Raw genomic sequence first — 144,179 nt, 5'->3', positions numbered from 1 at the left:
GCTCTTGTTTTCAATAATTAAGTATTTAAGAATAAAACAGATAGATGACTTATTTTAAAAGGTCAATCAGAGGTAAAGTTTTTGGCATTACAAATTTCCCATTGATTGCTCCTGTATTATAATTCCCACTGGATTATCAGTATGAGAAGAGACTGGTGGATAAAATAAATATAATGTGTTTTTTTTGGCTGCCTTTAAACAAATAGGTTATATGAGCAGAAACAAGGTATCACAGTTTTTTTGTAAGGTGGCTTTGATGCATCTCTCCATTGTGTGTTCGTGTATATATATATATATATATATATATATATATATATATATATATATATATTATATTTGGTCCGTTATTTTGCATATATGGTAGGTTATGTTGAAACACTGCAAGGCCACGGGAGAAGATATCATATCATCAACATCATAGCATTGAGCAAGCTCGGTTTAGTGAAAGAGCAGCTGGTGTGGAAGCTCAGAAGCATATAGACTGTTGTGTTACTGTTACTGTTGTGTGAATAAAGAATGAAAGTCAAATTTTCATCAACAAACTCTGCTGATAACATAACAACACAACAAAAACATGTGTAAAAATATTAAAGTTAGTATTCATTTTAGTATATAGTTAGAATAAGTAAATCAATTTTAAGGAAAAGGCTGAAATTCACAGAAACGATAATACGACAACATTACCTGAACATGTTGCCAGATCAGTATGAGCTCTTGGTGAGTATCCTGATTGTCAGCTCTCAGTCAGTGTAGATTGTGATGGCGGCAAAATGTAAAGGTGATGTAGGTTGCTCAGGATGCCTGTGAGGCACATTTTGCTTCGGGGCTCAGCCAATCAGGAAGAATCTATACCGAAGGACAGAAGGTGCTCACACCAAGCAGCATGTTTCAAATAGTTTGTGAAGGAGCAAATATCTTGTTTCTTTTATGAGGAAGTTTCGTACAGTGGGCTGAGATCGTTACTGGTCAAAGGTGGGAAAGAAGCTGAAGTCACAGCTGCCTAATGATGCATTTGCCAATAATGACCTAACTAACCATTATTAAAAATTGCATTAGATAAGTATTATTTAAGTATATGATACTGTAGCACCTTTGTACTTGATTACAGTCCTAATTAGGTTGCCTGAAATGAAAAAAGTCTACCTCTGCAAAGTGCCGACACTCATTGCTGTGATTTGTTAAATGTCACGTATCAATCAAACAAAGGCGCTTTGCTCTTGGATGTTAATGGTGTTTTAGACCTGTTACTGTCTTTGTGTGCTTCTCACCCCTATGCTTACCCCTTTGTCAGTAGTTAAGTATGTTTGTCTAAAATAAAACTTTGGTACCTTACCTTAGCTGGTCTGTTGGATCTACACTCGCCCAGGATCTGAAGTGGAGGTTGTCGCAGTGCAGGTAAATCCTGAATTGAGTCAAAACCACAGGTAAAACGTTAATCAATAGTAGTCAATAAAAATGACAAAGGAGGCCCAGTTGTTCCCTACCCCTCCCCCTGCATCATGATCTCACCTGCTCTCTATTTTGAGGTAAAAACCCCACCTGAGTCGCCTCCTGCTGCTGAACCTGCCACAGAAGCTGTTATTCCAGTTTCCACACCGCAATTATTGAGTTTGTTTCTGTACGTCAGCCACAGTCTGGTTTGGGTCAGCCTTCAAACAGGGAAAAAAACAGGCTGCAACTAACAAAGAGGTCTGCAGAAGATCATTAGCACCAACCTGCCCGCCCCTCAGGACGTGTACACCTCCTGAGTAAGAAAACAGGCAGGGAAAACCTCTGTGGACCCATCACACCATGGACAGGTTCATTAGAACACAACTTCATTAAATGGTGATTTGAAGGCGACATCTTTTGGTGAAATGTCAATTTCTGATGAGTCATTCGGCATGTAGGATTATAAAAACAATGTTTTTGCAGCAGATATTTATGTCCAATTCAAAGTAAGAACATAAGAAAATGAAAACTTAAGAAAGTAAGAAAACATATATGTTGTTTTGTAGGGCCATACCCACCTATCTCTATTATATAAAGCAACCTGTTATATTAATTAGCTCAATCTTTATACCAGCACACTTGCACCATTTCACTATTTTCTTACTGCTTACAAGTGTATTATACACACACACACACACACACACACACACACACACACACACACACATATATATATATATATATATCCGTATGCTCTTTTGTATGTTAACAGTTGAATGGTTATAGTTGGGTTATAATTTTCCAGCTTTGTTTTCCCTGTTTTTATCTTTATATTTATTTCTGTGTAAATACATTGGGGGAAAAAAACATCCCATACATGCATACATAATTCTGAAATTATATTCAAGCTTGATGTTTCACCATTGCAACCACATTTCGCAACCATAACTTGTTACAACCATTCCACAGGGATGGAAGTAACAAGTTACATTTACTCCCTTATGGTCCTTGATTTTTCTTTTTTTGTGTTTGTAATTCATGAATTCATACAAATCCGTAATTTTACTTGTAAAAAATGTTGTGCTTCAAGTTGAAACCCTCATAGGAGTAAAAACAAAAGCCACATGAAAAAAGTCATCACAATAATGATAATGGTACTGGACCAATAAGATGGCCTAAATCAGTAACCAGAATACTGCTCTCATCTGACAGCCGTTAGTTAACAACACAAAAAATGAATAACAATAAAACAAAATTTGGATAATGTCATTGTGGGTTACAATAAATATTAGCATAACTGCACTTCTGCATTGTAATGTTTTATTTTTTATTTTTTACCTTAATGACAGTTTGAAAGAACCTCCCAACAAGCAGGATAAGTGAGCAAATCAAATACACTAACATTACAGTATCTGAACATGCTGGGTCTGACTAACCTACATATTCTCTTACCAACTCATCAAATATCGTCACTTGATCTTTCACCTCTACACATGACGTGATAGCAATCCCCCTACAGTTCTTGCTGACTTTTCAGGACACTGCGCCAACTTATAGCTATCAGATACATTATGTCTTTTCAAAATGCTCTTCCATTTTAACATGAATGTGCAGTTTCTGCTCGATGCATAACATCTTTTTCAAACAAAGCGTTGGAAAACATCTTCATATTTTTCTTTTATTTCCTTGTTAAATATGAGCATGTGGTTAGGTTTAGGCAACAAAGGCACATGCTTACCTTTAGAAAAAGAAAGCATCATGGTTTGGCTCAAAATTGATACATGAAGTGAACAGCGGGCTCCAGGGTGAAAGTTCCAGGGTTGGTGGACCACTCTACCAGCAGCCTATCATACCACTGTAAAAAGTATAAACTAATGCTGTTTATCATACCGCCATAAATGGTGCCTTTATGCGTCAGTGTCTGATGCCGAAATCAAGGACCAAGCAGCAGTATTTTACAAGTTCAGAATAAGAACAGGCTAAAAATACTCATGGTGGCTCACCCAGTGGTGATTCTCCCTAAGCGGCCTCCAGTGGAGTGTATGAGACTCAGCATGTTTGATGGCTGCAGTAGAACAGATAGACTAGGACTTTTTACCGAGAATGACCCAGCAGAGCAGTAGCAGATTGAGGGGGAATTTGCACTGCACATATCTTGCACAATGACTTTCAGACAGATGACTACAACAATGAGCTCGCTCTACAGAGGAGGAGGGGTGTGAAAACTGTGCGGTCTCTCTTTTTGCTTTTCCTGTTTGTTTATTTGTGGGCTGTAGCTGCTGTCAAGTTCATATTGTTTGTGTTCTCTGCTTCACTGATGCTTTATTCTAGGCTACTACTGATTCTGTGTCAATCATTTATGTGCCTTGATCATTCTAGTTACAACTGCCATGGTGTCCGGAGAATGTTTTATTTATTGTTGTCGATTTTTGTTTCACTGTCTGAGTTTTGGGTCCTACCACATCCCGTTACATTATTAGGATCTGTAAATGTATTGTGACAATATACAACAATGCATTTAAATTTTTTAAAAAGTGGGCTACTTTGAATACTTAAGTTGTTTTTTGTTTTTTTTAAAGCAAGTACTCGAATACTTTAACTCAAGTAATAATTTCACTTAAATTTCACTTTCATTTAATTAAGATGGATTCATTTCACTTAAAGTTGTGTACGTTGTCCACCACTGGTCATTAGATAGATAGTTATGATATTAGATTATAGCTGCTTTAAGGATGGATATTCTGACTGTCGGTAGTATACTCCCAATAAAAACAAATGAGGCTGGTAATGTTTGACAAGTCCTCATACCAAAATGACGAATGAAGACATTTTCATTGTAATCCAAAATCACACCATGTTTGGTGTTTCTTGAAGTGTAACAATACATTGGATTATTTGCAGAGAGTTTCAAATATTTACAAAATGGGTACTACTGTGAGCATAATCCAATCATGTGAAGTGAACTCTCAGCAGTGCATTCACTGAGTCATCATTTCAAGACCTTTCCTTTAGTACCACCATGTGGTTGACATGTGGCTTTGAGTGAGAAGTATTGGGTGGATTGTCAAAATATGGGTCAAACATTAATGTTCTCACAATGAATTGAAATAACTTAAGTGATCCCTCAACTGTTCAGGTAGTACCATTAGCAGGTCAAAATTGAAATTTGTCCAATAGTTTGGTTTATGACCAAAACCCCACAAAACTAATAACATTCTGCACTTTGTGTATAATACTAATTGCCCAAAGCTAACATGCTAAACTAAGATGGTGAACATGATGCACATTATGTCTGCTGAATGTTAACATCATGATTGTAAACATGTTAGCATGCCAACATTAACATTTAGCTCAAAGCACAGCTGTGCCTAGCTCACTTCACAGAGCTGCTAGCTTGGCTGAAGACTGTTTGAGAAGGTATCAGTCTCTAAAAAGACTGGTCACTGTAGTTTTTTAGCAAACACTACACAAACGGTAATAATGGTTTTAGCCATTTTTTAGCCAATGATTAACATTTTTGGTACGCTAGTGAGTATTTTTAGCATGTGAATTGAATGTGGGATTGATTTAAAGAATACTTCACCTGCAAAATAACTATTATTAAATCAATTACTCACTCACACTTCTCGTTGGTAAAAGAGTTATTTTTTAGAATTTTATCAAAAATATGTGTTTGAGAACTACTGAGTGAACAACTGGATAAATAAGACTTGGATTATCTCCCATGAGTTGTATGAGAGTTTGTAGAGAAATGTTTGGGTATATTTTTGCTGTTAAATGCAGTTGCAGATGCATTCAATAAACATTTGCCTTTTTGGATTCTTCATTCACCATGCAAGCATGCCAGAAATTCACAATTTCAACATAATACACAGTAATGGGTAAACAAAGAGTAGTTTTGTGTGTAAAGTATCTTTCAAAATCAGGAAGCAATCAGTACCTTGGAGGTAAACCAGGAAGTTAGAAACTTTTTTGGATTGTGCACCAGGTCAGCAATTCTCACTGGACAGCACAGGTGGCATCTTGGCATCTAGTATCCAGATCTAGGAATAAATCCATGCGCAAAATAAACCACAGTACCCTGTTTGAGGTTTTGAATGAACATGCCATGTGACTTATGTCTTAAATTATATCTGGATAACATCAAAGCTCATAAAGAGATATCAATATTTGTCAATTAGATTTTTTTTTTGGTCATTTCCTGGGATTGTTGATAATAACTAAAAGATAAATCCAGGCAGGGGAAGCAAAGTTTAAACACGCTTACATAATCATGTTTCAACACTTCTAGTAAAATCAGAGACAAAGGTCTGAGGAGCAGAAACTTATTAACGTATCACAGTGTTGCATTAACCAGTAGTTAGAGTTACAGGTTCTTCGCGTCCATACTGGATAACAACCTGGCCAAGGACTAACTTGTGCTCCTGTAAAATGTGTTAAATGTGCTGCTAACATATACATTTTTTCCCTTTGTCTTATTTCAGCAAAGGCTGAATGAAACACAAATAATTTGCCATATAAGTTGCTGTTGCAGGAAAGCAAACTACCTAAGCACTGCCTTCCCACTCTGTGGTTCAGTGTGACCCCGCTCATTGTGGATGTTGCACTCTCAGTGTCACTCTGACTTGTGCTTGGAGGAGCCAAGCATCCTTTTGGAGGAGATTGTTAATTGAGGTAGAAACATGGTTGGAGAAGGATTACTTGTTCCCTTCCTGCTACTAAAAATGTCATTCAAATAAAAACATCATGGAGCTCATATAATTACTTTTTCAGTGACTGGCTGAACATGATTATGTTCAGTCATAGCTCGTGCAATGATACTTAATTGAAGATATTTTTTCGGGAGTACATGATTTTTGGTAAGATATGTTTGAAAGGTATAAATAAAACAACAGAAAGAGCGGTCACTATGTTAGAAGAGTTATTCAAATGCATTGCAATTTTGGATTGCACCTGTTGGACTTTTTCCAAATAAAGACCATGCACTAGTCAATCAATGGAAGATTTTGAACCGATATGTTCGCTCTCCACCACCATCACAAACACCAAATGAGGAAATATATTTTGGAAGAATGGTGCTCATCCCATTAAGATAGTCTTGAAGATTCAACACCAAGGCACAGCAACACTGTTCTGGTGGTTCATGGTGGCCCGATACCTCATTAAGACACTGTATGTTGGCTTTTCCTTTAATCAAAGACAAATTAATGCCTTGTGCATGTTCCTCTGTTCAGCTCCCTGTATTTTAAGTCTGGATGTGTGTTTTTGTAAACTTTTTGGCATCCTTCAATTTGTCACCCATCTGTATCTGTCAAATGGAGAAAAGTTGGAATGAAGTTGCCAGTTTCAGAGATTTATAGTTTACTTAGGCTGCTACTGTCAAAACAAATCTTTAAGGCTTGATCATAGATTTAAACTCTTATTTTGCAAAATACTGTGCATTCACCAAGCCACAGTGAGAACTCTACCTTAAAAAACCCTCTGTCACCTTTCTCTTACTGAAGGTGAGAGAAATCCCAAACACTTTTCTCTAAAGGTAAGCCCATAGACATTTGTTTTCATTTTTTAACTTACAAATGTAATGAGTTTTTATCCAAAAAGTTATCCCTCTTGATAACGTAATAAATCACTATTGGTTCAGTTTCTTGACTCTACCAAAGTGACCCAGAAAACAATTAGTGTGATTGCTTTGAGATTTGCACCTCTGACAAAAGCTTTTTCAGTATTCTAAATCAAACTTCAGGCAATATCCAAGGCCCTTGTCAACCAACATCATTCAGGATTTTCAATTTGGTGCAACTGCACATAGGTGAAAAGTTTTGTTGAGAAAATGACAAAGGGGGGAAACTGTAAAAAGTTTTGTAACAGATAAAATATTGTACTCAAGTACATTTAACTTCATTTTCTTGACTTCTTTTCCAGTGTCCTCTCTGCACTGACCAGCTAACACATTGCAGGTATTTGTGGTTTAATAGTCTCCGATGTCTGCTAAATATAAACCTGTGGTTTACCCAATTTTATCACTCTCTTAAATCCAGCCTGGTTGTTTAAATAGCTGCCTGAAGACAACCATAACTAATGAATGCCCTATTCATTTTTGCTCCAGCCAACAGATGAGAGCAGGATAAAAAGCCTTGGGTAAAAGGAGAGAAGAAGTGATACAGTTAAAGCAATTGCAACCCTAGTTTTCCATGTGATCCTTATGAAATAAAAACGGACTTAGATTCCCACACTATGTCTTACATGGTGCTTTCTTCAACTTTTTGGTCATCAAGATTTTCCGAAAACAATCACTATTTTAATTCAAAAACCCTAACCTAACCCTTAACTCTTTTTACAAAAGCTAACCACACAAAACACAATATCAGCTTCCTTGAATCCCTCTGCCAATCATCTGTCTGGACTTGTTGGCACTGTTATGCTGCTAGATCACGGTTATACCCAACATGCAGTGAAGTGCTGATTGATCCTACAGTCGCATCTCAGAGACAGGAGCTTGCAGACACTTGCAAATGGGCTCCATCCCCTTGTTTCTAAGCATGCCTGCCCTGGTCCTATGTATCTATGACTTACAGCTTCTGAGATATACCCTGAGGGGCATCGTTTTCTGGGGCTACGCCAACTTCACGTGTCTGTAGCAGCTTAGTACTACTGGAAAGCCTACCCCTAAAAAAAACATATCTAACTCTAGGATGCAGGCCTCTGGTGCCAAAAGAGAAAAAGTTTGAAGAAAAATCCAGCATGGCAATAATCCCTATTCCCTAACACCCTAATTGTGATGCCTCCTACAAATACTACCTTAAAAGGTACATGTTTATCTACTATTATATAACACTAGGCAATTAAATTCTTTTAGCATCCCCTTTTTAAACATAACATAACATCACGTAATATAATATTTACTGCTATCAATTATTTAATTTAAAAAATATATATAAATTGACATTTTCACATTCACCAAGTTTTTCATATTTCAAAACCATGGGAACTCTGTGAATTTTAAAAAGGACTGAAACTCCTGCTGCTCCACCTTTGTCACTGGTCTTTTTAAACTTTCATTGATTTTATAATTTTATTTAAATGTTTTATGGTGGGCTTTTAATTAACTGAGTTCTGTGTTTCTTTACACAAAACTTTTAAAGTGTTTTTCTAACACCAGCGGCCCCAATGTGCCTGCGCTTCCCTGTTACGCTTTTGAGTGCTGCGTTTTATCCCAAACCTAACCTCTAATGCCAACCCCTAAATGACCAGCTCTTGAAATGAAGATTTGATCTGACCTGTTGCACTAAATGAGTTTCATTAATGTAGAAATATATTGAGATGGAAATATTAAGAACCCTAGATTTTGTGTTTAAATGACTCTAGTTAGATAAATCGATGCTTCTGAAATTATTATTCATGAACAAAAAACAGTTTTTAAGGCTCCCAGTTAGACTCCTGTGTATTGCTGTGCAGGAGGATTGAATACTGAGTGTTGGATTGAATTAAACCATCAGTTTCCTAACATAGTTCCTAACCCACTGCATTCATTTTACAGTAATCACTGTCTCCATTATTCACTGACCAGTTAAACACCTCATGATACAAAATATAATGTTAAATATATAACGTTGAATTGATGCGTAAGATGTAAAAGTATCCATCTAAAAACCAGCAGTGTGATTTCATGATCCTAATTGGTGGTCTCGGTTACAAGGCCAGCTCAAGTTTTGACCTATCAATATGAAACTGGGTATTGAATTACAAACAGTAGATCTCAAACTTCCTCTTCATTAATGTCATATTTGACTTTGGGATGACATAGACCTTTTCTGATATGTTTAGGTGTTAAGACTTCATCAGCTCATATAATCCCTTTTCACATTTCTTGCACTAAGTCTGAAAAAGTTCTAATTACTTACCAAAAAGTAATAATAAAAAAATCTTGGTGAGAGTATCACAGAATCTGAAAAGTCTTAGTTTGCTTTAGTTGAAGAATATATTATGGTTTTCAAATGAATAAAAATGCAAAACCAAAATGTCACCGACAAAGCTGCTCATATTGGCGTACAGTTTGGAAGAACTGTTTCAATGCTTACTGTACTTATGCCATCATAACATTTGACAGTTACTGTATTTACATAAACACTAAATAGAACTCAGAGTTTGTTTTATGCTAAATCTTTTTCATTGCTGTATGAGGCCTGAAGATCACAACCATCCAATATTGTTTTTCAGCCTTGTTCCATGCATTAGGAGATTTCATCACATTCTTGAATCTTTATGTTTTAATGTACTGTAGACAATACCCACAGAAAAATACAATTAACAGAACTCACCTGATTCAGGCTGTGGGTCACTGGAGGTAGGTGGTGTGCTGAATGTGGTGATGTTGGTGGTGATTGTGGCTTGACCTGCAGCTAGATACAAACACACAATACACCCATGCTGTTACACCATGGCATTAACCCTGTGAAACCTGGATTGACATCAGTTTACTTGTGCTGAGTTCAGAAGCCTCTCGCAAGCATTAAAACCTTTGTAACCTGAGCAATTGCTTTGACCTCTTCACAAAACATGAGGAAAAAAAGACAAGGAGCAACTTGACAAAAAATATCCCAGAAATTGTAAGAAATTAGCAGATTTAGAAAATTATTTTCAAAAAGCTGAGGAAAAATATCCAGAAAACTACTGTTACAATTGTTAGAATTAAACATTTAAAATTACGATACAGTACAATTGTTATTTTTAAATAACTTTCTTCAGTTCAGTTTTTTTTTAAACTTTCTTTTTTTGGCTAATTTTCAGTTGTTTTTTTTTAAAGAAATTCAGCAGTTTTGCTTAGGTTTTAAAGGGTTAAGTCTATTGTGTCATTCTAGTTCATATACAGCTGGCACTGTACAAATAAACTTTATTTAATTTGACTAAGACGTAAGATTAGTAACAAGGTTTAACTGTAATATTCACTGAAAGCAACAGCAACAATAGTAATATTGATAACATGGCAGTTTATCATAGACCACAAATAATTGGTTGAACTTACATGCTTCAGAGTGTGGAGTAAAATGCAGATTAGAGGGCCCTTTTCCAGCAGCTGCTGGGAGCCTCTGCAAACATTTCTGGAGTGCATCTGGGCAGTTATAGTGGTAAATTAGCTTATTAGTACACAAGCGAAAAGAACATGTGCCTGCAACAAACAATGCTGCAGTGCATAAACTATTTCCTCGTTGTGATTATGCATTACTGAAATAACAGAGGCTACGCTACAGTTAAACAGTTTCATATGCCCAACATGAGTAATGAGTTTTTGTCCATATTGGTCAGCTAATTTCAGCACAATGTGAAACATACTGGGTAGAAAGAGCATCACTAAGCAGCCGGCAGCACATTTAGATGATTTATAAACATAAACAGTTCTTAGCAGCTATCATAGCATCATTATGTATCATTATTTGCTAGCTTTGCTTTATTTCAACTTCGCTACCTAGCACAAATGACACGTCTTTACACAAAACAGTGATATTTTTATGTTATAAAGGACGGCATACCTCTATATCTTGATTTCTTTTCCTCCTCCTCATTTCTTTGTTCTCTGACGGTTAGGACTGTTATGTAAATGTAAATGTAAATGTAAACATAGGTAGCCTATAACCTGCCTGTTGACATGTCAGTAGGGCTTTCTGACCTGAGGTACGCATCAGTAAGTCATTTCACACGCAGCACTGTCAGTGCTTACGTGACATGGTGCCCCAAGCGCAGGGTCAGAGGTCAGCGCCAGGTCAAATGATAAGAAACAACCAGGACACTGAGCTTATTATTATTTGTTTATTTGTGCTCATTTGTTATTTTAAATGCAAAACATGCAGTATATGTATATGTTTATTAATTTAATCATTTATTATTTTTCTTATTATTATTGTTTTTATTTTATTTTATTTATTTATTTATCTTAAAAAAAATTTTTAGGGTGAACAGCAGCACCCTTCCAGCATATGGCACTCTAAGCGACCACCTATATGGTCTATGCCAAAGGCCTTTTTTTAATGGGTTACAACGTTAGCAATAAAGCACCATTACAGTTTTTCTGGACACATCTGTGTCCTGGTATTAGACACAGGTCATGCTGTAGACGTCAGACTTAGAAAGACAGTGATGCAGAGACATTTAAAGTGTGATTAAAACTAAAATAAGTGCAGTTCAGTAGTTAAAATAAAATACTGTGTAATCTTGGAGGAATTTCCTGGTCTTGTACAGCAGCCTTTTGCCACAACTCTGAACTGCTGGAGAGCAAATGCTCTACAAGGCACCAACAAAGGTCTTGGAATAAACAGTATTTTGTAGTTGGATATGTATAGTTGACGCCTCTCATGTTGAAGTGACAGGGTCTGTATCAGTATTGCACCATCTGAAAAAAAAACAGTTTCTCAATATTTTGGACACAACAAACAAAATTCCATTCACTTCTGATGTATCAGGATTTTAGTCTATTTAGCTGATAACGTGTTACAGTCATTATGGCTACCACTTTGTTTGAACTTTAAATCAAAGTTTCTTTTAAAAGTCCCATATTCTAAAAATGGGTTATGGCTTATATAAAGCAGGAATGTGCTATATAAATACTATAAACAAAATGTGCAATCCACAGAAACTGTACCCAGAAACTGTACCATTAAAGGAGCTGTCGGGATTTCCGTGAACACACACACTTACCTAAACACATACAAATTGTTTTTTAGGGCCGATACCGATACCAATAATTGGTACTTAATAAAACCGATAATCGATATTTTGAACCAATATGCATTTAAAATAACAATGTAAATATTTTTTTGTCAATATTAGAATTTGGAATTTAACAAACTCCAACAAAAAACTGTGTTTAAATGCCTTTAGAAAATGTTTCATCAAAACTGAAACTTTTAATATATATGGCAAGTTCCCAGCAACTTTGCTTTTATGAAGGTCAAGGAAAATTTAAATAAACAATGAATGCATTTAAATAGCGCCCTGAGGATTTACAAAGTAAAAGTTATTTCCATGCTGATACTTTCTTTGCATGTATTGCAGACTGCCTTCCCTGGTGTTGGTTGAGTGTAATACACTTCCATTAATTAATTTTATCAGCTATCATTAAGATAAAACGCTGAATCTGTAAATTAGGATTTGATGATTTACACAGTTTTTGAGCTGCAGTTGTCCTCATATATATATGAGATCATGTGAGATGCTGGGTAAAAGGAAAGTCAGATTGTAGGCAAACCATTTTCTACAGTTTGTAGTTTTGCCAGGCAAAATCTAATGGCACATGCAGTCATAATTTTGCATTATTTTAACCAAAAAACTGACTGCAACACAGGTGCTCCAATGCTATGCTGAACTTGGGAACACAGAGTCCAATCACTGACTACAGACTTGGCACCTGTATTGCAATATTTCAATGTTTATATAGTTATGGAATTACAGTATATGGAATGCTTGACAACCAACAATTCTAGCAATAATGACAGACAAAGCAACAAGCATGAGGAACTTTCTGTATTTTGTAACAGAGCAGAATCAAACACTCAGTCACAGAATAAGTAGATTTTACACTTGAAAGCCATCCATAAAAAAATAATCGCTTTCCAGATAGTCGAAATACTGTGAAGCCGAAGACTCACATTAAATTGTAACTTCATTTTCATTTTCTCTAATTCTAAAAATCACTTTAACCAATGCATCACCAGGGCCAAGAGGTCAACCTCTACCGTGTTTTTTCTCATCAGTATCTCAAGGCAAATCATCAGTCATGGATCCCCCCCTACAGACACCCTTGTCTTCCTTATATTACAATGTTACCGGCAGTGTTTCAACCTGACACCATCCTGCCTTGTATTATGCGGACGCAACACAAATTGTCCGGCTGTTTTATCACTATTACTGTGCCTCTGTTTCTGAGTCTCAGTGGTCCCATCTGTCCTGGTAAATTATAACACCTGCTGCACTCTCAAGTGATGCCGCCTATCCATGTAACATGCTGCTGCAGCGGGTGGTGTCTGACCAAACCACGGTCAATCTTGTCCAGTTCTGGCCACCCACTCTTAGTGGAATTTAGTCCTGTTCCCCCTGGATGAATATATAGGCTTCCTAGAGCAAGAACAAACAGGTATAAATGTTATTTTGTTCCATGTGCAATCAATTTAATTAACATGCACAACTGTGCAAAGCGCAATGTTTTTGTGGCACTTGAGGTGTTTAATAATTGAAAATTACTGAGCTTTTTTTTTAAATTGACATTTCTATATTTTCATGACTTTTTTAATGGTTGACTGAGCTCACTCCTTTTGTCAACACTTTTAGAAGACTGTAATTGATACTTGCTTCAACTTTTACTGTTGATCAGGATTGCTTTTCAGCAAGTTTGGTTGTGTGCCACTATGATGTCCTGTGTGCTTGACACAGTTTTGTAGCATATAATGCAGATTTGAAAGGTGGCTTTTGGCATTCACATCTGACACCAAAAACACTGCAAAAGTGGCTGTATTGATGTCTTTGGAATGAGAACGGGCTGGCCAAAGCATGTAGGAGAACTAACCTGGCCGCAGAAAAACATAAATGGCCCTATCTAGACCCAGCTTTTGGTTTGTTTGTTCTGAGGTACTGCAGGAACAACTGTTACTCAATACTCATAGGAACATGACCCCCTCTATATGTGGTATAAAGAGATCACTCTAAAGTAATCAAAACACGATTCTTAGTATCAGGGGATTGGCAGCTATTATTTGACATTTCTGCCAAAAGATTCCCCTAAATCCAACAGTGGAGCTTTAAAGAGTACCACTGCAAAAGCAGTAAAATAATTCACAATGGCAAGGAGAGCCATCTCAGAAATTATGGCAGCATTTGTTTAAAATGGAAACTGTCACCAGACACCAGAGAACTGAACAAACTTATCTCTTTCACTGTCCAAACAGACCCACCACATAGCATGCTTCTAAAATCTTCCTAATTAATCCAGTCCTATTTATTATTTATTTATTGTTACAGTGGATTTACAATATATCTGCCAAGGACATCATGTAACCTGCAGTATCCGCTCTGGCCATTATCCTAAAATTACCACATCCATTCAGTTTTTTTTTTTGTTTTTTTTTTGATGTGTTACAAACTGAGTAATTTGGCTTGAGCCTAAATGTTACAGACAATTATAACATCATGAGTTTCACCACTTTTATTGTTAGATCATTCCCTTTTTCTGCTCACTCTGGAGGGACTGCCTTAAGTTCCAGCAGGAGCAGGCACTATGAAGGCCATGAATGACTGCCAGACATAAATGTCCCTGATAAGAACGCCCACTGCAACATTTAACACCTGCATTTTGTCCTTTTTCTCTTGCCCTATTGTAGCCTCGCTTAAGCAGTGTTGAAATGGGAGTCAACCAAACTCACAATTCAGCATTTTTAATTTTTTTTTTTTTTTGGCGAGAGAGAGAGAGAGATTGTATAAGCTGTGCTTAGTGAAATTGTCTTGTTAACTTGCCTCCTAATGTTAAGACTTTCTATGGTTGAGATGAAACATGCCAGTAAAATGACAGTACTCCAATGCAGTGACATTAAAATGTTCCATTTGTATTTGCTCTGGCTTAAACCTTGCAGGCTCAATAGCGGAAAAATGAACCCACATGCAAATTACACTTTCCCTGCATAAATATTTGGCAGGAGTTCACAATAACAACTTACTGTCACTATTACTTTTTCTGATAGTATATAAAGCCTAATATTACCCTCACCCTCCTGCTGAAAGAGGGTGGAGATAAAGGCGGGAATGTGTGGGAGAGCAGAGCAAGGTTTCTAAGAGGCAAATTGCCAAGGCTGAGACATTAGATCGTCTTCTGCGAAAAACAGAGAAATCTGTGAAAGTGAAAATCCAAGGTCACAAACAGCGTGACGCTTTCCAGTCTGGGATCTTTAGCAGAGTGTAGATTAAAGTTGGTAATGCACATTTGTATATCATTTTCTGTCATTGAACATGTACTATGTACAGGCACAAACATTTTATTCCTGATTTTTTTTTTCTTTTTTATACCTTTAAAATTTGAGCAAATTGCTTTGACTTCTTTCATAACCATGAAAACCAATGAGCAACTTAAAAAGACATGGCCCAAAAATTTGCTGTATATTTGTAATAAATAAATAAAGTATCCCCCCAAAATCCTAAACAAAAAAAAAACCCAATACAAAACAAAAAAGGAAAACGTATAAAAGTATATGTGTAAATTTTTTCTGTAACATAATTTGCAATATATGGTTACAATAATTATGCATATAGTTTTCTGGACATTTTCCATAGAATTTTTAAATTTTTTTAAAAACCTGTTTTTAGGTCATTTTCTTGTCACCTTTTATCAAATTCTTACAATTTCTAAGGTGCACCTTAGAGAGAGGCAAAGTGTTCTATGACAGCAAAGTACAGTTTTTACAAACATTATTTTAAAAACATTATTTTAAATAAGTCCACCTGGGTTTCGACCTCTTTCAACTGGCTTCTTAAGGACCTCCGGTCTCCTGGCTTAATGGGCTGATTCAAGCGTCCCACCAGTTTATCTCACAGGCTGCACCACAAAAATGGTTGTCCTGGATGACATCAAGGTGAATGTGGATTAAAAGGAGCGCCCCTTGCCCTACATGTATCGTATGGTAACAGGCTGAGGCTTGGTCACACAGGTTAGAGTTTTATAACATCGATTTATTGGATGTGATTCACAAGTTTTAATGGTGTGATCTATTCTTAAGCTTTATGTTTCTTCATATTAAATAAAAACTCTTAATCAAAAATTTGGGTTTTTCCACATTATCTAACCAGCACAGAGGTATATCTGTTTTCAGTTGGTTCAGACTGAAGAGCTGTTGTTTTCATGTTGGGACCTTATTTGTTGATATTCACACATGAGGCTCAAAGTTCAGTGTACTCAGAAACAGGCGTTTTGGTAAGCTGAACAGAGATGAATCTTTCTCTGAAGGACTGTGATGTTTTTCACTTGAATAGTTAAATGCATCGCAAGAAAATAGCTTGAAAATTACAAGAATTTTTTTGTTGCTGAGATTCAGCAGCTGCCGTGGCTGTGGGATTATGGTGCTAGATTTTTGACTTTTTTGAAAAAGATTGCAGTCACTGAGGACTGTGACTATTTAAACGACTCGTGTTCTGTTGCCAGTGAAGAGATGGGGGAAATACCTGTGCAGCAGTGTTATATCTCACCAACATGTTCTGGATAACATTAGAAGATATGTTTGCATACAATAAAGTATGAACAGTTTTCTGTGAATTTAGGTGGATTTGGTGGTATCGGGTGGTGAGGATTACACTTTGCAACCAGGTGAAACTTCTCCCGCTTAAAATTATATCTGAGTTCATCATTCAGAAGGTTTAAACCAGGAGCTGAATAATGTGCAGAGGTCTCCTCCTCTCCAAAACAGACCAGGTGATTAAAATTGATCAAAATGAATAAATAAATAAAATAAAAACAGTGTAAAAAGCAGTTTCACATTACAAATCTGTGTTTCTCCAATGCTGTTTGGCATGTCAGAGTTGAGCCGCTAGCCTAGCATCTGCTAATGTTTGCTCACCTATTTTCTCTGATAACAGAGGGCCAATATGTCTGCATGTTCATGTGGATCCACTTTGGTCATGTGACATAAATTTCATCATCCACCCATGTCTGCATGGGGTGGATATCCGTGTGCAGCCCATTTTTTGTGACTGTGTGGGCACAACAAGTGCACCTACTCTGCAAGCTCCAATCTCTTGTTTGCATTTCAGTCCTGTCCAAAACATTGTGTCTAGTTGTTTTAAGTTGGATATTCAACAGATATTCACTCCAGACCCAGCAGCATTGTTCAGTTTCACTTCTGCCGAATGTCGACAATAGGAGGACCTCCCAGCCCTCCCGTTTACTACTGGGGCTGACACGGAATGCTAGTTGCACTAAAACTAGAACCACATTCACGTAACCGCAGCTGTCCACGGACACGCAACGCAGAAAGTATTCCTTTAAGATCCAGATGTTCAGAAGATTTTTTTTGGTAACCAGATTTCCTGTAGTGATCTCCTGCTCTCCAAAACAAACAGACCCAGAGATTTAAAGAGTTTCACGTAAATTAAAAAAACGCTCTGACGCTTTCATTGCAGAGGGGCTGCAAATCTAAATGCAAATCTAAAGCCAGTGTTTAATTTGTCCATTCTGGGCTACCCAAGGATTCTTAGTTTCAGGTGATTATACACTAAAAGAAAACATGCTTATTATATTATATTCTGCCATTATATCCTCCTAAATCCTACACACTGGACCTTTAAGTTTCCTTCTGACTCTTGACCTTTTGTTCCTCTTGACTCTTATTCCATATTGTACTTAAACAACACTGAAACTTTTAGAACTTTCTCTGATGAACTTTTATTTCAAACAAACATATCTTGTTTTCATTTTAATTGTCTGTTTTGGGGGCAAATAGTGGTAAAATGGTTTACACTGTCACCTCACAGCATGGGGATCTAAGATTCGAACTCGGGTTGGGGCGAGGTTCGAACCTTTGGTGAGGGGACCCCTCTGTGCGGAGTTTCCATGTTCTTACCTTGTCAGCTTAGGTTTTCTCCTGGTTCTCCAGCTTCCTCCCACATTCCAAAAACATTTAGGTCAGGTTAATTGGTGACTCTAAATTGGCCGTAGGTGTGAGTGTGAGCATGTCTCTCTGTGTCAGCCCTGCAATAGTCTGCCCACCTATCCAGGTTGTACTCTTTCGCCCAATGACAGCTGGAATAGGCTGCAGCCTAGCACTAACCCGTGACCCTTAAGAGGATAAGTGGTTATGGACAATGAATGATTGTCTATTTTTAATGCTTCACCTCATTTTAAGCCCTGTGTTATCAATTTTTTAAAGATCTGTGTGTGTTATTGTCGTTCTGCCATAGCTGTCTATCGACAGAACAAAAACAGAAAACAGTAACACAACTTCACTTCACTGTGGTTCACATTATGATTTTCAGAGCAGTCTCAGGGCTGCTTTGACACGCATGACCAACAGCATGTAAACTGTTTGACAAAAAAATGCCAAATAAGCATTTTCTCCAAATCTTGTAAGCTCTTTCATTGCAAGAACTACTCACACTGTATAGTAGTTACCACACATGAAGTCATGTGTAGCAAGTCATTTGAAGGGTTCCACCAGCAATGAGAAGCCTTGACATTTTAAGGGAGAGCTGCAGGACAAATGCCAGCATATTTTAAGAGACAAACAGCGCCAGCACTAAGGCCCTGCTCTGTTAGATACAGCTAATCAAGAACGACCACTGTATCAGAGTGACAGAAGGCTGCCTCCCACACCAAGTCATCTTCTCCCAGCTGGCAATGGGTAAGATGGTCAGATAAGGAGATATATAAAAACAACCTCTGTGAAGGCCTCCCTGGAAGAAAAGTTAAGATCAGTACTCAACCTTATGAGAGAAGCAACCCTCAACAACCACCAGATCTGATATCATGATCTGTGTCAAACTGAATAAACAGCACCAAAGACTCAGCACAAGTAGGTCAGAACCCAAGACTGTCATGGTTTTGGGTTTTACATCGTGGACTTTGATTTGAGGTTTTCTATGTGTTTCTTGTGTTCCTTGTTTCCTCTTTTGTTTTTTCACTCCTCGTGTGTCCCCTGTGGCTTTTTCCCTGTCTTTAGGTCCCCCTGTCTCTGTGTCCCCCTGTCCCTGTGTTTCCCTTATTTGTTTCACCTGTGTTTTATCTTGTCTTGCCTATCCTTCCTTATTAGTCTCCCCTGTACACCTTTTTGGCATTAAAGAGACACCTAAGCTCACTTTTTGTATGCAGTCCTTGCTGCCTTTTTGTGTTTCTGCATTTTGGGTCCTCACATCCTGCCTTATTATTATATTAGCAATTAGCAAAAAAGCTAACAAGGAAGAAGTGTGCTGCCTTGATAATGTGTGTACCTGGTAAAAATATTACCAGACAGCTGAAGAACAGCCGCTATTTCTTGCCAACGTTTCTCTCACTCATATCGGCCATGATAGGTGGAGGAGGAAATATCAAAGAGGCATGCATGCTGTTATCATGACTTGACCAACCTGGCGTCCGTATTTTCTGTCCAGCGTCGTGTTGCCATGGCGTTTTCAGATAGTCTGCCACTTCATGCAGGCGCACTGAGAAAAAAAGGCACTGACGTTAAGGAAAAAAAGTTGAGAGAAAAAGGCACTGATGTTAAGGAATCGACTCGTGGCTCTACCTCAACTGTGCAAGAGTTGTGTCTGTGAGGACCAACCAAAATTTCTGACCATCTGATGGCTATTTGGGAGCAGATGATTGGTCCTCCCTCCCTCTGTCCACTGTGGTTCAAAAACGGGCTAAAATTGTACACTATAAACTTTGCTTTACCCATAATAACCAGTCATCTTTTTCAACTATCTTTATTAGAAAAGGGCCGTCAAATTTGATAAGGGTATACGTAGCATTTGGGACCTGTATATTGATAACACTTTAGCCAACTTGAACAATTATCTAGAAAATTCAGGCTGACTGATATTTTTTTGTTTTTCATCATTTACAAATCAGGGACTGTACACAAAAAGTTTGCTGATTTTCCAATTATAATTCATCATCTTACCAGGATTCTTTGTTAAGGCTCAGCATGATAAATAAGGGTAGAGTCTCAATGATTTATGCTCAAATCATAGATAGATTTGATCTCTCTATATCTCTTGGGTTGTCAATCCAATCCTCAGAATAAATATTGGCAATGTGCATTTCTGCAAAGAAGGGATATGTAACATTGTACTTTATTATGTATCATATATGTTGGAAATGTATTTCAATATTGCTGTGAATAACGTGGTCATAGTGAGGCATGACATATTCTTGATTATGGTTAAGAAAGATCCTGTTTTGGCTTAAAATATCCACTTGTATTGGCTACGTTGCCACTGGAAATGTAGCAATGGTTTGCTAAAAAAACAGCTGGTTCTGTTGTTTGTTGGTCTGCAGCTTGGCTAAGCCTCAGCCCAGTCAACAGAGGGAAATGTTGGCACTGAATTTCTGCAAATCAAGAAATACATTACATTTGTACATTTCATCATCATTATCATATCCACGTTTCCAAAGTGATGTAGTATATGATGTACAGAAGATCAATACAGTCAGCACAGTTTCAAGATGGACACCCAAGATTAGCGTTATTCAGTATCCGACCAAATGTCTCCCCTTCTGCTCCCTGATGCTGAATAATAAAAGCATCATGACGTCAAACTGAGGTTGACCTTTGACCTTTTGGATATAAATCGTCATCAGTTCATCTTTTTTTCCCCATTAAAAATTTGTGTGAAATTTTGTCGTAACGGGTCTAAAAATTCTTCAGATATGGCCAAAAGCATGTTTTGTGACAATTAAATTCAAATAAGTTTATCCTTGACTTACAGTGGATGTTTGTGCCAAATTTGAGGAAAATCCCTGAAGGTGTATTTCAGATATTGTGTGCATAAGAATGAGACAGATGAGGAGACAACGACCTTGATCTTTGACTACCAAAATCAGTTTGTCATTTAGTGCAAATAGATGTTTTTACCAAATTTGGAAAAAAAATTCCCTCAAGCTGATGTTGAGATATCGTGTTCATGAGAATAGCTAATATAACTTTTATCCTCTAGAATAGGTCAAAATCTAAAACTTCTGAATCATAAATTTCCTGTAAAGCACCTTAAAATTATTTTGTTTCATCCTCCGAGCCCAGTAAAACTCCCACATCTCTCAAATGGCAAATTTGTGTCACAATCTTTCTGTTAGAAATTATATTATCACTAGGAAACAATTTTGATGACATCATCAGGGTTATTTGTGAATGCCTCAGTTCAAGACATTGTATAACTATTTGCATAAGTAGAGTAGCGTGGAATCTGTAGTCACCCGTCACCTTTAAAAGAAAAGAAAATACAAAACCACACACACATTAATTAGTCTAAAGTGTGTAAGCCATGTTGAAAGTGATGAGCATGCAGTCAGGTCAGTTTTTGATCATGAACATTTGATGATGACTTAGTAGTAATCCTAAAGTTTTTAAAATCCTCGTCCCATTTGTGCTGGAGAAAATATGAGAAGCTTTAAGCCACTGAATGCAGTAACATCTGTCATTTGAAACCTTTTGAAGCGTTTTTTTCTGTTTGCTGCAGAAAAGATGGGTCATTGAAAAGAAAAAGAAAAGTGATGTTCAGTTTGCAGTAGAGATTATAGCATCTGTTTATAGTCAAGACTGTGGCTAAAGCACAGACACAACACCTCTCTGGTTTCATAGTTTCAATCCCATGTGTGTACAATAAGTCTACAAGAGGACTAAGTGATGATGATGATGATGATGATGATGATGATGATGATAATGGATTGATATTATCCAAACAGATGCTTAAATTATTTGATGGAAAACTTTTAAAAGACTCCATTCATGTACATTGTAAGATTTAAGAAGGGAAAAAGAGTTTTAATCATTATTTTACAGCTCTTCATGTAGACAGAGAATATTTACTGCATTGCTCTGGGTTTCACCTTATCTGGCTTCTAAAGTATCCATTGTAAGCATCAATAATATTTAAAGCTTCAAACATCTTGAATCATGTGATCTGATTGTGATTTGAAACAACCATTTTTCCCCCTGATGCATCAAGCAGTACGCTTGGAATTCAGAGAAATGAAACAAGTTACGGCGCCCTGGCTCACCCTTGTGTATAGAGGACCATCAAGCAGCCAACATGCCTGTGTGTGGTTCTGGCCCAACTGCTCACTTGTTTTATCGCTGAGTTGGAGTGGCGTCTCAGGCTGCCAAGAGCTGCAGACTCACGAATCCTCCTACATTTCACAAGCACAAACATTTATACACAAGAAGAAACACCACAGGATGCAGGAGAATCTATGTTACGATGGTTGATTCAGAATAACTTCTGAAAGAAAGCCCTGCTGCTGTTTGTCGCTGCAGCCTACATTTTACTGCATACACTGATAATAAGCTGCTTTCTGAAGTCAGCACAAAATTCAAATCACAGAACATTATTTTAAATTCTAGTCAAGATCCAAAGAAAAAAACACATTGAATTTGGGGGAATGCAAAAAGAATACACAAGACACCAAGAATAATCATATCCGGTGTTGTGATGCAGCCATAACGTCCACAAACAGGGGCAGATTATCCGAAAATGGGGTTCTGGGCACAGATATACCCGGCCCCATCCCTACTTCACAGAAGCAAGACACACACTTTATAGCTGTTTAGCCTCTTTTTGTGTCTTTGTTTTGCATTTCTTTATAGTTGTGATGCATCTCTATGTGGTCGTGCATCTCTTCTTTCTGGTCAGTATGTTTTAATTTGATTGACATGTGCCACCCCCAATAAACAATAAAAATATGTAGCAAGGAACTTTATTTTAACACAATTTAAGACATTTACAACATAAATTGATGAAGAAAATGCACAAATTGGTGTATAAAAATGCACTACAATGCAGAAAATTAAGTGTTTGACGCTCTAAATTTTCTGTCAGAAACCCTCCCCTTTCATATGAGTCCTGCCACTTGTTGAAATAAAACAAACACTCTTGCTTAAATGCATACCTGTAGCAAATGTATTACATACTGAACAGTTTAATAATTTAATTCAATTAAGCACTCTGCTCCCTGGTTATTCCTAAAACTATTTGCTTTCAACAATGTTCTGGTGTCAAAATGTCAAAAAACATATATATATATATTTTTTTTTAAAGCAATGTTTTTATAAAGCAAGAAGGTTTATATGGTTGTCAGCGAGCAGGGGCAGGTAGGAGTGTTTTATTCACTGTGTGCTTGGTGCAAGTTGTAGCAGGTAATGTTTTTTCCTGATTGGACACATGGTGGTGCTCTTGTCTCACTGTTTCTATGGATAATGGCAAAAAACTTAATGTTAGCTTATTGTCACAATAGCATGATGCTGCAGCACCTGAATGTCAGATTAAATATAGATGTAGGCTACCTGAAGGCACTGATGATGAGTAATACATTTTTGTTCCATTTTGGAATTATGTAAAAGCAGAACTGGAGCATGAGAGTGACTAAATTAACTCAGATTATGTGAGCTCTGTGTGAAACAAATGTTCAAATAGCTGAGATTTTTGGACTGATGAGGGAACTTCATTTAGTTACCTCAACCGCCTTGACCTCATTGTTATAAACACACAAGTCATTTTTCTGTCCAAATTTCCAACTTGAGAAGCCAGATGATCTTAAAAAGCTGGAAAAGTCTCTGCCATTGACTATTGTGGCCGTGGCTGGTGAAAAGGAAAGATGTGCCACAAGTTCCAAACTTTGATGGGTGCTCTAAAAGTAATTTAGAAGTCTCTTCAAAGGTTTTTCCAGAAACTTCTTCAGCTGATGAACTCCTTCAAAAAAAAACACTAGGGATGCCACATCTGTCTATTCCAAACAGTGAAGCAGTGTGCTCATAGCCATGCTGCAGTGATTACTATAGTTTGGGTTTGGGATGTGGCAGTGTGAGACGTTATAGTAACGCATGTAAAATAGTATAAGCACAAACATGAAATATAAGAGAATACACTGACAAATATTAATAATTTCAAATGTTGTGGTATTATGTGGAAAAAAAAGTAAGACTGGCAAATATTCTGAGAGTAATAATCAGGGGTGCATCAGCTGAAGAGGTAAACCTGGCAAATGTTTGCACCCCCCCCCCCAAAAAAAATTAGATAAATCCACATAAACCTCCCATAAAGGCACACACTGAGGGTAAAAACACATTTCAGAAAACACAAATGTCAGTTTTTTTTAAATATGTGGTTATTATTATTATTTTTATTATTTAAGTTTTTTTGTTTTTTTTTTTTAAATGTCATCGTGTTTTCTGAAATTTTGTTGAGTTTTACCCTTTAAAGTGTACTGCTGCTGCACCCAAAACCACATATAGGGCCCCCTGTGACTACCATATGACAGCTGTAAACTGTTATCTAGGACAGTCGCCTGTAACTGTCACGCATACAATTTTATGTGTAACCTTCAGCGCAACTATTGGGGCCTTGATGGTCTTCTCTGCTCGGCCCCCCCGAATCCAGGATCCCCACAGCTAATAATGTGTGTCTGATGTGTTATTTCCACAAAAAGTTAAATTGCCTTGTTAAAAATTCCTAAATTACATCAACTCCCTCCTCCTAATTGAAAGCCCTGAATTATACACATGCAAATATTGTTAATTTTGAAGGTTATGAATGACACAGCGCACATAAACATTGTCAGTGTTTGTGCACTGTAGGCTTCACACATCACACTTGTGTAATTGTGGACGATGACGGGCTTCCAAATAGCTGTGCACAAAACTTTACTCACTTGGCAGAGGACTGTGACAACATGTGAAGTAACGAAAAGCAAAACGCATTTTTGATTTAAAAATATTATGGTGGTGGGGGACTGGGGGGGTTCAGGTTTAAGGGGGTTATCATTAAGTCTTGAATTCTGACATTACAGCACAAAACAGTTTCTTAAAAACTGAGTGTGTGGTGGCAACTATAACATTTGCTTTTCTTAAATTGGAATGGCTGGCTCTGTAAACAGTAAATGGCTGAATGAACATAAAACGCCTGTTAAATTAAATCTCAGCTTGTTCCTTTATTTTTTCAGTAGGCTGTGTCCTTTTGGCCCATTGATTTATATAGTCAGAGTGCGCTGGAGTCTCACTGAGAATTATAAAGATCTGACATTTTTTTTTTTTTCATCAGAATTAACTTATTTTGTGACAACTTGTTGCCATTGTATGAGGTCTTTTTCTTAAAGCTATATACTATATATATATTAGAAAACAAAAAGGTTCATATAATTTATGCTGTTTGGAATGCAAAGCTTTGAAGTTTAATGTCTCAAAACTGCTCAGAACGCAGAGAGAGCCAAGTTAGCAGTTGTAATCTCTAAATAATCATAATGACTGACCACTTTCTTAGACATGTTATCAGCATGCAAACTTTGGAGCTCTGTGGGGATTTAGACGATCATTTTTTAAAAATTTTTCTTAAGGGGAACAGCAGTGACTGGAGTTTAGACTTTGGACTGAACTGGGAAACAGGCTCCTGCCTCGAGGAAATGGCCCCAGCAAAGCCATCAGAGTGTCCATAAAAATGCGATTTCTGAAACACACACATTACATAAAGGATGCTTTTGCTTTGTGTGTAGCACAGACAACAGAAAATGTTCAGTCTGACAAATGAATCATTCAACGCCCTGATTTTGTTTCAGTGGGGGAAAGGGCTGGTGTTTGACGGCTACAAAAGTCTCCAGCTGAATTAACTTCTCATCAAACCCAAGTTGAGCGCATCTGACTCTGAGGATCTCAGTTTAGGAGGAGTTTGTGACTCTTGTAGCTCCCTAGGACATTCACCAAAACGTTTTTTTCCCCCACAACGTGAGCAGCGCAGACCTTTGCCGTGCAAAGTTCGATCTCTTGGCCGAGTGAGCACCTTCTGGGAAATGAGCCAAACAAACCGACAGTTATCTTGGAGCAAAATTTGGCCAGGTGGGGAGACGGTAAAGACGGGCAACGCTGTGAGCGCACCCAGCATGGCGCTACAAACTGAAGAAAGTCGCCTCTTTTTCAATAGAAACTCAGCAGTGAACAGCAATCTGACAGGACCCGATAATGCAGACGCAAACATTTACGGACACATGAATACGCCAGCCTGTGACATGGAAAAACACTGCTGCCAGACAGCTGCTGCTCCTCAGGAGGAATTGTTAAACGCTGACTGCCGTGTGGGCGACAGTCGCTCTTTTTCTGCCTGCGCCACAATCTCAGAGACAGCCAGGGAGCTGTGTAAAGCCGTGTCCGTGTCCCTGGGACTGGCCGTGGAGTCCAGTGACACGAGCGACCCGTGCGCCGCCAATGACCACATGCGAGCTGAGTATTTGTTCGGAGCCGTGCCTCTGAGCTGTACCGGCGTCTCGGCTGCTGCCAACGAGTACAAGTACCGAGATGACCGGAAGCAACTGGTGGAAATGTTCAAAAGTTCTGACCCTGCCGCACGCCTGCAACACCTCACCTCCACTCGGACAGCAGTGGATGAGCCAAACTTCCCACTTTGCGAGACTAACGACATAACTTCTCAAGAGATAGATCACCTGGACACAGCGCGTGCTGCCTCTTGCCCTTATGCCCTGTCTTCGCCACCAGGCAACTTGGCACACTTCGGCCACGCGGCAACAGAGCGGCCGTGCCGAGTCTATAAGCCGCCCGAGGAGGCGCGAGACTTCGGGGAGGCCATGGAGAGCAAGTTCGGTGGTTATCAGCCGGAACAATACGGAGTCAAAATCAAATCTGAGGACTGTGAAGCTGACGGGGCATTGTGGGGCAGTAATGACACCTTTAATGACAAGTACAACACTCATTGCTGGGGCTCTAGGCAGTGCACAAGCACTGCGCACGGCACAAGCGCCAACACCGCGTTCATATGTGATCCATACGAGAGGAGCGCCATGCGTCCTGAACAGTGGTACCCGGGCGGGATGCTGAGGCCGCCTTATCCCAACTCTAACTGTGTGAAGACCGAAGTCGGTGAATGGCTGGATGTCACCTACAATGACACCAGGTAAGATAGCATGATTATATAATAATAATGTCAGTAATAATATAAAGAAGCTGAAATTATTTGTATGGTGCAGAGGGGAGAGACTTTGCTTTGACTTCTGGAAGATGTGACAACATTTTACACAGATCCCAAGTTATTACTGCAGGTCTTCAATGTGACCACTGTCTGACCATAACATTATCTGTGTGTTAACTCTTTCAAACCTGGCCAAATTGGCTTAATTTCTCTCAAAACAAATGACCAAGAATAAAAAAAATCTTAAAAACAAAAAGAAAAAAGGGAAATAAAAAAACAAGGAAATTACCGAAAAATCCTTAAAATTTAAAATTGCAATAATACAATCATTTCAAATATATAATTATGCTAATTTGAAATATATTTTTTGAACATTTTTCCCTAACTTTAAACAAATAAATCAACTCGAAGTCTACTATCTTCTTGCAATTTCCAGGACATTTCTTGTCAAGTTGCTCATTGCCTTTTCCCTTTTCAAAAGAAAACAAACCAATTTGCTCAAGGTATTAGAGGTTTAAATACTTGTGAAAGGCGTTTGCATGCATCTCAAGAAAAGTGATGTCCATTCAGGTTTCAGAGGGTTAAGTCTGTCATTTTAGAAGTCACTCCAAATGTTTTTGGCCAAGTAGTGAGCAGTAACAGTAACCACAACAAAATGCCACACTTTATATAATCTATCCCTACTTCATCTCAGATACAGAAATATTTTTTTAAAACTTTTTTCCCCCCACAAAACTGTCTTGACATTTTGTTTTTTTATTGTTTATTTGTTTTTAATGACAAGGAATAGATTTATTCTACACATATTTTGTCTTCAAGTGAGAAACCAAATGTCAAACTATACAGATTAAGAAAAAATAATCATAATTCAAAATTAGAAAAATTCTACTGACAAAAGTGTACTTTATGGCATCATGCGGCTAGTTTCAATAAATGCTTTGCAAAGTTAAACTCATCAAACTGAACTTTAAAAGAGATGTAGGATGCTTCACATCCTTGACATTTAAATGCATGCGTGCACACAAGACTTTGTAGCCTCTTTCCACTCCCAACACCATTAATTGGTTTGCTGCTGACGACACTGCTGTGGTGGGCCTGATCACAGATAGCAATAACATGAAGGAGGTAGGAGGACCTGACCTGCTGGTGTCAGGACAACATCCTCCTCCTGAAAGTCACCAAGGCTGCAGAGATGATAGTAGACTTTTGGAAGTCCCTGATGGAGAGGGTGGACAAGTTCCTTGGTGTCCATGTCACGGAGTGCTTGACCTGTGTGCTGCACACTAACTTAGATTTGAGAAAGGCAGAGACTGTCACACCTCAGATGCTCCCTTCTACTCCTGCATTATGGAGAGCGTCCTGACCGGGAACGTCCCAGCCTGGTATGGAAACCAAACCAGACCGCTCTTCATTGCCCTGCTTTTCCCTGCCTAGAGGATTTTTACACCAGGTGCTGCAAGAATAAGACCAGGAGAATCGTTCAAGATCCAAACCAGCGTCTTTTTCTTCCCGTTGAGGTTGGAAGGAAGGTTCTGGATACACCAGGCTGACGCTTAGAGGCTCAGGAGGAGCCTCTACACTCAGGAGGAACTTGGATGGTACCTTATATGTTTAAATATGACAAATAAACTTGACTGATTGACTGGATTGTATTTATATATCATATAGCTGTTTGTAATTTTGGTACCCATTTAGTCTAGATGTTGCTGTAATAAGACAACAATCTCCCAGTTTGAGGAATAAGCTGAGACATCGATTGCCATCTAATGATTGCAGCTACAGTCTGTTTAAAAAAAAAAGACAAAAGAAAAAGGCAAAATAATAATAATAAGGCAAATAACCACACTCAAACTTCATTTAACTATTGCTGCGATGATCTGCCGCCTTCACCAAATTGGAATTGGTAAATTTATCCTCTGCCATGAATGAGCACCTGTTGCTTTTCATCGTGTTTCTGCTCGTCATGGGGTGTGCTCGAGGCAGCAATCTAAAGGACCCAAATGCAGTCAGGAGCAAAAGGCAAAGGCACGATAGCATTGGCATTTGGCCAGGAGCAGATGAAATGGACTGGTCTAAATACTTTAGGGGTTAATCGGAGAAGGTGAGTCAGAGTGGCGTTAAGGCCAAGTGAGACTTGGCTAGAGACGGGGACAGAGAGACAGACTGAGTAAAATAAAAACAACTGAGGCAGCTGACATGAAACTGCTGGCTTTAACCCTTTGAAACCTGAGCAAATTAGCTTGATTTCTTTTTAAAAACATGGGAAGAAGGCGATGAGCATCAAAAGAATTTAACTAATAATTGGTTTTAAAAAAAAGTTTTTTAAAAAATTGCTTAAAAGACTATTTAAATATGTAATTGTGATTACTGAAAATGTAGTTTTTCCCCAGCCATTCTTGTTTTTTCCCCCTAGACGTTTTCCCCTAGCTTTTAAAAGAATTTATATATATATATATATTTTTTTTTTTCTGTTAAACATAAGTATTAAGTTTTCCTTTATATGTTGGAAGAAATTCTCCCCATTCTTACGATAAATAAACTTTTTCAGTTGGGATAACTTGAAAATGCATTTTCACAAAGCTGTACTTCTGACTTTTAACCCTATGAAACCTGAGCAAACGAAAATTTACCCCATAATTAGCATAAATTAGTATTAATAAAAAGTTATATGAAAATTATCTGAAAAATAGCAAAAAGGCAGAAAGTAAAATACAAAAACAAGGAAATGACTTTAAAAAAAGTGCTAAAAAATTATATATGGTGTAATATATTTTTAAAAATTATATAGTATATATATGTATGTGTGTGTTTATATATCTATATATATATTAATCATTTTATATAGTTTGTAGACATTTTCCCCTTTAAAAAAACCCCTCTCTCCCTTTCTAAACATTAGTTTTCAGGGGTTTTTTCTTGTCACCTTTCCCCGGGTTTCAAAGATTTAAAAACCTGTGAAAGGCATCTGCAGCAAAAGAACGGATGTCCATCCAGGTTTCAAAGGGTTAGGAGATACATGGTTTTCACAGGACAGTGCTAGAGACAAATAATGATCTTGCATAATACGATGATGCATTACCGTATATGAAACTACCTATCGGTGTATTGTAGTTAAAATTAGCACGTTTAAACATGTACTGCAGTAAAATGCTTCATATACATTAATGCAATAGAAACATAGTGTAAAATCTAATTTAAAAAAAGTGAAACCCTTATGGGGAGTATTTTTCTGCAGAATGAGTACTTTTACTTTTCACACTTTGAGTAAATGTTGCCAGATACTTCTACACTTTTACTTAAGAATGGTGTTGAATTCAGGACTTTGACTTAGTGGAGTATTTGCCTCTTTAAGTTAAGGAAAGGATTTGAGTACCTCTTCCATCGCTGCATTTTTGTCCTTTTTGGCAGTGAGGGTATAGGGCATGGCAGTTACGTGTAAATGTAGCCACACTGGTGTGTCACCCATATGTAGTCCAGGTTAGGGTTTCCTATCTTAGACACCGATAATTTTCTGGAATTGTGGAGGTTTTAATTGGATTCTTGAGTTAATATGATTGCTTTGTTGACATTTAAACATTTCATTAGAAGTGTCACACAAACGGACAGTTATTTTTAATCAACTTACCAAGACTTTAGTAGAGAGCAGAGTGAGAAGTGGACTTCATGTGCTTTGGACTATGTGTGTGTGTGTGTGTGTGTGTGTGTGTGTGTGTGTGTGTGTGTGTGTGTGTGTGTGTGTGTGTGTGTGTGTGTGTGTGTGTGTGTGTGTGTGTGTGTGTATCCAGAGTGGAGCAGGAGCAGGGCAATTACTCAAAAAAAGTGACCACACATTGCAGCAAGAGCAATGTACAGTAGAGGAATTCAACAAAGAAATCTAGTCACTGATAGTATTAGTGCACATACAGTAAACACTCGACCACCATGTCCTCTGAGTATTGAGGAACTGCATGCCGTTATCTCACCAGTGAGTAAAAACAGATGCTTCTTAAACTGTTTAGCTCAAGCATACGAAAGTGAGTACAACATTTCCAGGCTTGCATGCTTGGTTAAACTTCAAAAAAAGTCACGGATGCATATGATTTAAGCAAATTATAAAGGGTGAAATGAGGCAGCCAAATCAGAATAAAGTGAATCTGTGCAAAAAATCTGGTATTTCAAACATTTCATATTTATCTGATCAACAATTATGAAAGTGGCTCGTGCAGCAGTATCAGATCCCCAGGCACTGTGCTCCGCTCTGCTGGTTCAAGACTGGAAGTGGAAAAAAAAGCTTTTTATTAACCATAGCACACTGATATATGTCCTTATCAATTTTATTTTCATTGTTTTTAATCTTATATTGTTGGGTAGCCTTTCTTTATTACATTTTATTTTACGTGATTTTAATAGCTTTGTTTTATTTTATTGCATTCCTAAAAATGTTTAGCCCTTCAACCACGTGAAGCACTTTGTAACTTTGTTTTGAAAAACTGCTGCATAGATAAAGTTTATTATTATTGTTAAATCATATAGAACAATATTGCGAATGCAGCACAGCATGCAAATGTACAGTAGAACATGCAGAAGTGTGAACAGTCTTATTACTCTGCTGCATTAATCAAATAGTATTGTATATGGATAAAGCTTAAATTAGATTTGTTCTGACCTTTTATAGTTTGACAACACCAGAATACTGAAGGGATTCTTTTTTGTAAATTAGAAAATTTAAAAAACATTTAGGGTCAGTGAATATATGTCTTTCTGCAAAGTACTAAATTATGTCTTAAGTGTTTTTTGTAATATAATAATTTCTGTTAAAATATATACATGCATTCCGTGTTCCCTCCAAGGGTGTGAGTAAACAGAGTATGACGATTATTAATACCAAAAATATTATAACAACTCAGCCACTACATAATATAGCTAAATCTGATCATTTAAAAAAATGACAGAATATTCAGTATTAAAGACTGCATTCAAAAACTATTTTAACCTTACAAGCTGTAAAGAAGAAGATGGAGTTTTAACCATTCTCCTAGCCCTGACAGTGGATGAGTTATATCACATTTCAAAAGTGTAACAGACCACCACCTAAATTAAGAATTCCAATATGTTACTTCGGTGGCAAAGGAAGGTTCAATCACTAGATCTATTTGTGAACATGAGCTACCCTCTCTCAAAGCCAGAAACTACAGAAGGAAGTCTCAGAGTTTTGAAGTTTTGGGAAAAAAATGTGCAAATTTGAATATTCTGGATTTTGTTTTTAAAATGGGAAATACGCAGTTTGTCATTTTAAGGATATTTAAAGGGGGGCTACGTCCTTTTAGCAAACATGAACAACTCCTTCTCCCAAATCTAGTAACTATGGTGCTAAAACCCCAATTTTTTATGTCACCAGCAAGTACTTAGTCTGGAGCTGCTCCATAGACAATGAATGGGAGCCTGATTTGACACTGTTTTTTTTGTTTGTTTTGTTTGTTTTAAATGCCCAAATGTGCTTTCCATTTTTTTGTAGTTTTCTCAATTTTGTAACAGAAAATTTACCCAGATACTCAGAACATTCCACTGGCTGCTCTCAGTGTCGCCTACAACATCTTTCAAAATTCATTGTCTATGTAGCAGCTCCAGTCTGAATACTCTGTGACATCACTAATATAAGTTTATCGTTTTCTGAGCTGGGAGAGAGTTGTCCATGTTTACTTATATTTTTTAAGTAAACATTGATAAGTAAAAAAATTACTTATATTTATGGACTGTTTTAGACATAGGAATTACATGTATGAATTTTGAAAATGCGTGTAGTTCCCCTTTAAGCTCGACTTTTGAAACTCTTGATCTTTCATCCCTGTGTGCTTGTGAATCCAGGAACATTATGTTCATAGGATGTCATAACCTTACAATCACTGCCCTTAAATACAAAACACACAAACAGTTTTCTTGTAACCTGGAATGAAACTAATAACAGGAATTGAAAATCATTTTGACATATTAAAAGCTTTAATACAGCACTTACACACATTTTCTTCACTATTTTGTTGTTTTCTTTGTTCTCTTTATTTTTTTCTGTCGAAAAAAATCTTAATTTGATGATTAGTTGATAAAACAATAACTTTTCCCATTGATTACCACTTTACAATAAATGTACTATGTATACAGTATATTGTATGTACAGTAAAGCAAAACGTCATGTAGCAGTGTGCTGTGTCCTCTGAACTGGAGTTGAGTTTAATGTTTTTTGTTGTTAATGTTTAGCCCTTTACAAAACATGAGCAATGCTGCTGCTGTTTTTTTTTTCCCTAAAATGAAAGAAATAACCCTTTACCCTTTTTATACAATGAAAAATGTCACCTGCATTCTATCAAGATTTATCAAAGAGAAATTCAGAAAGTCAGTAAACATGGTTTGCCCACCTGTCTTTTACCAATAAAACTCGCAGACTTGTGTTGCAACCCTGTGAGCTTTCTGTGGTGAGTGTCTGCTTCTGTGGTGAGTGTCTGCAGTGTACAGTTGACCCTTTACACTGGATTTGAACCAAGTGAGAAGCTGCAGCAGGAAGTTATTTAAAAAAAAAGAAAAACTATTGCAGGGGTTAGGATATGCAATCGTGGATAATGAGGAACAATTTTAGTAAGGTTTGTGGAAAAAAATATCTCTTATTACATGCAAATATAACCAGCCCAAAGTGTTTTGCATCTGTTGCATTTGGGATTATTAACAGTTGTTGATCCAATTTCTAACAATATATGGAACATTTGCCGAGTTGCTCATTGGACTGTCCCTCTATCTTTTTAAGAGAAATTGCACTAATTTGCTGAAGGCAGCACAAAAAACGGATGTCGCTTCAGGTTTCAAAGGGTTAACATTGTATAGATGGCTTCTTAATGATTAGATGTACAGTGTAATTAATTTTCATTGTGCAATATCAGTTTCTATTTATTTTTTTAAATTTTATTTTATTTTTTATTTTTTTGTCCTTTTGTGTTCCGTCACCCCACATTCAGTGCGGACACAGTGGAGGCTCTTTAGCTAAACGCATCTCATCCTTGTCTCTTTTACAGTGAACCTTGAAATCAAACTTGCACGTCACTGAGGCAACGTTATGTCTGAGCCTTTTCCAATCTCTCTGTGTTCAAGGCTGAAAGAGGACACCCATCTCGCCCCCCCTCCAGCCACCCCCACCCTTGGTGACGGTGTTGGCGCTGAAATCTTTCCCACACCATTCTCAGTCATCACACTCTCTGCCCTCCTTAAATCGCGCTCTGAGGGGCCGATTAGTGAACACTAACTGCTCCGTGGTTACAGTTTGGACATTATTTAATAACTAGAAAAAAGCGATTAGTGTATGAACATGCTCAAGGTTAAGCTTTATTTGTCCGAAAATTAAATAATAGCGCCTCAAGATATTAAAGAGACGCAGAATACAAACGAGTGACTAACTTAAACAATGGATAATAAATGATTGTGCAGTAATCCAGCTGATACGCTTAAGCTGGAGAATATCATCAATGAGTTCTATTGTAAATAAATGATATTATTAAGACATAATATCATTTATCAACTGAGGGATCAGTAACTTGTTTTTATCGCAGTGTCCTGCAGCTGTTCATGGTTTACAGAAGTTTTGTTTTATATGTCTGGCTGCAGGTTCGAGGCTGGCAGAGAGCACATGTTCCCCATGGAGTTCTTCTTTCCACCACAGAGGACGTGCCTGATCTGTTCAGACGAGGCATCTGGCTGCCATTATGGCGCACTCACCTGTGGCAGCTGCAAGGTTTTCTTCAAACGAGCTGCAGAAGGTACCGGTTAGAGTTTTTCCGCTTTGCTGCCAGTATTCAGCAGCTGAACCTGTTGCCTTTTATTTCAGTTGGAATGTATGAGATGTATGAATGTTTACAGGTCATGTGTATCCAATTGATGATGGTGCATCCTACAAGTAACTTGTGGTTTCTCTGTCTGCACAGGCAAACAGAAATACCTGTGTGCAAGCAAGAACGACTGCACTATTGATAAGCTAAGAAGAAAGAATTGCCCATCTTGTCGGCTGAAGAAGTGTTTTGAAGCTGGAATGACTCTTGGAGGTAGGATGGATTGACATGCTAAAATCTGCCTTTAAAAGAAACAGTTATTTTATTATCTCTGGCCGTGTGTGTGCGCATATGTAAGTGAGTGTGTGTGTGTGCGTGTGTAGCCATTTGTCTAAAGCTGATCTTGCAAACTACTGGACCAATCAGCCTAATATTTTTTTTGCACATTTATGATTGATTGCTCATGGTCCTCTTGTTGCAGGGGTTATTCACAATTGTTGAAAAAGTACATTTATTTTTGACTGTTTTATACATTTATTAATTGACTGCTGACTCTTCACTCCTCTTAACCGGCTGTTAGGGGCTCCAAGTTTTCTGGAAATCAGCTAAGCTAAAAACAACAAGCCTTACCAAGTTTGTTGCAGGACACATTTAGAGTATCTCTGTGGTTCAATAACTAATATCAATAGAAAAGTTTGGCCTTATTTCTAACTAAAGCATCTGCAAATTCATTCCATACCTGATATATTCGCACTAAAGTTAGACCCGTCACAAGATGTATAAATTGCCTGATTTTTGTAGACTCTGAGATTTTGTTGGTCTTTTTTTTATAATTGTGCTTCTGCCATATGTAAGTGAGAAGGTTAAGTAGTTTTAAATTGTCACTTTGTATGTTTCAATTGTGTTTATTGTAGTTCAAGTCAAGTCAAGTCAATTTCATTTATCAAGCCCATTATCACAAATCACAATTTGCTGCAGAAGGCTTCACAAGCATACGACATCCTCTGTCCTTGGACCCTCACAGCAGATAAGGAAAATCTCCCAAAAAAAAAACCATTTAATTGGGGAAAAAATGTTATATCCTACACAGAAAAAGATAAATTTAATTGACCGTTTCATTGCTATTCTGTTGCTAGGACCAATATTTTTTGGTCCCTGTTTATTTCCAGTAAGATATTGTATAAACGGACATCCCATCATTTAGATTCTTTATGTTGTCAAGTTTGATAAGATCAGTACCAGTAAAAGTCCAGTTATGAATGAAATATATGAAAAATTAATATGTGATGCAGCGCATCTGCTGAATTGTTTAGATTGGCTGTGATCAGCCCAGCAGCCAGAATGCAGCCGCCTCTACTGAGAGCACTTTTCTAGTTTTATTGCTGCGATTATTTGTAGAATTACTAAGAATTTATTATTTTCGTAGCAGTACCTTTTATCATCAGTCTCATTTCCCTTCAGAAAAGATGTGTGCAGTAGGAAAAAGCATTTCAAATATATAGATCTGTGCAGTATAGACTTTGCTAAACACTGTGCACTATATAAACTGAATGAACAAAGCATAGAGAAAGTGAAGTCCTAAAAGTGAAACTATTAATGGTTTCCCAAGACCAAGTACTTTATTCTCTCTGCACTGCACATCTTTGCTGGCTGTCTTCAATTGCAGCATCATCACAATAGGGGATGTTACTGATAATCAAGCCCCTGACTGAGCTGCCATGCAATTTAGACCTATTCCATTCACTTCTCCTTACTGTCACCCAGACCTGTTCGTCATATTAGGCTGTAAAGATTGACATGTAGTGGACTAATTTTAGTCTTGTGTTCAATTTTCACTCTCTTCCATTTTCCCATTCTGGTAACGGTGAAAATTGGAAGCACAAAGCTGACATGAGACATGTGAATTAAAGCAGCAGACATGCTGGTAATTTTGCCACCAGTCACTGACAAACCCATGGAGGGAAAATGTGATCTAATGCTGCGATTGTAAGTAAAAAGGCACACCTTTTCTAGTTGTAGCTAAAAAGAGCCTCTTTCCACTTATTTTCTTCTCATCCTGGACATGTAATTCACTCACGGCATTTCACAGGAAAATTTATTACAATCATTTATAAAAGTGGAGGCAGAAAAATTATACATTTGGTCTTATTATCCTGTGAGGTTTTTCCTTAAAAACTTTAATCCAAGTCATAAAATACTGAAAGAAAGGGAAGTTTCTCATTTGACTAATCGGACTTTGATTGATTCATTGCAAAATTGCAAATGTTTTTACAGATGTATTAGTTAAATTATAGAATTAGTATAATTAGATCATATCGCTAAGATATTTGTTTCATTTTCAGCTGGTTTGGACGGTCTGGAAAGAAAAAATGAAAACTCAGAAGCTTGTGTTTGTTGAGTTTGGCATCTGTTCAAGACTGAAAACCATAGTTATTATAAATTGCTCAAAGTTTTCATTTTTATAATTTGAATTCCATGTTATTCCTGGAATGTTAATGCCATCCACAAATAGAAGCTGAGCAAAGAGGCCAAACCCTGAGAGCTGTCTCTTTTTCAGCAACCTGAAGCAACTCACTGCACAGCTGAACTCAGGCTTCTTATGTTGAAATGCAAATATATCTCACAGATTTGATCATACTAAAAGTCTAGTTTACAACCTCTACCCCTGACTTTCATAAGTCTTCCAGAACAACTTCTGTTCCTAACCTAAAGTGTACAAAAGCACTAGCACAGAGTAAAAGTTAGTTAATGATTGACACAAGCTGCCATTCTCCTGCAACTTCTAAATATCAAAGAGGGCAGTGCAGTGATGTAAGACAGTCCTGGCATCATTGCATTGTCACTTTAAATATATTACTTATTCAAAAAATCAGTCCAGTGGATAGATTTATTTCACTTTGGTTTAAAACTCTTTTGTGATGACTAACCTTTATCAGAAAAAACGTTTGTCAGGCAACCCTGTCTCAATGAAACCACATTTGTATGTCACAAAACTGCTTTCTTCATTTGGTTGTCTTGGCAATGGAATCGCTGCCTAGATTATGTTGAAGGTCAAAACTTTTTTTGGGTAACAAAACACTACTTTCATGTACCATGTAGGCTTCACAACAAGGTGGTAGGGGCGGATATCTGATGGACAAAGTGCAAGACTTTGACACTGGAACCCTGATTTGTCAGACTGATTTGTCAGTCTTGACTCAAAACAAATCTGAAAAGTCTGACAATCTGACAAGACTGACAAGTCTCAAGTCAAGTCCAAAGTTCTACAATTTTAATTTTGGTTACGGACCAAGTCAGAACGTGCTTTTCAACAAATCTAATTTTAACAACAGAATAATATTACTAAATTTTAAAAAGATCAAAAGATGAATTTTAAAAATTGCATTTATTTGTTAAAACTGTTGAAACTGAACTGAATAGTTAATTCAAACAATTAATACATTCTGAAAGTTTCTGTCCTGTCTGTTTGTTGAAAACTTAACTCCCCCCACCCCAATTACTTCTAAAGTGATAATGTATGTTGTTTAGATTTTATTTTAAAATGATACTAACAGATTAACACTAATGTTAGTTGATTCAGAAAAAAAGGTAAATGAATTGGCATACTTTTGAATAACATACTTTAATCTTTGTGCTTTGGGGAAGATATTGAGTATTTTCAAGTCAAAAGGCTCAAGTCTAAGTAAAGTCACGAGTCATTGGTGCTGAAGTCCATGTTGAGTCTTCTTTCGATTTTGTCAAGTCCAAAGTCATCAAATTTGTTATTTTGTCCAAGTCATGGGACTCAAGTTCACCCCTCTGTTCGTATTTAACTGCAATCCATCTGTCTCAGAAGTAGCCGAAAAAGTCCATTTCCTCATAAAACGTATTCTGAGCAATCCCCAAGTGTTGTTTTGAACCAGTTTGGAGATTTGAAATTTGCAGCATCTCCTCATCTGTCCCAGTGCCTTCCCCCAGTTAGTCATTCATAAATTAACATCTACCTCTTCCAAATGCAAACCAGTGGTGACTCAGTACTGAGGTCCTCATAAATCACTGAACCCTGACTTGTACAGTTTTAGGGAAGAACTATGGATTACATTATACTGTGGATAATAATGGGGAGATGCTTTGGTATTACAGAGGTAGTAACAAGTAAATATCTTGATAATATGCACTGGAAATGTAATGGTAAAATTAATTATTTAAGTCTACAGTAATGTTATGGAATATATTGCAAATAGAGACAGGGGGCATGTCAGTAATAACAAGGTGATAATGGTTTTATTTAGAGTTATAATAGAATAATAATAGTAAATAATACTGAAATTCATCTTTGCAAACATTAAATTGAATACTGTCAAAATGATACTTCAAATACTACCATTACTATAATAAACACAAGACAGCACAGTTTAATGTTTAAATATAAAAACAGGGCAGGAAAATTCGATATCAATTGCTTGGTCCTAGTTAATGGTTATGTTTGGTGTAAGTTGAATAAAGCATGCCATAATTAAGAGATAATGGCCCTGGCTTTTCATAAATATGTCACTTGAGTTCAGTAGCAGCAGATTTTGCATTTTTCCAAGACACTACAATTTGTGATTCCAAGTAAATATTCTGACCTTTGATATTTAATTTGAACAATTAAACATTGTTATCTTTTCATTTCCAGCCTTGATTCACGTTATTTCATGTCCTAACCTTGGCATTTAAAGTACAAAATAAAGAGTAGATGGTTTAAGAATAGGAAAGTGACAGGAGACTTTGTGAAAGCTCTATCAGACCCCTCTCACTTCTCTCAGTCAGACTTTCTGACACACTGACTGCTCCCTTATACACATCCAGAAATACAACTTACATCAGTGAGCTAATGATGTAATGACATCTACAACCTGGACACCAAAGTGAGTGTAAAGTGGGATCTGCACAGGCACACATTACAAAAAGGGATTTCAAGAGGAGAAAAAAGTGCTAAACTGACCTGCGTGGTTTTTTTTTTTTTTTTGGTTTTTTTTTGTGCAATCAAGTCACAGCTGGCAGCCTGAAAAGATAGTTAGGAAAAAGATGGTGATCATAATGGGGATGAGACAGGTAATGACATAGAGGGAACTGGACCAAAAATGTGAGTATATTGAGGAGAAAATTTCCAATAAATTTTACATGTGCAGTTCGATCTGAGCATAAATGGGCTGGTAATGGATGAGTCTGCAGCTCATTCACTGGAGGTCAGTTTTAGCTGGAAACAATTTATCATACTGACAGCTCAGTGTGTTAGCCAGCCAACGCACATCGATTATTTATGCAGACAGGTGATCATCATGATCAGTTAAAGGAATAGTTCACCCCTAAAACAATAATTTTGTTTTCAGTTACTCGCCCTGTGTTACCTAGAATTTGTGAAGGAAACTTTGTTTTTTTTGCATGCCTCCACAATAAATGAAGAACCCAAAGTAAGAGAAAATTTTCAGTAAATTAAGGTAAATGGGGGCCGCGTTTAACAACAGCAAAACCATTTGAACACCAACGTATCCTCCTGAAGTGGCTAATGTGATATTCTGTGATATAAAAATGCATGTACAGTGGTCTGTATGATATTCTACAAATTACCGCACAACGATTATGTTACGTTATGTCCTTAACAAAAAATTATGTATTTAACATAACATGGCAAAGGTTAGATTTAGGAAAAGAAATATGGTGATGATATACCATAAAATGACTCAGAGTTCACTCAAAGTTCACATGGTTAGGAGCATGCGTCACCTGGTAAAAGTCCTAGGGTTAAAATGTGGTGTTTTTTTTTACCTATTCACCACCCCAGCCTACTTCCTTACAGACATACTAGGGACTGCTTCCTTGTTTACTTCTATCAGCACAATAATCACGTAATTGCAGCCTTTCAGCATAGGATATGTATAAATTACTGGCTCATGATTACATGGGATATGTACAAATTTGGGTGCATTATTTTCGTGGCAAAACGTATGCAAGGTTTATGAGAACAGCCTGATCTAAACACCTGTTTAACTTGTGCTTTTGCAGTATAATCAGTCTCGTTTATCCAGTAATATGCTCAGTATTTCCCAATCATGTGAATTTTCTCTAAAACATTACTATTTATAACACTTTTGCATATACAGTACTCATGGACAAGTAACGCACCTGGGCAATTGAACTCAGCTCGAAATCCAATCTCCAAGCTCGTTCATTGGCCCGCAGTTCTGCTGTCACTCACCAATGCCTGGCCAATACACAAGCGGGGAGGCAGGATTTCAGTGGAACACACAAGCAGGGTTCGACGTATACACGTGCCCAGACTCACTACTCGTCTATGTGTGAGACTGTTTGTGCGGAATTGTTTAAAATAGTAAGGTTTTAGGGAAATGCATGTGTTTGGGAAGTACTGAGCATATGACCATATGAGCATATGATGTTTTTCTGTTGTTAAATATGGCCCCCATTTACTCCAATTCATTTTCAACAATTTTCTCAGTTTTTGGATTCTTTGTTCACTGTGGAGGCAGGTGAGATAAAGTTTTCTTCAGGAATTTAATGTAACATGGGGTGAATAATTATTATACAAATGGTCACTTTGAGGGCGAAGTGTTCCTTTAATTGTTTCTCCAAGTGCAATCTGTGAATCTAACAAAGGCCATTCTTGAATCTGTCAGTTGGATGTCAAACTCCAGTTTATACTGGCTTCGACTCAAGCATGGGGATCTAAAGGTTAGCTTAACCCAACCTATTTACACTGTACTCTGCAAATATCAGATGCCTTCCTGTGTCACAATTGAGAATCCAGCGGAGGAATTTTTAATTAAGCATTTTTATTTGAAATGTTTGTTATTGGATCAGACATGGAAATGTGAGACTTGCCAATTATCATTTATATGTAATCTGCAATTGTCTTTGCTACTTTTTTAGAGAGACTTAAGTCCTGTCTATAACTGGCAATTCAATATTTATCCAACTGAACTCAAAGTCAGGCTGAAGTTTTAATGAGACTCTCTACACAGAAGCAGCAAGAGGCAATGGCATCACAACTAACGTTATATCATTATGTCGCCTCATTGGTTAATTCTCTGCATTTTTTTTACCTCTTAAAGCTAAACCAGACTCATTGACAAATAAATCAGACTACATTAAAGAGCGTATCCGTATTTGCACACTGTAACAAAGTTGAGTTAATAACAGAAATGTCTGGTCTTCAGTGCACTTAACACAGTCACCATTTATGTCTGTTACTCATTCTCCAGCACAAGCTGTTGTTCTGAAATAACAGACTGAGCTGAAGCGTAACTGTTCACAGCTCTATAACTTGAGGAAATACAACAGTTAGTTGCTGAGTGCAGTGAAATGTGGTTTTAAACCCGACTTTTAAAGAATCAAAATGTATTTAGCAGCTGTGTAGCAAAATATAATTAATCCATTCTAGTTGTATTGCTACTTACAGTCTACTCCACCAAATCAAAGACTATGGGTACTATTAGTTTGTCAGTGCATGTTGTCATATGGAGCTGGTGCTTCTGCAGTTAAAGCGTTTGAGGGGAAAGAAATTGCAGCTTTTGTCACTGCAGATAGGAAGCAGGTTTTTAAAGCATGCATTATTATCCCTTTGTTGATCTTAATCCCTATATGCTTTGCAGTGCATAAGAAAACATACATGCAATGCAAATGTGCATAATTTAGTGAGTGGTATAGTTCAAGGGATTTTCAACTCTCCCGTCTTGGGAGAAAACTGGTGATAATGGGGGAGAAAAATCATTTATATATCTGCATCTGCAGTGATCTCTCATACATGATGACCACAAGCCTTTCCACCAGATGAGGCTCATCTGCTCGGAGAATTTTCTTTCAAACGAAATATGATTCAATACCTTCAAAGCTATTAGTAGATCAGTCTGGTTATTGTTGGGTAAAATTGATATTTCCTTCAAAAGGTTACTTAAAACCCACAGCTGCAGTATGAGACATTTCCAAGAGATGATTTTGAAATAGAATTGCATTCAATGTCAGCTGAAGTTTTCTCTAATGTTTGGACAAATTAACTAGCCATAGTATGAACACTGTATGTTCAGGCTGTTATTTTAGTAACGCATTAAGTTGTAATGGTCAAGTTTTGCAGTTAAGCCTTTTAAGGTGGAGCGACTAATTTTTCTTGTGCTGCATTCAGACGCCTTTCAAGTTTCAAGTGTCTTTACCTTTAAACGCTGAGCAAATTGGTGCAATGTCTTTCAAAAACCTTGGGGGTGGGGGGCAACGATGCACTTGGTAAGAAATGTTGTACAAATTTTGCAAGAAATTAGTATTAGTTTGAATTTTTTTTTTAAGCTAGGGAAAATGTTTAGGTAAAAAAAGAGAAAAGCCAGGGGAAAACTATATTCATAATTATCATAATTACATATTTGAAATTATGTTACACAATTGCTCTACATTTTTAAGCACTTTTTCCATGTCTTTTCTGTTTGTTTTTTGTCATTTATTTTTTCCTTTTTTATGACTAATTTTCAGATAATTGTCTTGTACCTTTTGCTAATCTCTTGCTAATGTGTGGGTCATTTCTTCTTTCATTTCTCATTGCCCTCTTCACATGTTTTTGAAAGAAATCAAACCAATTTGCTCAGGTTTCAAAGGGTTAAAGATCTTATAGCAGCTACAATTATAGCTTTGCACAAAGCTGTCAGTTAAAACCAATCAGTATCAAACCTTAACTGATGAATTATACACCTGCCTTTTGGACAATTTTTCTCTATGTTTAGTGTCAATGGGCAAAAAAGTGTCATTTGAACGTATCAAACTTTAGTTTAATTCACTAAACACATTTGTTAGATTGGAGAGCAAAGCACCAAGGTTGCTTGTTTGCTGCTTATGTGACAAAATAGCCTAAAACAATAACAATACATAATACATTAAATGTTTCTTGATTTCTTGCTTTTGTCCATAGCCCGTAAACTAAAGAAGATCGGACAACAGAGGAACCCTGAAGATGATCATCCTCCTCAGGACCATTCAGAGGTCATCCAGAATGTCTCTCCTAAACTGGGCCTGAACTACAACTCCCAAATGGTCTTCCTCAACATCCTGGAGTCCATTGAGCCTGAGGTGGTGAATGCAGGGCACGACTATGGCCAACCAGACTCAGCTGCCACCCTGCTCACCAGCCTCAACGAGCTGGGAGAGAGACAACTGGTCAAAGTGGTCAAATGGGCGAAAGGACTGCCAGGTAGGACAGGAGTTGAGATTTCTGAAGCAGTGTTGTTCGCCAACTACTTGTTAACTGTGTCCATCTGCCGTTTGGTGCTGGGCAGCCCAGTTTTTTAATGCTAATTAACTGCCTTGATTAAAGCAGTGAGAGTTGATGAAAGAACCAAAACAACAAGCTAAAAGAAGCTTAAACAATTATAGAGCTGGGGGAACTGCAAATTCAGACGAGAAACATTGTAACTAAGAGTGACTCCTTTTTAAAATAGTAGCCATTTGATCGATGTTTAATATAAAAAGAACATATAGCAGCTTTAAAAACGGTTTGGAGTCTGGGTATTTGTCCTTTCTATGATAACAAGTAATGAATATGGTTCCATCTCATATGAGCTATCAAACCTTTGACACTGCAGTTAACTGGCTCTCTTGTTTCATTTTTCAGCTGTGGCTCTTTAATCTAGCTCCAGACATCTGTCGCCTTAATTTGATTTTGTCAGATAGAAAGAAAAAGACCTTTAGTTTTGTTATCCTCCAGTCACAGAAAATGAGCCTTCTCCAAGCTAAATGATCTACAAAAGCTGGACAGATAACATCTGAAAATATTTTGATACTTTTTAAGCACAACCAGATAATTCGAGGAATAAGACAGTAAACAGTCTGAGACAAATGCACATGAGAAATAGAAATGATAAACCAATAGAATAGATAAAATAAAACTAAAAATAGATAAGAGGAAACAAAATCATTTTAAAAGATAAATAGAATAAAAATAAATAATTAAATACAATTTAATTTTTTAAAAATCGGGCTAAAACTGCTGGTTTTAAGTTTATGTTTTAAGATATGGTCACTGCTCTCAGATCCTGTGGCAGGTCATTACAGTGGCCTCAGAGCAGAAAAACTATGAGCTGCCACAACAAATGTTTTTGTTCTGCTCTTTGGAACAGCTAAATGATGAGCTTGCTGGATTTAAAACACGAGGCTTTCTGTATATCTTAGATGGAGAAAAGGCTGTGCTGATGATAAAAAGCAGATATGGTGAAACATAAGCCTGAAGGAATACCTCACTCACAAAACAACCATTTGTATATAAATAAGTCGTGCAGTGTTACCTTGACAAGAAACTTTGTTTTTCTACCATGCCCCCACGCTCAACAAGGAATCCATTCACAGAGAAAATTTGTGATGAATTTAAGTCATCGGGGACTGTGTTTAACAACAGAAAAGCTGTATCAATATATTCCTTTATAAACTCTCTCACAACTCACAGTAAAATCCAAGTCTTATTTATCTAGTTGTAAGCGGAGGACTTCCCAAACATGCATTTTCACTTAAAAAAACCTTAGTACAAGAGTCTGGCTTTATGGAGCATGGGTAGGTTTCACTTTCATTTCCATTTTAAATCGTAGGGTTTTAGTGAAAGAGCATGTGTTTGGGAAGTACAGATCATACGACTGGATAAATGAGGCTTGGATTGTACTGCACCAGCTGTGACCTGATATAGAATTTCCCTTTTTAATCCAAGGTTTTTGCTAGTCTGTTAGGGTAAGTTGTAGAGAACTTACTTTTATGGTCAGTTTACCTCTGAAATATCCTGGTTGAGCTGTAAAAAGCTGTATTTTATTTTGTTTTCCACTTACAGAGCAAATACTGATGCACTTATGGAGCAATTTGTGCAGCCAAACAAAACATAAGTGAGCTAAACAGAGTGGGTGACTGGCTGTCGGGACAGAACATACAAAGACCTACTGTATGTAGTGTATAAGTCAAGTCTTGCATGCTGTCCTGCATGGTTACAATTATGTGGTGACTACACAGGGGCTTGCAAAAGTATTCAGTCCCTCTGAAAGTTATCATAGCTGTTTTTATTACAAAAGATACCAACACATATTTTCCACTGAGTATTTCTTTTGCAAACCCTTATGTTCTAACAGTGACTTTAACCAATTAACCAAAATTAATCATTCCTTATAGCACACCTTTTTTAAGATAATTGAAAACTGCTGGCACAAGCATTCGCACCTTACATATTTGTGCTTGGTAGAGCCACGGTTTGCTTTAATAACGACTTTGAATCTTTGTGTAAAGGTATGTAAAGCCTTGCACTCTATTTGGGAGTGATTTTTCCTCGTTCTTCATGGCAGATTCACACTTGGTTGTTAAGGTTTTTCAGGCTTGTTGGGTGATACCACAGAGTGCCACAGATTCTCGATTAGATTGGTCATTATAGAACATTCACATTTTTGTTGTTTAACCACTCGTGTTGCTTGGGGTCATTGTCCTGCTGAGAGGTGAACTTTGTCCCAAGCTTCAGTTTTTTAGCGGACTGAAGCAGTGTCTGCCTGTAACTTACTCTAGCCATTCTTTCTATTTCTAACAAGATTTCATGTCCCTGCTGAGGAAAGCTTCCCTACAGCACTTTACTTTTTGGCCAGGAGGCTCTATCATCTGACCACAAAAGCTTGTGTCTTGACTAACAGCATTTTTTTTGACTACCCTTCTACAGGCCACCTTAATTCAAGGCTCTTGATGTGGTTAGCACGTATGCCTCTCAGTCACTTAACCACGTGACTCCTTCAAATTGAGGGGCTATTGTTTATTGTTTGTTGTTTGTTCCTCATTTTTGCAGCTATCTGTCAGATTTCAGTCTGACCAATGATAAGGCATTACACAGAAATAAAGCTCAAAATATCAGTATAATTAAGACAATAAGGATAAGCATATTGATTAGTCTTGTGTCAATAAAAGACATGGCTACATAAAGCCAATGACAACAACAAGGAGTATCAAATATATACAAGTAGTTCGTGTGTGAGGAGAAAAGCAGAATTTACACACTCACCTTTTACATTATTCAGAAATATGTTTTGGTTCTGAGACCCTCATTGTCCTTCCTACGCACCCGTCAACAAGAAATGGAAGGTGTGCAGCATGAGCCCTCACAGTCTAAAGTAGTGGGCCTGGGGCATCGGGTGGCTCAGTGGATAAAGCAGGCGCCCCATGTATCAAGGCAGTGTCCTTGCCACAGCGGCCACGGGTTTGATTCCAGCTTGCAGCCCTTTGCAGCATGTCATCCCCTTTCTCTCCCCCTTTCACGCTAGCAGACTCCTGTCCTGTCTAAAAAAGGAAAAAATGCCAAAAAAATCATCTTAAAAAAAAAAAGTAGTTGCCCTAAGATCAATCCTTGGGAAACTCCACAAGTAATTTTACAGCTTCTTCACAAATTATCATTTATACAAACAAAGAATTATCTGCCTGTAGGAGGCAGACCAATTAAAACCATTAAGAAATCCCACTGTTTTCCCTTAATTATATTTAAAAGAGTTGTTTGAAATCCAAGCTAGGAGTTCAAGTATCTTGGGGTCTTGTTCACAAGCAAAAGATGGATAGGCAGTTTGGCGTAGCATCAGCAGTAATGCAGGCGCTGCACTGGACACTTGTGGTAAGGACAGACCTGAGCCAGAGGACAAAGCTCTCGACGTACTGTTCCATCTACGTCCCAGCCCTCATCAATTGTCATGAGCTTTGGGTAGTGACGAAAAGAATGAGATCTTCAGTCCCCAAAATGAATTTCCTTTGTAGGGTTTCTAGGCTCAGCATTAGACATAGGGTGAGGGGCTCAGACATCCGAAGGGAGCTCGGAATAGAGCCGTATCTACTTTGTGTCAAAAGGAGGCAACTGAGGTGGTTTGAGCAACGGATCAGGATCTTCCTGGGTGCTTCCTATTGGAGAGAACCAGGCAGACCCAGAACAAGCTGGAAGGATTATACAGTATATGTCATCTGGCCTGGGAACGTCTCTGGATCCTCCAGTAGGACCTGGAAAGCATTGCTGGAGAGAGAGAGATATCTGTAGTTCTTTGCTCAGCCTGCTGCCCCCATGACCCGGTCCCGGAGAAACGGATGGATGGATGGATGGATGGATGGATGGATGGATGGATGGATGCATGAATGAATGAATGAATGAATGAATGTATGGATGATTGATACTCAGAAGATATACGATACAGGGTTTCCAAAAAAAAGTATACAGAGGTAATTCCTTTTAATCATCACCTTCTACCCACTACAAAAAGAAGCGACCTGGTGCCAGATTGTTAGCAGCAAGCATTCAAGAGACACAGTGCAGAAAAATGCAAATACAGTGAAGCGAAATGCCAAACGAGAGTGAATCTGGGGTGAGCTTTTACTTTCGCTTTTGCTAGCGAGCATGTTTGCAAACAGTAAGTCACAATCCTCCAGAGTAAACCTTTAATGCAGATAGTCTGGCACTGTAAAAAGTTCAAGAACTTGTGACTCGTAATGAACAAAATACAACACATCATATTTTATCATGCTGAATCTTTGCTCTTAGGTTTTCGAAATCTCCATGTGGACGACCAAATGACAGTCATTCAGCATTCATGGATGGGTGTGATGGTGTTTGCCCTGGGATGGAGGTCCTATAAGAATGTCAACGGCAGGATGCTTTACTTCGCCCCGGATCTTGTGTTCAATGAGTATGTACAGCTCTGAGTTCTTAAATTCAATCATGTTCTCTAAAATGATTTCATCAGGAAGCCACCGACATGCTGCGCTCCTCATTATATGTAGAGATCACCAGCAGTGAGTAAGCTGGTGCCGTCGTACATAATACAGATGTCAGTTTCTCTCTGTCTTCATCTCTTTCTCTCTCTATTCTTTCTCTAATTTGCTCTCCTGCTCATGGACAAACACAAAGACATCTCTAGAATTTTATATTTGTGAAGTAGAAATGGTTGCAGGCTTTTTAGGACTATGTTCATCCAATTTCCTCCTTAGGTGTTCTTTTGTTACTGTGAGATTAAAGTGAGGAACATTAGTTTCCAGCATTCAAAGTCGCACAGCCGTGGTGACGCTGATTCAGATCTGAGTATTACTCATGACACACAACAGTGGTTAGGTCTGTCTGAGTGTTAGTGAAGAATATTAACACTGCTTTAGTTCCATCAGATATATACTGCCAGATGTACTCAGTGTGTAGGGTAACCTGCTGCAGTTAGTTCATGCTTTAGTATAAAATGACTTGTATTGGTTACACTATTGCATTTACTGCAAGTCATTTTTTAAAAATAAAACGACTACAAACTTTTTTGACACTTCTACATAACCAGTAATTGTGTGTACTCTATGGGCCAGAGCCACAAAGAATGGAATGCGCCCACTAAAAGCACACTAATTTGTGCAAAATTAGCACCAGCAATCTGCCCCATTTTAGCACCCTATCCACAAAAGAATTTGCTCTAATTATATGCCGGCACTAACATAACCACAAAATTTGGCAGATGAGCACAATTTGCCCTCCTTTTGCATTTTATTGAAAAAGCAGATCTTTTCCCAGTGTTTCGGGCTTTTCTCTATATGTCATAACATACGTTTGTAGATAGGTTCATAATAAAGTCTGCAGAGAGAACAAAGTTTTGCAGAAAGCGTCTTGTTTGTTGCCCATAGTTAGCTGTGTGTTACAGCTGGCTCCAGCATCTCACAGAAGCTGACACTATATCTGTCTCCAAAATAAGACATAGGTTTTGCACTTTTACGCATGGTGCCACAGTTGCTTTATTAAGAGGAACGGCCTGGATGTAATGGTAATTAATGTCCTGTATTTTGCTTTACATACATTCAGTGATGTCACAGCAGGTGTTTTGCTTTTTTGGCTGACAGAAAATGCCTCTGAGTAAGTGCTGGGCTTAGAAAAACAACAGGAAACCCCAAACAGATTCAAGCTGAAAGTTTATGATTATGAGGAAAATGACGTTGTCTCCATCTCATTTTTCATAACCTTTTGCAAGAGTGAAAGTCCACATCTTGGGAAGTAAAGAAGAAAACTTTCATGATTTATTCAGCTGTTTTTAAGGTGTGGTGGTTCAGTAATTTAGATTTGAAGGACTGAATTAGGGCTGATGGAGGCCATACAAGTCAGAAAGGTGGATAATTGAAGCTATTTGGAGGAAATTTGAGCATAAAGTGTTAATGGACTGAAGTGCTTCTTGTCATCTGCATACATTCTTATTCTGAGCCAAGTCTGTCCTTTAAGAAGGTTAAAAACCCGTAATTGGAGACCAAATTAAGGCATGAGTGTAAGATTGTTGAGCTTTTTCATTGAACTAAAAGTGCAGATGTATTTTTATTCTTCACCTTTAGAGAAACCCTCCACAATCCCATCAGGCATAAGGCTGTCAGTTTGACTTAAAGTTTTGAAAAGATATGAACTCAGAAAAAAGTATGATACTTTATTACTTATAATAGTTGATACAGAAATTGATTCTACTGTATAAATGTTGTGTAGGTTTGTATGCAGAAGCAGGTTATCATACAGACATAACTGACTTAAAGCAATAGTTGAAGTTTTGTTATATGCTTATATGTCTTTGTAGAAAGAGCTAGATAAGAAAATATATACCACTGTCATATCTGTGAGATAAACATGATGTTGCAGCCAGCTGCCAGGTAGCTTAGGTTCCATACTCTGCTCCGGGCCCAGAAAAATTTAGATTGAATACATGACACGTTTTGTGTAATTAGTCAGCCTCATACCGAGTTCAGACTACACAATATTTTTGTCAGATTAGGCAATAATCAAGTCATAAAACCTTGGCCAAGAGACAAACTTCACAAATCAGAGTTTGCCGGTTCTAATGTCATGCATGATGTCATTGGGAAGGAGGTGCTAGGAACTGACTTCCAAAATCAATGTCAACAAACAATAGCAATGTGTATGATTATGACTGTCATGAGTTTAGAAAAGCCAAATAGATAAAGGAAATAAAGGAAACATAGTTTGCACATTTTGTTTAAGGAATACTTTGCCAACTTTCAATTGGTCCAGTGTGTCACAGTGCATTCTGGCAGTTCACTCACTCATAAACACACATAATGCTTACTGTTGTACGATATCAGCAGTCAAAACATTTAAGATTTAGAAGTGGCAAGTGTCTTATGGATTATAAACCCCATCAGTCAACCTCTATAAAATAGAGGTTGACTGTTGGGGTTTATAATGCATTATGAATACCTATACTGACTTATTCACACATCAACAATGAACTGTAGCAAGTACTCAGTGTGTTATGACAGTCCCTTCAGTATCATAAGTTATCAGTGTATGTGTTAAGTAAAGTGAGGTACATATTGATGCATTTATAAGAATTTATGCTTCATCATAATGTCTCATTGGTGTTATGTAAAGTGTAATCCTTTTGCTGCATCTATAAGAATAAATACTGCATCGGAAGGGATAAATACCTACCATACACTAGAATACTTGTAAAATAGATTTAAAAGACTGAAGTCTGACATTATGTCAGTAGTAAGAGAGTTTTTAGCCACATAACCAGATTTCATAGGCTGGAGATCATGCAGTTTCAAAAGCTGACAGAAACAGTTGCAGCCCTTGAAATCCACAGTAAGAAAATGAGTTATAGTATAATATGTCATTTCAAAAGTAAAAAACAATCCAAAATAGTACTTCTCATTGTGTGGCTGAAATGGCAAAATATGGCCTCTCAACAACTGAAAACACCTTAAAACAGCATAAAATAGTGTGCAAAGACCCACTATAGCATAGAATGTTGCAAAATCATCCCAAAACAAAATAAAATTGCATGATGAAAAAATGACTAAAAAGACAAGGCTATAGTATGGCTAAAAAATTGAAATATCTCAAAAACAGCTGAAAACATCTCAAAACAACATAAAATAGCGTGCCAAGAAACACCATAGTATACAATGTTGCAAAAATGGCCCAAAAACAGCTCAAATCACCAAAACAATGTATGTTGAAAAAATTACAGGAAAGGCAAGGCGATAGTATGGCAAAAATGTCAAAAAATGGCATGTCCCAAAAACACCTGAAAACACCTCAAAAAAGCAAAAATTACCATGCCAAGACACATCATTGCATAGACTATTGCAAAAATTACCGAAAACAACAAATTAATACATGTAGAAAAAATGACCAAAAAGGCAAGTGTATAGTATGGCAAAAATGTCAAAAATGGCATGTATCAAAAACAGCTGAAAACACCTCAAAATAGCATAAAATAGCATGCCAAGGAAGACCATGGCATACAATTTTGCAAGAACGACCCAAAATACCAAAATAACGCATGTTAAAACATTACCGAAAGGCAAGGCTATAGTAAGGCAAAACTGTCAAAAAATGGCATGTCCCAAAAACACCAGAAAACACCCCAAAACAGCAAAAATGACCATGCCAAGACACACCATTGCATAGATTGTTGCAAAAACAACAGAAAACAGTAATTCAATACATGTTAGAATGACCAAAAAGGCAAGGCTATAGTTTGGCAAAACTGTCAAAAAATGGCATGTCTCAAAAACAGCTGAAAACACCTGAAACAGCAAAAAAAAATGTGCCCACACATGCCATAAAATAGAATGTTGCAAAATCAGCCCAAACCAAAATAAAAATGCATGTTGAAAAAATGACGGAAAAGGCAAGGCTATAGTATGGCTAAAAATGACAAAAACGACATGTCTCAAAAACAGTTGAAAACACCTCAAAACAGCAAAAGATAGTGTGCCCAGACACACCATTGCATAGACTGCTGCAAAAACTCCCAAAAACAACAAATTAATACATGTAGAAAAAATGACAGAAAAGTCAAGGCTATAGTATGGCAAAAATGTCAAAAAATGGCATGTCCCAAAAACACCAGAAAACACCCCAAAGCAGCAAAAATGACCATGCCAAGACACATTATTGCACAGACTGTTGCAAAAACTGCCAAAAACAGCAAATTAATACATGTAGAAAAAATGACGGAAAAGGCAAGGCTATAGTATGGCAAAAATGTCAAAAAATGGCATGTCCCAAAAACAGCTGAAAACACCTCAAAACAGCACAAAATAGTGTGCCCAGACACATCATTGCACAGACTGTTGCAAAAACAACAGAAAACAGTAATTTAATCCATGTAGAATGACCAAAAAGGCAAGGCTATAGTATGGCAAAAATGTCCAAAAATGGCATGTCTCAAAAACAGCTGAAAACACCTTAAAATAGCATAAAATAACATGCCAAGACACACCATTGCATAGACTGTTGCAAAAATAACAGAAAACAAAATGAAAATGCATTCTGAAAAAATGACGGAAAAGGCAAGGCTATAGTATGGCAAAAATGACAAAATTGACATGTCTCAAAAACAGCTGAAAACACTTCAAAACAGCAAAAAATAGTGTGCCCAGACACACCATTGCATAGACTGTTGCAAAAACTGCCAAAAACAGCAAATTAATAATGTGTAAAAAAATGACCAAAAAGCAAGGCTATAGTATGGCAAAAATGTCAAAAAATGGCATGTCTCCAAAACAGCTGAAAACACCTCAAAATAGCATAAAATATCTTCCCAAGGAACACCACAGCATGGAATGTTGCGAAAACAGCCCAAAACAAAATTAAAATGCATACTGAAAAAATGACGGAAAAGGCAAGGCTATAGTAAGGCAAAAATGTCCAAAAATGGCATGTCTCAAAAACAGCTGAAAACACCTCAAAATAGCATAAAATAACATGCCAAGACACACCATTGCATAGACTGTTGCAAAAATAACAAAAACAAAATGAAAATGCATTCTGAAAAAATGACGGAAAAGGCAAGGCTATAGTATGGCAAAAATGACAAAATTGACATGTCTCAAAAACAGCTGAAAACACTCAAAACAGCAAAAATAGTGTGCCAGACACACCATTGCATAGACTGTTGCAAAAACTGCCAAAAACAACAAATAATGCATGTGAAAAAATGACGGAAAAGGCAAGGCTATAGTATGGCAAAAATGTCAAAAAATGGCATGTCCCAAAAACAGCTGAAAAAACCCCAAAACAGCAAAAATGACCATGCCAAGACACATCATTGCATAGACTGTTGCAAAAACTGCCAAAAAACAAATTAATACATGTTGAAAAAATGACCAAAAAGGCAAGGCTATAGTATGGCAAAAAATGTCAAAAAATGGCATGTCTCAAAAACAGCTCAAAACACCTCAAAACAGCATAAAATAATGTGCCCAGATACGCCATAGAATAGAATGTTGCAAAAACAGCCAAAAAAACAAAATAAAAATGCATGTTGAAAAAAATGACGGAAAAGGCAAGGCTATAGTATGGCAAAAAATGTCAAAATTGACATGTCTCAAAAACAGCTGAAAACACCTCAAAACAGCAAAAAAATAGTGTGCCAGACACATGCCATGCATAGAATGTTGCAAAAACTGCCAAAAAACACCAAAATAATGCATTTAGAAAAAATGACCAAAAAGGCAAGGCTATAGTATGGCAAAAATGTCAAAAAAATGACATGTCCCAAAAACAGCTGAAAACACCTCAAAAAGCAGCAAAAAAATAGCATGCCAAACACATCATAGCATAGAATGTTGCAAAAACTGCAAAAAACAGCAAATTAATGCATGTTGAAAAAAATGAAAAAAAGGCAAGGCTATAGTATGGCAAAAAATGTCAAAAAATGGCATGTCTCCAAAAACAGCTGAAAACACCTCAAAACAGCATAAAATAACATGTGCCAAGACACACCATGCATAGAATGTTGCAAAAATGGCCAAAAACAAAATAAAATGCATGTTGAAAAAAATGAAAAAGGCAAGGCTATAGTATGGCAAAAATGTCAAAAAATGACATGTCTCAAAAACAGCTGAAAACACCTCAAAACAGCATAAAATAGCGTGCCAAGACACACCATAGCATAGAATGTTGCAAAAAAGCCCCAAAACAAAATAAAATGCATGTTGAAAAAATGACGGAAAAAGCAAGGCTATAGTATGGCAAAAATGTCAAAAAATGGCATGTCTCAAAAACAGCTGAAAACACCTCAAAACAGCATAAAAATCGTGCCAAGGAACACCATAGCAAAGAATGTTGCAAAAAATGGCCAAAAACACCATAAAATGCATGTTGAAAAAATGACGGAAAAAGGCAAGGCTATAGTATGGCAAAAATGTCAAAAATGGCATGTCTCAAAAACAGCTGAAAACACCTCAAAACAGCATAAAAAGCATGCCAAGACACACCATAGCATAGAATGTTGCAAAAAAATGGCCAAAAACACCATAAAATGCATGTTGAAAAAATGACGGAAAAGGCAAGGCTATAGTATGGCAAAAAATGTCAAAATTGACATGTCTCAAAAACAGCTGAAAACACCTCAAAACAGCAAAAAATAGTGTGCCAAGACACACACCATTGCATAGAATGTGCAAAAATGGCCAAAAAACAACATAATAATGCATGTTGAAAAAATGACCAAAAAGGCAAGGCTATAGTATGGCAAAAATGTCAAAAATGACATGTCCCAAAAACAGCTGAAAACACCTCAAAACAGCATAAAATAGCATGCCAAGACACATCATAGCATAGAATGTTGCAAAAATGGCCAAAAACACCATAATAATGCATGTGAAAAAATGACCAAAAAGGCAAGGCTATAGTATGGCTAAAATGTAAAAAAAAATGTCAAAAAATGGCATGTCCCAAAAACAGCTGAAAACACCTCAAAACAGCATAAAATAGCATGCCAAGACACACCCATAGCATAGAATGTTGCAAAAAAATGGCCAAAAACACCAAATAATGCATGTTGAAAAAATGACCAAAAAGGCAAGGCTATAGTAAAAAAAAATGTCAAAAAATGGCATGTCTCAAAAACAGCTGAAAACACCTCAAAACAGCATAAAATACATGCCAAGACACACCATTGCATAGAATGTTGCAAAAATGCCAAAAAAACACCATAAAAATGCATGTTGAAAAAATGACGGAAAAAGGCAAGGCTATAGTATGGCAAAAATGTCAAAAAATGGCATGTCTCAAAAACAGCTGAAAACACCTCAAAACAGCATAAAATAGCGTGCCAAGACACACCATAGCATAGAATGTTGCAAAAAATGGCCAAAAAACCATAAAAATGCATGTTGAAAAAATGACCAAAAAGGCAAGGCTATAGTATGGCAAAAATGTCAAAAAATGGCATGTCTCAAAAACAGCTGAAAACACCTCAAAACAGCATAAAATAGCGTGCCAAGACACACCATAGCATAGAATGTTGCAAAAAAAACAAAAAACAAAAAAAATGCATGTTGAAAAAATGATGAAAAAAAAGGCAAGGCTATAGTATGGCAAAAATGTCAAAATTGACATGTCTCAAAAACAGCTGAAAACACCTCAAAACAGCATAAAATAGCGTGCAAAGACACGCCATAGCATAGAATGTTGCAAAAAAATGCCAAAAAACACCATAATAATGCATGTTGAAAAAATGACAAAAAGGCAAGGCTATAGTATGGCAAAAATGTCAAAAAATGACATGTCTCAAAAACAGCTGAAAACACCTCAAAACAGCATAAAATAGCGTGCCAAGACACACCATAGCATAGACTGTTGCAAAAATGGCCAAAAACAACATAATAATACATGTTGAAAAAAATGACAAAAAAGGCAAGGCTATAGTATGGCAAAAAAATGTCAAAAAATGACATGTCCCAAAAACAGCTGAAAAAAACACCTCAAAACAGCATAAAATAAGTGTGCCAAGACACGCCATAGCATAGAATGTTGCAAAAAACAACAAAAACACCATAATAATGCATGTTGAAAAAATGACCAAAAAGGCAAGGCTATAGTATGGCTAAAAAAAATGTCAAAAAATGACATGTCCAAAACAGCTGAAACAGAAAAACACCTCAAAACAGCAAAATAGCGTGCCAAACACACCATTTAGCATAGAATGTTGCAAAAATGCCAAAAAACACCATAATAATGCATGTTGAAAAAATGACAAAAAGGCAAGGCTATAGTATGGCAAAAAATGTCAAAAATGACATGTCTCAAAAACAGCTGAAAACACCTCAAAACAGCATAAAATAGCGTGCCAAGACACACCATAGCATAGAATGTTGCAAAAAAATGGCCAAAAACACCATAAAATGCATGTTGAAAAAATGACCAAAAAGGCAAGGCTATAGTATGGCAAAAAATGTCAAAAAATGACATGTCTCAAAAACAGCTGAAAACACCTCAAAACAGCATAAAATAGCGTGCCAAGACACACCATAGCAAAGAATGTTGCAAAAATGGCCAAAAACAACCATAAAATGCATGTTGAAAAAATGACAAAAAAAAGGCAAGGCAAGGCTATAGTATGGCAAAAATGTCAAAAATACATGTCTCAAAAACAGCTGAAAAAACACCTCAAAACAGCATAAAATAGCGTGCCAAGACACACCATAGCATAGAATGTTGCAAAAAAAATGGCCAAAAACACCATAATAATGCATGTTGAAAAAATGACCAAAAAGGCAAGGCTATAGTATGGCAAAAATGTCAAAATTGACATGTCTCAAAAACAGCTGAAAACACCTCAAAACAGCATAAAAAATAGCGTGCCAAGACACACCATAGCATAGAATTGTTGCAAAAACTGCCAAAAACACCAAATAATGCATGTTGAAAAAAATGACCAAAAAGGCAAGGCTATAGTATGGCTAAAAAATGTCAAAATATGACATGTCTCAAAAACAGCTGAAAACACCTCAAAACAGCATAAAAAATAGCGTGCCAAACACACCATAGCATAAAATGTTGCAAAAATGGCCAAAAACACCATAATAATGCATGTTGAAAAAATGACCAAAAAGGCAAGGCTATAGTATGGCTGTCAAAATGTCAAAAACATGCATGTCTCAAAAACAGCTGAAAACACCTCAAAAACAGCAAAAAAGCGTGCATAAAAGACATGCCATAAAAAGAATGTTGCAAAAATGGCCGCCAAAAAACACCAAAAAATGCATGTTGAAAAAATGACCAAAAAGGCAAGGCTATAGTATGGCAAAAAATGTCAAAATTGACATGTCTCAAAAACAGCTGAAAACACCTCAAAAAACAGCATAAAATAGTGTGAAAAAAAACGCCATAGCAAAGAATGTTTTGCAAAAATGGCCAAAAACACCATAAAAATGCATGTTGAAAAAATCACCAAAAAGGCAAGGCTATAGTATGGCAAAAAATGTCAAAAATGACATGTCTCAAAAACAGCTGAAAACACCTCAAAACAGCATAAAATAGCGTGCCAAAACACACCATAGCAAAGAATGTTGCAAAAATGGCCAAAAAACATAATAATAATGCATTGAAAAAATGACCAAAAAGGCAAGGCTATAGTATGGCTAAAAATGTCAAAATGACATCAAAAAAGCTGAAAAACATGTCAAAACAGCATAAAAACAGCTAGCAAAAACATAAAATGCTAAAAAAAAAACACCAAAAAGGCAAGGCTATAGTAAAAATGTCTCAAAAACAGCAAAAACCTCAAAACAGCATGCCAAGACATGTTATAGCATAGAATGTTGCAAAAATGGCCAAAAACACCAAAATGCATGTTGAAAAAATGACCGAAAAAGCAAGGCTATAGTATGGCAAAAAATGTCAAAAATGACATGTCTCAAAAACAGCTGAAAAAACCTCAAAACAGCATAAAATAGCGTGCCAAGACACACCATAGCATAGAATGTTGCAAAAAAATGGCCAAAAACACCATAAAATGCATGTTGAAAAAATGACCAAAAAGGCAAGGCTATAGTATGGCAAAAATGTCAAAAATGACATGTCTCAAAAACAGCTGAAAACACCTCAAAACAGCATAAAATAGCGTGCCAAGACACACCATAGCATAGAATGTTGCAAAAACGGCCAAAAACACCATAAAAATGCATGTTGAAAAAAATGACAAAAAAAAGGCAAGGCTATAGTATGGCAAAAAATGTCAAAAATGACATGTCTCAAAAACAGCTGAAAAAACCTCAAAACAGCATAAAATAGCGTGCCCAAAAATGTTGCAAAAAATGGCCAAAAACCAATATAGCATGTTGAAAAAAAATGCCAAACTGCAAAAGCAAAATGCATGTTGAAAAAATGACCAAAAAGCAAGGCTATAGTATGGCAAAAAATGTCAAAAATTGACATGTCTCAAAAACAGCTGAAAACACCTCAAAACAGCAAAAAATAGCGTGCCAAGACACGCCATAGCAAGAATGTTTGCAAAAAAAGGCCAAAAAACAAAAAAATGCATGTTGAAAAAATGACCAAAAAGGCAAGGCTATAGTATGGCAAAAAATGTCAAAAAATTGACATGTCTCAAAAACAGCTGAAAACACCTCAAAACAGCATAAAATATAGTGTGCCAAGACACACCATAGCATAGAATGTTGCAAAAATGGCCAAAAAAACACATAAAATGCATGTTGAAAAAACCAAAAAACCAAAAAGGCAAGGCTATAGTATGGCAAAAATGTCAAAAATGACATGTCTCAAAAACAGCTGAAAACACCTCAAAAACAGCATAAAATAGCGTGCCCAAATAGCATGCAAAAATGTTGCAAAAATAGCAAAGAATGTTGCAAAAATGCCAAAAAAAGGCTATAGTATGGCAAAAATGTCAAAAATGGCATGTCAAAAACACCAAAAACAAGGCAAAAAAAGTAGAAAAAAGACCAAAAAAGGCAAGGCATGTGCAAAAATGGCCAAAAAAACATGTCAAAATGTTGAAAAAAACCTCAAAAACAGCTGAAAAATGACAGCAAAAACAAACACCTCAAAAATAGCGTGCAAGACATGTTATGCAAAAATGTTGCAAAAATGGCCAAAAACACCATAAAAATGCATGTTGAAAAAATGACCAAAAAGGCAAGGCTATAGTATGGCAAAAATGTCAAAATTGACATGTCTCAAAAAAACAGCTGAAAACACCTCAAAACAGCAAAAATAGCGTGCCAAACACGCCATAGCATAGAATGTTGCAAAAAATGGCCAAAAACACCAAAAATGCATGTTGAAAAAATGACACCAAAAAGGCAAGGCTATAGTATGGCAAAAAATGTCAAAATTGACATGTCTCAAAAACAGCTGAAAACACAAAACTCAAAACAGCATAAAATAGCGTGCCAAAACACGCCATAGCAAAGAATGTTGCAAAAATGGCAAAAACACCAAAAAAAAATGGCATAAAATGCATGTTGAAAAAAAGACCAAAAAGGCAAGGCTATAGTATGGCTAAAAATGTCAAAAATTGACATGTCTCAAAAACAGCTGAAAACACCTCAAAACAGCAAAAAATAGTGTGCCAGACACACCATAGCATAGAATGTTGCAAAAATGGCCAAAAACACCAAATAATGCATGTTGAAAAAATGACCAAAAAGGCAAGGCTATAGTATGGCAAAAATGTCAAAAAATGACATGTCCAAAAACAGCTGAAAACACCTCAAAACAGCATAAAAATAGCATGCCAAGACACGCCATTGCACAGAATGTTGCAAAAATGGCCAAAAACACCAAAATAATGCATGTTGAAAAAATGACCAAAAAGGCAAGGCTATAGTATGGCAAAAAATGTCAAAAAATGACATGTCCCAAAAACAGCTGAAAACACCTCAAAACAGCAAAAATAGCGTGCCAGACACACCATTGCATAGCAAAGAATGTTGCAAAAATGGCCAAAAACACCATAATAATGCATGTTGAAAAAATGACCAAAAAGGCAAGGCTATAGTATGGCTAAAAAATGTCAAAAATGACATGTCTCAAAAACAGCTGAAAACACCTCAAAACAGCATAAAATAGCGTGCCAAACAACACCATAGCATAGAATGTTGCAAAAAATGGCCAAAAACACCAAAATAATGCATGTTGAAAAAATGACCAAAAAGGCAAGGCTATAGTATGGCAAAAAAATGTCAAAAAATGACATGTCTCAAAAAACAGCTGAAAACACCTCAAAACAGCATAAAATAGCGTGCCAAGGACACACCATAGCAAGAATGTTGCAAAAAAATGGCCAAAAACACCATAAAATGCATGTTGAAAAAATGACCGAAAAGGCAAGGCTATAGTATGGCAAAAATGTCAAAAATGACATGTGTCTCAAAAACAGCTGAAAACACCTCAAAACAGCATAAAATAGCGTGCCAAGACACACCATAGCATAGAATGTTGCAAAAAATGGCCAAAAACACAAATAATAATGCATGTTGAAAAAAATGACCAAAAAAGGCAAGGCTATAGTATGGCAAAAATGTCAAAAATGACATGTCCCAAAAACAGCTGAAAACACCTCAAAACAGCATAAAATAGCGTGCCAAGACACGCCATAGCATAGAATGTTGCAAAAAATGGCCCCAAAACACCATAAAAATGCATGTTGAAAAAATGACCAAAAAGGCAAGGCTATAGTATGGCAAAAAATGTCAAAAAATGACATGTCTCAAAAACAGCTGAAAACACCTCAAAACAGCATAAAATAGTGTGCCAAGACACGCCATAGCATAGAATGTTGCAAAAACTGCCCAAAAACACCAAAATAATGCATGTTGAAAAAATGACAAAAAAGGCAAGGCTATAGTATGGCTAAAATGTAAAAAAAAAATGTCAAAAAATGACATGTCCCAAAAACAGCTGAAAACACCTCAAAACAGCATAAAATAGCGTGCCAAACACACGCATATAGCATAGAATGTTGCAAAAACGGCCAAAAAAAACACAAAATAAAATGCATGTTGAAAAAAATGACAAAAAGGCAAGGCTATAGTATGGCAAAAATGTCAAAAATGACATGTCTCAAAAACAGCTGAAAACACCTCAAAACAGCATAAAAATAGTGTGCCAAGACACACCATTAGCATAGAATGTTGCAAAAATGGCCAAAAACACCAAATAATAATGCATGTTGAAAAAATGAAAAAAAAAGGCAAGGCTATAGTATGGCAAAAATGTCAAAAAATGACATGTCCCAAAAACAGCTGAAAACACCTCAAAACAGCATAAAATACCAGCGTGCCAAGACACGCCATAGCATAGAATGTTGCAAAAAAATGCCAAAAAACACCATAATAATGCATGTTGAAAAAATGACCAAAAAGGCAAGGCTATAGTATGGCAAAAAATGTCAAAAATGACATGTCCCAAAAACAGCTGAAAACACCTCAAAACAGCATAAAATAAATGCCAAGACACACCATATAGCATAGAATGTTGAAAAAAACTGCCAAAAACACCAAAATAATGCATGTTGAAAAAAAAAATGACCAAAAAAGCAAGGCTATAGTATGGCAAAAAATGTCAAAAATGACATGTCCCAAAAACAGCTGAAAACACCTCAAAACAGCATAAAATAGCATGCCAAGACACATATAGCATAGAATGTTGCAAAAAATGGCCAAAAACAACATAATAATGCATGTTGAAAAAATGACCAAAAAGGCAAGGCTATAGTATGGCTAAAATGTAAAAAAAAATGTCAAAAAATGACATGTCTCAAAAACAGCTGAAAACACCTCAAAACAGCATAAAAGCGTGCCAAAAGACACACCATAGCAATAGAATGTTGCAAAAATGGCCAAAAACACCATAAATGCATGTTGAAAAAAAAATGACCAAAAAGGCAAGGCTATAGTATGGCAAAAAATGTCAAAAAATGACATGTCTCCAAAAACAGCTGAAAACACCTCAAAACAGCATAAAATAGCGTGCCAAGACACGCCATAGCATAGAATGTTGCAAAAATGGCCAAAAACACAAAAATAAAATGCATGTTGAAAAAATGAAAAAAAGGCAAGGCTATAGTATGGCAAAAATGTCAAAAATGACATGTCTCAAAAACAGCTGAAAAAACACCTCAAAACAGCATAAAATAGCGTGCCAAGACACACCATAGCATAGAATGTTGCAAAAATGGCAAAAAACAAATAAAATGCATGTTGAAAAAATGACCAAAAAGGCAAGGCTATAGTATGGCAAAAAATGTCAAAAAATTGACATGTCTCAAAAACAGCTGAAAACACCTCAAAACAGCATAAAATAGTGTGCCAGACACACATGCCATAGCAAAGAATGTTGCAAAAAATGGCCAAAAACAACAAATAATGCATGTTGAAAAAATGACCAAAAAGGCAAGGCTATAGTATGGCAAAAATGTCAAAAAATGACATGTCCCAAAAACAGCTGAAAAAACACCTCAAAACAGCATAAAATAGCGTGCCAAGACACGCCATATAGCAATAGAATGTTGCAAAATGGCCAAAAACACAAAAATGCATGTTGAAAAAATGACAAAAAAAAAGGCAAGGCTATAGTATGGCAAAAAATGTCAAAAAATGACATGTCCAAAAACAGCTGAAAACACCTCAAAACAGCATAAAATAACATGCCAAGACACGCCATAGCATAGAATGTTGCAAAAATGCCAAAAAAAACACCAAAATAATGCATGTTGAAAAAATGACCAAAAAGGCAAGGCTATAGTATGGCAAAAAATGTCAAAAAATGACATGTCCAAAAACAGCTGAAAACACCTCAAAACAGCATAAAATAGCGTGCCCAAGACACGCCATAGCATAAGAATGTTGCAAAAAAAAACAGCCAAAAACAAAATAAAATGCATGTTGAAAAAATGACCAAAAAGGGCAAGGCTATAGTATGGCAAAAATGTCAAAATTGACATGTCTCAAAAACAGCTGAAAACACCTCAAAACAGCATAAAATAGTGTGCCAAGACACACCATAGCATAGAATGTTGCAAAAATGGCCAAAAAACACAAAATAATGCATGTTGAAAAAATGACCAAAAAGCAAGGCTATAGTATGGCAAAAATGTCAAAAAATGACATGTCTCAAAAAACAGCTGAAAACACCTCAAAACAGCATAAAATAATGCCATGCCAAGACACATCATAGCATAGAATGTTGCAAAAAAATGGCCAAAAAAACACCATAAAAAATGCATGTTGAAAAAATGACCCAAAAAGCAAGGCTATAGTATGGCAAAAAAATGTCAAAAATGACATGTCTCAAAAAAACAGCTGAAAACACCTCAAAACAGCATAAAATAGCGTGCCAAGACACACCATAGCAGAATGTTGCAAAAATGGCCAAAAAAAACACCATAAAAATGCATGTTGAAAAAATGACCAAAAAGGCAAGGCTATAGTATGGCAAAAATGTCAAAAATGACATGTCCCAAAAACAGCTGAAAACACCTCAAAACAGCATAAAATAGCGTGCCCAGACACACCATAGCATAGAATGTTGCAAAAACAGCCCAAAAACACCATAAAAATGCATGTTGAAAAAAAATGACAAAAAGGCAAGGCTATAGTATGGCAAAAATGTCAAAATTGACATGTCTCAAAAACAGCTGAAAACACCTCAAAACAGCATAAAAGCATGCCAAGACACGCCATAGCATAGAATGTTGCAAAAATGCCAAAAACACAAAATAATAAAATGCATGTTGAAAAAATGACCAAAAAGGCAAGGCTATAGTATGGCAAAAAATGTCAAAAAATGACATGTCCCAAAAACAGCTGAAAACACCTCAAAACAGCATAAAATAGCGTGCCAAGACACGCCATAGCAGAATGTTGCAAAAACTGCCAAAAAAACACAAAAATAATATGCATGTTGAAAAAATGACCAAAAAGGCAAGGCTATAGTATGGCAAAAAATGTCAAAAAATGCATGTCCAAAAACAGCTGAAAACACCCAAAACAGCATAAAATAGCATGCCAAGACATGTTATAGCATAGAATGTTGCAAAAATGGCCAAAAACACCATAATAATGCATGTTGAAAAAATGACCAAAAAGGCAAGGCTATAGTATGGCAAAAATGTCAAAAATGACATGTCCCAAAAACAGCTGAAAACACCTCAAAAAACAGCAAAAAATAGCGTGCCAAGACACATGCCATAGCAAAGAATGTTGCAAAAATGGCCAAAAAAACACCAAATAATAATGCATGTTGAAAAAATGACCAAAAAGGCAAGGCTATAGTATGGCAAAAAATGTCAAAAAATGACATGTCCAAAAACAGCTGAAAAACACCTCAAAAACAGCATAAAAAATAGTGTGCCAAGACACATCATAGCATAGAATGTTGCAAAAAAAATGGCAAAAAACACCATAAATAATGCATGTTGAAAAAAAATGACCAAAAAAAAGGCAAGGCTATAGTATGGCAAAAATGTCAAAAAATGACATGTCTCAAAAACAGCTGAAAACACCTCAAAACAGCAAAAATAGCATGCCAAGACACACCATAGCAAAGAATGTTGCAAAAACGCCCAAAAAACACCATAATAATGCACATGTTGAAAAAAAAATGACCAAAAAGGCAAGGCTATAGTATGGCAAAAATGTCAAAAAATGACATGTCTCAAAAACAGCTGAAAACACCTCAAAACAGCATAAAATAGCGTGCCAAGGACACACCATAGCAAGAATGTTGCAAAAATGGCCAAAAAACAAAATAAAAAATGCATGTTGAAAAAATGACCAAAAAGGCAAGGCTATAGTATGGCAAAAAATGTCAAAAATGACATGTCTCAAAAACAGCTGAAAACACCTCAAAACAGCATAAAATAGCGTGCCAAGACACACCATAGCATAGAATGTTGCAAAAATGCCAAAAACAAAATAAAATGCATGTTGAAAAAAATGACGGAAAAGGCAAGGCTATAGTATGGCAAAATGTCAAAATTGACATGTCTCAAAAACAGCTGAAAACACCTCAAAACAGCATAAAATAGTGTGCCAAGACACACACGCCATAGCATAGAATGTTGCAAAAATGGCCAAAAAAACACAAATAAAATGCATGTTGAAAAAAAAATGACCAAAAAGGCAAGGCTATAGTATGGCAAAAATGTCAAAAAATGACATGTCCCAAAAACAGCTGAAAACACCTCAAAACAGCATAAAATAGCGTGCCAAGACACGCCATAGCATAGAATGTTGCAAAAAATGCCAAAAAACACCAAATAATAATACATGTTGAAAAAATGACCAAAAAGGCAAGGCTATAGTATGGCAAAAATGTCAAAAAATGACATGTCCCAAAAACAGCTGAAAAAACACCTCAAAACAGCATAAAATAGCGTGCCAAGACACACCATAGCATAGAATGTTGCAAAAAACTGCCAAAAACACCAAAATAATGCATGTTGAAAAAATGACAAAAAAGGCAAGGCTATAGTATGGCAAAAATGTCAAAAAAATGACATGTCCCAAAAACAGCTGAAAACACCTCAAAACAGCATAAAATAGTGTGCCCAACACGCCATATGGCAAAGAATGTTGCAAAAACAGCCAAAAACAAATAATAATGCATGTTGAAAAAATGACGGAAAAGGCAAGGCTATAGTATGGCAAAAATGTCAAAATTGACATGTCTCAAAAAAACAGCTGAAAACACTCAAAACAGCATAAAATAGTGTGCCAAGACACACCATAGCAAAGAATGTTGCAAAAAACTGCCAAAAACACCAAATAATGCATGTGAAAAAAATGACAAAAAAGCAAGGCTATAGTATGGCAAAAATGTCAAAAAATGGCATGTCCCAAAAACAGCTGAAAACACCTCAAAACAGCATAAAATAGCATGCCAAGACACACCATAGCATAGAATGTTGCAAAAAAAATGGCCAAAAACACCAAAATAATACATTGAAAAAAATGACCAAAAAGGCAAGGCTATAGTATGGCAAAAAATGTCAAAAAATGGCATGTCCCAAAAACAGCTGAAAACACCTCAAAACAGCATAAAATATCTGTCCCAAGGACACACCATAGCATGGAATGTTGCAAAAACAGCCAAAAAAAACACCATAAAATGCATGTTGAAAAAAAAATGACAAAAAGGCAAGGCTATAGTATGGCAAAAATGTCAAAAATGACATGTCCCAAAAACAGCTGAAAACACCTCAAAACAGCATAAAAAATAGCGTGTGCCCAAGATACGCCATAGCATAAAATGTTGCAAAAACAGCCCAAAAAAACACCAAAATGAAAATGCATGTTGAAAAAATGACGGAAAAGGCAAGGCTATAGTATGGCAAAAATGTCAAAATTGACATGTCTCAAAAACAGCTGAAAACACCTCAAAACAGCATAAAATAGCGTGCCAAGACACATCATAGCATAGAATGTTTGCAAAAATGGCCAAAAACACCAAATTAATGCATGTTGAAAAAATGACCAAAAAGGCAAGGCTATAGTATGGCAAAAAATGTCAAAAAAATGACATGTCCCAAAAACAGCTGAAAACACCTCAAAACAGCATAAAATAGTGTGCCAAGAGACACACCATAGCATAGAATGTTGCAAAAAATGGCCAAAAAAACACCAAAATAATGCATGTTGAAAAAAATGACCAAAAAGGCAAGGCTATAGTATGGCAAAAATGTCAAAAAATGACATGTCCCAAAAACACAGCTGAAAACACCTCAAAACAGCAAAAATAGCGTGCCAAGACACGCCATAGCATAGAATGTTGCAAAAATGCCAAAAAACACACAAATAATGCATGTTGAAAAAATGACAAAAAGGCAAGGCTATAGTATGGCAAAAATGTCAAAAAATGACATGTCTCCCAAAAACAGCTGAAAACACCTCAAAAAACAGCATAAAATAGCGTGCCAAGACACATCATAGCATAGAATGTTGCAAAAATGCCCAAAAAACACAATAATAATGCATGTTGAAAAAATGACCAAAAAGGCAAGGCTATAGTATGGCAAAAAATGTCAAAAAATGACATGTCCCAAAAACAGCTGAAAACACCTCAAAACAGCACAAAATAGTGTGCCAAGACACACCATAGCATAGACTGTTGCAAAAAATGGCCAAAAAAAAACACAAAAAATGCATGTTGAAAAAATGACCAAAAAAGGCAAGGCTATAGTATGGCAAAAAATGTCAAAAAATGGCATGTCCCAAAAACAACAGCTGAAAACACCTCAAAACAGCATAAAATAGCGTGCCAAGACACATCCATAGCATAGAATGTTGCAAAAACTGGCCAAAAAAACCATAAAATAATGCATGTTGAAAAAATGACAAAAAGGCAAGGCTATAGTATGGCAAAAATGTCAAAAAATGACATGTCCCAAAAAAACAGCTGAAAACACCTCAAAACAGCATAAAATAGTGTGCCAAGACACGCCATAGCATAGAATGTTGCAAAAACTGCCAAAAAACACAATAATAATGCATGTTGAAAAAATGACCAAAAAGCAAGGCTATAGTATGGCAAAAATGTCAAAAAATGACATGTGTCTCAAAAACAGCTGAAAACACCTCAAAACAGCACAAAAATAGTGTGCCAAGACACACCATAGCAAAGAATGTTGCAAAAAAAAATGGCCAAAAACACATAATTTAATGCATGTTGAAAAAATGACCAAAAAGGCAAGGCTATAGCTAAAATGTAAAAAAAAATGTCAAAAATGACATGTCTCAAAAACAGCTGAAAACACCTCAAAACAGCATAAAATAGCATGCCAAAGACACACCATAGCATAGACAATGTTGCAAAACGCCCAAAAACACCATAAATAATGCATGTTGAAAAAATGACCAAAAGGCAAGGCTATAGTATGGCAAAAATGTCAAAAATGACATGTCTCAAAAACAGCTGAAAACACCTCAAAACAGCATAAAATAGCGTGCCCAACACACCATAGCAAGAATGTTGCAAAAAAAGCCAAAAACACCATAAAAATGCATGTTGAAAAAATGACGGAAAAGGCAAGGCTATAGTAAGGCAAAAATGTCAAAAATGACATGTCTCAAAAACAGCTGAAAACACCTCAAAACAGCATAAAATAGCGTGCCAAGACACACCATAGCATAGAATGTTGCAAAAATGGCCAAAAACACCATAAAATGCATGTTGAAAAAATGACCAAAAAGGCAAGGCTATAGTATGGCAAAAATGTCAAAATTGACATGTCTCAAAAACAGCTGAAAACACCTCAAAACAGCAAAAAATAGTGTGCCCAGACACACCATAGCATAGAATGTTGCAAAAATGGCCAAAAAAACAATAAATGCATGTTGAAAAAATGACAAAAGGCAAGGCTATAGTATGGCAAAAATGTCAAAAAATGACATGTCCCAAAAACAGCTGAAAACACCTCAAAACAGCATAAAATAGCGTGCCAAGACACGCCATAGCATAAAATGTTGCAAAAACAGCCCAAAAACACCATAAAAATGCATGTTGAAAAAATGACCAAAAAGGCAAGGCTATAGTATGGCAAAAATGTCAAAAATGACATGTCTCAAAAACAGCTGAAAAAACACCTCAAAAAACAGCAAAAATAGTGTGCCCAGACACACCATAGCATAGAATGTTGCAAAAATGCCAAAAACACCAAATTAATGCATGTTGAAAAAATGACCAAAAAGGCAAGGCTATAGTATGGCAAAAATGTCAAAAAATGACATGTCCAAAAACAGCTGAAAACACCTCAAAACAGCATAAAAAAGCGTGCAAAAATGACATGCCAAGCATCAGCATAGATGTTGCAAAAACTGCCAAAAACACCATAAATAATGCATGTTGAAAAAATGACCAAAAGGCAAGGCTATAGTATGGCAAAAATGTCAAAAATGACATGTCTCAAAAACAGCTGAAAACACCTCAAAACAGCATAAAATAGCGTGCCAAGACACCATAGCATAGAATGTTGCAAAAACAGCCAAAAAAAACACCATAAATAAAATGCATGTTGAAAAAATGACCAAAAAGGCAAGGCTATAGTATGGCAAAAATGTCAAAAATGACATGTCTCAAAAACAGCTGAAAACACCTCAAAACAGCATAAAATAGCGTGCCAAGACACACCATAGCATAGAATGTTGCAAAAACTGCCAAAAAACACCATAATAATGCATGTTGAAAAAAAATGACCAAAAAGGCAAGGCTATAGTATGGCAAAAATGTCAAAAAATGACATGTCCCAAAAACAGCTGAAAAAACACCTCAAAACAGCATAAAATAGTGTGCCAAGACACGCCATAGCATAGAATGTTGCAAAAAACTGCCAAAAACACCAAATTAATGCATGTTGAAAAAAATGACCAAAAAGGCAAGGCTATAGTATGGCAAAAAAAAATGTCAAAAATGACATGTCCAAAAACAGCTGAAAACACCTCAAAACAGCAAAAATACCATGCCAAGACACACATTATAGCATAAAGAATGTTGCAAAAATGCCAAAAACAACAAATATAATACATGTGTTGAAAAAATGACCAAAAAGGCAAGGCTATAGTATGGCAAAAATGTCAAAAATGACATGTCCAAAAACAGCTGAAAACACCTCAAAACAGCATAAAATAGCATGCCAAGACACACCATAGCATAGAATGTTGCAAAAATGGCCAAAAACACCAAATAATATGCATGTTGAAAAAATGACCAAAAAGGCAAGGCTATAGTATGGCAAAAATGTCAAAAATGACATGTCCCAAAAACAGCTGAAAACACCTCAAAAAAAACAGCATAAAATAGCGTGCCAAGACACGCCATAGCAAAGAATGTTGCAAAAATGGCCAAAAACACAATAATAATGCATGTTGAAAAAAAAAATGACCAAAAAAGGCAAGGCTATAGTATGGCAAAAATGTCAAAAATGACATGTCCCAAAAACAGCTGAAAACACCTCAAAACAGCAAAAAATAGCGTGCCAAGACACGCCATAGCATAGAATGTTGCAAAAAATGCCAAAAACACCAAATAATGCATGTTGAAAAAATGACCAAAAAGGCAAGGCTATAGTATGGCAAAAATGTCAAAAATGCATGTCTCAAAAACAGCTGAAAACACCTCAAACAGCATAAAAATAGTGTGCCAAACACATGCCATAGCAAAGAATGTTGCAAAAACTGGCCAAAAACAAAATAAAATGCATGTTGAAAAAATGACGGAAAAGGCGGCTATAGTATGGCAAAAAAATCAAAATTGACATGTCTCAAAAAAACTGAAAAGCTGAAAACACCTCAAAACAGCAAAAATAGCCATGCCAAGACACACACATAGCATATTGCATAGAATGTTGCAAAAACTGCCAAAAACAACAAAAAAACATGTTAAAAAAATGACCAAAAAGGCAAGGCTATAGTATGGCAAAAATGTCAAAAAATTGACATGTCCCAAAAACAGCTGAAAAACACCCTCAAAACAGCATAAAATAGCAATGCCAAGACACACCATAGCAGCATAGAATGTTGCAAAAACTGCCAAAAACACAAAATAATGCATGTAGAAAAAAATGACAAAAAAGCAAGGCTATAGTATGGCAAAAATGTCAAAAAATGACATGTCCAAAAACAGCTGAAAACACCTCAAAAAACAGCATAAAATAACATGCCAAGACACATCATAGCAAGAATGTTGCAAAAACTGCCAAAAAACAACACCATAATAATGCATGTTGAAAAAATGACCAAAAAGGCAAGGCTATAGTATGGCAAAAATGTCAAAAAATGGCATGTCTCAAAAACAGCTGAAAACACCTCAAAACAGCATAAAATAGCGTGCCAAGACACACCATAGCATAGATGTTGCAAAAAACAGCCAAAAAACAAAAAAAATGCATGTTGAAAAAATGACGGAAAAGGCAAGGCTATAGTATGGCAAAAATGTCAAAATTGACATGTCCAAAAACAGCTGAAAACACCTCAAAACAGCATAAAATAGCGTGCCAAAACATGCCACACATCATTGCATAGAATGTTGCAAAAACTGCCAAAAACACCAATAATAATGCATGTATTGAAAAAATGACCAAAAAGGCAAGGCTATAGTATGGCAAAAATGTCAAAAAATGACATGTCCCAAAAACAGCTGAAAACACCTCAAAACAGCATAAAATAATGTGCCAAGACACATCATAGCATAGAATGTTGCAAAAAAATGCCAAAAACACAAATTAATACATGTTGAAAAAATGACCAAAAAGGCAAGGCTATAGTATGGCAAAAATGTCAAAAAATGGACATGTCCCAAAAACAGCTGAAAACACCTCAAAAACAGCATAAAATAACATGTGCCCAGACACATCATAGCATAGAGAATGTTGCAAAAACTGCCAAAAAACACATAATAATGCATGTTGAAAAAAAAAATGACCAAAAAGGCAAGGCTATAGTATGGCAAAAATGTCAAAAAAAATGACATGTCCAAAAACAGCTGAAAACACCTCAAAAAAACAGCATAAAATAGTGTGCCAAGACACGCCATAGCATAGAATGTTGCAAAAACTGCCAAAAACACCATAATAATGCATGTGAAAAAAATCACCAAAAAGGCAAGGCTATAGTATGGCAAAAATGTCAAAAAAATTGACATGTCCCAAAAACACAGCTGAAAACACCTCAAAAACAGCAAAAATAGCGTGCCAAGACACATCATTGCATAGACTGTTGCAAAAAAAACAGCAAAAAAACATATAATAATGCATGTTGAAAAAATGACCAAAAAGGCAAGGCTATAGTATGGCAAAAAATGTAAAAAAAAAAATGACATGGCATGTCTCAAAAACAGCTGAAAACACCTCAAAACAGCACAAAAAAGACCATGCCCAAAGAACACCATAGCATAGAATGTTGCAAAAAATGGCCAAAAACACCAAAATGCATGTGAAAAAAATGATTACAAAAAGGCAAGGCTATAGTATGGCAAAAATGTCAAAAAATGACATGTCTCCAAAAACAGCTGAAAACACCTCAAAACAGCATAAAATAGTCGTGCCAAGGAACACCATAGCATGGAATGTTGCAAAACAGCCAAAAAACAAAATTAAAATGCATGTTGAAAAAAATGACCAAAAAGGCAAGGCTATAGTATGGCAAAAATGTCAAAAATGGCATGTCTCAAAAACAGCTGAAAACACCTCAAAACAGCATAAAATAACGTGCCAAGACACACCATAGCATAGAATGTTGCAAAAATGGCCAAAAAACCAAATAAAATGCATGTTGAAAAAATGACCAAAAAGGCAAGGCTATAGTATGGCAAAAATGTCAAAATTGACATGTCTCAAAAACAGCTGAAAAAACCTCAAAACAGCAAAAAAATAGTGTGCCAAGACACACCATAGCATAGAACTGTTGCAAAAACTGCCAAAAACAACAAATAATAATGCATGTAGAAAAAATGACCAGAAAAGCAAGGCTATAGTATGGCAAAAATGTCAAAAAATGGCATGTCCCAAAAACAGCTGAAAACACCCCAAAACAGCAAAAATACCATGCCAAGACACATCATAGCATAGAATGTTGCAAAAACTGCCAAAAACACCAAATTAATACATGTGAAAAAATGACCAAAAAGGCAAGGCTATAGTATGGCAAAAATGTCAAAAAATGGCATGTCCCAAAAACAGCTGAAAACACCTCAAAACAGCACAAAATAGTGTGCCCAGATACGCCATGGAATAAAATGTTGCAAAAAACAGCCCAAAAACAAAATGAAAATGCATGTCTGAAAAAATGACGGAAAAGGCAAGGCTATAGTATGGCAAAAAAAATGACAAAATTGACATGTCTCAAAAACAGCTGAAAACACTTCAAAACAGCAACAAATAGTGTGCCCAGACACACCATTGCATAGACTGTTGCAAAAACTGCCAAAAACAACAAATTAATACATGTAGAAAAAATGACAGAAAAGTCAAGGCTATATGGCTGTATGGCTAAAATGTAAAAAAAAAAAAAAAAAAAGGCATGTCCCAAAACCAGCTGAAAACACCTCAAAACAGCACAAAATAGCGTGCCCAGACACGCCACAGAATAAAATTTTGCAAAAATCATCCCAAAAACAAAATAAAAATGCATCTAGAAAAAATGACCAAAAAGGCAAGGCTATAGTATGGCAAAAATGTCCAAAAATGGCATGTCCCAAAAACAGTTGAAAACATCTCAAAACAGCTTGAATACCGTGCCAAAACACGCTATTGCAAAGAATGTTGCAAAAACAGCTCAAAACAAAATAAAAATGCTTACTGAAAAAATGACGAAAAAGGCAAGGCTATAGTAAGGCAAAACTGTCAAAAAAAAATGGCATGTCTCAAAAACAGCTGAAAACACCTGAAACAGCAAAAAAATAATGTGCCCAGACATGCCATAAAATAGAATGTTGCGAAATCAGCCCAAAACAAAATAAAAATGCATGTTGAAAATATGACTGAAAAGGCAAGGCTATAGTATGGCTAAAAATGACAAAATTGACATATCTCAAAAACAGCTGAAAACATCTCAAAACAGCATAAAATAGCGTGCCAAGAATCACCATAGTATACAATGTTGCAAAAACGGCCCAAATCACCAAAACAATGTATGTTGAAAAAATGACAAGAAAGTCAAGGCTATAGTATGGCAAAAATGTCAAAAAAAATGGCATGTCCCAAAAACACCCGAAAACACCCCAAAACAGCAAAAATGACCATGCCAAGAGACATCATTGCATAGACTGTTGCAAAAACAACAGAAAACAGTAATTTAATCCATGTAAATGACCAAAAAGGCAAGGCTATAGTTTGGCTAAAATGTAAAAAAAAAAAAAAGGCATGTCCCAAAAACAGCTGAAAACACCTCAAGACAGCAAAAATGACCATGCTAAGACACACCATTGCATAGACTGTTGCAAAAACTACCAGAAACAGCAAAACAATGCATAATGAAAAAATGACAGAAAAGGCAAGGCAAAAATGTAAAAAAAAATGACATGTCTCAAAAACAGCTGAAAACACCTCAAAATAGCATAAAATAGCATGCCAAGGAACACCATAGCGTACAATGTTGCAAGAACAACCCAAAATACCAAAATAATGCATGTTAAAAAATTACCGAAAAGCAAGGCTATAGTAAGACAAAACTGTCAAAAAATGACATCTCCCAAAAACACCTGAATAGTGTGCCCAGACACACCATAGAATAGAATGTTTCAAAATCATTCCAAAAAAATAAAAATGCATGTTGAAAAGATGACTGAAAAGGCAAGGTTATAGTATGGCTAAAAAGGACGAAATTGACATATCTCAAAAACAGCTGAAAACATCTCAAAACAGCATGAAATAGTGTGCTAAAACACGCTATAACATAGAATGTTGCAAAAACAGCCCAAAACAAAATAAAAATTCTTACTGAAAAAATGACAGAAAAGGCAAGGCTATAGTATGGCTAAAATGAAAAAAAATGGCATGGCCCAAAAACACCTGAAAACAGCAAAAAATAGTGTGCCCAGACACACCATTGCATAGACTGTTGCAAAAACTACCGAAAACAGCAAATACTAGCTAATACATGTAGAAAAAATGACCAAAAAGGCAAGGCTATAGTATGGCAAAAATGTCAAAAAACAGCATGTCCCAAAAACAGCTGAAAACACCTCAAAACAGCATAAAATAGTGTGCCAAGATGCACCATAGCATACAATCTTGCAAAATGTCCCAAAACACCAAAATAATGCATGTTGAAAAAATGACTGAAAAAGTAAGGCTATAGGATGGCAAAAATGGCAAAAAATGGCATGTCTCAAAAACAGCAGAAAACACCTCAAAAAACGACCCAAAACACCAAAATAATGCATATTGAAAAAATGACAGAAAAGGCAAGGCTATAGTTCATTCATTTTCTGTAACCGCTTTGTCCTCGCAAGGGTTGCGCGGGGCTGGAGCCAATCCTGGAGCCATTGTCATCGGGCGGAAGGCAGGGTACATCCTGGACAGGTCGCCAGACTATCCCAGGGCTGATACATATAGAAAGACAACCTTTCACGCCCAGTCCAAGGCTATAGTATGGCTAAAAATTTCAAAATATGACATGTCCCAAATAAAGCTGAAAACACCTGAAGGCGGCATAAAATAGTGTGCAAAGACACTCCATAGCATAGATTGTTGCAACAACTTCCAAAAAACACCAAAATAATGCATGTTGAAAGAATGACTGAAAAAGCAAGGCTATAGTATAGCTAAAAATGTCAAAATATGGCATGTCCTGAAAACAGCTGAAAACACCTCAAAATAGCATAAAATACTGTGCAGAGACACGCCATAGCATTTAATGTTGCAAAATCGTCCAAAAACAACATAATAATGCATGTTGTAAAGATGACTGAATTGCCAAGGATAAAGTTTGGCAAAAAAAATATGACATGTCCCAAAAACAACTGACAACATCATAAAATAGCATGTCGAGGCACGTCATTGTATACAATGTCAAAAAAAACATCCAAAAACGGCTGACAACCCCACAACATAGCATGTCAGAAAAATGAGCCAAAATGCTATACTATAGTACGACAAAAAATGTCAAAATATGACATGTCCCACAAACAGCTGAAAACCACTTAGGATTGCATGCTGAGAGACATCACACTATACTATGTCGAAAAACGTCCAAAAAAGGCCAAAAAAAAAAACCTAAAATAGGATGTTGAAAAATGACCATTGACAACAACATTTGACATTTGACATGTCCAAAAAACAGCTGAAAACATTATTAAATAGCATGTTGAAGCACGTCATTGTATACAATGCCGAAAAAAACATCCAGAAATAACCAAAACCCCCATAAAATAGCATGTCAAAAAATGACTGAAAAAAATTTATTCGCATACTACAGTATGGCGAAAAATGACAAAATATGACATGTCCAAAAAACAGCTTAAAACCACTTAGTATAGCATGTCGACACATGTCATAGTATACAATGTCAAAAACACATACAAATAAAAGGCCAGAACCCCCATAAAATAGTGTTGAATAAATCATTTATGTCCAATCCAAAAAATTGCTGTGGTGGTGTGAGTTTATTGAAGCATGCTGGCACACTGGTGAACTGACAGACACAGAACAGGTCTGAGTTAGTGAGCTGACCCAGAACAAAGGAAATGAAAGCACTTACTTACAGTATAGGCAGTGATGTGGCAGGATGTAGATCAAAAGGTGAAGTGATCAGACATAATGCAGTATACAAAAGGGACAATCAGAAACAAAGAAAAGAAACGGGGGTGGGGTGTATTCACATGTAGACCTGTAAGGAGGGTGGGTGCACACAATAGTCAGGCTATCAAATAAGCAAATTGTGAAAGGGGGCAGGAGACAGGAGGATCACACATTTGGCATACAGCAAGATCAAGGCCCAGACCAGTGAGTGGCTGGAAGCTTACCCCAGACTTGGTGATTGGCAAGCCTGCAATGCCCAAATGTGTATTTGTTTCATCAATCCACAATTTATTTTTTGTTTTTTGAAACACACTTTGTCTAAAAGCCATGTGGTTGTTCTAGTGACAAATGGTTTCCACATGGAGATCAGGAGGTTAACAACAGTCCAGATTTGAAGCACAAGCAAAACCAGTTCAAACATTACTTAAGACAATGTCCCTCACGTTGATTCAACCCAGTAATACAAGTGGTGGTAACATGATTATGAAATGTCTTGGTCGTAATGTTGTTGGTTAAATGTCTTATAACAGCACAAGTTCCATCGGGTCCTACATGAATTTGAGAAGTCTTCATTTTTCAGCAGTCATTACTTGCAAGACCATAGACACGCCCTTTGTTGTAGAGTTTGTAAAATCTTCAACTGCATGAGAAAGATCTCTCATTTGGTCCAAAGCTGCCACGAGTCTGCAACTCTTCCTCTGGGCCTCTGGGGCCTGCGTGACGCAGTCCCTTGTAGGGTGCAGCTGAAACTGCAGGATCTGCAGGTGACGAGGGAGTGACTTCCAGGGTAGGGAGGGATCCTGCTGCTCTCTGGTGCCTGGTGGAGGAGGTACCTTCTAGCAGTGGGATGCGTGGATCATAGTTGGATGACCTCCAAACTGGACTACTGTGCTGGTGACAAGCAGGACATATCACAGTCTGGACCAGTGGCTTTGCTCAGGTGCAGACCATGTCCCATTTAGGATGCTGCTGCACAGTGTCACTAGAAAGAAACTGGACAACTTTTGTTCAACTGCAGATTCAATAGATTTGCAGTCTTCAGCCATTGTCCATTGAAGTGAGTACCTCTGTAATGTGTCTTGAATAGATTGCCTTTCAGCAAACATTTTGCGATAGAAGCAGAGTGGGTCTTCATACAAGTCTATATCTCAGGACAGTTTGATAACATCTCTAATCCTACAAAATATTTGCACACTCATCACATATAGGAAAGAATCTATCTGCAAACTATATCAGAAGGGGGCTAGTAGTGGGTACAGGGAGGTGGGAGCCACAATGTGGCTACCATTGTGGAATCACAGCATATACACATATTTACATCCATGGGAGAGCCACAACCTATGCTTCTTCATGCCAGCGGTCTCCTGTAAGAGTGCCACAGCAGTAGGAGCAGCAAGGTTGTGACAGAGCTTTACTGAAAAGAAAGACAGTTGTGGCTGCATGGTCAGCCAAAGCGTTGTCTCGTGAACCGGGATTATTTGATTTGGTTTAGGCATCATATTTATCGAAGGCAATTTGTAAAGGTTGGCATACTCTAACATGGTTGTCTAGTCTACCAAGCAAACAGGTGTCCCCTGAGGATGTGCTGAGTCCTCGGTTTGCCCACAATATGCAAAAGTTGTGAAAATATTCCAAAAATATATCTTGATGGAAATGGTAGCAATTTTACCTTTAGTAAGGTGGCAGGCTCTCATCAGTGCAAACTCACTCACTCATTCCAAAGGTAGAGTCGTCAAAACAGAGAAACAAAATCAGAGCTAAAAGAGAAGTTTCTAAAGGGTCTAAACAAAGTTTTGGGTAAAACAGTAATGCCATTCCAGGGTCACCATCATCCTCTGTAAGGAAAATGTAACACGTTTAATTTTTTCAGTACAATGTGTGGAGCAGTACATGTTAGTACAGGTTTTGCCTCTATGGTCCTAGTCATAAGTCCTTGCATCTCTCTGGTAAAGGGTGAGTGTATCATATAGGACCGTCACTGTCATTAGAGAGCCCAAGATTGTCATTAAATTTGAGGATCATGCGCAGCCTAAACTATGGATATTAGACATGGAGATAGTCTTAGGAAAATTAGCAACAGATTGTAAAAAGTTATGCTTGAAGTGAGAACAAGTCGTTCTAATCAAAGCCAAAATCATAAGAGGGGGGTGGCCCATACTGACAGGGGACACTAGACACAATTTTATCATGAATTTCCCTGTCTCTTCATCTATAGGTTGATTTTGATCTAAAGGACTGCTCGCACAGCTGTCAAGTTATCGTTGTTGGTCTTTCTGCTGGAGGTGCCATAGACAGGGTAGGTTTAGATTTGCTGAAAATGAGCACCTTCTCACCATGATGGAAGGAATTCCCAATGCCTTTGTCTCAGGGTGGTGAGATGCGGCTTTGTCCAAAGTGTGTGTCCTCTAGTTCCTCTGAGTTCCACTGCCATGTTCCCTCCTTGCTCCACCTGTGTAGTGAGATACTTAGAAACTATTACAGTTTGTTTCATAAACAGTTCATGCAGTTTGCTGTAGTCTCAGATCACGATAACAATCTTCACAAAGTAAACCTTTAAGATTTGTAAAGGACAAAGAAAATATAAATGACACATTCCTCAACTGTAACAAAAACATAAAGTGAAAACATCAACAAAAAACAGTAATATACTAATAAGTCTTTTGAAGTAATCATTCTAGTTTGTTTTGGTGCTTCCTGAAGGCTTATCCAATGAGGTTTTCATGCTCAGTGTTGTGTTGCTCTAGTTGTTGCACTAGTTTAACTCTGCATTGTGGGTTTTTTTTTCTCTTTTTTTCCCCATTTTTGTGCAATTAACTAGACTATAAGGATTTTAAATGGGATTTTACATTTAGCTCATTTCTTTCTAGTTGTGTTACCACATTTCCTTCAATTGTTTTAAATGTTGTCTCATCGACATTTATTTTTTTCCGTACACATTTTTTTTTTCTCTTCAGCATTAGAATCACAGGACTTGTCTACCTACCCTTCCACAACCACACAGCAAACTTACATAATATTTTGGGGATGGTGTCAACTTCTTCGGGACTCCAGCTATATACTGTTTAGTGTGGCAAAAAATGTCAAAATATGACATGTCCAAAAACACTTAAAACCCACTTAGTATAACATGTTGAGACATGTCATAGAATACAATGTCAAAAACACATCCAAAAAAGGCTAAAACCCCCCAGAAAATAGCATGTGAAAAAACTGACCGAAAATGCTATACTATAGTATGGGGAAAAATGTCAAAATATGACATGCCCAAAAAACAGCTAAAAACTACTTAGTATAGCATGTTGTGACATGTCATCGTATACAATGTCGAAAGAACAGCTGAAAACCTATTAGTATGGCATGTTGAGACACGTCATAGTATACAATATCGAAAAAACATCCAAAAACAGCCAAGAATCCCTTAAAATAGCCTGTCAAAATTAAAGCTGCAAGCAGTGATAAAAGGGCCGTCGCACCCCCATGTATGTTAGGGTTCTGGTGAACTCCAGCTAAACCAGCCATTTATTTCTGTGAAAGTTGGATAATGCATGCAGAGAGTTTGGACCCTGGAGTGAAATATTTTACATGATGTAGTACTCCAGTGTCCACTAGATGGCACTGGAGGGCACATGACTTCCACGTCATCTTGGTGTACATCAGTTGTAGACCAAAACATGAAAATTTCGTAAATATTTTTTCGTAAATAAATTAATGAATATACAAACAAAAAACCTATTTGGAATGTTGAGTTTGAACCTTATCCAGGGCATGTAAATTTTACAGGCTGCTTCCTAGAGAAGAGTCTGACGTGCAACTTAAAATACAGTTGAATGTCTGTCAGTTGGTTAGAGGGTTTGCCTGCAAACTATGATATCATTAGTTCGAATCTCACCCAGGCAAGTGAATTTTACAAAACTGCTTTCCAAACAAGAGTGTGAAAGAGAAACAGAAACAGTTTGGCTCAATAGGTTAGACGGCTGGTTTGTGTCTCTGAGGTTGTGGGATCGAGCCTTTTTTCAGGACAGGTGATTTTTAATGGTTGCTGTCGACATTTGAAAGGTAAAGGGAATGTCTGAAATGATATAAATAACTGAAGTGTGGCTCAGGGGAAAAGACGGGTGGTTGGAGTCTCCTTGGTTGGCAGTTTGAACCTCACAAACACAGTGGTTATGCACCAGTAGAAAATCCATGGCTGAAATTTAACGGGATAATGCCAGAATTGGGGAAAACGATACATTTACAAGACAAGGAGACAACTGTGTCGCAGACAACCAAAATGCCATACACTTGGATAGTGTCAGTACTCTTGAATGGACAAACTATGTTATTACATCACAGTTTGTAAGTTACCTCAGATTTTACTTTGACATTCTTTACAGATATTCCTTGATTTCAACAGACGCATCTGCTGATACTGGTTTAACCTGTTTCAGGACAACTTCACCTGATTTATCAACTAAAACAATATATCACTCAACTTATTGTGCCTTAATTTGTTCTGCAATATCACAGTCACAACTAAACTATGAATCTACAGCCAAATGATATTTTATGGCATAAATAAAATAAAATATGAGCTGATATATCTGTGTGCTCTGCTGATATAAGGGTCATATGGTGTTGAAATGGAAAATTCATGACTGGAGGGCCTTGAATCAAATCTTACTGGGAACAGAAAATTTGGTTTCTGCAGTGTCAAAAATTCAACTGTTTTTATGAGTCAATCCAAAAATGAAATTCTTGGCAGGGAAACTTCACTAAATTAAGTTGGTAAAAATTCATCTTAAATATATATAACTTTGTCATTAAGACAACCCAAACACTTCACCTGATCTATCAGCTACAACGATATATCTCTCAGCTAAATATCGTATATCACTTTGGCAGATAAATCAGGTGAAGTGTTTGGTTTGTCTTATTGACAAAGTTATATATATTTACAGATTAAAGATGATATTTAAGATCTGAGATTTAAGATGATATTGTATAGTTTGGTATCGTGAAGCACTTTGTAACTCAGTAAATAAATCTTGGCTAATATCTGTCTGCTCTGCTAATGTAAGGGTCATATGGTAGGGAAAAATCAGTATCGGCGTCTGTCAATTTTAGACAGACTTCACTGGGCAAAGGAAACTTTGACAACATGGTACATGTTAGGAGGATTAGCTCTGACAGTTAAGGTGCCTGCTTCATGATCAGAAGGTTGTGAGATCAAATCTTATTTTTGCAAGTCTGCAACCTGAAAAAACGACATAATATAGTAATTTGCCCAAAAATTGTCAAAAACAACATAGTAGAGTATGTCGCCCAAAAATTGTCAAAAACAACATAGTAGAGTATGTCGCCCAAAAATCATCAAAAACAACACAATATAATAGGTCGCCCAAAAATTGTCAAAAACGACATAGTATAGTATGCTGCCCAAAAAACATAAAAAATGACATAGTGTAGGATGTCGTCCAAAAATTGTCAAAAATGGCGTAGTGTGGTAAGTCGCCCAAAAATCAGCAAAAACGAATTAGGATAGTATGTCACCCAAAAATCATCAAATATGACACAGCAATATATGTCACCCAAAAGTCATCAAAAGCAATATAGTACAGTATGTCGTCAAAAATGACCCCAAAACGTCATAGTATAGTATGTTGTCAAAAATCACGCAAAAACGTCATAGTATTGTATGTCATCCAAAATGGCATAAAAAACGTCATACTATGGTATGTTGTCGAAAATGGCATAAAAAATTTGGAAAAAAACATGAAGTCTCAGTATAGTATTTTGTTTACAAATCATTAAAAGATAACGTAGTTGTTCTTTTCAAGAAATGATAAAAACTTAATAATATAGCTTTTTGGAAAGATTTGTCCTGAGTTCTGAGACGAATTAGCGAAAGAAGAAAAAGTTTCCCAATTTTCCATTTTTCTTGCATAAGAGAATTGGAGTAAAGGGCCAAATGATTTGAGGGATTAATTTGGTGAAAGAATTTTGACTCTAAGTCACTATGTATTTTATTAAACTTTAAAGCCATTTATAAAGGAAGATATTGCAATGTAGCAGAGTTGTGTTTTTATCATCTTGCTCCAGATGTCAAAGATCACAAAGCTAAATTCTGGATTGTTAAACAGATATTTCACTGTTAATTTCCCCATTAGATAACAGCTCTAACCTCTGACATTCTTTCCTCTTCACCAGTTAATCAATTCAAAATAAATGTCCAGTGTGCAGAGCAATTTGCCTTTCTTTCATTGATTTGAACTTTTCCATTATTTCTCATTCTTACCTTTTTATGTCTGCAGACACAGGATGCACATTTCCACCATGTATGACCACTGCATACGGATGAGACATCTCTCACAGGAGTTCCTGCTGCTGCAGATCACTCAGGAGGAGTTCCTCTGCATGAAGGCCCTACTCCTTTTTAGCATTCGTAAGTTGCTTTGTTAAAACATTTTTTATGTGCTCACACGCTGACGCCTGGTGCTGAGGGGAAGATGTTTAAATCATACATGTTTTAAAATATGTAGCTTCTTTGCAGCAATATGCATATATGAAGCATTGTCAGCTGCCATATGAGTCTGGACAAGCATGGGTGTAAAATTTAACTGCAACATGACTTGGTTTGCAAAGATCTACAACCACGAGCCACTAATTCTAGTTCTGTTTTTATCAGTACCAGTTGAGGGTCTGAAGAGCCAGAAGTGCTTTGATGACTTGCGTCTCACCTACATCAATGAGCTCGACCGCGTCATTAACTATCGAATGGCAACCAACTGTCCTCAGAGGTTCTACCAGCTCACGCGACTCCTGGACTCTCTGCAGATGGTAAGATACATAACTTCTAATGAATTGTTACATCTTAACATGTATTCTTTCCTCCAACAGAAGGAAAGGACATTGAGTTTGTGAGGAAATCTGTGGGTGCATTTTACCAAATTAAACAAGCATGGCAAAAAGTCTAAAGCAAGAGCAATTCTACCACTTTGCTTAAAATGTTTCCTGGCAATGCAAGCAATTAAATCACATTTGATGCTGTGTTTCTTATTAGCCCGCAGAAAAATGCAGCTTTGAAGCTAGGACAGGCAGAATCTGACGCCTTAAAATCTAATCGTGTATTCCAGGGTAGGAAGGCCTAATGGATGAGTTTCTTCTCTGATTCAGAGCTCTCCATCCCGTTTTTCATTAGTTGGGTGCACCATATGTTTTCATGAGTCACGTTTCCCGAGTCACTGGCTTGTAGTAAATTATAATCAAATGTTGTCATATTTTTGTGTTTCCTCTATTTCAGACGGTAAAGAAGCTCCACCAGTTTACATTTGACCTCTTTGTCCAGGCTCAGTCGCTCCCCACCAAGGTCAGCTTTCCCGAAATGATTGGAGAGATAATCTCAGTCCATGTACCAAAGATCCTGGCAGGTTTGGCTAAACCGATTTTGTTTCACGAGTAGAAGTTTGTTTTTTTTTATTTATCAGAAAGTGACTCATCTTTGCTGCCTCCATAAACTTTAACGAAGGTACTGTTTCCCTACATCTTCAGTCTAATAGCTCTTAGCCCTGTCCTGTAATCATTATTTTGTTGCTAAAGTTTTTTGTTCCTTTTAGCCATAATTGAGATTGTTTGTTCAGAACTGTTAAAGCTTTTATCTGAAGCGCTGTGAGGCATCACCTGTTGACAGCTATGCTGGTTGTGAGTGGAGAGACCGTCTACAGCAGGAGCAGAAATGCTACTTTACATACGCAGTAAGTCTGTGAACCATGATTACAGCAAGCTTGCAGGGTTAAAGACAATTTTTAGATGTTTTGCATGTGACCTTCATTATATATACTTGATGAGGTATTCATACGTTTAAAAAAAAAAAAAAAAAAAAAACATAGGACAGCCCAAATTGGATCCCAGAAATATACAAATAGTTGTTCACCATCAACTTAATCTGTCGTGAGGTGATGCCTTCAGATGCACTTAACAAGTTCCTGCATGTGAAATCAAGAGTGGTAAATACAAATTTGAAGGCTTTTAACTGCTTAAGTGCCTTACAATCAGAAATGCAGATCTTAGATTTGTTTTACAAATTTAACTTTACCATCATTTTTTAAACTTTCTAACAAATGGACAAAATCCTGACATCCTGGCTTGACGTTTAAGCTGCAGTTGGTAACGTTTATGATAAAAATAACTTTTTGAAATTAACTAACTAAATTACAATTTGACAAGACTATTGGCTACCAATGTATAAATATGACTATGTAATGATTACATTTTTTTTTTACTACCAACTTCAAACTATGGTTGCAGAAAATTCTCTCTCAGTTGTATTTATTATTCTTTCAATGTTGTTCTGAAAGCAATCGAAGGAAGCAGTCATAGGCCAATATTTGTTTCTATCTGACAGTAAAAAAGACAGCTGACATTGTGTCGTTAAAGCATTAGGAATATTTCACCTGGGCATTAATATCTGCTCTTCTACATGATCTTTAGTACAGTTTTCAGCTACGTGACAGTCATTTAAAAAAAAAAAACAACCTTCGTCATATACTGTCAAACTGTAAACAGTACCTAGTTCTTGCTAACTGAGCCAATGCAGCACAATGCAGACATCTGCAAAACATACTGCATACTTTTTGTTGCTCTGAACCTAAAACTTTTTCTCATCACATTGGCAGCAAATTCATAGTTTTCTTGATGTTACTTATTTGAGCATTAAAGTTAAAAAGGCATCAAAGGTATGCTTTGCAGGATTGTCAGTTCATAAACACGCTTGCAAGTAAAAGTGAAAGGAAAAGCCAACCCTAGATTCATTTTCATTTAGTGATTTGCCTCTCTATATTTGTGGGGGGGGCGCAGTGTATCTCTTGGATGGCTGCTGCTCATAGTCTGCTCCAAGCTCACCTGAGCGCTGTGCAGGTTTGCATTTTTTTTTTTTTAAGAAAAATTTTGCATAGTATATCTTCATCTTATAGATACGTACTGGGTCAACTTGTGGAAATAGGCACTGGGCATGAGGGGAATTGGAGAAAACTGCACTTTTGGTGAAGAAGTTTTGATATTTTATTTATCCCATGCACAGCTACGAAATTATTGTTGAGTGAAAATAAATAATGAACTTTGAAGAAGTTGCCACAGAGATATCATGCCCTTTTCTGCATGCCAAACAATATCTGCTTAGATTGAAAAAGTACCAAACTCCCCTTCAGATTTTTTTTACAAAGCATAGGCATGTGATAGAGAATTACAAACTTGAAGCAAAAGTTTCATAGATAAAACTAAGTTGCCCGCAGTTAACACTGTGTATTTACAGTGCAGACAACATGATGTTGACAGCGCCATGCTGTGTTGCAGCAGCAGGAACTGGAAGACTTGTAGGGATATGAGGATGAGAGCATGCCACCAAATATAGGCAAACACTGAGTGAGATCTTGATTTAAAGTGCCAGCGATCTTAGATTAGGGCAGTAACGTTCCAGCAGGACACCAAATAGTAACTTACAGCCAACTTCAAACTGGAAGGGCTTCAGATGTTGAATGTGAAAGTCCTTGACTGGCCCTTCTGAAACACAGCTGAAAATCTGTGGAATGCCTTGAAGATAACTGATCAAAGACCCATGAATAAAACTTCTTAAAAGTGTTCATTCATAGGGTCAAATACAATTATCAGCTTTTGTATTTTATTTATAAAAGATGAATCAAGGTGGTCAAACATGAGGCACTTTGTACATAGCTTGGTCAACTTGATGCAGAGTGTAAATCACACTGAATCTCGTGTAGCAGAGCATCGTGTTTATCAAATTCCAACACAAACGGAGCTTCAAAATTACTTCTGTGGTACATTTTGCAACTATGTTTTATAACGCTGTAAATTCAACACTTTTTAACAATTCCACATCTTTTTCACGAGCTTACAGGCATGCATTACGTGTTTGTATAACTGTATGCGTCAGATTTAGCTTTGCACAAAGAAATGCATGGACGTCCATGTATCTTTCCTGTTTATTGTATTCTGACTGATCGTCATCTGTCAGAAGGCATGATACCGTTTTGTTGTACAGTGTACAGTGATAAGTGACCATAACAATCATTTTGTAACTAATTAGTTCAAAAACTTCAAAGTGCTTTACTTCATCTGCAGAAATTTATGTCTTAAGCTTGTCTTTTTATAGAGTATTTACTATGTGAAAAGAAAAATGGAATCGGGTAACTTTGGACTAGTCCAGGTGATCCATGAGACTGGACCCCCGCCACAACAGCTAATTATTTCCATGACACTTGAATAAATGTGTCTGCTGTCATGTGAGAAAGCAGCACTTCAATGTTAGGTTTAGACTACACTGAATTAAAACATGATCCAAGATTCTGTGTATTTGCATTTACAAAAACAGTCCAATGATTTGGAAAATTACTATTTTAATTAAGCTCATAATTGTTCAGTTTTGATATAAAGCTCTGAAATATTTATCAGTAACACATTCTCAATCCCAACTTGTCAAATAACAACACCTGATCAGTGGCCCATCTCTATAAAATATGATGCACTAGCCTAACCCTCCTGTGTCACACGGGGATCATCTCTTTTCAAAGTAAACAAAGAAATTTCTGTTTTCACCAGAAATGTACAGTTTCTGCATATTAAATGCGTTCAGTCTTTTCTATAACAAACTCAGACTGTAGGTAAAAAACTTCGTATTGAGTTTTACTTTGTTAGTTTAGGCAACAAAGAACATATTTAGGTTTAGAAAAAAAAAACATGGCTAAGCTTAAAATACTTGCGCTTATTACTAACGCCATATGTCACATGACATACATCAATAGCATAATATGCTAGTTTCACGATTAAAAAATTTGCCGCCCCAAATAGATTTTATATTTTTGGAGCTGGATTGTTCATTAAGAGTGCTGTTTAAATATATACACTGTTTGTTGCGATTCATTGCATCACACTCGGAGCGCAGAGTGTACTCTGGGCACAGATGAAGCAGCAGAACTACATTGACAGTGCAACGTAACTGTTCATTCTACTGGGCCTAAAAGTTTGCACTGACTCTCAGTAGCCACTCCTCTCATCTATTGATCCCATCAGCTATGAACAGATCGACAAATCAATTATTCACCCCAAAAGTAAAAAACTGCTGAGAAGGAAAAAAGAAGGACCCGCAAAAACCTCAGAATTTAGAGAGGCGACAAAGAATGATCCAAAGGGGCACACAAGCATTTTTTTTTAAAAGGACAGTGTTCGACCCAACTAGCTTTGCTCCCACCCACTCTAAAAGTGCCGCCACTCAGGACATGTCATACTGCCACTGAAGAGTATCTCTGTGCAGCAGTGTCTCAGGCTGACGGCCACTGACCAAATGTCGGTATTTGACAAATTGAAATCAAGCCTTCTTACATTTCTTGAATGCACTATGTCTTGTTGCACTTAACATTTTGTTACTTTTTATCTTTAAAATTGATGCTGTTTCTAAATACTGTTGTTTTTTATGCTTTTTTATCTTTGTTATGCATTAAACATGGGAAATTTGGAGGCACTACCTGTGCCAGTGCACCTTAATGACCCACCTAATTCCCTGTACATGTATTAATATTCATGATTTAATCACAGTAAGCTACAGTGTTTGTATTATGTCAATGGACAATAGCTGGTATGTGCCCAGTGTACTGCATATTAACCTGGTTCTTTGTACATGCTCCAGTAACTGTATATATTGATTAGTTCAATGTCTGTTTTGGTGTCACATCACTTTTAAAGTCATCTGTTGTGTGATTTATACCTTTTGTGACTTGTGTGTTTTTCAATATTTGTGTTTTTCAAAGGTGTAAAGCTTCATCATTTTTTGAAGGCAATTAAAATAATTGACTCTGAGGATGGGGCAAGAATTTGTTTCAAAGCTTCAAGCAGTTGTACAAGACATGGATGGCATGCCGTCATCTTAACTCCAAATGTAGGTTACGTCCGCCTTTGATTGAAAATGGGAATATATAACTGTTTGGATTCTTATTACATGGGAGATGTGCAAGAGGGTATATTAAACATGGAAAAGGCAACAGCATTAATAACACTCAAATCTTAATAGAGAAATGTTAAGTTGGGAGACATGCTGCCATTGACTAAAAGGTAGAAAAATATTTAACATTTATTTAATATTTAAATATTTTTATATTTAAGTATCAGATGGTATATTCACAAAGTAAAGCAGTAGTGGAATACATTAAAACTAAATGTGTGCTTGGACATCCAGTGTACAGCACACTCGCCTCAGTGAGAACACACATTCTTTGTTCCTTTTGAATTCGCTCCCCTAATCGAGAGTCTTGCACTTGGCTGCATTATAATTTACTGAAGCTCAAGGTCATATGAATTGGCACAGAATTGACGAGGGAATTTCCACGAGTCCCCGATGAGGGCCGACTTAACACGTAGTCCAGTGCTGAGGCTGGTACAGTGGGTGTAGCAAAAATTGAGGTACAAGTCGGTAGATTTAAATGTGGAATGGAAAGGGTCGAAGTGGGGAGGCGAAGATCTGACTGGTACGAACGGATGGAATGTGGGAGAAGGAGTGGATTGCAAAGTAATTACAATGTCCAGCTGCAAACAGGTTTACCAAAAAGATTAATCTTATTATACTGAACCACTGAGGGTATAATTGTTGGAAACTGTTTGTTTTTAATGGAATGTTTCAGGTGGGAAAGTTTATTGTCTTAACTGTTCAACTGAGTAACAAATATTGAATGGATTGCCACGAAATGTACCAACATTCATGGTCAGTCTATGACTTCAGGGATGCTCTGACTTTTCCTTCTGCACCATTAGCAGGTTGATACAGAAGCACATTGCATTAACTGAATTTAAAAAATTGACACCTTATATAGTAATTACAAGATAAGATCTCGTAATAATGAGATCAGGATCTCGCAATCGTCACGTAACACAAAATAAGAGTGAATAATGCCGCTATTGCAATTTATCTGCTTTTACTTCCTTCTTTGTATAAGACATTGAGAATTTTTTTTTTTTTTTTAAAGAGGAGGGAAGAAATATTAGCATGTCAACACTGCACAGGCATGTCAAAAATTTGGGGCTGTTCAGGCAGACATCCCATTATGACGGGCTTGAAGTCGCTGTCTTTTTGTGGAACTGAGTTGAACCAACATGAGATGCTTCACAAACCAGCTGATATTTTACCTTTCTGTGGACATGCAGTGGCCAGTATGTGGCACCTTACTTGACTTAGGATCTCATAATTACAAGATAAAGTGTCTTTCTTTTTTGTTTTTTTATTCTGTGAATGCAATGTACTTCTGTAGTTTGAAATTTGTGACAATAACTATAGGTTGGATGTTCCGCTTAAGATTTATTTTAACAACTTTGGTAATACCTATGACTTTTTTGTGTTTGTTTTTTAGATTTACCAAACTCTACCATGAATGTCATTGTTAGCGGAAAATGTCCAGAAACATGAGTGAAATATTTCATACCATCTTAAATATGGCCAAACAGATCTTATACACTCGTTATTTTATTAGAGTAAAATATTTCTAAATTTAAGGGATGGGTTGAGATGATGCACCCTGCATACTTCTCTTGCACTTTTAATATGTATAACAAAATAGCTTTAATTCTGACTGAACAAAAAGATGAGCTCACGAAACCAGAATTTTAGCATTTTTACATGAGTTGTCTGTCTTAGTTTGATGGCATAAATAGGTCTGGTTTTGAATAAACTGTTAACTATCCCATAATATGAGCAGAGAAAACACTGAATTTAAAAAAAGAAAAAAGGATTTAATGAAAATGTAATATTTCGTGATTTTAAACATCACATCGCCGATTGAGGAGACACGCAACTACAACATTATGCAATGACACAGAAGTAAGTAGAGAATTTTCCATGTTTATTTGCCTTCCTGAAAACAAGTTCAACCAGACAACAACCAGAATTTTCAAGTTGGATTTTCAAAATACAAGTGTAAAATAACTGTTTTAAGTAACAAAGAAGTAAAACAAAACACTGGAGTGTTATTTTCACATATTAACAATCACTTTTGATTCTTATGCCACCTGCGTTTTGCATCCCAACAATTGTTTTAAGGTGCAACAAATTCAGGTAAACTTTGTGGGCTCTCCTGTGCAACCTGAGCCACCTGAGCAACACCAAAGTCAGGAGTGGAATGACAGGAATGTACACTAATGCCTACGTTTTAATAATTCCCTATCAAACAGTAACATTAGCATTATATTCATAATGTAAATTCAAACTACAACTGACTGGAATACAGGCTGACATTTTATAGCAAAATACCTTTTTTTGTAATGCCTCCTAATGTCTGAATAACATGATATGTCTCTGCTGACATACTCCAACCGACCAACTAAAACACTCCGCAGAAATTATGTTTTTTATCCTAAAATGATTTTGCATCATCTAACCCCTTGACAGACCATTAAATGGTCCATCTTACAAAGAAGCTAATCTTTGACGTACAATCTACATTTGCAAATTAATAATAGTTAAATCTATGTAATCAATTAGTCTTCTTTGGGAGATCTTTTTTACAATGCTAAAAACAAGTGTTAAGCAAGTAGACAAAAAAGATGTCTATGTATGCTTTTGCAACCAGTTATGGCCGTTAGTTCCTTCCAGTAAAATCTGACATTCAAACTTTTTAACACTGTAAAATGACTAAAGGTCAATAGGCTGTCACATCATCCTAACTTTGGAACAATTAATAAACCGAGACAATATGCAAGCTCATTCATAAGTCCATTTGCTACTGTGTTGCCTAAAGACACAATTCATACTGGTAGTAAAAACCAATTGGAGTCAAACAAATCCATTTATTTCTGTGGAGAGTCGCTCCTTTAATCTAACCGATAAGATCACTGAGTTTATTGAAGGTGGGTCCCCTCAACCTTGATCAGCACCCAACAGCACATGTAGAGGTCACCTGATGTGGTCTGAGTCTCCTTGACTTCAATTCTGAGGAAACAAAACAGAGTCTCAAGTAAATGAATAGACATATTACAATTGAGAAAAAAAGGGTTATCAGGTTATAAAAAAGGAACAATCTTGACAATATATTCAGTATTTAAATGTAGTTAAATCTGTCACAGTCACGGTAAATCTCACCTCTTTCTTTAAATTTGTCGCTGTTGGTGACGGAGAGGTCTGTGGACTAAATGAGAAGAGCAAAAACACGTTTGTTACAAATGCGTTTATGGTTTCAGCTCAACCTCGAGACAGCCAATGATCTGCCTGAAGACCGTATACGCTGTGTGATAAACAGCGATCTCATTGATTCAGTACATATCGCACTGCATGAGATGAATCTGATTAATCATTGGAACTGGCCCTGCTTTTGAACACCGGTAATATTCAAGATCCAGATCGAGATAAGATCAAGATAAACTTTAATGGTCCCCTGAGGGAAATTTGACTTGGGTTACAGTACTACATAAATCCTAAGCTACACTATAAGAAAAAACAATACAACAAGGCGAGACACACAAAAGAACAAAAGACAGTCTACACTGATGACACGAATTAGATGTCACTTACAGATCAGAAAGAAAAGTCACATGGTCTTCATGTACTACACCTGCCGTATAATATTGTACTCGCCTCTGTGATCGCAACGATTTTTCCCAGTGTAATACTGCACCAAAAAAAAGCAATGTGATTGCACAAGGATAAAAGTGAAATAAAATAACGATAATGGCAAATATAAAATAGCAATTATTACACAAGGATAAAATAAGATAAAATAACCATAACAAAAGCAAGATAAGTTAAAAGTGCTATAGCTATTACGCTGGGATAAAAATGTGCAGGTAATAACAATATAATAGTAGAATGATAACAACTGCACACCTCAGTGGGGCAAACAAGTAGTTGTTAGATATAAATATATCTACCAGTGGTGGACTCTAACTGAGTACATGTAAGTACTGTACTTGACAAGGTATTTGTACTTTAACTGAGTATTTCCATTTTATGCAACTTTCTGCTTCTGCTACTTTTTGGAACCCAGTATTGTACTTCTTACTACACTACAGAATATAAAACAACTATTAAATACTAATACTTATTACTATCTATCTATACCCGTGACGTAGAAAACCTCCACCTACCAGAATGCACTGCGCCTCACAAATAAATGGCCTCAGTGGTAGATGACATAATGCGAGCTTGTCAGTTTTGGCGCGGGAAACATATGGTGGCAAGGTGGTAAAAATCAATCACGTATTATTAAACTGTAAGCTTTAATACGTTTCTGAGGACATTTTTGGCGAGAAATGGGCAATGCGGTAACAGAAACTTTATTTATATTTGATCGACACTGCTTTGTGTAGGCTTTTGAGCCGAGGGATGAGCAAGTAAATCTCAGCGCTGGTAAGATGAAGGGAAGCTTACCACGGTTCCTTTTTAAAACACTACCTACATTTTTATGATACAAAGTAGGTTAAAAAGTATCTCTTTAAGTATAATATTTTGATTGCAGGACTTTTACTTGTAATAGTGTATTTTCACAGTATGATTTTTCTATTTTGTTTTCTCAAGTAAAGAGATCTGAGTACATCTTACACCACACATTTGTAATACAAAGTTGCGAGATAATAATTACTTAAGTCACAATCTGTACTTCATCTGTCCAAAGGCCAAACAAGACCTTAATACATCAGCACAGACCACAAGTTAATGTAAACTGAACATTGATAGAGGAGATTACAATAAAGAAAAATATTAACTCTTTGATAAAACTCCCACAAACTCTTTCCACTCAGACGTTCTTCATTTGCAGCCTTTATCACCGCGTGTGCAGGGAGGGTAGCAAAGACCTCAACTTGGACGTCAAAGTGAATCATAAAGGAGGAGACATGTGTTTCTACCTCAGTAACTGTGTCATCAGAAGTAGGAGCCCAACTTTAATCTTCTGTTATGTTTTTATAAACTTTTATCTACTGTACTGTAAAAAACACACGTCTATGCTGAACTTTAAAAAAAAAAAAAACTAAAATCAAACTGAAGCACAGACGAGTGGCTGTTACGTACCTGTCAACATGCCTGGAGGCATTCTCAAAAAACTTTGTTTTAGAGGCAACACTGCAGAAAAAGAAGACAAACACATTGTCACCCAAAAAAAAGCTTTTTTTGTGACAAGATAAAGAGCTAACTAATCCATTAATGCGAAAAAAGGCTATTATTCCAAGATAAAAGAGATAAATAACTTTAACTTGCAGCCTGATTTTTATTTTTGACCTTTCAACTTTTAAAGAGACGGTTCATCCCCAAATCAAATTTACATATTTTCTCTCTTACCTGTAGTACTATTTATCAGTCTAGATTGTTTTGGTGTGAGTGTTGGAGATATCGGTAGAGATGTCTGCCTTCTCTTTTTTTTTTTTTTTTTTTTTTAATACTTTATTTTTAAGTGCAAAGTTTCAGGTCACCAAGGGGAATGTCTCAGGAAAATAAAAAGATGAATATACACACAACAGTACTGCATCATGTAGTATATAGGGCCACAGAAATTCATAGATAAGTAATTGGGGGGGGGGGGTGACAAAGTACCTAATAACATTTTTCCATGCAAATTCCCGCCATTGCCCTGAACTGGTGGTAGAAGAGTTTATTTTGCATATGTTAAGCCAGTCGTCTTCTGTCAAGATTATATTTGCAAGTTCTTTTGACATATGATGTTGATATTTTTTTGTGTATTTGTAGGCTAGAGTAAATTTTGGAGACCACTTTCTTATGAATTTTACCTTTGTATGCACTGATAAGAATGTCGATGAGGTCCGTGTCGCCTTTTTCTAGAATTTTAATATTTCTATCACAGTGATGCCGAATCTGTAAGTATCTGTAGAAGACGTGTTTCTCTAGATCATGGTTTTCCTGTAGTTGTTGGAAACTGTCCAGGCCTGTGTCAGATGTAATTACACAATATGAAGTAATGCCTCTTCGAGTCAGCTCTTTAAATCTCAAGTCAAGCTGTGCTGGTTTGAAATCTCTATCATGTTCGACCCACCTTAATAGCCGAGCTTTTAATTTTGGTTGTAATGCTACCATAGTTTACACCATATAAATCTTTGGGGGTCTTGGGAATATTAACACCTAGATATTTCAGAATTCTGGTTTTCCATATAAATTTAAAAGTTTTACGTATGTTTTCCTGAGGTGAGTAATTAAAAGAAAGGGTTTGAGTTTTCTCTATGTTCAGTTTGTATCCCGAATAGGAACCATATTGGTCGAAGCAGGACATTAATTTGAGGAGGCTAGTATCGGGTTCAGAGGGTGTTGCCAGGATCTCATCCGCATACAAACTTGTCTTATATTCTTTTCCTTTAACTAATATTCCCATGATTTCTGGGTCTTCCCGTCTGCCTTCTCTTTAATATAGTGGAACCAGACAGCACTCAGCTTGTGGTGCTCAAAGCGGTAAAAAAATACATTTGAGAAACTCAACAGCAATGTCTCTTTCCAGAAATCATGACCCGGTTACTCGAGATACATTAACAGAAGTTTTTGTGAGCAGTTTCATGCAGGAACTGTCAACATGTCTGCTCTTTAATTGTAACAGTTTTGATCATCAAAGCTACTAACACATTGAGGGCTGCTGATTCTGACACACTGGAATGTGCACTCCTGGCACCATCTCAAGGTTGCTTAAATTGTGAGTTTTTTTGTTTTTTAATTAAAACAGCAGATTTACGGTTATTAAGCCTCTTGATCATTATTGTGAAAAAGGTGGCAACAGACTTTTGAATCTCTGAAAAGCACTTACTAGGATGTGGCCGTGCCCTCGCTGCTGGCTGCACTCGAGGTCTTTTGTGGAGCGGGGCATCTGGAGGGGGGCTCGGGGGGCCTGACCGGGGGTCTGCAAATGGCAGGCTTCTCTGTGGATCTTGTTCTGGTCAGACCATCGGGATCTCCTAGGAAAAAAAAGAGATTTGTGTAATAATGCATGGGAGGGAACATGAATAACAGATTTTGCAATAAAACTGATTAAACTGATAAAATTGAAAGACTGCGGCTGTGATGGATTAACAAGTTAGGAATCACATTTTGATGTTCACTACAGTATGGATCATCTGTTATAATAACAAAAGATCCATACAACGACATGCTGAGTGTTGGAGTCTACGTTGATAACCTACTTTCTTCAGCAAATATCTAAAAAAACAAACAAATAAACAGAGACTCCTCAGTCACTCCAGGATTTTGAACTGTTGCGATCACAGTAACTAACACAAATCTAGACACTTTCAGGGAATTCTGCAGTTGCAAATATTGCCCAATCACTGCAACTTTACCACAAATTTGATTAATAAGAACTAGGGATGCACAATAATATCATTAGCAAATACTAGCTTTAGAATGATGAATAATATATGTATATAATTTTTTTTTTTTTTTTTTAATTGACAAAGAGAACCGGTACAAAACATCAACCCTAAGCTGAAGTGGATATATTGATATCGCTATGGGTCATTGGCCAAATGAGTTGTTTTTATATCGGCATATCGAATATTGGCAAAAAAATCTAATGTTGTGCTGAAAACGTTTCATTGCAAAGCTTTGTGCAGTGTATTGATTCACTCAGCTCCTGTGTCTGTTTATCATGAGACTACTGCCTGAGACAGAGTCACACATACACATAATGACCAGGCTGCAAGCATCACACGGCTAACTTTACAACACGGTTATTAACCAGTTTGACAACAGTGTCGACTTGTTTGGGCATCTGTGTTACATTAACTGCTTGGAGCGGGATGTAAAAGGGCAGAGAGAGCAGGACTAGAGTGGGTCATGGAGAGTTTTTCTGCACTGCGTAGAACAGTGACTGCTTTATCAACCCCTGACGCCACTGTCAACTCTACTGCAATAACAAACAACAACAACACCAGAAATCAAGAGGAGGGACCTAATGGTTTTAAAGCAGTGGATGGAGCCACATCACATAAGCAGGAAAATTAGCTGCTTAACTGATTATCCTCTTTTGGTTTTTGGGGAGATTTGCATGTCCAAACATATCTGATCAATACATCTCAGCTTTGCTGCATTACACTATATCCCTTTGTCTTTATTTTTCAAAATAACATTTAACCTAGATGGGTTGTTTTTTTTTTGTTGAAGATAAACTGATTTAAGGAGGTTACAGTACCAATGACACAGAGTTCATCATACCTTCTCTGTTGGTTGGTGTGCCTTTGGGAGGTGGTCTTCTGCTCTGGAAGGATGGCACTCTGCTCACATAGACTCCAGATTCCCCATTTGCCGCCGAAGAGGAATCTGGCCTTTGCTTCATATCGTCTATCTTGCCAGCGTCAGAGTCTGAGTTTCTGTCCTGACGGATAGCTGGTCTGGGCATCAGTGGTATTCTTGGAGGAGGTTCTCTTGGAACAAGCGGAGGACAGCTTACAGGTTTCGTCCGCTGAAGGGGAACGGGGTTTGGTGAGACTTCCCCGTCCATGACAGAACTGTCTTTCTGACCATCTGTTGCAAAGAAACAACAAAGCCATTAATGCAAGGTGGTGACTACTTGGGAGTGGACGCAACAGCTAAACATTGAGATAAAGAATGGGATGTTGCTCTTGCTATCTGAGTACAGTAACTTCTGGCTCGTGTCAAATGTAAATATTTTCTTCTGTGAATTAATACAATTATCCGCAAAGTGCAAGAAAAAACATACCAAGCACACTGAAGGTCAATGTAAAATAATTTGAAAAACATTCATTGACCTTTAAATTGGTAACATAGCCACAGTTTTCACAACGCAAAGTTTGGATAAGTCTTGCAGAGCTGGTTATCTGGCTATATCAACTAGTAAGTTTAGAGTATTTCAATGTTTAACCAAGGCAGGGAGGACATGCTGCACATGCAACAAATCTCTCTGCTAAGTGTATGAGAGGATGGAAACACACCCACTTAACGAGGGGTTTCAACACACATAAAAGTATACCATTTAGCCAGAGGCCTTAAAAAGTAATACTGATGTAAGATAAAGAATGTGGAGTGGATACTTGTATTTGTACTTGTAGATCAGAGGAATTTTCTATATAAGGATACCAAGTAAGGATAGGTCAATAAAGAATAAAGAGAATTAACAGATTCTGATTTTACATTTTTTGACAAATTCCATGTTTAGGAATATGTAATTATCGGTTGGAATGGTATTTGATGGACACATACTTTTTCTGCGCTTCAGTAAATGTTAGGATATGACCCTGCAGGGGTGTTGAGGCTCAAATCTTTCTAAAGATAATCTACTGTACAATCAGCACAGAAAGGGTGGGATAATACTGAGGATGAAGATGACAATCAAGCCAAGGGAGGCTGGTAATTACTCTCTGTGTGCTGGAGGTGGTCGTGACTCAGAGCCTGATAAACACGAGGTGGCCGCTTGGAGATTGTGATGGGTTGCCGCTTTCTTGGTGTGATCCGCGGAGGAGGTACAGGTGGGGCAGTGCTGTCCTCTGGCATATAACTGAAGATCTGTGATTAACAAAAAAAAATGTTACAGTAGCACTTTGGTTTAGCGGTTACTACTACAGCCTGTAACTGAATAAATAGAATGATATTAGGCTCGGGCAGTATCACGGTGTAAAGGTATACCAGGGTAATTAGAAATCCAGAAGGTATGTTTTTCAATATCGTCGTAAAAACAGGCACTCCTATTTCTGTTAAACTCAACAATTGTAAGTAGTGCACAGCACACACCACCAGAGCTCAGTCTCTGTTCTCTACTGGTGGAACAGGCAGCTTAGCTGAATAACACAGCACCATCTAGTGGTGGAGGGATAACTTACAGGACTGTACACAGCCGGCAACCAGCAGAGAGAGACTATGAGGAATAATGGCATGTTTTTTAAATCTAACTTGGTGAATGAAGGATTTATTTTGACCAAACTGGAGTTTGTGATTGTGGGAACAGTGGACTTACTAACTAGATTACTAAAAAGGGTAACCCTAACCCCTAACCCTAACCCAATACCCTTTCTGTCCAGTTTGGATGAAGTGTGTTTTAAGATGAGATAACAAGGCAATTACGCTTTGTCAGACTTCCGTGATCAAGAGAAAGTTGAATAAAAAGGTGTACAGCTGTATTTATCTGTTTAAAAGGGAAAGTAGGTATAAGAACATTACTTTTCTCATTTTGGGGGTTTCTATTGTGTATTTACTAGTCTGGAAAGCTGAAAGTATACAGTTTTAAACAGTATACCCTGGTGAAATTTCATGAGGGTATGAAGGTATGAAATATTACATACTGACTGAGCCTAAATGATATACATAAGAAAAACAAAAAAAATAATCACAATGCAATTTTTTAAAAGTGAACAAATAAATAAATTAATGGCTATTTTTCACTTGAAAATCAAAATACAACAAATTGGTAACTTAGGGATGACAGTGGCAAATAAACGCTGCGCTTACACAAAATCACATTAAGAAGCATTACATTTTTTGAGTTTCTCTCTCTTTCCACAAGTTAATCATCCAACTCAAAACAAGGAAGCCAATCAGCACATTTCCAATGCAAATGGTTAACTAGTCCTTTTCCTTGATATAATATGCTATTCATTTGATGGATCTTTTTTTTGTCTCAAACTGGACAGATAATGCATTCTCTAAAAAAAAAAAAAAAAAAACTCACTTTTTTGAAGTCCTCAATCAGAATCTCAACCACAATATTTTGAAACTTGATATCCAACATGGCTGCCACTGTCTCCTCCTTCGCTCTCATCAGCGTGGGTCCAAAGATGACAGCCATGTTTGAAGGGGTCATCCGGTTCTCTTCACTGTGACTGCACACACTGTCACCAGACAGCAAGTTGGGGTTGAATTAGTGACACATTATCTCAGATCATTCTCATCAAGAGTTCAAAGGGTCCTTTGGAGGTGGTAAAAATAGTAAATCACACCAATGTAGGCTGGTACTTACTTCACCAAGTGCTTAATAAGCATCTCCAGCATCTCCCGATTCTTCTCTGGTAGTTTGTAGGAGAGAGAATGAATTTCACTCAGTCGGAAGTCCAGATTATCTGACTCTGTAATACAAAAACAACACGCAGTTACCTTGTGGAGGAATTTGAAAGAATGACATTTATAAAGTTCATGATCTACTGAGAGTTTATCTGCAGTATCTGCCGACCTAAATCATAAAAAATGTTGTACAAGACACCAGCTTCAGACTAAAGATGCCAAATATACAGTGTGCATATTTGTACGCAGGGGCTTGATTGGACTGGGGGATGGAAGTTCATGCATTTGGCCTCCTCACTCTTTACAGTCAGAAAACTAGTGTTATATATTAAAAATGACAGAGGTAGGAATTGTGTTTGTGTCTTATAAATTGTAGTAAATTACAGAATATATGGATAATCTAGAAATAATAATAAGTTAAAAAATAAAAAGAATTCAAAGTAAAAAGTGAAAAATGACATGAAATGAAGTCTCCAAAGTGGTTTTATTATGCACTTTTTTGCCCAAGGGATGCACTAATATACTGATAATATATTGATAGACTGACTGATGCATAAAATATTTTTTATGACCATTTATTTCATTAGGACATATTAAAATGACAAAAAAAAAAACAATTCTACATCTTGTAAGTAGGTAAGGAAAGCACTACTCTTAAAATATTGAACTAACTATTTAGGCGCACGGATAAAACTTGTGATGAATATTAGAAATAATTCAGATACACATAAACATGAATTTTTTAAAGACGAAATAGGGCACGGCCTTAAACAGCAATGTAATGAGACTAAGGCCAAATGATGAGGAGCATCAATTCACATACTGAACTGACATTTCCATGAAACTAAAGCCTGCAGTTCTCTTACTGTAACATCGTGACAGAATGAGGCTGGTGCTATTAAACTCATTGTCTTCTCTGTTTTACAACAATGTTGCGTGTAATATCAACACAAGCAGAGGACTCAGATTTTTTTTAGTGTCCTACAGCCTGTAAAACAGCTGAACCTGCAGCCTTGCACAGTATTGATGTACACAAGCCTCTTTTGTACCAGTCATTTAGGTTTCAATTCAGCCAACCCTTATCCACCTTAAAAAAATACAAACTGCCATTTCTATATCAATGGTGATTTTTTTATTTTCCTACATGCCTCCACAAAGAATAAAAAAAAACGTTCTTCACTAATTTGGCGACAGCAAAACAATATCAAAACATTGGTTCGCAAACTGTCACACAACATGTGTAATATAATTCAAATCTGATTTATCCAGTTGTATGCTCAGTACTTCCCAAACACATTCAATTTAACTAAAACACCCTACAATGCAAGATACTGCTGCCTTTGAGTAGGACGCACTGAGCGTAAATGAGCTCCACTTGAGCAGACTTTTTATATTAAAGTCTAGATCGAGAGAAGACTTTAAAAAGGTGCCCAAAAAAAACCCCACGAACATGCAAACAAAACTCTTAAGTCTTAGCCCTAAATAATTTCCTTACTTGCAGCACACATGAGGTCTCTGTGTAGACTGTAGGTCATCAGAGGTTCCGACAAGCTCCTGCAGATAAATACATGCACACTCGTAAACAGGATCACAGAGCAATAAATCTCACCACATCAAACACAAGAAAAACAACAAGCAGAACTTATTTATTACACAATTATGCCAGAAAGCACTCAGAGAGAGTGACCTCTGTCAAGGCTGCATTTGTTATTTTAATAACAACCAACTGTTTTAATGTGCATCCAGTTGCAGATCTGCACATACACACAACACACAGTCAAAGAGATTTTTGGAAAAGTCCTTTTGTATCTGGGATTTGTACATGGAACACCCTTGCAATGTCAAAATGAAATTCTAGTACAATTAAAATGTACTTAAGAATGCAATAAATATCATCATAATATAAATTAATGTATTTATTAGAGGTATATTACAGACGAAAAACATACCAGACATAAAGGTTTGATCATTAAAACACTATTAAAACATCAGCCACAGATCTGGAAATACAGTGATTTCCACAAACCAACTTTGTGTCTTTTGCTCACATGCATCTACTCAAACACAAACATACCTCAGATAAAACTTCAGTGCACTTGTGATGGTTTTCACGTCCCAGTCACTGCTGTGGAGATCCACATCTCCTGGGTTTGAGGGGTCTATGAAGGAGCACATAAAGACAAAAAAAATAAAAATAAAAATAATGCCGCTATGTTAAAGTCCATGTAAACAACACTGATAACCACCTGTGGTTAATGGGTCAAAGTAACTGGCTAATTATAATGTGCTAGCCCTTATTAAACCATAAGCAATATGATGTAAAGAATACATCAGATGTACAGTAATTGCAAAAATGAAAAAATGTAGGAAATATATTATTAAAATATATTATTTTATATTATATTATTATTATATTTTAATAATATAATAATAATATAATATAAAATAATATATTTTAATAATATATTTCCTACATTTTTTCATTTTTGCAATTATTGTACATCTGGTAAGAATTATCAACATTGTATATTATTAAAATATAATAAGATTAATGTGAGGCGTTAGTTGCTTCAGTTTCAGGGTCCTGATATAGTGCTTTAGTGTTGTCAATGTTGATAATTCTTACTTTCACCACTACTATTGATACTACAGGGATAAACTGACATTGAGGTCATGCAATTCTATTTGTTTTCTGAAAAGATAAATATTAAGATTAAGACTATAGCATGACAGTGACAACTTTTCTTTTCTAGGTTAGTTGCAGAGAACAGCAGAATAACTTAACAATAACAGACAGCTAGAAAGCGCAGCTGATATCGGTATATTGATACTGCAGAAAATTAGTATTGAAACAGTTTTTAAATATATACAATCGATATGCATCCAGAAATCATTATGTTTGACAACACGGGTGTACATGCTGGCTCACCATCACACTGTCATGGCTCACTGGAAAACTTGAAAGAACAGAGCCATCATTAACATTGTTAATGTGCTTTTCCTAATCTGTAAAGTCCAAATATCTGCGGCAAAAAAAAGTGTTTATTAAATATAAATCAAACCCGCAATGGTTATTTTGGCCACTTGGGGGCAGTAGAAACAAGTTGTAAAAACACTGACATATTATCACTGTTTAAGGTTACTTGTTAGAAAACAGTTGCTTATTTATACACCAAGCAGATACAGACAAACATTAGCATTCATTTGGAGTTTTGTTTGTATCCACTTAATGAATGTTAGTCAAATATTTTCTCTCTATTAGCTCTATTTTTGGTGTCTACCAGCTCCTGAGGGAAATATCTAGCTTCTAACTTTGTTCGTCTGCAGTCGGGTGCTGTGTACAGTGCCTTTTATGAGCTTTTTCACTCAGAACAGCCATTGCAGCTGAAAACGATGGTATGAAAGCGGTGAGAGTCATAATAAATTGAAGTTGAAAGACAGAAAATCAAAGAAATGAGTTGAAAGACTCTATTAAGCTAAGCTGAGCTGCAGCAGAGTCTGATGGCAATTCTTTGCGGGTTCACCACTACAGGCGACGTCTTTGATGCATAGCCATTTGATCCATTGCATAAAAATATAGTTTTTATCCTCTTTAAGGCAGAGCTCTTCAGAGCAGCAGCACTGCAAGTCAGAAACCTTCGGATATTTTCTTGCCGTTCACTTTTGTCATCAAGTGTCCGAACCTGCTTTATTTTTACTAAGAAGGAACAACTGAAGAAACACAGTGAACGGACAGATATAAAACGTGTCCACAGACTTATTTCCTTACCAAAGAAGGCATTTAAAAGCTTCTGCACTTGGATGTTGCTGCCAACTGTTCTGTACACTCCTTCTTGTGTGACTCCTGTAAAGAGGAGAGGGGGAAGTTAAAGAAAAAGAAGAAAAAGAAAAAAAGAAGTATAATCTGGACGAATACAGAGCAGTGGTAATGTACCACATGTTTCTCATCAGAGGCTGCAGGAGTCAGAATTAAGATACAGATGTTCCCTCCTGATTGTGAATGCTTCATTTAACCATTTAGCTTGAGTCTGAACAACGTGCTTGGATCATGAGTCAGATTACATGCTTATGGCTGCAGCACTTCATCCTTGTAAGATGAATCACCCGACTGGAGAAACATATTGTGACTGCAGAATGAAAAAGTTACATCTTCCTTCAAGGTAGGTCTGAGTTATTGGGCTTTTAAATCATAGCATGCATAGAGGGAAGAGCTTTTGTTAAAAAAAATAATAGTAAAAAGAAAAAGATTAGACAAACAGACATTCATAATGCCAGATAAAAATGTGATGATTAAAATTCTGTACAATCTGAAATAGACAAATATTTCAGACTACCCGTAATGTAATAATTTTTTTAAATGTAACCTGTGACTCAACTACGCCCCCTTCAGGGCATGTAGGCAAACTAACAGAACTAAAGATAGCTGAGATAAATCTCAAATAGGAGTCTTTACCTTTTGTTTCAACATAGTTGATGCATTTTCGTACAAACTTGAATCCAATTTCATTCAGCTCCACTGTAGAAGTAAAAAAAAAAAAAGACAAAGAATAAACAGAATTATCAGCAAACAATCATTTTGAAACAAATCTTATAATTTTGGAAAAGGGGATATTGATAGATTTTGTGACATCAGATATAAAGTGAGACATCAAAATGAAAACGCTCTGCAACTCATTACACAACGTAAAACTTTTTTACTCACAACAAAAGAATTTGCCCCAAAAAGATGACTGACTTACTTTCAGCTTGCTTGTGAATTGGGGAATGGTAGATCTGAAATGAAAAAAATGCAAAAGGAAACTGAAGACTGAAACATATGGGAAAATCTATGACTAGCCTTCAGCATGACTAACGATTTCTTAAAACTGAGAGAAAAACTTGATGATGCACAGTGACTGAAGCAACTTCACCTACTTCCAAGGTGCATTGAGAAAGGAGATAAATCAAAGACGGAGAAACTCCAACAACATTTGCAGTATTTCAAAAAAATACTTTATTTCAAGACCAGCAACTATAACTACTTTTTTATGGTTTCCTTGAAATCAACCCCAAGGGTTTGCTGTTTCTACTTTGCAAGGTATGTAGTTTAAACGTTTAAGTTTTAACTCTATACATTGTAGATTCTAACATATTCAAAACAGTGAAATAACATATGCAGTACTCTGTCATCTATATTTGTACAGTTAGCCTTCTGTTAGCCTACTTCTGTTTTTGGTAATCTTTATGATTATTTTGTCAATTTAAACAATTAATATTCTATTATTACTATTTGAGTGGTCAACATAACTTTGAGCCACTGAGCTGTTATCTGTTTGTGTTTCAGTCAATGAATCTTCTGCTGTGCAGAGCACTGATGGTCAGAATAGCCAGTATGCTGGCTTGCAGTAGGACACCCTGATATTTTTTGGTATACTGTGTTTGACATACTATGTATTGGGACATACTCAATATGTTTCTGGCACACTCAATAGTGTGGTAGTACTGGAATGGACAGCAAATTTCCTGGATACAGTAATAGTTTCTCAGATAGTTTTTTGGGATTATAAGCACAATGTTTGAGTTTACCTCATGTATGTATACAAACTACATCATGGAAACAGAGACAAATAAGGATGAGTGGACAGAATGTGTGTCGTGTTAAGTGGTGGAAAACAGAAAAGACTTCTGAACCATAAAAATCCAAACAGGTGAAAAGAGTTCAATATACTTGAGAGCAATTTGGCAAAGTTAAAACCAGTCCATTAGTACAGGCACCACTAACTCACAGCCAGGACACCCAACTCAAAGCTGTTTTTATTTCAAAGCATTGTCTTATTCTTTCCCCAAAATAGCTGATTGATTTTTTTTTTACAGTGACACCCTCCTCACTGATGGCTGTCAGAGGTCAGGGCCAGCGACAGAGCAGCTGGAGACAGACAGACAGACACAGTTTTGTTCGAGGACTCTTCAACGGGGACAAGTGCTTGTGGTCACAGGCGGCTGATGTGTGAAATACCACAATCACACCCTGGTATCGATTTAGAACCGAGTACAACAACTACCACTTCATTCTCTTCTTTTGAAACTACTCAAAATTTCTTCGACCTGATGTGTTATGTTTTGGAATTTTCATTAATTCACTTTAATTTTCAACAAATAAGATCACACAGTAGCTATGTTTTAAATAGACAAATCTGGGGCCGTATTCACAAAGTTTCCTTGTACAAAGAGTTGCTCCTCGTGATGAAATTCAAAAGAAAATTCATTTATACGTATTTATTTATTTGTATTTGAATTATGACACTTTCTAACAATTTCCTCTCATAGTTAAGAGTAGGTCCTGGTAAAGTGAAAGTTATTAACAAACAACTTAGCCCTTGAGAGAGCTCTTAGGGTGAGGGAGAATCACTCTCCAAAGCTTCCCACTCATTCATTCATTCATTTATTTGTAGTAGATTTTCTATTTCTGGAGCTGGACCGTTAATTAGGAGCATTATTGATGTATATATATGCCATCTGGTTATTTATATCACCATGCTCTTGGAGAGCAGAGCATACTCTGGGTGCAGATGGAGCAGTAGAACATCAGGCACATTGAAAGTGAAACTTTACTGTTCATTCTGCTGGGTCAAAAAGTTTGCAATTACTTGCAGCAGATGCTCCTTTCATTCATCGATTTTCTCTTATCAGATTGGAACAGATCGAGAGATCAATTATTCACCCCACAATCCACTCATAGAGAACTCCACCTGCACTGCATTCACAGACCTGCAAAAACCTCTAAATTTTACCCCGGTTATCAGCAACTACTGCACATATACAAACTAAATCTGAGAGAAACACTGAATGATTAGACCTGCAGGGATAATTTAGGGGGTCAGTCTGATTAAAGATGCGCACACATCTCTCACCAACACAACTAACATAATAACACCAGAAATGAAAATGATCACACAAAGACTTTTGGCAAATGTAAAAATACAACACTGCAATTGTGATGACTTGTGTTTGCCTCAACCTTTCATCAGCAGAGTAAACACACAATTACATGCTTTAACAGTGACGCAAATCATTTAATTTCCACACCATGGAAGCTTAACTCATGGCTCATGGAAGACAACCAATCACATCTTTTAAAAGAATGCCTTATGTTTAGCATGTGGTCAACAAAATGTCCTCACTAACGCAAACATTTCTGTCCCTTCTTTATTCACAGTTGCTCTGAGAATTTTCCCTCATCGCTCCTTAGCTAGGACTCCTTGCTCATAGTTTTTAGGGTTAAGTTAGGAGCTCTCTCACAATACCCTCAGAATGTTTGTGAAAACAGCCCTTTGCAAAGATTATGAAGCTACCATCAGAGGAAGGAAATAATGACAGGAAAAAAAATCTACAATATCTGAATAATTGTTTTAATTTCTGTGGTTAAAAAAGAAAAATTGCCAAAACTGTTCTCTTGCTTCAGCAAGTTTGGAGAGGAACATGCGAACGGTGTTCTCTCTGTGAAACACTTTAATGCCAAATTCTTTTAACATATTAGAGGTTCCAGTGGAAAGTGCACAAAAGGGGGCCTTGAGGTGATCTGTTAGTGTAAGATTACATGTGTCATATTGGCACACAGGTTCATGAATGTCAACCACTTCTTGGTTTGGAAATGTGACAAAGTTTCCAAAAGAGACACTTACGGACTAATGGGCGACTGCCTGTAGAGACCAGCAACCGCCTGCATTTGCTTCCAGAGCTCCTTTACGTGTGGGCACAGAACCTCTGAAATAAGGCTAGTGTGTGTCTACCCATTACTAAATCTGCTGATAATCATGGATTAATTGGTTAGCTGCTTGGTCAATAAAATGTGAGAATATAGTAAAAATCCTGGGTGACATTGCCAAATTACTTCCTTCCACAACCAACAGTCTAAAAGCCAAAAATGTTCAGTTAATACATGCTGAATAACTGCAGAAAATTCTCACATGAGAGGAGCTGGAACCAGTGAATATTTGGCATTTTTGTTAGAATAGTGACTTTTAATTTCAACTATTATAAGCTGCTACTTTCTAGAGTATCAGATTCACACTGTATATTAAATGTGCAAGAGAGACATGCCTTCACAGCAAAGTTGTGGGCTCAAGAGACTAGCAAAAAGACAGGACAGTATGAGGTTTCAAAAGTTGTGTGTACAGAAACAGGTTGAAACACATAAGAGTATGCATCAGTATGCTGCACAATGAGGCCCATAAAGGTGTCCATATGATCGCACTTTATATTGCAGCTATTCAGACTGGGCTAAAAGGCATTCAGAGTGTGGCAGATGATATTACTCTTAGAGAACACCACAGAGCTGATCCTTGTCCGGACTGAGAGCTCAGACTCCGCAGACTTGGCAGCCGTGCAGTGCAGTGGATCTTTGCTTGACAATATTTGGGCAGAGCGTGTGGAAAAGCTCTTGTGAAACTTGCATGATATACAGAAGTTGTTGGGGAAGTTGCACAGGAAGAGGGCACTGAGAAGTGTGCCTTCAGTTATTTTCACATCCTCTGGTGGTGAAGTTCTATTTGTTTTGTCTACACAGCAGCCACCATTAAACCAAAACTGTCCTAATGTGAAAGATGTCTAATAAGAACTGCGACAAAAAGAGGAATTAAAAATGTATAAAATTTTTGCTACTACGGAAATCTGGTATTTCATTTTCTTAAAACTGCTAATTACAGACAAAGACCAGGAGAGCAGCAAGGTTTGCCAGGTCAAACATTTGGCAGTTTTTGCGGGGAGGTTTCCATTCACACCTTAAAAAATCAATAACAGTGTGAACTCAGCTGTGCTGTAAGAGGATATTATACCTAAGTCACCATTTAGCCAAACACTGATGTGTCTAACAAGCTTGATACTGTCTCACACATCCATAATAGAAAAGCCATAATGACATAAACCATGGCTTCAGAAATGCCACCTGCAAGCTGTTATGTGCCTTACATGCAGGGGAATCGGTGGGGGGGGTAAACCAGACTGTAAAGTTTGGTTTTGTTTGCACTTTTTCATCTTTAATTACTACAATAATTAAATTCGACTGAATACATTTGTTGAAATACTGAACTTTGTATGTAAAAATAGTGGAAGCTCTCTGAGGCCCCTCGTATCTCTTAACCCATTAACAAATGGATCATCATCTCTTTTTGTGCTACGTTTGGTCGCCTTTCACAAGTATGTAAACCTTTGAACTCTGAGCAAATTGGTCTGATTTCTTTTGAAAACATGGGGGGAAAAAAGCAATTAGCAACTTGGCAAGAAATGTTCTGCAAATTGCAAAAAAATATGTTGATTTATAAAATAAATTTTTTTAAAAAGCCCTGTACAAAAATGTCCAGAAAATTCTATTTATAATTACAATAATCACGCACTTTATGTTATTGAATTATTATATAATTTTTAGGCATTTTTTCAGGTAATTTCCTTGTCTTTTTTTTTTAAACTTACCAATTTTTCCCTTTTTTGTATGCTCATTTTCAAGCAATTTTCTTGTGCTTTTTATTTGCTAATGTTTGTATTATTTCTTCTTAAATTGCTTATTGCCTTCCACACATTTCTAAGAGAAATTGAGCCAATTTGCTGCAGTTTTAAAAGGTTCAAAAAAGAGGCACCAAATGGTTTAGTCCACTCCCGCACTAGGGAAAGAAGGCAAACTGACAGTTTTGAAAAAATTCAAAAAGTGCATTACAGAAGCAAGAATCAAGGAACCAAGGAACGAAGGACAGGGGGGCCACCAAGGCTACTTATGCATAGGGTCAAGAATTTGGTGTTATGCCCCTGCTTACATGATGGATTTGACTATAAAACATAATTGTTTCCTTAAAACCAACAGATATCAGAAAAAGACACTAATTAACAAATTATTCATTATTTGTTCCAGTCTCTCTCCCAGCACATCAACAGACTGATATTACAAATGTAAAACACATTTAAATGGGTGCAATCCAATTAAGAAGCTGCAAGCGACATTTATCTTGATAATTGTAGCTTACCCCTTCCAAAACAAGGTTGTGATTACAGATTTAACTACCTGCCAACATTTAAGGAGTTCAGATTTAAACCAGGGCTGGATAGACTCTGTTATACAGATTGGAAAATGGAAAAACCGTTGGGAGATTTGTGTGTCAGCACAATAGCCAGTAGCCATGTCTCCCCTTCATAGCAGACTCCGTATTGCATTGTAGATATATTTGGCAGAAAAGCAGCTTTCACAAAAAATCACATCTCGGAGAAGAATAATCCAAACTGAGATGAGATGAGAAATGAACTCACAGGCTCTTTTCCATCCATGGCCTCCATCCACAACTTCCTGTCTCCCTCCGAAAGAGCTTGGAAAGTGACGGGTGTGTTTCTATGGAAACAGTAACAAATGCCATTAAAGAGGCTGGGGTTACAATTAAGTTATTCAGTCGCACAATGTGCTGCTACAGTATCCAACAATAGTGAACAATAAGTATTTTTTAAGATCTTACACACATTTTTCAAGCAAAGCACGGTGAACAAAATAAGTTGAAGTAACTGATTCAATCTGACATGGTAATGATGGAGGTAGCAAACGGAGACAAAGAGATGATGAAAATCGGTTGTCGCAATCTGTCTTCAGCAGAGGCAACAAAATCTAGTGCCAAATTTTACAGCTTGTAGGCTACTGAATTAATTGTTAACTAAAGCAACTGTTTAAAGCTTTTTCTGCCAACTGCACTCATCAACTAACTATTAAAAACCTTCAAACTCTCATAAAATAACTTTTCTAAGAGTTTAATAGATAAACCTGATATCTGCAGAAGCCATGTTTGGCACTGACGATTCCAATTTGTTTCTGTTATGCTAGTGATTTCATTCGTTTCCTGATTTGTTTCAAAGTTCTTCTATGTCAGTACGGCTGAATGGGATGGAAATTATTTTTTTAGGGTGCAGGAGACATGTCGCCCCTGTTGCGGCAAATTCTCAATCCCAATTGTCAAATACTGACAATACTGACCACTGGTCAGTGATCCTACATGTCGAACCGTGACACTATGGGTACCCCTCTTGCATCAGTTTTAGAGGCTCAGGTACAAAATGTCAATTTACTTGAGAGTTATTTCATGCATTGTGTCTATTCCAAGTAAACTACAGACTTCACATAAAATGTACAGTTTCCACTTGCTTTTATGTACAGTCTCTTTTCAAAATAAAAGTAGGTAAAAAGCTTTGTCTACAGGTTTACTTCCTTATGTTTGGGTGACAAAAACGTGGTAAAATTTAGAAAAAAAAATATGGTTTGGATTAAAATAAGCATGTTTGATGCAGTCACCTTAAAAACATCACATACAACACATGAAACACACTAACCCTGTATGCTGCACATACTAGCACACCTATATTGTCATTATAACAACTCTATTGGCTTTCACTGGTAACATGAACAGCAGGCTCCCAGACGAAAGTCCTGAGTTTGTTTGACCCTTCCTGCCCTTCCTATGCAGACTTCCTTGCTCTTCATACAATGGCAGTTGCTCAGACCATCAAAAAAATGCTGCCGCCTGATGCATCTCATACCGCCTCCAAAGCAGGCCTTTGTGCATCGGTATCAAACACCAAAGGCCACTGACCAAGCAGCACCATTTAACAATTTGAGAGTGAGAAAAGGTTGCTCTCATGTACTACAACTTATGCATTTGAGTTTGTACTGTAGCAGCAGACTTCTATTTCGACAAACTTCAAGATCATGACCTAAAGAGCATGTTTAGATCTGGTATTAAGTTGGTGATGTGTTGTTTTTAGTGTTTTGGTGATGCAAACACAAGTGGACATATAAGACATATTGCTGTTTCCACCTGTGTCTATCATGCATCTCCAGCTGACCACTTGTGTTCAGACTTACGGGGATTACTGCCCTGCGCAGAGTTGCTATCTGTTCTATTGCAGGCTCACTAGTCATGTTAGCAGCTGTGTCAGTACAGCTGGAGATATCCCTGTCAGCAGTAATCAACACGTCGCCTTCCATAGATTAAAATGATGGACGGCCAAACTTTCCTTTGTCCAACTCAAGACAGGATAGGTAAGTTACAAAGCATTAGTGCACTGTCACCAAAACAACCACCACAAGATAGAAAAGATGACAACACACAGACGCAGGGGCTTAATGCTTCTCTTACCATTTTTTATATTTACTACTTTAAATATTATGTTGAATATTGCTTGTATTTGTGTACCTAGGATTTTAGAATGTAATGCTCATGAATTTAAGTAAAGTTTTTATTTTCTTATGTCTAGCATGCACCACTTGGTTTGGCACAGCTTCTATTTCGTTATGCTTGCATAACAATAAACACATCCGCACTGACGTAGTCTTTGTCATGAACGCATCCGGATGAATGTTTCCATTACAAAAGATATGTGGTCTAGTGCATCCCAGATCACTTTCGCGAGTGGTTTGAGTGACTGGATCACAATGCATCTTGCTAGTCCTTTACACTTGTATTTAGCATTTTCTATTTGAAACCAGATCACCCAAAATGCATGTTAATACCAGGTGTAAACAGGACCATAGTTGCAGAGGGTGGCATTGTGCAGCTTCAAAAGCAAGGTTTGCAATATGCCATAAGACAAAAAAAAAAGATTAAGCAAATCTGACTGAATGGAGCTTGAAGTACCATGACATTTCCACCATAAACTGATGCAGAAACGGAACAAACTGGTGCATAAAAGGTTGCTAGAATGCAGGAAATTACTTGTTTGACTTTCAAAATTTTTGGGGGAGGGGCATCAGTGGCTGAGTGGATAAAGCTGGCACCCAATGAATGAAGGCAGTGTCCTTGGTGCAGCAGCCTCGGGTTCGACTCCTGCTCGAGGCCCTTTGCTGCATGTCTTCCCCTCTCTCTCTCCCCCTTTCACACTATTGATCTGTCCTGTCTGATAAAGGCTAAAATGCCAAAAAATAATCTTAACTTTTTTTTTTTTTAAATGTGGGGGGGGGGGGCTCTCACTTAGTGTGTGTCCCCAACATGTTTTAACATAACATACGCTTTTGATTTCAGGGGCATTCAAGCTCGCCTTCAAACATTTTGGGCCGACAGCATTATCTTCTCTACAAGACAGTACTGCCACCTTCAGTTTATCAAAGCTCCTCTTTGTGTTTTTGTCAGTTCACACACTTGCACAAATTAGTTGCTCAACATTCAGAGACACTTTCAGACACTTTATGAATAATTCAAACAGCTTTTTAACCTTTAAAAACACCCTGTCGACACTCATAGTATTTCCACAGATTTCACAAAACCCTAATAGGACAGAGCAGCCTATGGCTCATGTGTCTATTAAAATGCTTTTTGTTCTGAATGGCCTGCTTATATAAACATGAGCTTATTATGTTCCTTCTCCTGAAATCACAGGGTTTGCCATCTGTTTCCAGCTTGTTCCCGTTGCTTAGGGATTGTTTGGGCTACAGTCCATTTAGCCCTCACACCCTGTCCTTGTAAGCCACCTGTTCACCTCGCCGCCTGAACCTGTTTATCCTACAAGGCTTTGGTGTTGCCTCATCAAATCTGTTTGCGCTAACCTCTCGTTAGTTTCCACGTCAAAGCAGAAGCGCTTGTCTATGGACTCTGTCTTCCGGCGGATGCAGGATTTCAGTGTCAGCTGTGTAATGCCCTGCAGAGAGAGAGACAGGCGGACAGAGAGAGAGAGAGAAAGACAAAGTTAGTATAAACTCTGGCATGTTTATATTTGTAGTCATAATTGTATATTTCTTTCCAGTGAAGCACCTGTTTAGTTGCAGGCTTCTGTTCACAAGGCACCATGACCAGCAGTCTTCCCTCCTTGTGATACTTGCAATAATATTTGACCCATGAGACACCTAAAGCCCCTGTTGGGACAAGAATATACAAGTCAGGCCTTGTCAGAATGAATTCCAGGAAGTATCAAGCATCTGTCTAAACATCTATTGCACATACACTTCTCCTGACAGTACAGATAGCCCTCCATGGGCAGGAAACTGTGCATTTTACAGATCTGGGATGGGTGTTTCATTCTTTTCATCAGCTCCTCCATCTCCTCCCGAGTGCTCTCGTAGTGGTTTCTTGTCTGCAGCGAAAACCAGACTTTGAAATCTCATGCACATCCAATTAAAGGATATTATTTCTCACTTATGGCATCATTTGTTGCTGGTAACTCCACTTACGTTCTGCAGGCTGAGCTGCAGTTCCTGCTTGTAAGGCATGAAGTCCTGAGTCATCTCCACTGTCAGGTTGTTGAGCGTTAAAATGCTGTGAAGAAAAGCCAGCACCTGTCCAACCAAAGCATGATTACATTCTTAAGACTGCTGTCAGGAAGAGCCTAAACAGGGACTACTGCCATAAAGTTGTCATCATCTATCATCAATTTGTTCTTCTTAAAGGAGCAGTGTGTAGAATTCGGTGGCATCTAGTGGTGAGGATTGCAGATTGCAACCAGATGAAACTTCTTCCATATGCCAAATGAGAACTCTCAGAATTCCTTCAGTGTTCATTGATCAGGAGGTTTTTACCCAGAGCCTAAATACCCACAGAGGTCTCTTCCTCCAAAACTTCCAAAACAAACCGACCCAGTGATAAAAACTGATAGAAACAATGAATTCAGTAGTTTCAGGTAACAAATCAGTGTTTTCCAACATTGTTCAGCTTGTCACTAATTGGTTGCAAACCCAGTACACGCTAGTGTGCGCGCTCACCTTTCTTCACTGATAACTTAAAATTCAGATGTTAAGGATGCAAATTTATCCACAAAGGTCTTCTCTTCTCAAAAACAAACTGACCAGATTATGATTTAGAACAGTACAAACACCCTAAAAATCTGTGTTTTTTTGGCTCATTCCTGAGTTAGCTGCCTGCTAACTGCAGTGGCGTGTGAAAATGCGAACGGCTCTATCTAGAGCCAGTGTTAACTTTGGGGATGTCAACGATTAACTGCTGGTTTTGACAAGTTACACATGTGAGTCTATGGGTTATTTGTGCTCCTCTTCAGCTTAGTGCTTATGCAACACTCTGGTCGGAACTGAAGGGGTGGCATAATGTTTCCATAGCTACATGTTTCACCGCTGGGACTGCATTACCAGCTGATCGCTGAATGAGCAAGTTTTCACATGTTAACATGGCTAAATCCTACACACTAGACATTAAAGTGTATTGTGTAATTTTTCCATGTCTATTTCCATGTATGTTGCAGCAAAAAGCAAGACATAAGTCAGAACTCACCGGCTCCACCACATCAAACTTCTTCCTGTCCTGCACCTGGTGGATCTGGTACACATACTCCACTGACGATTCGTAGAAGTTCACTCGCTCTCTGTCAAGAAGTTCATCAGCCTGTAGTAAATTTAAAAACACAAAAAAAGAACAAATACTGAGCTCTACGTCGCTCTCAGTTTTATATTTCACTGCACAGCTGATAAATACTTGATGTACTTCACCTCTTGAAGTTGACTCTCTTTCTTCTTGGCAGAGAGATTCAGGTGTTTGTCGACTTGGGAATGATATTTTTCACTCTCCTTCTCAAACTTCTTTTTCTTTTCCTGCAAGACAGATGAAAGAAAGACAGAAGAAAATATTTTTTTGTATGCATTACAGCTTGATTGACAGAAAAATTGTGTTAAGAAATGTTAAGGTATGCTGTCCTCCCAATCAAATCATAACCTGTTCTCAGTACCTACAAGGATTACTACTCTGAGTACAGTCCTGATAGTGGATTTTACAGGCTCCTAGCAATATTTCAGGACTTTTGATAATGCCAGCTAATATTTTTTTATATTCAAGAATATGTTTGATAAGGGTTCCTTAAATGTCTTTTTAATTATCGTAAGGAAGATATACACCAAGCAAGACATTTTACAGTTACAAATAATTCTGTGAGTTCTGTGTTTCATGGACTATGTGATGGAGACACTGGCTTTAAATAACATATTTATGGCATACCTGTACTGCGATTTAGTATTTATCAACTGATACATACACCAACATATCTGCAATAAGCTAATGTAACTCCCAACCAGGTGGTAGCTCTGTAATTGCCAGGATATATTTGGGGAAATTATACAGGAGCTCAACTAATTAAAAAAAATATGCATAAATTATGCCCTATTTGAGCTAGCTGTATAAACTGGACACTACACGCTGCATTTCAAGGTGTGTGGAAAGTAGTTAGTATTCAGGAGGAATCTCAACAGTTAGCTGAAAAAAAAAACAATGGATAAACAATGGATAAATAACTGAAGTAGTGAATAAACATTCAAATAATTGAGCTACAGTTGGTAACTGTAGATATAAATATAATGTAAATATAACTTTGTCATATTTGAGGAAACTGACACTATATAATAGTAATAACAGAAGCACATGAGACAGATTATCTGTGAAAAAGAATCATGTTCATCTGCCTCCACGTAGTGCTTCTCATAGCATATTTTAGAGTACACACCACTTTTTTTTAGTTTACTGTTTAGCTGTAAGATGGGAAAGTTTGCTCGGGCCGGTGGGCAGTGCCTCATTTTGGTTCAACTGTTTCCAACAGGGTGGCTGCAAACTTTCTCATTTTACAGCAATACACTAAAATATGCTTACGAAAACATCTGAGGAGATAAATAGGCGATGCAGAAACAGAATCATGATTCATATTTGATCAGTGATGCCTAGTGTGACAGTTTGACCACAGTCCACGGATCATGATTCACAGCTGCGTTTGAGGCTGCTCAGCTCTGATTGGTTGTTTTCATTCATGTTCTATAACATTCTCCTGCCTCCTGTAAATAATAGGACGCAGGGGGAATTTTTTTTTCACAGATTTTCTGCCTTGTATACTACTGTGTGGATATAGTGACAGTTTCAGCAAATATGAAAAAAGTTATTTTCATCAAAGAAAAACCTTTTAGTCAATTTAATGAATAAATTGTTACAACTGTGAGCTAAATGGTCGGAATAGTTAACTAAAAGTAATGGTTCAATGTTAAACACTCAGCCTCTCCAATTCAAAGTGGTGGTATTAAAGCTGCAAACTTGACCAACTGACCTACTGACTTCCACTTTAAAATCAATTCAAATAATCATATCTAAAACATGACAGATGGCAGCAGTAAAGAGGTACTTGAGTTTATCCCATTGGGCAAAAGAAGGGTTTATGACTGTTCTAGTAAAACAAAAAAAGAAAAGAAAAATGAGTCCCTATGACTGTTTTTGTCAACTTTTAAGAGTTTTTCTCATTTGCACTCTTTGTAAAGGACATGATTCCAATTTTTTTCTTAATTATTATTCTGTCAAAAAAAATTATATTATATTATTATAAAAATATTATTATTATTATTATTTTCTAAGATATTCTTTAGGGTGGTTTTGCCTTTAATTGAGAATATCTTAGAAAATAATAATAATAATGGGGGTCGGGGGGGGGGGGGGTAACATGCAGCAAAGGGCCAAGGCCGGAAACGAACCCACAGCAGCTGCAGTGAGGACGCAGCCTCTATATGTGGGGCGCCTGCTCTAACCACTGAGCCACCAGGTGCCCCAATTATTATTATAAACATACACATCTGTATCATCTACAATGTTTTGTCACACTTTTATTGTTCTATTGGAACAAGCGGACACATTGTTTGTTAAGTCATACATTAAGAATCATTTTCCAAATCAGCTAGAACCTGTGTTTTTCATGCATATTTAAAGAAGAGAATTACAGGAAGCAGCTGTTAATAAACACACTGAGAGGAAAGAAACCACTTTGATCACCAGAGTACAACCAGACAGAAACTCAAATGTCATTGTGAATAATCGAGGTGATATCCCACCAAGTTTCCTGATGACTTTAAAAGCAAAATAAAATGTTGTTCAAAGAGTAAAAGGGGTCACCATATTTTTTTTTTTTTAAAAACAACAAAAAATAAAACACATGCTCTCAACTACAAAACTGCTCTCAGTAAAATGTCGGCACAATAAAGACTGTCAAGAAGGAAGAAGAGACTTGTATATATCAGTGTTCTTAAACTGGTTCATGTTTCACACATACCTGAGTAAAAAGATTAGGGGAAGTAGCTCATGAAAACCTGTTTGGTGTGTGGAAGCACTTCAGGAAGGTATGTTGTATAATGATATGACTCTCTTTGCCTAGCAACAGCAGAACTGTGCTTCCAGTGGTGAATCAACACCTGACTCTACAGCTGAGGACTCGGTAAAAACACTCACTTTTGTGACTCCTATTTGCTCCTTCCTGAACTTCTCCAACGGCTTGATGAGCAGATCCGATGCATTCTGAACCTGGACAGGCAAACATGGAGCAGCAGTTACTGCGGTGCAATTCAACACACACATACTGTATTGCCATATGTGGGACACACTCTCTCACATAATATTTTGTAAGTAAAAAAGGGTTATCTGTGGGGCATAAACATGTTGAAAAGAGTCTTAAGTGTGAGCTTGAAACAAATAATAATGCTGCTCTTAAACACCATCATAAGCACAATTTATTAGATGGCCTCCATTTTTAAAATTAGATCTAAACCAGAAAGCCCAGTCAAACAGGAACTGTTAGTCTTATTGGCATGGCTTGATTGGTGAAGTGTGAGAGGATGAAACAAAAGATATGGCTTGGTTAAAAAAAAAGATAAGGTGTGAGAAAGCTTGTGTGTAATAACAATATATAAATTATGTCAATAATTGCATCGCTCTCTTCAAAGCCAGACTCCACATCCCTAAAAACAGGGAGCTGCTAGTCTACTAACTGCTCGTCAATCAGTTAGTTTGTTTGTGTTATTGTGTGACTTAGGCCTAGTTTGAATTACAAACAAACTAACTAACCAATAAAGCCGCTGTAGATCAGCAGCTCTTGTGCTGAGCGAGCTAAAATCACAATTTTTCTCAATAGAGACCAGTGGCTTTGACAAGAGCAAAGGTGACTGAGGATGTTAATGAATTTCCTGTTGGAGCAGGCTGTCTGACAGAAATCAGTATTGCATACACTTAATTTAGGTGGCTTAAATATATTAGTCCCTTTCCCCCATCTTGAGCAAAATATTGCTTGGCTTATGTGTCAGACTCCAGCCTGCTTCTCTAAACTGGGGGCGTGTTGACTGACATCTACTTTATGTGATATACTGGCTATGCATAAGTGCCCCATAAACCCAACTTCAAAAAAATCCAACTGTCACTTTAAATAATCCACCAGAACAACGGCAAATTAAATATTCAGCATTTAAAGGAGAATAAAATGTGTGAAATTACATCACTGCAAGTGACAGAAACTGTATAAAATGGATCAACATGTAGGCAATAAGAAACCCTAGCAAAAAGGGAACAAGAAACCCAAGAGGGGAACTGATAGCACAACTATCACCAGTATTTATTTTAACAGCCTCACCCAAAGCCACTAATTTACACAGTATCTAGTGTGTGCATACCTTTGTAAAGCATATTTCAGCCAACAGAGACAGAGAAAATACCTATTATAATAAAAGAAGTTTTTATTTTGCATCACATCAAACTGAATGTGCCACAGGTTTCCTCCCAAGTGTTCTTAGCTTTTTATCAGGATATGTTAATGCGGTTTCTATTATCGAATGAGGGTTAATATGGGGTGCAGAGTCAGCGTGGAGGAAGTTGATAACCCACCAGCATCATCCTGTCGTGCTCCACTTCCTGCAGGAGTCCGGCAAACTCCTGGAACGACTGAGCTGTGGAGGAAAACACAAACATGACGACCGGAATAAAGCATTGCATATTCTTATCTTAAGTGTCTGACGCAGGAAACAGAGTTGGAAAGATTGCAAACATGCATTAAAATAAACTTTGCAATGATAATATTTCCTTTTTTTTTTAGGTTTTTTTTATACACATTTGTCATTGAGCCAAACCATTTTGTTTCCTGATTTCTTGCATTCAGGTTGTGAGGCATTCCCAAGAGGTAGCCAAAAATGTTCCTCTCCATTGAGGTCCTATAAGGAATGTTTTTATTTTTTAACAGATAATTCTACCGTCAAATGTGTATTTATTAATGCATTTAGTACTGGTAAACAGAAAAACCCTGTCAGAATGAGGTGTGAAGTGTTCTGCAAGTTCTCTAAATGTCAGTTCATCATTGTAATTTCAGCGTTCAGTAAGTATACTCTGTGCTAAGGTGCATGTTTGTATTGTCTTACCAATGTTGATCTCGTCATCTGTCAGGGAGTCGCCAATGAAGTCGAACTGGAACGTGCTGAGAGTCTGGGAAAACTTCTGCACTGCCAAAGAATAGCCTAGAAAAATACAAACAAGTTTGAGTCCTTTTGAAATATCCAAATAATCTCGGTATTTTATGCAACTCAACTCTCATAAAATTTAAGTGCAGACCAGGAATACTGTAACTTTTTCTTTTTTTTCTCTGGTAGGAAAGTTTGAAGTATGGAAGACATCCTTGGCAGAGTTCATCAGCACAACAGTATGCGGCCTATGCAGTATATTATCCCTGCTTTGTCTGGGTTTTATTACCAAAACAAAACAGCCTGTCTGATCGATGCTGTCGGGCTTTTCGCATGAGGAACTTGGCTAACATACCATAATCTAAATCCCTCCTTAAGTCCCTGTTTTTGCAATGGAACAGCAGTCTTTCCATCATTTTGCATGCTTTTTCCATCAAATAATTTGGTGTTATGTTTAATGTGTTTATTTTGGATTCTTGCTTATACAGTGCCTTTTTATAAAGCTTTTATTGTGGACAGAGTGGAGCGTGAAACAGGCCTGTTTTCAACACTTAGAGCTGCAGATCTTTCTAAAATGAAGTGTGCCCTCATCTTTATTGAATATCTCTCTGTGCAGCTGACCCCAACAACGAGCACTCGTGACCTCTGGCTATTATCTGGACTGAATATACAGTGGGACCCTCAACACTCGGCAGCGCTGCCACAGTACCTACAATGACACTTTCTGTTTTCGAGGTGAAAAGCTGGTCACTGGTGAGTTGGACGGACAGAATGGTATCTTGGCGAGTCAAAACAAAACAAAACAAAACAAAAGAGTGTTGGCTCTAACGGATGCCACAGTGACCTAAATATTCAAATCTACTGCATGCTGTCACTGGGTCTGGTCCATATTCTCAGTGGGTCCCACTCTACGACCAGCAGCAGAGAGATGACATCACACAGGGAGGAGAGGTGGAAAAGCAACACAAGAAGACAGCTATTGTGTCATTTGGGGACAAACAAAGGCTGTCATCCTGCACATCCGCACTACATCCTTCGCCTTTGAAAGCAGGCTGTTTGGTCTGCTCCCATGGGAGCACATACCCCCACCATCCACATAGATCCTGCAGGCCAGGGATACTCAATGTGCTTTGCTTAGGGGCCATCTTTGCAAGATGACAAGAGGCCAGGGGCCAGTTGCAGCAGCCACATACATGCTTCTAGGATTCTAGGTAATTTCCAGAACTTTAGGACATTTCTAACATTTTAGGACACCTCTAAGATTTTAAGACACTTCAAGGATTCTTTCTGGGTTGCTGGGTAGGCTCCATTGGCACTTCGGCACCTACTGTTTACATAAAGTACAACAACAATTCCAAGTGTGAATCACTTTATTTTTATTGTGAATTATAAAATGTTTGGGGGCACCTGGCACCTGATAGGGGGCCAGATTTGCCCGTAATTTAAGTATCACTGCTGTAGGCCCTTAAAAAGGCCACACTGATGCTGACCCACCGTCAAGCCTCACCACATCACTATGACCACATGCAACGTGCACAAAAACTGATTTGAGAACAGATTTGAGCATGCTTACCTCTGATCCCAGCGATCACACTGTTGCCATCTTTTATCAACTCTTTGAGAAATTTGCTAGTCCTCTCTAGCTCCAGCTCATAACACTTGAGAGTCTCCCTGAACTCCGGACTGTCCAGATAGCAGTCACTGAACTCTAAAGGAGGATGCCCCATCTTCTGGATAGCAGGGTTTTAGACAATGGAAACAGTTGTGTAGTTGTGGTGAGCCTCGCAGCCTACGCTCGTCTACCGCACGCTGCTCATTGCTGCTGAGTTGAAGCGCGACCACTCTCATCTGTTCAGAGGAGCAGAAACCATGGTGTCCGTGGGAGCCTGCGGCAGCCGCTGGGCAGATATCAAGTGCAGTAAACAGTGAGGAGGCTCCGTTTTAGTCCCACTTCCTTCTTTAGCCCTTCTGACGCGCGGTTTTGACTGTAATTTACTTGTATCCACGTCCTCTTTACCACTTTTTCCTTGTTGCGGTGTCGTGATTAGCAGAGCTGCTAGAATCCATTTGGCAGCGTCCCATTCTGAAATATTGCACACTTTCATGAACCCTCCTTCCGTCCTTTATCTTGTGTTGAAATCAGCTTTTAATGTGTCAAGGTAGCATCACGCTATTAATCCAATACACACGTGTTTCTTAACATATACATGTTTTCCATGCGCATTCTTAAGTCCCATATCTTTGCAAAGAGCGTATTATAACGCTGAATGGGACGTAACCATCTGGCTATGGACTCTCCAAAAACTTCCCCTTTTCCACACCCAGGAGGTTCTTAAAGGGGCTGCCGCACAGTTGCTCTGATTGTGTTAAGGATGCTGCTTTCAAGTGCTGTCGGAAATCTGCAAGTTTATTTTTCTGAAATAATAAATGGGTCAAAATAAACGGGCACTAACAACTAGGAAAGTGGGAATTGGAAATAATAATATCCGAGTTGTTAAATATAAATTATAAATAATACATATAATACAAAAAACATATACAGCCTTTTTTTAAAAAGAAAAAATAGATAAACAAAAGAAGATCCCACTGTGCTTTATATGGCAAATATGATAGGGATGCATTATGCCCCATTTTGTGCACAATCAGCAGCTGCTAAGCAGATACAGTAATTACAGTCTCTACATATTTTCTTAAGGTGCGTTCAGTCTCGAGACGATTGTGAAACAATGGCCCCTGGGCACAAATATGCAAAAGTTCCCACCACCTTTGCTATACACCAGCAAGACATTGACATGCATGCAACACTTTTGACATGCTGTGTCTTTTTTGTGTCTTCTTGAGGTGGTTTTGTCTTTCATTGAAATTGCTTTGTGTTTTGTTTTGTTTTTGTTCTTTCTTTGTAGTCATTTGCACCTTTTTCTGTTGATTTGGATAATATTGGAATTATTTTGTGTTTCTTTGCCATTTTTTTTTTTTTTCGCATCACTTTGTGGTCTTTCTGTGTCTCTTCCTGGTCAACACTTGTTAATTTGAGTGACAATTTGCTGATAATTGTAAGTGGGGGGCCTTGACAATTTCAGCCCCCTGTGCATGAGCCCAGCAGGTCCATTTAGCGATCCATCCATAGTTGCTTATGTCACCTAAAGCAGTGGCTTCCAAAATGAGGCAGCATTAAAAGTAAAAATATTTTTTATTCTGACCCATGAAAAATTATGTCCATTTTTCAGACTTTCTAGTAATCTTTGCTTTTTCTTCTCTGTGAACAACAGGATAGTTTCAATCAAAGTATTTGGTAAGATTGATTTTTTTTTTTACCTTTAAAAAGTTATTGAATATTTACAGACACAACAAAGGAGGAAAATACTTTTTTGGTTGAACTGGTCGCAGCCAATTGTTGCAAGTAAACATTGCTTTGTTTTAAGGGATCACAAACCTGAAAAACAAGGTAAGAGAAGTGGGTTAATGACCAGAAGTAGGATCAATTAATGTTGGGAATTATCACCGCATGGCCAACAAGGACGAGCTCTTGATCAAGGCCCTTAATCCTTAACTGCAGCAGTGACCAACAGACCAGGTTCTAGTTAAAATGGGCAGCTTTTAGTAGTGGATTTCACTGACTTAATGAAATGGTTATATTTTCAAAGAAATTTCATTAAAGCTACTGCAACATTGTGTGTTGAAGGAAAATATATTTGATTTAAAAGCAGCTCAAGAAATAGACACTCCTAATAAATCTGCCTTCTACATGGCACAATAATTTGTCGGGCCATGAACGTATCATGAGAGGTGATTATTCTGCACAGCAAGACAGGTCACACCTGCATGTGACTGGGTGTGTTCCTGCATTAGGATTAAGTGCCATGACATGACTGGTCTTTTTTGCACCAGCAGGTTCACCAGACTTTGCTTGCACAAACACAAAAGTGTCCCTACACAGTTACAGTAATCCTGCAAGATTTTTTAAATTTACACAATAGAAACATCACTGTAAGACTGTCATCTCACAAATAGTATTAAAAGACAGTAAAGTCACGCGGAAATGTCAAGATATGTCTGAAAATGGTTTCGATTACGTATTGATCACTGCCTGATGACAGATGTTTTGAGCATTATGATCACTGCGAACATGTTTGTCTGCTAAGAGGCCTGTGTTTAGGTGTTGCTCTTGAGGAATGCAGTCAGATGACTGAACAAGTTATACTTTCCCAATACTGAGTTCTCTTCTGCAGAGTTAAGAAAATCATTATTTAAATGTTGCAATAACTGTTAGTGACCTCCAGATGTCATCATCCAGACTAAACTGAAGCAGGGGACAGTTTGCCTGCAAACACACACATAATTTGAAACACTATTTCAGAATCCACCAGTCAGTCAGTTACAGCTGCCAAATTTCAGTATTATTAGTTTATATTTAGAAACCAGGTCACTTACAATTTTTTTTACCAGGAACTTAGAAAAGCTTCATCCATAATGTACAAGTCAAAAACACTGCCCCCCCCCTTAATTAAACTTGTCTTCAGGCCATGTCATTTACTAAAACAATATTAGGAGTTTAAGATATGTTGCAGAACAGGTCATGAGAGATTAAAGAACATTTCAGCATCATATAGAAATGTTTGCACGTAATTACATCTCTTGTTAACACCTCTCTGACAGGAAGGCAGTATTAGCAGTAAAAGTCAACAATACCACCCTAACCTGTAGTGTAAAAGATCCAGCGTGTTCGGTTTATGCGGATATACTGGAAGAAACAGAATATAATATACTAAGTATACTTTCTTTAGAGTATAATCACTTGAAAATAAGAATTGTTGTGTTTGCGTTACCTTAGAATGATAATTTATATCTACATATGGAGCGGGACCATGGAGATCAGCATGTTTCTAGAGTAGCGCAGAATCGACAAACCAAACTCTGACTAAAGATATACTGATTTGATACATTTTGTTTTGGAGGATAATCCAGGTCCTGGTAAAAACCTGCTGACTGTTTCGATCAGAATCAAGGTGAGTTCACATTCAGTTATCTTTTTTTTTTGCACACACAGATGCTTTATTCAGTATTTTTACTAGTTTAAATCACCTGATTCATTTCATATGGCAAGGAGGAGACATGCAGATAAAAACCTCCTGAACAACGACCCTCAAGGAGTTCTAACCAGGAGAAGTTTAGCTGGTTGAAATCTGCGATCCTCGCAGCTAGATTAAACTAAATCTCCTTTAATCTTACACATTGGACCTTTAGGTGTGAAAATATTCTGTTACAAGTAAAACTCCTGCATTTAAACTTTACTTAAGCAGAAGTAACAACGGTGTCAGTACATCACTTTAATGTTGCAGCTGCTAAAGGTGGAGCTCATTTGGATTTCTGTACTTACTGCTGGGTAGCTTAACTATACATCAGAATAATTTAGTTGATTTGTATTTTGAAATTAATTATTTAAATCTGCAACGTAACTAGTAACCAAAGTTATCAAATAAATGTAGGGATGTAAAAGTACAATGTTTGTCTCCAAAATGTAGTGGAGTAGAGGTACGTGTGCACCATAGCAAAATTTGACTTGATTTGAAGTACAGCACCTGTTAATTGTCTCCTTTTAGTGACCTTACTCTTATTTGAAATCTAATAGAAACAGCATAGTGTGATAGAGTGTTGAGGTTTTGGGTAGATATAAAAAAAAAATGGAGCTACTTTTCTTGTGGCTGTTTCTATGGTTGAGGCGATCATGGCCATGAACCATTAGTTTTTGTACTACATTTATCATATATTATCATATGATAATGTGCAGTAAGCTGATGTGGTTGCTGGCTGAGCATTGTAACAAAGCTACTGTATAGCTGAACACCTGCTGTGTTTTGGCAGCACATCTGTAATCTAAAAGCACCGCAGGTTCAAATCCCAATGGCCGTTTCCACAGTTGCATTTTAACCAGCAGAGCCGGGCAGAACGGCTGTAGCTGTGGTAATCTGAGCTAATTTAAAAAACTACCTTTTTGAAAGACCACTGAATGATGTCAAACGTCAAATCATGTCTCTTTTCTCCAGCATCTGCAGAGCGTCTCCCTAAACTGGCAGTGGCAATTAATCCCACAGAAATACGTCAAACTGTCGTCCCATCGCGTACAGAGTGAGCAGGTTGAGTCAGTGGTTAGATTTTAGGCGGGCAGTAACAATGTGGATGTAACAGCTGAGCAGATAAACATGATTATTATGATAATGCACTCTTGTTCTCTTATCTTAAGATTTCATGGGCCATTCTTTGTTTTAGACCTTTATGTTTTACTCCACTTTGCGTCAAAAACACCCTCCACTTCCTCTGCAGGACATAGCACAATGAGGATGGGAGGACAGACTGCGGTCCCCACACAGATTCCTCAGCTGGGCAGAAATTAAAACGTTTGATGTGAGCTCTGAAGCCGTTTGTTTAGGCTCTGTAAATGGGGCTATTGTATGCAAATATTGCGCACAGAAGCATATGACCCCTCCAGTGCAGGGCAGTGGCTAGTGTGAGAGAAATCATTAGCAATGCAAAGTCATGGTGCTCTGATACTCTTGTTCACGGTCACAGATTGAAAAAAAAAATCTGTCAACGCAAATGTTTCTGGATGAGATTTAATCCAAACCACAGCTGAAGGTAAGTTTAAATCATTTTTTAACTCCGTTATCAGGGGAAATAGCTGATGACAGTTTATTTAGAGTGTATTCAGATGGTTAATCTGTGCTTATGGGTAGTTTATGCTCTACTGTTGGGTCTGAACTTGACTTTGAAGAGTTTGAGAAATTTTTGCGTGTACAGTGAAATTTACGGATAAAACCACGACACTCTGGTAAGCTTGTTATTCTAGTAATGTCACCCAAAACAATGCTGTCTTTCTTGGTGGTAAACAGACAAAGATATATGTATTTTGCAGTCCCTGGGTCATGTTAATGTTTAGCTTTACAGTAAGTTGACTTCCCTGAAACATCATGTTTCCGTCTTCAAAGCACTTTTGTACCACAAATTATTTCCCTGCCAAAAATTAGAAAGTATTACAGACACCGTTATGTTGAGTGCAGATGCCCACTTTGTATGCTATACACCATGGCGACTAGTGAAAGCATGTCACATGACACATGGTGCCAGACTTCAGTGTTGCACTCTTAAGTGGCCTGCCAACTGCAGAGGGGGGCAGAGAGGTTTCCTTCTTCTCTGGATTCACATCCATGCCAAACCAGCGGGTCAACATTGTCCTCTACGCTGCCTCCTATGCCTCTTACACCTCCTGCTGAGCCAGGTAACTACTCTGACATTTATACTAGAATGGAAATTTAAGCATACTGGGGACTCGAGACAACCGTTAATGATCAGCACAGACAAGAAAAAAAAGTTTTGGTAGGTTTTTAGGACTGAAATTAATTCTGACCTTGAAAAAACTCATGATTTTATAATTTGATGGAAAGGAGTGTGAGTAAAAAAACTGAAAGTGTGATTAATCTTTATTCTAGCATTCAAAGTTCACTTTTGAGTGTAGTAATTTCTTTTGTGAGCTTTTATGAAAGTATTAAATTTGCATTTAGTCTGAAGTTGTGTTTGTAAGATTTTCCCTCAGTAATTTTCTAAATACTGGTAATCCCTGGACGAGACACAAACAAATTGCTGGGAATTGAACCTACAACCTCTTTACTGTGTTGATTCAAGACTGTTTTCATTATCTATTAATCTGATGATTATTCATTTCATCACACGTATTATTAAAAAAACAAAATAAACAAAAAAGAAAGAAAGATTTTTTTTTTAAAAAATGGCCATTACAAATTCCACAAATCCAAGGTGACCTCTTTAAATCATCAGGGTTTTGAGGGGGTCCAAACCCTGAGGTTTATCACAGAAGACAAGGAGAATACGCAAACCCTCACACTCAGTAACTGGAACTAATTAACATATTTTGGTATTCCTACTTGTGAAATGGCTCCAGAATGGGGATGATTCATTTTCAGTCAATCAACTAATTTATTAATCATCTTTAAGTTCTGAAGTCATCTATTTTTTGCACACTTATATAATATCAATAAAAATACAATATGGGCCAAAAGGAATAAGCCAAACTATAGCACTACTTCATTAAAAGTAAAAATATAAGCACACTATTTTCAAGTAAAAATACAATATGGGCCAAAAGGAATAAGCCAAACTATAGCATTACTTCATTAAAAGTAAAAATATAAGCACACTATTTTCAAGTGACGTTTTTCTGCAATTAAAGTGAGAGTATTTTCAAAATATTTTAACAGTATATTAAAAAATATTTTCTGTATAAAGCATCTAAGATAAGATTATCTTATCTTATCCTCATGTACGCTGTTTTTTGCATGGATGTGATGTGCATATAACTACTCTTTCTCTATTTAGTGCATTAGGTGAGATAGAAAACATAACTTAATTTACCCAGGCGTGCACACCTTTAATCATCTAAAGAGCTGTCGAACGGTTCAGTAAACCACTGCTTCGTAATGTAGAACTCAAGATCGGTCTATGGAAGACCACTTTTTGAAGGTCTCGTCTCAAACTCAACCGCGTTTTTACTTGGTCTTGTTTCAGTCTTGCACAAAGAGGAATCAAGGTTTTCCAGAGGTGTCACTAAACTGCCTGTGCAAAAAAAGTGTTTAAAAAATGGTTATGTTGATTTTGTGTTTGTATTTGTATTTGAAATTTACCTCTCACGTGACTTTTGATTATTTTCATCAAACATTTGTCATGGTACACATACACACACATTTATAATATGGTGATAAAAGAAGTGATTAAAAGGGAATCATCATTTGTTTTCTGTAGGTGTTTTTATAGGAATGCTTTTAGATCAATTCAAGGAGTGTCTGGTTTGCATGTTGCATTTTTTATCGTAAGTGTGTCTTGCAGTGTGGGACTTGCACTTGTATGGTCTTGGTACAGATGGTTTTGACTACAACACTGCCACTGCCAGCAGATGTGTTTATTAGGTGACAGGTCTCTTTGAGCTGCACTGCCTGTGTCAGTGTTTTAAGGATTGTTCTCTGCCAGTGCAAGCTGATTTTGCTGATAAGTTCAAATTAATGAAAGACATTATATCTTTTGACTCTCTAATCACAAGGCCTTATAATTATTATTAGAAGTTTGGTTTCATTGGACACAATATTATTACTTTATTGAAAACTTTGTATTTTGTTGTATTTTTATTTGTACTTTTATTTCAGTTAAAGGATTTGTGAAATTTGGTTGTTATCTTAGCTACTTTATTCAAGTCATTCTGTGGTCTGTTCTGATTTACTTTTGGTTTGTTTTGTCTTGAGTTGCATTATGTTCTTGCTGTACTGGAAAAGCTTAAAAAAATAATCATAATAATAATAATTCAGCACATATTTTTTCCAGCTACTGACCCTTTGTTGTGTTCTCTAGACCCGGAACCGAAGATGAACTGGGCGTCATTTTATGCTGTCATCAGCGGTGTGAACAGACACTCCACAGGCATCGGCCGCATCTGGCTCTCTGTCCTGTTCATTTTCCGTATCCTGGTTCTGGTGGTGGCAGCGGAGAGCGTGTGGGGTGACGAGAAGTCCGGCTTCACTTGCAACACCCAGCAGCCGGGCTGCAATAGCGTCTGTTACGACCACTTCTTCCCCATCTCCCACATCCGCCTCTGGGCGCTCCAGCTCATCCTGGTCTCCACGCCAGCCTTGCTGGTAGCCATGCACGTGGCCCACCGCCGCCACGTTGACAAGAGGCTCTACAAACTGTCAGGGCGGAGCAACCCCAAAGACCTGGAGCAGATAAAGACCCAGAAGATGAAAATCTCAGGGGCTCTCTGGTGGACGTACGTCATCAGTCTGTTGTTCCGTATCGTCTTTGAGGTCACCTTTATGTATGTGTTTTACATGATCTATCCTGGTTACAAGATGATCCGGCTGGTGAAGTGTGACTCGTACCCCTGTCCCAACACAGTGGACTGCTTTGTGTCGAGGCCCACAGAGAAGACTGTCTTCACCGTGTTCATGCTAGCGGCGTCAGGGGTTTGTATTCTGCTCAACATTGCAGAGGTGGTCTTCTTGGCCGGGAAGGCCTGCAGTAAACATCTTCACACTGCTGGAGACTCGACTATGGGGGCCTGGATCCAACAAAAGCTCTGCTCGTACTAACAAAACACACAGGTTTTGTACCCGTGCAAATCGATGTACAAGTGACCTTAGACCCAGGAGACATCCATTCATTTAACTTGCATGTAATACACTGTATATCACAAGTTGACATGGTAATGATTTATCCAGTGGTATATAATCTTGGTGACAAAACGTTTAATGGAGTGGGGAAAAGTAGTGTTCTGACAACACACTGTGTTCTTACCAGACTTAAGATAATACGTCAAAGAACTCCAAACTACAGTCTGTTGTTTCAACATTTTCTGCCATGAACCTAAAGACTGTATACAGCTGCATTCTGTAATGACATAATATAAAAGCTTAATGTTAGGCCAAATAAAAATCAAGTGAATAATATTTTATGAAGCAATATCCCCACTGACCCACATTATATGCTTTTACTGTCATGGACTTTGATGCCTACAACAGTGGGCTTTGATTATGATAAGGATTTTTGGTCTTGAAATGAAAATATTAAAGATTGGATAAGCAGAAATCTGGGGGGAAAAAGGCAAAAAAGAAACAAACAAGAGAAAAACAGCATAATATGAATATACACTCCCCTTCTGCAACTCTACCTTCTCTGTCATAAGCCCCTCTGCATCCCTCCGCTCCATCTCTGGAGCTGCGGCCCACTCTCCTCCCGGTGAGGTGGTCTGTAGTGACGGGGAGTGAGGCAGAGGACACTTTGTGATTCAAGGGTCTAGCCAAAGCTACATAAACATGAACATGAAGCTGTAGCTGTTAGCCTTTGGCTCCAGTTAACAGAAGAATAAATTATTATTAACATTTTCTCTCACCCTCTGAAACACTTTGCAGATATTGAAGCGTGTTTTATTTTGTTTATGGTCAGACTCTCTTTTAGAGGCTGTTTACATGGCAGTGGGTCTTGCATAAAACATCAAACTTTTGGTGTGGTTTGGCCTTTCGTTCACACAACAATGGCGTTTTGGGGGCCTGTAAATCCACATTTTTGAAACCGGGTTCCAGAGTGTAATCTTTTGAAAATAACACCCCTTCTGTAGCCGTGTAAACTGTCAATGGGCAGATCCTGTGAGAACAGTGACATCGCTGCCGCACTTTGCACATGGTGTTAATGAACTACAAAATACTCAAAGGATATAATTGGATTTTTTGCACAGTGATGCCAAAATAAAACTGCCTACCCCAGCTTTAAATCATGAAATGTGACACGTGCTATTTCAAATCATTAAAATGTGTCAGAGAAGTGTTTTTATTGATATTCTATTCTATTCTATTCTATTATTGACATCAAATCCTATCACAAATGTCATGCTTTTGTCTAAATCACCATGAACTGAATCCATTGGACTTGAGGATTTATGGCTTTTCTGCGGCTGTTATCAGAAAGATATTGTACTAATACATGGAAAATATGTTAAGTTATACAGTTTGTTGAATACAGATTCTTCACGTTGGGGTTAAATGGTTTCTTCAGATATAAACAAAGCAATAACTCATCAAAAAAACTTGAATTGCAACCTACTTCTGAAATGTACTAGTAATTGCTAAACGTGTTATTTAAATTCATTCATTTTGAAGCTGGATGTTTATATATTGTCGGTACATAGCAGAATAAAATCAACCTAAGTTTGTGTAATTGCGTAATTTTTACTAAGTTTTCTCATCAAATCCAGAATAGGATTTACAATTCAGGAAGAAATGATTATCCATTGTGAGATGACTCATGTGAAATGTCTATGGCTTGGTAAATTGTCCAATTTGACTCCAGTGATAGTGTTCCAACATGTAATAGGTTGAAATTGTTCTGGTGTATTTTGATAGGATTTCCAGACTAAGTGGCAATAGTTCATGTAATACCTGGAATCACCAGAGAGCAGCAATTCTGATCTTCCAGAGGAAATGAAGCTGCAGCTGATTCTCCTCAGCAATGTCACTAGGAGGGAAAAATAAAAAAAAGAAATGTGAGTCATTACATATTTACAATGGCACCGCCACCATGTTCAGACGAGAGATCCTCGGAGCCTTGCTGCCAGCTGTGAGGACACGTCTCAGACTGATTAAGCTCTCCTTCTGAAGGCCAGAGTGCACAGTTTTTGGTTATCAATAGCCCGGCCACGTAAGGGGTCAGTGTGTGGGTGACAATGGTTGACCCTGGGGACAGCTGGACCTGCGGTGACCAAGCGTGAGGGCACTTCTCTTTTTATGGAACTTGTCGACACACACCATCTATAGAGTTCAGATTGAATTCCTCCAATGTGTTATTCCTGTGATTAGTCTTAGTGGTAACAGCCTTTGAGCAAAGTTCATGTGATCTGTGGGGCATCTAAGTCACACCCACACAAATTTTGTTTAAAGAATTGAAATGAACGAATCGTGATCTTTGATTATCTTTTTTATTGTAAAATATTTCAATACAGAGTTAGAAAAGTCAGCTCTAACACTGCTTTTTCAGCTTTTTTATTAACCAGTATTCAACTGTGACCATGTTGAGTGACAAAGGTCAATAACACCAAAGTATCAGAAGTAAAAGTTTGTGTTATATTATGTGTTATATTATGACATACCAGTATATTCTAGAGTTTTTGTTACCAAGCATTTTCAGGTGTAGCTGATTTAATCTCATGTACAGAGATTGTAACAGTGTAATCTGTAACAATGTCACATATTATATAGCTGATCGTGTGTTTTGGATGAGAATTTGAATTGGAAAAGTAACAACAACAGTCAAATTAATATAATATTTCCCTCTAAAATTAAGCAAAATTCAAGTATAAAGTATGAAGTAAAGGGCGGAAATACAAGTAAAGTACAAGACCAGTACTTCAACATTGTAGGGGAGACCGGGGTTGGCTGGCAAACAGCTATTTTCTGGTGCTTTAGGTCACAGAAACAGATATCTAACAATGGTTGGAATATGTGCCCAACGACCTTGCTCAAACTTGACCCAGCTTTATGAAGAAATTATGTTAGCCAGTAACCACTGCTCAACTCAGACTTTCAAATCTTATATCAAAATGTTGCTTCCTTGACCTGCGCTCATCGATTATGTTAACATTTCCAAAAGTTATTAACTTTTTGGGTGAGGGCAGCATTGAAGTAAAGTAGTTTGTGGACTAAATGTATTATAAAACTGTTTTAGATAGATAAAATTGCATTGTGTTACTTATAGTTAAGAGACAAAGGAATCAGCTACATTTTGATATAAGATTTGAAAGTCTGTGATGAAAGATGGTAGCTGGCTAACATAATTTCACAACAAAGTTGAGTCAAATGTGAACTGATCTGGTTAGCACACTGATTTGGTGCACATGTGACAACCAATTGCCAATTGTAAATTTAAATGTAACTAACCGAGAGATTAAAACTTTTTGAAAGATTAAAAACAATGTTTATATAATTATTTTCATTACTATTTTGATTATCAATGGCAAAAGTTCATAGTAATAATTGCTCAAAATGTTTAAAAAGTGCTTAAAAAGCTTTCAAGATGGGCAGATACATAAATTATCGAGTTTTCTGGTTCTTTCAACTTGTTTATATTGGTTGCCTTGTTTTTTAGTAGCTATAGCATTTTAGCATCTACGCATTGGGCTAACCAACCCCCTGATAAGACTGGTTGACCCAAATGTACAACACGACTTTAATTGCAAATTTTAGAAAACGCTTGAGTGTATTAAAACGTTGCCACTATGTATTTAAGGCTGAGACCTATTCTCAAACAAATTATGCCAAAGAAATACGCCGGAGAGTAAAAAGTGTGCCAACTAACCCCTGTCTCCCCTACTTCAGTACAGTAATAAAATGTACTTCAAGCTTAATGTAAATGTTACTTTTCACCACTGTTGTGTTGTCTAAACCACAGCTTTCTCTGGACATATTACCTCCATGTATAAAGCTTATCAGTCACTCAACAAGCAGTAACGCTCACAGCAGCTCTGAGGGAATGCTCCACAGTGTCTGACGCTCCACCACACAGTCAAGGGTCACCATGAGAGTGACAACAAAGCCACTCCCATCACCCTGAATTATATTTAGATCACGCTGACATGTACGACTACCTGCATCCCCACTGGACCCCCGAGCTGCCACTCAGCTGAGCAGGAACACCTCTTAAACGAGGGGTTTGATACTTTTCTACAATGTTTTCGTCTGTGCTCGCACAGAGACCAGACAGGGCTTTAGTAGTGGTGGCTCATTGAACGGTGGGCATTAATAGGCAGCAGGCAGGATCAGAAAGTCTCCAGTGAAAAGTATCAGAGAGAAGTTTATCTTGGCGCTGCAGTTTCCTCAGTGGTTCAGGAGAACATGGCCTCTCTGTGAACTGAAGAGGCTCAGTCACCAATTGCCTTTGGATTTGCACTGCCGTAGGAGATGAACATTATCAGGTATGTTCCAGGTAATTATTTCTAACTTCATCAAAAAGTGCAATTCTAAATTTAATTTGGCTACAGTATCATAGAGTATACATCTACATTTGGTATATGTACATCTAAGTAAAGATTTATGAATGAAATCAAGGCTCAGTATTAAGCACATTTAAAACATTTATTACTATGTGATAAGTTTTGATCCTTTACGTAATCCTTACTTCCTGGCTGGCAGTCTTTGTATTCCAAACAGGTGGTCACATTCACAGTCTGTTTATGTCTGATCACTGATCCCATTTTCTAAAGGACAAGTACAACTATTTTTAAAGTAAAGTTTGGGTATGTTGTAACCAATAGGCCCTGAAAACTGAACTAGAAACCTAATTTTGGAGTCGTGTAGCAGTGTTGGCTACTGTGTCACAAGATCTAAGTGTCTCCCCGGCCTCCTCCAGGGCTTTCTCTCACACACAGTCAGCTGTGTCCTGGCTGGTTTTATGGCGTGCACTGGATAGGACACAACCTTTGGGAGTACAAACAGTGAATTCATAACAAATCAGTGTTTCTATTAGTGATCCTGCTACGCGTTTTCCAAAAGTAAAGTGGCCTTTGTTTAAGGATTGACATAGCAGAAACAAATACCATATTTATAATGATAAAGCATACAAGGAATACTGCTGTATGCTGTCATTGTACAGAAGCGAAGCTGTTTTTCTCTGTGTGCCTTTAAAAAAAATGAATGTGGTTATAATGTACAATAAATGTGGACACTGTCAGTTTAAACTATTATCAAGATTAATCAGATCAATCATTAACATATATGACTACATTTAAGACATGGTTCCCACATTTGGCTCCTGTTGTGACCCCTTGTGACTTCTAAATTTCTCTTTAAAGCTGCTAGAGTCAATATTTTTCATTGACAATGAATCAAAGAACTATGTGTAATGTGAATGGGTCATTCAGAGTCATGCATTCACAGAAAAATATCATCTGACTGCAGTTTCACTCAGCTATGTAAAATTTTGCCTCTTTCTGCTCACTGTTTTGGTTCTATGGCCCTCAGCTTAACTTTTTGGGTTAATTTTGACCTCTTGCAGCATCATTATCACATCATTATAGTAGGCAACTGTTCTAAGCAAAAAAAGCAACAAAATCTTTCAAAAACCATTATACCAACAACCAAACTACAGACACAGCAAATTAGCCACAATCTAGCAAACATAGTGGTGCATTTAGCCAGTAAATATCCAGATATTTCCTTCAGAAGTTGCTGGAGATCGAATACAATGTGGAAGGTGATAAGTGGATATTGGACTTATAATCAAAACAGGTAGATAGAAGCACAAATCCAATCTAATGCTGATGTTGCTCTCTCATAAATAGGCTTTTTTTGGTTGACAAGTTCAACTTGTTGTCTTCACAGCTTCTTTTCACTGCCCCCAAGTGGCCAAATAATCAGTCATTGCAGATTTAAATTTGTTTATGTTAGCAGTGGGTTGGAAAACAAAGAAAACCATTTTCACAACCACAGTTTCACAGTCAAACCATGTAAAAGGACGGGTCTGATGTGTTCAGGACACAACGTGTTTTGTGTTTCGTTGAGGGTATTTTTGTCTCCCTGTGGTTGGTTTGTGTCCCTTGAAGGTAGTTTTGCATCTCCTTGTGATTCTTTTATGTCTCTTTGAGTTGATTTTTTTGTCTGTTTGTGATTGTTTTGTGTCCCTTTGAAGTAATTGTGTCTGTGTTTTTGTAGTTGTTTGGATCTCTTTAAGGTATTTTTTGGTTTGTTGAGGTACTTTTATGTCTTTTTTGGTTGTTTTGTGTAAATTTCTAGTCATTAAGTGTCTACTTCATGTTGCCCATTTGCCCATTTCTCTACTTTGTGTCTCATTTTTCCAACTGAAAGCCAGGGGGGCCTTGACACTTTGGGCTCCTTGGCCTGTGCCCAGTTGGCCTGTTCAATAATCCATCCATGCACATTATTGTGTTTTGTTTTTTTTTCATCCAAGTAAAAATAAACATTTTCCCTCTCCTTACAGGTGTCTCTCTTGGTGTTTGTAGATAAAACTGAATCTATATCTGTAAGCCAGTATGGGGGACTGGAACTTGTTGGGAAAGCTATTGGAGAGTGCCCAGGAACACTCCACCGTTGTGGGCAAAGTCTGGCTGACAGTGCTGTTCATATTCCGCATCCTGGTGCTGGGAACCGCTGCTGAGAAGGTGTGGGGCGACGAACAGTCCAGCTTCACGTGTGACACCAAGCAGCCTGGTTGTCAGAGCGTCTGCTATGACAAGACCTTCCCTATTTCTCACATCCGCTTCTGGGTGATGCAGATCATCTTTGTCTCCACGCCAACTCTCATTTATCTGGGTCACATCCTTCATCTGGTCCGCATGGAGGAAAAGGAGCAACAGAAACAGAAGGACCTAGCCCTCCAGAACGAAAAGCACCAGCAGTTACTTGGCACCAAAGCTAAGAAGCCCTCAGTTAAAGACAACCAGGGCCATGTGCGTTTGAAAGGTGCACTGCTACGAACCTACGTGTTCAACATTATTTTCAAGACCCTGTTTGAAGTGGCCTTCATTGTAGCTCAGTACTTCCTGTATGGTTTTCAGCTCAAGCCGATGTACACCTGTGACCGCTGGCCTTGCCCAAATATGGTGAATTGCTACATCTCTCGACCCACTGAGAAGACGATCTTCATCCTCTTCATGCTGGCTGTGGCCTCCATCTCCCTGCTGCTCAACCTGGTGGAAATGTACCATCTGGGCTTCAAAAGGTGCCACCAAGGCCTTCGTTACAGACGATCAAAGGCTTCAGTTGAGGCACCCAAGACTCTAAATGAGACAGTCATGCCTTATGTCCCAAACTATAGCTTCTTTTCTGGTCATTCTGCAGTGCCTGAACATTTCCCCACGGGCTCCAAGTACAGCGTGGCAGAGCCCAACTCTGCCTACAGCCCCTACAACAGCAAAGCGGTTTACAAGCAGAACAGAGACAACATGGCCGTGGAGCGAAAAGGTAAAGCAGACGAAGATGATGTAAAGGAGAGGAAAATCTCCAGCATTGTTTCTGAGTCGCCCCAAACTCAGCGCAGAAACAGTCAGTCAAGCAAGCAGAGCACTAACAAGAGCAGGCTGGATGATCTTCAGATCTAAGGACCTTCTGTGTTTTCATCCAAGACTCATGACAACATGCATTAGCATGTGAAAATATGTGCATCATTATGGAAGACTGTTAGGGGCAAAACTAAAAAGTGACAACTAAAAAGATTATAGCTGTGATTTGACAGTGCACATGGATTATTATGTAAATGTGGCACATGTGAGAAGCCAAAAACAGGTTTTCAAGAACATACCAGTAAATGGGTTGCTGCGCTCACATGGTATCAGTCTGACCAACAGCAGATGGAAAACGCCTTTTGGACGGCATGGTAAAAACAAACAAACAGTCCGAAGGAATGGCAAGATTGTTAAAAAAAAACAAAAAAAACACGCATCATGATATGTTGCTATAGTAATACATATTGTCCACAGAAAATGGAATGAAATACATTAAACAAAATATTTTCACATTTAGTATTTTATGACATTTTTCTAGAAATGTAATTGTCCAGAACATCCATGTTTTCTCCTTGTGTGAAGGAGCGCCAAAAAAGCCAGATATAAATTCCAGTGCAGGGTGGGGCAAAAAGTTAAAAATATTTTAACTTTGAGTAGCAACGGTGTCTAACGTTACCATTGCCAGTTTTCTGTGCCGGCCTCTCCTAATTTTAGCATCCTGCTCTACCCTAAAATGATATCCGGTTCTCCATCTACTGACTCCCTCATTCCATGTCAACGCAGCATTACAGTCGCATTTTCTCAAAAATAAACCTGAGAGAGCAAGTATCATGAGATGCTAAAAAGGTATGGTTAAATGCTGTGATGGTTGAATACATTTATTAGTTTGCAGGTGATGGAAGCTTCAGAGGTGAAGGTGATTTACATATGTGAGTTAATGGTGACTTATGTTTACACTGTGAATTATTTACATATTCACATGTTTAAATACTTTCATCAGTGACTTTAAAACAGCTACAATTATCTGCCTAACCTACCTCTGCAGTTTTACTGGTTAGTTCAGTAATATGTGGGCCAGGAACTAGGAACTGGCTCAAAAGTTTTGACATTAATGAACTTCCATATTGTGGGTGATGACTTGAGAATTGTTATGTTTACAGGCAATTTCCATACTGAAACTGTGAGATTAAAAGCAAAAAGCTGTTGTTTGACAGAAATAAACCTCTCACTGTAGTTTGAATATGTGAAACATCGCCATGTTACTGTACTGTTTGTGGAGCATGCAAGAAGGACAGGTTTTTCCAGTGAATGTTGCTTTTATCATTTAAATTATGGGCAATAAATATCAACATGCTTATTTGGATTTTCTACAAAAGTGGATATGTTGACAAATGCAAACACTTAAATGTTACTGACTTATTTTGTGAAGTTTGATTAAACGGATTTGCATCAAAGGGGTGTTTTGTCAGTATTCATTTTTTTTAGTTTGATATCAGATCTATTGTGACCATCAAGTGACCAAAAACAACTTCCAGTTCTTTCTCACTTGTCATTTAAGTGTCACAGATTTACTATAACAGTATTGCTTTCACTACTGACATATAGCCTTTCCACAACATACCAGCGTCGGAAGCAAGTTGGTATAAGAACAAAAACTGCAGTCATAAAAATGTATTTTTCATTCCTCAGCGCTGCAAATGTCACAGTTTCAGAGCCAGACAGTGTAAGTATTCACAAAAACCTGGTGGCTGATGTTTCAGTGTTTACCACAGCATTCATTCATCACCTGTGGATTTGACATGTATAACAGCTAGATTTCAAGTCTTTGGACGTCAAATGTTTTAGTCAGCACAGTCTGGTTTGTTGGTTCATTGTGAATGTTATAATCATCTAAATGGATGTAGATTTGGAAAATGGTTTACATTCACCTCCACGTCAGTTATACATATCAGAAATGATATGATGTTATAACTGCACATGTTTGTAACAGTTTTCATAACCACCAGAGAGAGATGAGAGAGTTGAGATTTACACACTGGACCTATTCACCAGTTGTTAATGATTTTTTTTCAAAGCTCCACATCCTTGAAGAACTCCCTTTGTTTTAGACTAAGTGCAATGAGTTTATTTCTAAATATAAGGTCACATGAACTGGAAAACTGATGTCACCATTTTTAAAAAAGTTTTTAAATATGCATTGGTCATACAGTCACATGCTTTTACACTAGTCACATCAAAATATTTATTCCTCAAAGAGTCTTATGGGAGCTCAAGAATAATAATAATGTGGGGATATCTCATCCCCAGCCGTTCCTGTGAATCAATATTCTAATCAATATATAGTTACAGCACTGTTCTCCTTTACAGCAGCCACACTACGAGAATCTGGCTGCATATTCATGTGGAAAAAAGAAAAATGATTTAGGTGACCATTCTAAAGGCGAAGTTGGCAAAATAAACAAACATTTGTTTAACTTCAACGAAGTTGATGTCTCTCCTCTCCTTTTCTCATGAGCAAAGCTCAATGTACAAAACATCCAGGTAGTATGTTGGCTGAGCTAACCCAGGCTGAAAAAATTAAGCCACCATGAAAGTGCCAAAACCGGCAGTTCGTCAAATGTGCTCTTACAGCGGCTCCAAAGCAGAGTCAATCCCCATTAAAACATATGTTAAAATGTCCAACTTAACAGCAAAAATAAACATGTTAATAACCTAGTAAAAAAGATGGTTTTGATCTCTTTAGGTGATTTCCCCATTCATGACATAAGGGGTGAATTTTTATACAGCCCACCTATCCTTTTATAAAGGATTTAAGTAATGCATAATTTAGGTTGTGGCTTTGAGTGACAGGCTGAACGGGAGGCTTCACCACAGCCTATGAGTCAGATTTAACACTTGTTCTTCCTCAGCTCTTGTCCAAATATGGTCACTTTTGGCTTCAAAAATCCAAGATGGTGACAGCCAACATGCCAAACTCAAGCCTTCAAAACAGCAGTCCACAAACTAATGGGTGATGCTACAGTGGCCAGGTTACAAGTTCCATCTTTATTTTTACAGACTATGAATTTGCCAGATAAAACGTGGGGAGATGTTGGAGGGATAGTGCATCCACAGCATGGTGCTCTGAGCAGTTAGGGGTTCAGTGCCGTGCTGAAGGGCACCTTAGAAGTGCTACTACTACTACTACTACTACTACTACTACCACTACTACTACAGACTGAACTACTACTGCCGTAAGCTGATAAACTCAGAGTAACAACCTCTAGTATTTGAATCAAGTCATATACAGGTGAAGCAGGCTACAGCTAAAATTTGGATGTTTGAAATACATATATAATCTACATTTAAGTAAATAAAAGTGACTCTGTATGCATAGATCTCCAGTGACCTCAAATCAGGCTCCGAAACAGAAGAAAAACTGGATCAGGGAATCAACAGCCTCCTGGGGATGACTGCTTTCATATTTGTTCAGATGCTCTACTGTACTTTGATTGGATGGAAATGTTACTTGAGGGCCAACTGACAGTAAGTCTTGTATTGCATAGCTCTGTTTGGATGTTAGTCTTTTAATCAGTAGAAAAGATGAATTTCTGATTATTCATGTTAAATAAATCCAATGATATTATATTATCATAAAAATAGGGTCTGTATGATTTGCGAAACTGTGCTGTAAAATCACCACTGTGATTCGATTTCGCCTGTGTATCAATGCAGCCCTGCTATTTTCTGCCACCTTAACTGCCTGGTTTCCAGCAGCTGCAGCAGACATGCACAGACTGAGCACGATGTGGATGGACCCATTTCCAAAACACATACCATCATACACTGGTGAAAGCTCTGCTTCAAAGACTTCCTCAATGTTTCTATAAATAGCTCCCATGCACACTTGCAAGAGCATTGTATGTGCAATGGGGGGTAGGCGACCAAAAGTGTCTTCTCTTGCATCAGCAATAATAACACGTTGGTGCCAACAATCTCGCCCAAATGAAGATAGACAAGCTTGTTGTGAATAGTACAGTGTAACATCTGCCCATTTAAAAACTGCAAATGTTTTATTAATTTAGTCAAATACTGTAAATACTTGTTGGCTGTGTGGGATGACACTTTCGTTTCTTATTTATCCTTCTCTTAGTTTTTCATTTTTGTTTTCTGATATATTACAGGTCTATCTGAGAAATTTTAAATGCATAAGTGCCAACAACATTTCACATTACAGTGCTTTTTTTTATCATTTTAGGTTAACTGAGCCCAAATACCAATCCTCATGAAAAATTGTGGCAGTCTGTTAAGGTTGGAGAGTTTGTCATTACAAAATGATTTTCACCGACTTTTATTAATGTTATGAACCAAGATAAGAGCTCTCACACTTCCAAAGCAGCCTGATCTCTCTTGACAGAACAAGGTTGAAGACCGAACAGGTGAGGGGGGTGAAGGTTGTGAACTCCAGGGTACAACCATATGCAACCAAATCTCTGAGCCAGAATAGTATATACATGATATGCAGAGGCCATCCGTCACCGAGTCACATTGCCGCTCGTAAATCACGCAGACAGAGTGCACGCTTTAGGATGAGTCCCTGTTAATGATGATTTACTGTGGGCCTGTATGGTCCCGTGTTTTTTTCACGTCATAAAGAAGCTATTTTTGTAGCTGCCGTGTCGCCAGTGAGCGGTAAGACTGTAAATGTCATAAGAATGTTTTTTTAGTTCAAAATATGACCCACTAATGGAGAAGAGCAACCTGTTTTAAACAAGATTTGTGCTTCTTTTTCCCCAAGACATAATGACTTGGCATCTAGCACCATGTGTCATTTTTGTGTTTGCTGTCTCTATGCTCTAAATACCATTTACATGTGGAAAACTGAATTTATGTCTTTTAAAAAAAAAATAAATAAATAAATATTCTATTGCATTTTCATCCAACTCCTACCTGTGGTGTGAAAAACCAGAAAGTGAACGAGTATCCTGGGTATCCATGTAGTTTAGCGTGTTATGGGCCATGTGCAGTAATGTTGTGAAAAGCTTTTAAAGATTTCAGTTTACTGTCTTCAAAATGTATTCTAACCAAATGTATCCTCATATGAGTGTTCATGCGATATCTAACAAATTAGCGCCCCACAAAAGATGTTATGTACTTTGGGTGGAATTATATAGGTTAGATTTAGGCAAATTAAGTTACATAGGTTAGATTTAGGCAGGTGAAGTTACATAGGTCATATAAGCAGAGACCCATGATTACGAGGGTTTTCATAGGTATACGTACAAAAAGTGGATGAGAACAGCCTCATCATAACTATTTTAACGTCCTGCCAGAATTTTTCCATTAAAATGCCATTCTTACTGTATTCTGGGGCGCCATATGAGGTTGAACCCTTTAAGGTTTTATGTGATCTGGACAGGAGACATGCCAGTAACTGTAGATATTTATTGTTTGTTTGTGGTGGGGCGGTCAGCTGTTGTGAGGGGACAAAGAATTCCCAGACCTGTGGGTGACGTTTGGAGCCTCTTTCACAACAAGTATGACAAATAGCAGTGAGTCATAGCTTCCGTGCATCACTTGACAAAGTGAAAATAATGTGACAAAGAAACGGACTGCTAGTCGTGATGAACCTACAGAGAGCAATTATCACCTTTAGAAATGGAGTCGGAGGAGGAATTGGAAAGCAAAGTTAGACCTGGGGACACGAGATGATCTGAAAATGAAAGAAAGAGGAGTGATTCAAGTGATTCCAGTCAGTCAAATAGGAAAAAAGAGATGAATCTTGATGGGATTTTCAAGGATTCACAGGTGGTTGGAAAGTTTTTAGAAGGACAACTTGGAGATGTATGATCATACAACAAGAAATAATGTTGTTACATGCGTATCAAAGCATCAGAGAGAAAGAGCCCTGAAGATTCATGTATTTTGAGATCATTACAGGGCTGTGACTTAATTGCTTCCTGCTCAGGTCATAAGTAAGGAAGAAGGGAGTGGTGCATGGCTTTTATTTCAGAATGTTGCAGGTATGAGGCACCGGGACTGACAAGATTCTGGGAAGGGGAGAAGGAGAACTGTAATTCAGCGGGTTTGACTTTTGAAGGGGAATTGTTGGAAAGACTGAACCATGAGTATGTGTGTTAGCAGACGGTGCCATATGAGACAGCTCCACTCATGTTTCAGCTGTCAGGAACATGGTCATGTTGCTGCAGAATGTAGGCGAGGCAGAGGGAAAACCTCTATGAGAAGGAGGACATCAACATGCAGGTCCGCACAAAGAGAATTAAAAAAGTGAAAGTGAACGACGTTAGAGCTGGAACGGGTGTGTCGTATGCTGAAGCTGCGACGAGAATAGAGCGAAATGATTAAATGGTGGCAATAAAAGACAACCCAGAGCAGAAAATAAATTATCCGAATATTGGCAAAAGAAAGGGTATTTAAGCATTTATTTGCCATGATTATAAATGGTGCTGTTGCTAGAAGATCTACATACTACACTGAGGGAGGACTTTGCACCAAGTCAGACCATTAGGTCTGGGTCATGGAATCATGGAGATGTCCTGAATGGGATCACTTTGGTGTAAAATATACGTAAAACTCTACAGAAAAGAAGTTCTGCTTGGGTTGCTTGGACAGC

General features: G+C 37.3%; 5 protein-coding genes across 7 annotated transcripts in view; 3 read left to right on the top strand and 2 right to left on the bottom strand.

Annotated features, from left to right (window-relative positions):
- The window catches only part of LOC121952728 (N-acetyllactosaminide beta-1,3-N-acetylglucosaminyltransferase 3-like), a 9,333-nt gene extending 5,811 nt beyond the window's left edge, over positions 1–3,522 (bottom strand). The window contains exons 1-5 of one of the 2 annotated variants that reach the window (XM_042499541.1): positions 3,435–3,522; positions 3,170–3,286; positions 1,510–1,649; positions 1,334–1,402; positions 685–846 (exon numbers count right to left, since the gene is read on the bottom strand). In XM_042499541.1, coding sequence (XP_042355475.1) covers positions 685–692 — 8 coding nt within the window. In that variant the 5' untranslated portion in view covers positions 693–846; positions 1,334–1,402; positions 1,510–1,649; positions 3,170–3,286; positions 3,435–3,522. Of the gene's footprint in view, positions 1–684; positions 847–1,333; positions 1,418–1,509; positions 1,650–3,169; positions 3,287–3,434 lie in introns of those variants that run through there. The other variant, XM_042499542.1, reaches the window with a different exon arrangement.
- A 22,261-nt stretch (positions 3,523–25,783) lies between these two features.
- Positions 25,784–88,573, top strand: ar (androgen receptor). The gene is made up of 8 exons (XM_042498683.1): positions 25,784–27,039; positions 34,678–34,829; positions 34,995–35,111; positions 43,768–44,046; positions 48,379–48,523; positions 83,155–83,285; positions 83,529–83,680; positions 84,144–88,573. The coding sequence occupies exons 1-8, from the start codon at positions 25,925–25,927 to the stop codon at positions 84,300–84,302; spliced, it is 2,250 nt and encodes a 749-aa protein (XP_042354617.1). The 5' UTR covers positions 25,784–25,924; the 3' UTR covers positions 84,303–88,573.
- A 2,144-nt stretch (positions 88,574–90,717) lies between these two features.
- LOC121952410 (oligophrenin-1-like) lies at positions 90,718–122,271 on the bottom strand. Its single transcript, XM_042499072.1, has 24 exons — positions 121,577–122,271; positions 119,965–120,060; positions 119,438–119,499; positions 118,016–118,087; positions 115,258–115,359; positions 115,043–115,153; positions 113,992–114,096; positions 113,765–113,894; positions 113,576–113,676; positions 113,371–113,462; positions 110,100–110,178; positions 104,567–104,600; positions 104,281–104,343; positions 103,597–103,671; positions 101,902–101,986; positions 101,323–101,381; positions 99,787–99,892; positions 99,499–99,658; positions 98,192–98,339; positions 97,032–97,340; positions 95,629–95,776; positions 93,897–93,947; positions 91,974–92,019; positions 90,718–91,823 (listed from the first exon to the last, which is right to left on the bottom strand). The coding sequence occupies exons 1-24, from the start codon at positions 121,728–121,730 to the stop codon at positions 91,818–91,820; spliced, it is 2,394 nt and encodes a 797-aa protein (XP_042355006.1). The 5' UTR covers positions 121,731–122,271; the 3' UTR covers positions 90,718–91,817.
- Positions 122,272–126,588: 4,317 nt separating this feature from the next.
- gjb1a (gap junction protein beta 1a) lies at positions 126,589–131,649 on the top strand. Of its 2 annotated transcripts, none has more exons than XM_042499197.1 (2): positions 126,589–126,636; positions 129,415–131,649. In XM_042499197.1, exon 2 carries the CDS (start codon positions 129,429–129,431, stop codon positions 130,149–130,151), a length of 723 nt encoding a protein of 240 aa, XP_042355131.1. In that variant the 5' UTR covers positions 126,589–126,636; positions 129,415–129,428; the 3' UTR covers positions 130,152–131,649. The 2 variants fall into 2 exon arrangements, with proteins under 2 accessions (XP_042355131.1, XP_042355130.1); XM_042499196.1 differs by lacking the exon at positions 126,589–126,636 and adding an exon at positions 127,226–127,276.
- Positions 131,650–134,434: 2,785 nt separating this feature from the next.
- gja2 (gap junction protein, alpha 2) lies at positions 134,435–137,775 on the top strand. Its single transcript, XM_042498980.1, has 2 exons — positions 134,435–134,521; positions 136,543–137,775. Exon 2 carries the CDS (start codon positions 136,595–136,597, stop codon positions 137,660–137,662), a length of 1,068 nt encoding a protein of 355 aa, XP_042354914.1. The 5' UTR covers positions 134,435–134,521; positions 136,543–136,594; the 3' UTR covers positions 137,663–137,775.
- The last annotated feature ends 6,404 nt before the right edge of the window (positions 137,776–144,179 follow it).

Source organism: Plectropomus leopardus, chromosome 13 (genome assembly GCF_008729295.1).
Source record: "Plectropomus leopardus isolate mb chromosome 13, YSFRI_Pleo_2.0, whole genome shotgun sequence".
NCBI lineage: Eukaryota > Metazoa > Chordata > Actinopteri > Perciformes > Serranidae > Plectropomus > Plectropomus leopardus.
The sequence above is the reverse complement of the archived record's forward strand: the minus strand, read 5'-3'. Positions and strand labels throughout refer to the sequence as shown.

Bases quoted from the DNA above. Each gene is read 5' to 3' on its own strand.
- ar (XM_042498683.1), top strand. From the start codon at position 25,925: ATGAGCCAAACAAACCGACAGTTATCTTGGAGCAAAATTTGGCCAGGT. The intron at 27,040-34,677 runs GTAAGATAGCAT...GTCTGGCTGCAG, and splicing joins GTCACCTACAATGACACCAG to GTTCGAGGCTGGCAGAGAGC. The intron at 44,047-48,378 runs GTAGGACAGGAG...CTTTGCTCTTAG, and splicing joins ATGGGCGAAAGGACTGCCAG to GTTTTCGAAATCTCCATGTG.
- gjb1a (XM_042499196.1), top strand. From the start codon at position 127,249: ATGCCTCTTACACCTCCTGCTGAGCCAG. The intron at 127,277-129,414 runs GTAACTACTCTG...TGTGTTCTCTAG, and splicing joins TACACCTCCTGCTGAGCCAG to ACCCGGAACCGAAGATGAAC.
- gja2 (XM_042498980.1), top strand. From the start codon at position 136,595: ATGGGGGACTGGAACTTGTTGGGAAAGCTATTGGAGAGTGCCCAGGAA.
- LOC121952410 (XM_042499072.1), bottom strand. From the start codon at position 121,730: ATGGGGCATCCTCCTTTAGAGTTCAGTGACTGCTATCTGGACAGTCCG. The intron at 104,344-104,566 runs GTAAGTCAGTCA...TTACTTCTACAG, and splicing joins AATTCACAAGCAAGCTGAAA to TGGAGCTGAATGAAATTGGA. The intron at 103,672-104,280 runs GTAAAGACTCCT...TCCTCTTTACAG, and splicing joins CAACTATGTTGAAACAAAAG to GAGTCACACAAGAAGGAGTG.